The sequence below is a fragment of the Thamnophis elegans genome, chromosome 8, assembly GCF_009769535.1.
Source record: "Thamnophis elegans isolate rThaEle1 chromosome 8, rThaEle1.pri, whole genome shotgun sequence".
Lineage (NCBI taxonomy): Eukaryota > Metazoa > Chordata > Lepidosauria > Squamata > Colubridae > Thamnophis > Thamnophis elegans.
The window spans coordinates 34,643,871-34,788,049 of NC_045548.1; the positions used below are offsets into that span (position 1 = coordinate 34,643,871).

The 144,179-nt window shown below is 41.6% G+C and overlaps 1 protein-coding gene across 2 annotated transcripts; it reads right to left on the minus strand.

Annotated features, from left to right (window-relative positions):
• Nucleotides 1-5,115: 5,115 nt before the first annotated feature.
• Nucleotides 5,116-119,461, minus strand: KLHL14 (kelch like family member 14). 2 transcript variants are annotated; one of them, XM_032222392.1, is made up of 9 exons: nt 119,267-119,461; nt 118,167-119,159; nt 99,982-100,103; nt 39,376-39,465; nt 32,338-32,416; nt 14,837-15,027; nt 14,578-14,736; nt 9,060-9,217; nt 5,116-6,305 (listed from the first exon to the last, which is right to left on the minus strand). In XM_032222392.1, exons 1-9 carry the CDS (start codon nt 119,338-119,340, stop codon nt 6,165-6,167), a joined length of 2,007 nt encoding a protein of 668 aa, XP_032078283.1. In that variant the 5' UTR covers nt 119,341-119,461; the 3' UTR covers nt 5,116-6,164. The 2 variants fall into 2 exon arrangements, with proteins under 2 accessions (XP_032078283.1, XP_032078282.1); XM_032222391.1 differs by having other exon boundaries at nt 118,167-119,461.
• Nucleotides 119,462-144,179: the final 24,718 nt, after the last annotated feature.

Below are 144,179 nucleotides of genomic sequence, written 5' to 3' on the forward strand. Positions count from 1 at the left end.
TATAAAATATCCTATTATCAAATGTTGTTTAGTCCTAATGCCTTACAAGTGGCACAAAGGGATACAGGAGGAAGTCAATTACCTAAATCTGTAAGTAATATTCAGGGCTTACAGTTTTGCCAAATATTCAGCAGCCAATCTTCCTGTATAGAGTTTCATTGGGACTGGAGCAAAATTTAATCAATATGAGTCAAATCCTTATAAAACATATCCACAGCTTATCTTCTTTAATGTTAACAATGCTCAGCTAGGACCAATAGCTCAATGAGGTCCTTCTAATTGACTTCTTTGAGAGCAAAATGTTGGCATTCATGTCCTCAACTAAATAATTCGGCCACCCTAAAAATATTTCATTTATCATGATGTTACTATTTAAAGATGAAGGCCTGGAAAGCAAAATCTTAAAATTTCAGTCTGCATGAAGTCAGTAGATACTATTTGATGGTATATTTTTAGGAAACAGCACTGGGAATGGGGGGAAGCAATATTCTTATATCCTATAAGATGTAGCTTCAGTCCTTCCAAGATTTCCAATTCAAATTATTATTCCATTAGGATTACTGTCTAGCATTTTTTCATGAAGTGAATTAGGAAGCAACATGGAATTTCAGGGTATAAACTCATTTATCCCAAATTAATACTGGAAAAAATATCAGTGGGAAGTTTGAGGGAACAAGAGAAAAATCATTACATTTAAAACTACAAAAAGGAAGTAAATGAACTCAGTTGTGCCCTGGTTAGTCACCAGGTTGGGCTGCACAATCTAATAATATAGTTGATCAGGACCATACCGATGCGGTAATAATGCAATTGTACCCATAACGATCCTTTAGAATTAAAATACATAAATGATTGTGTATTTTGTAGAATATGCACTCTGTTTTGGTTTCAATAAAAGCCACAAAAGCCCAACTCTATAGTTTTAGCTTGCAATTCATGGATGGCTTATTAATCAATGCAAGATGCATTCATTGAACTGGATTAATCCTGCATAAGTAATTTCTGAATTTTCCTGCTGAAGTTATTTTTCATTTCTGTGAACAAATAATTTATGTGGATTTTCATATATCAGGATCACGGAGATTTTCCACAGCTAGATTTTAATTTCAATGACATCTAAGTTGGCTTAAATATTAGGGTGCAGAGTTTTGCATGAGAACCTCTTCAAAAATCTGTAATTGGTGTGGAACACTGACATGCACAGAATAAATCTGACAAGGTCCAGAGAGCTGAGTTCAGTTCCACTGATCAACATCTATGCTGCAGATTAACAGAATCATTTATGGCATTAAAAGCTCTCTAGAATTCATTAGCTTCCCCTCCCACTAACTATTCTGACCTCTAATACCACTATTTTTTTTATTTATTTATTTATTTATTTATTTATTTATTTATTTATTTATTTATTTATTTAGTTGCTGTCATGAATTTAGAAACCTGGAACAAAACACAACACAAGATGCCCTGTTAAATCTTTTCCTCTCTTTCATTCTCTTTTCTCATACATTAACATTTTTAATAAGCATACGATAATGATTAAATATACAACTGTATTATTTTTTTTTAAAAAAACCTCAACTTTTCACTTACAAGGAAAAACCCTTAAAGAGAGTTGGCCTATCAAAACAAGATGTTCAAAATATACGTTTCAACAAAAAACAACAATTTGGCATTTCTATATAGGATTCAGGCCAAAGAAACAATGCAAAATGATTGTGGTTAATAGCCAGATTTTTATGTATCGATGTGATGAAAGCAATTTTGAAAAAAAATAATGCTGGATAATTTAAATATGTTTAAACAGAGATTTGTCAGACAGGCATGTTAATACACAAGATTTTATTTAAAGTTCCCTCACCCTACAAGCAAGCTTCATTTACACACACATAATACTGTACAAAATTTACACTGTTGGTGTCTTGTATGATTTCCTTGGTCATGCCTTCTAGAGAGTTAAAAAGATTTACATATAATACTCATAAATTCTTTAATTATATTTCTTAAAAAAGAATTTTAAATGATAAGACACCCCCCCCCAAAAAAAAAATCCTTACCCCCTAAAGTGGCATTTTAACAGTGGCACGATAATGTTCAGTGTTTGACTCTTTTTTTGAATGCCATAAAATATTCTCTAATGTAGTGTTTGTGACAGGTTTCCTTTTCACATACCTATATACACAGATATATATTTCTAAATACCATCCCTTCACCCAAATGATGATTGCACAATGTATTAGTTTACAAACAAATCTTTGAATTGAATAACACAAATAAATACAATATATCAGAATTCCACAACATAAGCAAAAATGGAATGAAGTTCCAGGATAAATATTTTAATTTCAAGGAATGTATTAACAAGGTTATTATTTTCCCTTTTTCCCTTTAGATACTATTCCTTCAACAAATGATTTGCTACCTGGATAAGGCAGTACCCAGCCAATTTTGGTGAAATTATATAGTGTCACTGGATTAAACATTAGTAAAATAACTACAAGTAGTTATAATAGTAGTAGTAGTAATAATAATAATAATAACCAATTATTATTAACTAGTAACCAATTACTATTATTATTATTAACTAGTAACCAATGCCAAATCCGGCGAAACAACTGGCCACTGTGATACAATTGCATAATAATAATAATGATAATAATCATGGCATAATGGTATAACACATACAAATTTTTAATATTTTCTGAGTAGCCCAAAACTTATGGAATATTATCTAGTAAATTGCTTCTTTTATTCTGTCTATTTATATGTTTCACGTTTGTATCCCATTTGAAGTTATGTACTGCCTTGCATTTTCGAATATACAATATTCATACAAATTACAAGCTAGACTTTGAACAGACAGACCATGAGTTCACTTAATTTTCAGAAACTGTACTAATCTACATGAATTTAGAATTTGTTCCAAACACTGGAGTTCAAAAATATCATCTATGGCTTGTTATAAGCTGCTGAAATGAGATGAACGTTTATAGAATCCCAAGAAAGTCAAGATATATCTATTTATTTATATTATGACTCAATCCCAATCTTAGTCTACTCTTTCTGAGTCCTAGGCAAGATAACTGCATAGTGCAAGGGCCCTCAGTTGATTCCAGTGGAAGGAAGAAATGATAGAAGCAACATACCCTCCAATTTTTGTATAGCACTGATGAGAAGTGGTCCTATTTTTCCAGTCTAACAAAGGTATGGGATTCTTAGAGCACAGGGCAAAGCCAGTTGCCTCAACCAGATATATAATTAAATCTTGACTCCAGCAGTGCAAGATTTTACTCATTGGACTACATTTTAATCTAAGCCTTGAGGATAGGAGAAAGGAGTTTCATTGCTTAAAGTCTAAACAAAATATAGAAGAGTCTAAATTCCTGTTAGTTCTAAGTAAATAAATTAAATTAATTAAATTAAATATGTATGTAAATGTAATTCAATCTAGTAACAAGGACGAACTGCCATTTTGGAGCTGAATCCATGTTGGTTTCCCCCCTCTAAAGTAGATCTAGCTGCTCAGCGGATTAGTCAAAGGACTGAAGTTCAAATATTGAACAGTGCAAGGGCAATCCTCCTTTTTCTTTTGTGATGTTCCTGAATGTTATCTGATAGGTCAAGGAAACTCTGCTAAAAATGGCCTGAGAATGCTGAGCATCAGTTAGGGGATAGGGTATCAAAACATTCTGTATCAAAATAGAGAAATAAGAGTGGAAAATGAAAGTAGGTGGAGACCAAAATTGAACTTTTTGTGGCAATGCACACTGTTCAATTCAAGTATTGAGTGCTGGGCCAGGAGACAGGAAATCTGAAGTCTTGTTCCATTTTTTAAAAAAAGACAGCAAGAGAGAGGGAGAAAGGAGGGGGAGGGAGGGAGGGAGGGAGAGAGAGAGAGAGAGAGAGAGGGAGGGAGGGAGGGAGGGAGAAATTGCCAGTCCACAAAACTTAGCTACCAGTAGTTAAAACTTGACCTCCTTGCCATGCATGAACTATTCTATGTTGAAGATCATCAGAAATTAGTGACCATTTTGTTTATTTCTAAAAATCTCCAACAGACTTTGATCTGTAGCTCAACCACAGCCTCAATTTGAAGATATCATTGGATACAAATGGTAGGTCAGTCAGTGCGGAGAACGAGATAGCACGAGACGTCTGATTTTATATAAAGCAGGTTTCCATATTCTGTATGGTTTTTCGGCTTGTTTCTTCTCTTCCTCCTTGTTTTTAATATAAAAAGGAACAGACCACCCACTTGAAGAATGTGAGAAAGGCAGAACAAAGCCCAGCATCTGATTCATTGTTTATAGCTTAGGGGGAACCACTAGGTTTTTATATCACATCTGTTTCCATTCTGAAATGCAGATTTACAAGCATTCAGCCCCAAGCTTAAGATATTATGGTTAATTATAATATTTCTTGTACCCACATCTAAATATCTAAAGTGGCAGAGATGGCACCTGACACACAATAGTTGAAAGGAAGTATATAAAAATTCTGCAGTCTCTGCTGCCTTGCATTCTGCGTATACTGTTCACATCTTTGGGGGTGTGTATATTATACAGCTTAACAGACATTAAACATAGGCAGGTAATCAGCTGCCAATTTTAAAAGGAGGATTCCAAAGACAGCAATTTACTGTGAAGAACACAACAGCTTCAAGCTATATGTTCCTTCTATACTTTTCTGCCCAAATCTTTCTATGCTGCATGTCCACTCTGAATGATTCCAACTGCACAACACCTGCCTTACTTTCAGTTCAGTTTTGCTTGGCTATTGAAGCTGCAAACTATGCAGGTAGTCCTTGACTTATAACAGTTCATTTAGTGACTGTTCAAAGTTATAACATCACTGAAAAAAGTAACATGACCATTTTTCATTGCAGCATCCCCATGCTCATGTGATCAAAATTTACATGCTTGGCAACTGGCTCATATTTATGACAGTTGCAGTGTCCTGGGGTCACGTCATCATTTTTTGTAACCTTCTGACAAGCAAAGTCAGTGAGGAAGCCAGAGTCACTTAACTACCATGTTATTAACTTAACACTTTCAGTGATTAACTTTAACAACTGTGACAAGATAGATTGTAAAATGGGGCAAGACTCATTTAACAAATGTTCTCACTTAGTAGCAGAAATTTTGGGCTCAATTGCCGTCATAAGTTGAGGACCACCTGTATTTGGATTTAGTCGAGAACATATCCTAGTATGTTAGCTCTGAGTTAGGCCTGCATTTTTTTTTACTCTAGCATCGGAGTAGTTTATATTAATATCAATATTAAACAATTAGGAAATTTGCCAATCTTTGCTAATATTGTATATCACAAAATCCTCATGTTATAAAAGTACTGCGCTTGAATTTTGTCCTTAGAAATGAAAAGTAAAGAATATTTACCATTTTTGCAAAATGGCATTCGTAATTATCAGATTTTAAACATTAATCAAAACTTTTAAAAGACACTCTAAACAGTACATGCTTATATGCTGTGGAAAGGAGGATAACCAGAATCTGTGAACTTTTGCAGTAATTATTTTGGATTTATACTCTTGCAAATAACATTAAAGATTGGCACAGATCCTGAAAGCTACCGTAACATTTTTGCAATTCTTAATGAGGAGAATATTAGGGCAGAGTGTACATCAGAACAACCAATTTGTTTTCAATAGAAGCATTACATTATTACCTCTGAGTTTTCTTCTGAAGTTTGTTGCTTGCAGAGTATGTAAAGCAGTCATGGATTATAACTGTAATGGAGCAGACCATTCTACGATTCAGTGCTTTTCAGCACTACAATTTTGAATTACAAGTGGACTATCATTGTTACTTCAACACAGATCCCATGCAGTAAAACAGAATGCACAGTAATGTTCTTGTTCATTTTCTTTAAATTTAGTATCAGTATATGGGTCTGCAGCAGGGAAAATATCAATCTGAAATGGCCATCTGTCAACATGTGCAGTGTTCCATGCGTCTAACCTACTTGTCTGACAAGATACCAATTCATCTGAGATGGGAATTTGCTTAGTCTTTTTAAAAAAATCATAAATGCAGGTGTAGGAGTAGGATCTTGTGATCTGTGGTCCAAAGAACTGTTCTTTAAAATCATTACGTCTCCCATCATTCCTTTCCTGAATGCATCAATGTCCTCTTCTACACTTCCAGGACTTATTTGTTGTACGGCACACACGCAGGAAGTATGACAGTAGAGCAAGCAGGACCTGCAAGTGGCTCAGCTACATCTCCTTCGAGCTCTGTCCAGGATCCTTTCTCAGGACTATAACAAATAGTAGAAGATTTGTAGGCTCCCTGTAATGCAATATAGAGGCTTGTTTAAATAGCTGAAAAACATCAATTCAAAATGTAGATAACTGTAACATGATTCATATTAAGAGCCATGGTGGCGCAGTGGTTAGAATGCAGTACTGCAGGCTACTTCTGCTGACTGCCGGCTGCCTGCAATTTGGCAGATCGCATCTCACCAGGTTCAAGATTGACTCAGGCTTCCATCCTTCTGAGGTCAGAAAAATGAGGACCCGGATTGTTGGAGGAAAATATGCTGACTCTGTAAACTGCTTAGAGAGGGTTTGGTAAGCCTAAATGCTGTTGCTATTCAAGAACCTGCTATGTATTAATCCTCAGAATGTTATGTTCATACAAGCCTTTCAGAGATAAGGCTTTCAGTCATTAGGTTGACTCAGCCTTCCATTTTTGAGGTCAGTAAAATGAGAATCAAGATTGTTGGGGAAAATATGCTGACATTGTAAACTGCCCAGAGAGTGCTGTATATGCTGCCCACTATGGGGCCGTATGTAAATCTGAGTACTAGTGCTATAAGGAACGCAATGGCTCTAGTGGCTAAGACACTGAGCTTGTCGATCAGAAACGTTGTCATAATCCCTTGCTCTGCATAATGGAGTGAGCTCCTGTTATTTGTCCCAGCTCCTGCCAACCTAGCAGTTTGAAAGCACGTAAAAATGCAAGTAGAAAAATAGGAACCACCTTTGGTGGGAAGGTAACAGTGTTCCATGCGTCTTCAGTATTTAGTCATACCGGCTACATGACCACGGGGACATCTTTGGACAGTGCTGGCTCTTTGGCTTTGAAATGGAGATGAGCACTGTCCCCTAGAGAATGACTATCACATATGTGCGAAGGGAACCTTTACCTTTACCTTACTAGTGCTATAAACTCTTATTTTAAAAAATGGCAGTGGAATTTTAGGATTGAGAGTGGACAGTGTAAAAAGTAATAAGAACCTGGTTATAATGATTGGGAAAAATAATCCAATTAATATCACTACCTTTCCACTGGAAAATGGCAGGAGTCAGGGACTGATACTATATCTCCTCGAGGTCAGCAGTGGTCATAGAGGTTGTTGCTATCTTGCTAGTTACTCCCCAAAAACAATTCCTAATACTCCCTTTGACAATGGGGCTTGAAATTAATACCTTTTGGATAACAAGATGGATGTAATGTATTTTCTAGACACAAAAGAATACTGCTGCTTGATTTGAAAAAGTGCTTATTGGGAACAAAGAATTAATATGCCAATGCAGAAATTACAGAAATTCTAGCACAGCTTACATATTTTGTACATGTATCATGGGATGACTGAAAGCTTTATGACTAAACAACATTGCTTGCTCCCAAATGTCTTGGAGGACTTGTGACCATGATGGAATAAATTAGTTAACTTGTTTCTTGCAGTGAGTTGGTGCTTATTTTTGATATTACAGTCCTGGCATCTTTTAATGCTTGTGCAAGTTATTTCTTTGGAACAAGCATCAATGCAGGCAACCTTATTTTATTGTTTTTGTGCTATTTTAGATGTTCAGTTATTCCTTGTTTCGATTCTTATACTATTTTGGTTTTGTTCTTTTTGAGGCAGATGAAAGGTTGCCTGATTCTGGAATGAAAACAATTCAATAGCTGTGCTGCCTTCATTTACTGACAACTTTCCTTGGTTTACCTCTACAATCTGAGTTACTTCTGACAAGGCTTTGATTTCTTTGCTCTGGGAAGACCTTTGCAATTCTTCCAATTCTGCTTATGTGTATACTTTGTATTATAAATTGACATTAATCTGCTATAACCTCTGTTCTATTATTTCTGATTCTGTTAGTTTTTCCAAAACCGGTACATCCATTTCAAATATCCAGTTCTTGTTGGACTTGATCTATAATAAGAGATTATTTCTTCATTTTCAATCACTTTATATTTGCAATGGATAAACATGTTTTCTTCCAGTAGTTCTGTAGCTGCTGGCCCTGATTGCTCAGCCAAGAATCCTGAGTCTGTAGCTCATTTTCATCCAGGAACAAGAATACCTAGTGTGATCCACATTTAACCGGGCAATGACTGAACGGGCATGTGTTTTTGTAGTTTACATCTCACCATATTCACACTCTTCTCCTGGCTCCTCTAATGAGATTTGTCTAATTTGAACTGCATTAGTTCCCAGTGAGTTTCCAGTTAAATTCAAGATGCTGGATGTCACCTATAAAACTGTACATGGCATGCAGCCAGGTTATTTGCAGAATTATCTGTCTCCTGACATTTCAGTTTGCCCCGTCAGTACCAGAGGGTTGGCATGATCTGGGTTTCTTCTATTAGAAAATATCATCTTGTAGCACCTGGGATTGTGTTACAGCACTGGCCCTATGAAGCAGTATCCCTTTAGAGATCAGGATGGCCCTAACCCTCGGCAAGGTACTGTAGACCTGGATGTTTTCTCAAATAGTTGGATCAGAATGCTGAACAGCTCAGGGGGAGGATTAGTTTATTTTCGTGTATCTGGATTGAAAATGGAATGTTTTGAGCCCAGATATATGCTGTTTTCTGTTATTATTTCTACTACTGCTACTGCTACTCTCACTTGCATTATTACTTAGGATGGAGTAACTTTCTTTCTTTTTCGTATTGTCTTCTTTATAATCCTCTGTGTTCAGTCACTGCCATGAAATAGGTGGTGGTAAACAATTGGTTAACTAAATAAACAGCATGCTATAAAATTAAAACCAGACAACTTAGTTAAGACTACATGTTCAAATTAATGCATACCATACTCCAGCTGTAGCCTCCAACAAGGTATATGCTGTCATCAAGAACTGCACATCCAGGACCACTTCGACCCTCTAAAATAGGAGTTTGCAAAATATTCCATTGGTCGCCCTTTGGGTCATAACATTCCACAAGCATGACATCAAGGTGAGAAAAACCTGTATATCACACATTCATAAAATAATTTGAATCCACTTATTTTAAATAATGACTGGAGTCACCATTAAAAAATAATTTGTCAGCAGCATAAAAAGACAATCTTTATACTTTGTTAAAATAAGAGGAATGAGCCTGTTAAAATAAAACTGCAAAAATGTCCTTTGATTTTCGTCTGAAATTCAGCTAACATCATCATAGGACATTATACTGAAATTCACCTTCTTAATTATTGGCCATTATCTTAATAGCAAACATATAGTGGTTTTATCAACTGTACCACCCAGCCATTTAGTGCTAAGAAAGATTCCTGGCCATTTGTTTTGCCAAGAGTATACTTTACTGAAGCTTACATTGTTACATAAGTAGCATAAGTGGAATCTGAGGTTTTCCCATGCAAACAACACAAAGGAAAGTGTCCACACACACACACACATACACAGCCATCTCCCAGTTTTCTGCAAATGTCCAATAGCAATAGCAATAGCAATAGCAGTAGACTTATATACCGCTTCATAGGCCTTTCAGGCCTCTCTAAGCGGTTTACAGAGAGTCAGCATATTGCCCCCAACAATCTGGGTCCTCATTTTACCCACCTCGGAAGGATGGAAGGCTGAGTCAACCCTGAGCCGGTGAGATTTGAACCGCTGACCTGCTGATCTAGCAGTAGCCTGCAGTGCTGCATTTAACCACTGCGCCACCTTGGTTCTTAACCAAGGTGCTTGTATATTGTTTAGGAAACCAATGCTGGTTCCCAGCTCTGCATATCATTAGGTGACCTTGGCTGTCTGTAGCTTCTCACAAGGCTTACATGGGTTTCCATCCTCCCCTTCTTCCTTACGTTTCAAGACCCCCTCCTCCCCAGTGCTAATGTCAGGCTGTCAGCTCATGAAGCTTGGATAGGTGAGATGCAGCCATGACAGACCTCTAACAACTACAATAGCTAGGGCTGTTAATAACATGTAAGATGAAAGATTTTTCTACTCAATATAATATATTGAGATTTTGATTTCATGGTATAAAGGGATTAGGAATATTTATAGTAAAGCTTTTTTCACTTCATAGAGTTTGCACTGAGGGATTTCTTGTAAATTCTGTCTTTGACAATATTCTGATGTTTACAGTTTGCATTGTAAGAGATATGTAATGTCTTCTTGTACTCTGTGATTTTGAAAACAGAGCAAAAGAAAAATGTTACAAGCAAATCAAACAAGCAAAACTAATGTGTATAGACAAATATAGTATGTTGCAATGTCACTTGCAAGGAATTGTAAAATTCCAAAGATCCGTAAGATCTCTGTACAAGTACTTATTAACTTGGGACCAGAATTTCGATTGCCAAGCAATATGGTTGTTAAGTGAGTTATGCCTAATTTTACGACCATTTTGCCATGTTTGTAAAATGAACCACAGCACTTATTAAGCGAATCAAATGTCTGGCTGGAAAGGTCACAAATGGCAATCACATGAGCCTGGGATTTTGCAATCACTGTAAATACAGGCAGTCCTCAACTTACAACTATTCATTTAGTGACTGTTCGAAATTACATTGTCTAATTACACAACTAAGAGCCTTTATTAGGATTTATTTAGTGGTGATACGGGTGGCAAAATGTACTCATTTTTCCGCTCTTATTGCTTCCGCAGAATCTCGCCCGGCCGCCCTATTTAGGATAACCCGCTCCCTCCTGAAAGGGGAGGACGCGGGGGAACCCTTACAGGGAAGAGCTGAGGAATTTGCTCAGTTTCTGTCAGACAAAATCACTCAGATTCGGACGGACCTTGACTCCACTTGGACAGTACCAGCGGAGGTGCCGAGGGAGGGCCTTGATCAGATTCTTGGAATGAGTTCCAGCTTGTCACCCCTGAGGAAGTGGACAAGGCCATGGGAGCGATGAGTGCCTCCACCTGTTTGGTCTCGACCAGCAGGGAGGTAACACGAGGCTGGCTCCAGAGGATCACGAATACCTCTCTGCAGGAGGGATCTTTCCCGCAACCTTTGAAGGAAGCGGTGGTAAGATCCCTCCTTAAGAAGCCTTCTCTGGACCCAGCTATCCTCAAAAACTATCATCCAGTCTCCAACCTCTCTTTTTTAGGGAAGGTGGTTGAGAAGGTGGTGGTCTTTCAACTCCAACAGACCTTGGATGAAGCAGATTATCTAGACTCCTTTCAGTCTGGTTTCAGGCCTGGTTACTGCACCGAAACAGCTTTACTCGCGCTGACCGATGATCTCTGGTGGGCCAGGGATAGAGGACATTCCTCTATCCTGGTGCTCCTTGACCTCTCAGTGGCCTTCGATACCATCGACCATGATATCCTTCTGCGACGGCTGGAAGAGGTGGGAGTGGGAGGCACCGTTTTATGGTGGTTCTCCTCTTATCTCTCCGGCAGGTCGCAGTCAGTGTTGGTTGGAGGACAGAGGTCGACCCCTAGGCCCCTTAAATATGGGGTGCCGCAGAGCTCATTCTTGTCCCCTCTCCTATTTAATATCTACATTCGCCTGCACGGGTTTAAATACCATCAATACGCGGATGATACTCAGTTGTAACTCTCCGCCCCGTGCCAACTCAGTGTAGCGGTGGAAGTGATGTGCCAGTGCCTGGAAGCTGTCAGGGTCTGGATGGGAGTGAACAAGCTTGCACTCAATCCTGACAAGACCGAGTGGCTATGGATGTTGCCCCCCAAGGACAGTCCAGACATTCCATCTCTAAGCCTGGGGGGTGAAACTTTACACCCCTCAGAGAGGGTCCGCAACTTGGGTGTCCTCCTGGACCCGCAGCTGACGTTAGAACATCATTTGTCAGCTTTGCCCAGGGGGGGCTTTGCCCAAGTTTGCCTGGTGCATCAGTTGCGGCAGCTACCTGGACCAGGAGGCACTTCAAATGGTTACTCACGCCCTCGTCACCTCAAGACTTGACTACTGTAACGTGCTCTACATGGGGCTGCCCCTGAAAAGTGTTCGGAGACTACAATTGGTCCAGAATGCAGCCGCGTGAGCGATATTGGGTGTACCAAGATACACCCATGTTACACCTATCCTCCGCGAGCTGCACTGGCTTCCTATCAGTCTCCGAACACGCTTCAAGGTGCTGGTTATTACCTTTAAAGCCCTACATGGCCTAGGACCCAGATATCTGGGAGACCGTCTTCTGCCACATACTTCCCAACAGCCGATAAGATCACATAGGATGGGCCTTCTCCAGGTGCCATCGACCAGACAATGTCGTCTGGCGGCTCCTCGGGGGAGGGCCTTCTCCGTAGCTGCTCCGATCCTCTGGAACGATCTACCCCCAGAGATCTGGACTCTTCCCACTCTCTCAGCCTTCCTAAAGGCTACCAAAACCTGGCTATTCCGGCACGCCTGGGGCTGTTGACCTCATGAATGAGGTCCAGCCCCACCTAGATTGAGTGCATGAAGTGATTTTTTAATCTGTTTTTCTTTTCTCTATATTTTAAATTTTTTTATCCTTTTAGAGATTTATTTCTGTAAGCCGCCCGGAGTCCTTCGGGATCGGGCGGCTTATAAATTTATTAAATACTTAAATACTTAAATTGTCACTGAAAAAAGTGATTTATGACTCTTTTTTACAGTTATGACCATTGCAGTATCCCACGGTCATGTGATCAAAATTCAGATGCCGAGCAACTGACTCATATTTATGACGGTTGCAGTGTCCCGGTATCATGTGATCATCTTTTAAAACTTTTGTTAACTTTCTGATAAAAGCAAAGTCAATGGGAAAGCCAAATTCACTTAACAACCATGTTACCAGCTATCAACTGCAATGATTCACTTAACAACTGTGGCAAGAAAGGTTATGCAATGGGGCAAAAGTCAATTAACAAATGTCTCACTTAGCAACAGAAATGTTGGGCTAAATTGTGGTCATAAGTCGAAGACTACTTGTACATGGGATTTCAAATGCCCAAACTTTGATCAGGCCACATTGATGCTGCAATGATCATAAGGACGAGTACTGGTCATCACATTTTTCAATGCCATTATAACTTTGAACAGCCACTAAATGAATGCTTATAACTTGAGGACTACCAATAAAAACATTGGTACAGAACACTAACATGAGGAAAATATGTTAGCAGAAAGGCTCATGTACATATACAAGCATTGTATGTATGTGCGTCCTAAATTCTTCAGTGAAACCCCATCACACTGATTGAAAAAATATCTTCTTTTAGATAGTTGTACCCTCCCCATACATTTCATGTTTCGAAATGAGAATAATATAAATGTAATCCTTTTTAACAAAATTTAGTAGTGCATTAAATGAAATGGAGAGCTGTGAATAAAACCAAAGGAAACCAAAAAAAGAAATTTTTTAAGAACATAATAACATTTGGATTGACTTTACAAAAAATAAACTCAATGACCCTTTCATTTAAATGCACTTAATAATAGGGTTTTTTTCTGTCAAAAGCTACACATCTCAGGAGTATTCTAAACAGTGAGAGAAGCCAAGCCAAAAAAGCAGAACATGCTTTTAAACTTCAATTTAATTAATTACTGTTGCTATTCTTTGTCTTTTCAATAAATTCTATCTTCTGTCACATTAAATGACAAGTTGCTGGGAACTTCTGGAACAGTTCCAAAGAGTATAATCAAGAATTTTGCAAATAGAACTCTGAGGTTGCAAGTTATATCTTCTGTTTTAAATAATAAAAAAATTCAGGAATTGATAGTTACTGGGGCCATAATGGTGCTTTCCCTAAATTAATGGGAGCAAGATTTCGGAGAAAAGGTGAGCATATAAAAGATTGGAAGTAATTCTGTTTTTTCTGGGCACAGTGCCGCAGACAAAATTATTTTAGATATAAATACTTGTCCAACATGGCAGCAGAATATTTTTGCAATATGAATACAAAGACATAATACATGCTTTTAGCATTAATAAAATGCTAATAAAAATAAAAAAGAAATTTTGATCAATTGTATTTATGCCAATTCAGAAGTTCCCAGATAAATGTTTTGCAGCTTAATATTCAGTTTCTTCATGAAATCTAGGAACAGTTTCTCCTTGGAACTCTTGTATAATTTCTTATGATGGCAAATAATTTATAGAGGCAAATATTGCAGGGAATTTGGGTTAATAATAATCTGTTTGTTACAATGAATTCATAGGGATGACAGATCATCCATGATTCTGAGTAATGAAAATTCTCTTTTTTATTATCTAAAGCATTCATTACTCATTTATTTAATCGGGAGTTATAAATTTTCCTTTCCTCAAAATGTTGCTGAGGCATGATACTAAAGTCTGTGGCAGGTTTTTAACTAAAGTAATAGAGAAAAACAATTTCGATCAAAAATCAGAAAAGTACATTATTTTGCTATTTAAAAAGTGACCTTTCAAATGGTTTCCTCCAATTGCATACAGTCGGTCATTCATTACGGCCAGCGTGTGAATAGCTCTTTTTGTGTTCATATCTTGTTTTCTAGCCCAGACATCCATTATAGGGTCATAGCAATAGAGCCAGGGAACATATTCACCATTATGGACACCACCTATAAATCAAATATACCTCTATTAGTTACAGTTTTTAAAATAAAATTTTGACTCAACCAAATTTTAAAACAATCAAATGGAACCTAGGAAACAGCTTACCTGAAATATAGATTTTTCCATTATGTACAGCTCCTGCATGTGCTGCCAAAGGCTGTGGTAGGGAAGATACATAACGCCACTCATTTGTCTCTAAATTATAGCATTCCACACTTGACAAGTAGCCAGTTTCATTTCTCCCGCCAATCACGTACAAGTTCTTATCAAGGCGACATGCATAAAAACTAGCTCTCCTGGAGGACAAAAATAACAAATAGAGCAGTTAGTTTCCAGTGACTATAATTAATTCTGTCATAATTATTTACAAAAGTTGAACAAAAAGCATTTGCTTATTAATATACTTCAAAGAATTCAAATTGTGGTTTCTTAAATGACTGAACTCAAGCCCCCACTTTAAATACTAAGAAAAAGAAATAAAACAGTGAATATTGCAAAACTTTTGAATGTAGCTACCCTCGAAATACTTGGTATAATTCTCTAGCAAGGATATTGTAGGGCTGGGGAAAAATACAAGAAAAAATTAGGAAGCTGGAAACTCAGGCTATAAGGAAAGATTTGCACCATTTCAGTTTTATAAAAGGTGGCTACAGGGGATTGTTTGTATGGAAAAATGGGATATACAGACAATGATTTTCCCCATTCTCAAAATATTGGAAGTTAAGAATCATCTAATAATAATGGAAAACGCAAACCAATGGAATACTTCACACAGCATATTATTAAATTTTGGAATTTGATGCCAATAACACTGATGACAGAGATAAACAAATTAATAATGTATAAAGGATGGTATTAATAGCTATTGTTCAGGCTAGAAGAGACATTGTTAAACAGATCAGAGATACAGAAAAAAAACAACCAGAACAACCTTTAAAAGAGCAACTGCTTCTATGACCTAATTGTAAAATTTCATAAGTGTAGTGATTAACAAGATGCTGAACATCTTTGGCGTCACATGCTGACCCCCTCCCTGCCTGGTTTAGTGAAGGGGGAACAAGTCCCGATATGTCACATGACGCCGCAAGTTTGACACCCCTATTTTATAAGGAAGGGAGAAGCAGTGTCCTGTATAAAAGATGCTATATTCCAAGTAAACTGATATTATGAAGATTTATAGATGAGCTATTTGGGGTGGAGCATTATAGGTAAGGCAGAAGACAAAAACAATGCAATGTTGATAGTGTTGGATTTATTCACATAGTCATTAACATTTGGTGCATTTGGTATCAGGCTAGGATTTAACAACTCAGTAAGACAAATTTAAAGTTAGGACAGATAATGTAACAATAATAAATTAGCTTGACTTTCACTTTCTTTGTGGTCCTTCAAGGGTCATTGTTCTCAATTTACTAAGAGAACCATATCATCAAAATTTTTCTTCAATTATCGCTTTTCTTCTCCTTTCTGCACTACTGCAAACAGAACAACTTTCCTTGTATTACATTCGTTCTTTCCAAAAAAGGATTTCTCTGGCTAACTCTGAACAAAATCTTATTTATCTGCTTGTTTCCATGGTCATATTTCAAAAGAAATATAAAAGTTTACCAAGGAATCAATATTGCTACCTGACATCTTTTCAGACAGTCAGTTTCAATAATTGTCAGTGCTTCTGAAACTCCAAGGAGTTATTTTTTGAACACATTTCATTTATTCATTAAAAGTAATCTGGCATTCCTTTTGTCCCTGTATAAATAAGCCAAGAATCAAAGTTTAAGATAATTCTTCTTCAACACATTCCAGATGATGTTTTATTGCGCAGATTATAAATATTTTCAGTAAAAGAGGACCAAAATTCAGACATCAGATGAGGCAAGATAATCTAACACAGTGATCCCCAACCCCCGGTCCGCGGACCGGTGCCGGGCCGTGGAGTACCTGGCACCGGGCCGCGCAGCGGCCGGGGGCCATGATCGCTGCAGCGGCCGGGGGCCATGATCGCTGCAGCGGCCGGGGGCCATGATCGCTGCAGCGGCCGGGGCCCATGATCGCTGCAGTGGCCGGGGGCCATAGTTTCTTTCTGTATGCAAATTAGGCTAACTGGCACAAGGGGTGTTACTGGACCGCTGGTGGCACTCTGACGTCACCAGCGGCCCACCGCCCCCCTGTGTCCAGCACCGCCCTTCTCATTCCTTTTCAGCGCTTCAGCGCTGGCCGATTCCTGAAAAAAACCTAAGAGCGCCTGCGCAGCTACGTAGGGCTAGCGTAGACAGCGCTAGTAGCGTAGCCTTGCACTTTATATTTATGTAATTGTATTTATTTTGTAAGGCATGTTTAAATACAATAAAATAAAAGTTGTTTAATCAAAACAATCTGATATATAAACAATCAATGTGTCGTCGCGAACAACGCCCCCCCACTCCTGCGCGCGCTCAGCGGGCCACGGTAAAATTATCAAAGGCTGACTGGTCCGCGGCGATAAAAAGGTTGGGGACCACCGATCTAACATATACATTTTTCCCACTCCACAAAGATTACAGGGGAATTATGGCAGAAAAGACAGTTAGATATCTGATATCTGCTGAAATTATCTCCAGAACAAAGACAAGTCCAGAGACAATCCATATGTACTCGCCTATAGCTGACTTTGTGAATAAATCGCAGAAATTGACATTTTTACAGCTTCTTGCAATCAGCTGAAGGTAACAGGTTCAATCATACTTAAAATCATATATGGAATTTCTCATGAATTCAAGGTTTGACCAAACCTCATCTTTTTAATAACTTTGAAGTTTATTTTTTGTACTGCCTCTTTAAGATGGAAAACCTGTGGAACGGTGAGCCTACAAATTGCTGGGTGACTGCTTTAGAGAAAGACTTTGAAACTAATTAGAAAGATTATCTCATGTGAGAAAAATCTATTTTATTAACTTTTCAATGCAAAACAAAACTTTGAAGATTGATTACCAAAGCACATGATGGCTATTTTAAAGGAAAACTTAGATCTGTGCATGTGTGACGTGCTTGAACTTTTTAATTCTTTACTACAGCTAAAAGTTGTTACGGAAGATGAACAAATTCCTTTGAAGACAACTGAAATGGACTTTAAGATGGGCTTAAAAATTATAACTAACAAGTAAGAAATAGAAATGCTGGATCATCTAATTAGATGATCATTTTTAAAAAAGCATACAAATAAAGTACCCAAATAATGTATCCTTTTAAATTGAAATGTAAGAGATTTACTGGAGTAAATCTTCATGGAAATTACCAGTGGACTAGGATAAAGATGACAAGAACTTCGTGAGACAGGACAAAGTGATTAGAAAAAAATAAGAGTTGGAATTTTATTTATGCAACATTGCTGGGAAGAAGGAAAATAACCCCAAAACTGGTTTATTTGACTGTATTTAAAATTATCTTTGATGTTTAATATTTATCTGGATTGGATAGTTTCTCTTTTGAAAATGGTTTAATGAATTTATAATATTTACATTATCAGTTTTGATATCTAAATAAGGGTCTATTGTTTCTGGTAATGTTTAGCAACTTCCAATTTTATTATGTTTTGCAATTTTTAATTGCTAAGAGAGGGGTGAGGGAAATTTAGATTAAATGGAAAGAGATTATATTTTATGTTATTAGGTATTTTTGTTGATTTTTATTGGACCTTGGTTGATCAGTAAAGAAAAGTTTGAAATAAGATGATACTTATTGTAATTTAAGACAATTATAAAATTGTTAATGTTCAATATACTTGCTGAGGATGAAGAGAGAAGTTTCTTTTTCTTATTATCTTTTTTTGGGGTCATGGGATTTTTTCTTATTTCTCTTCCCCTCCCCCACACTTTTTCTTTTATGCATATCTTTGTATTGTTTCTTTTTAGTTTTCATCTATTTAATAAAATTATTTAAACAAATTAAAAAATAAAGCTAGTATCCTTAACCCATCCTGAAGTGTGAAAAAATGCCTACCGTACCTGCAAACATTTTTAAAAAATGTTCACTCACTCGACAGAATCCATAACAGAATTAAAACCTGTATCTATTTCTATGAAAAGTTAAAGAATATTTTCTACGCCATTTCAAACATGAAAATTCCATGGAAGTTCCAAAGCATTAGTATCTCCAACAAAGCCCTATCAATGGATTCATGACTTTAAAAATGTTAAAATGGTATTAACAGATCTGAGTTTAAATTGATTCATAATAAGGATACATAGATATACTATACTTGTCAAAAATATATTTAATAGGATGGACATCAGATTTTCTATGCTAGTTCGATCTCTCAAATTTCATTTATACCTGCTGTATAATTTATCTCAAAATTACAACAAACATCTCTCCAGGCACAGTCTACACAAGTAGATTCCCCCCCCTTTAAAATTTATTTCCCTCTGTATTGGGAAGCAAAAGTATCATTTTTCCAATTATTAGGCACACATGCAGTCTTCAGCTATGTCGATAAATCACACTGCCACTCCCTAAGCAAACCACATACATCTTTTAATGTTTCTCCAGCCATATCATTTTAAAACTTTTTAGACATTTATACCTTCATTTCATTTTTCTTGGAAACTAACATTTGGAACAAGGGTGTCAAGGCGTAGGGGCCAGATCCAGCCCGTGGAGTGCTTTGATCGGGCCTGTGAAGCCACCCAGGAAACAGCGAAGGACCGGCCAGCTGTGCCTCTGCCAGTGAAAATGGAGCTCAGGAGGACTGCAGGCAGCCCATTTTTGCTCAGACCACCACAGGTGCCCCCAACACGAGTGATGTTGAGCTGGCCATGCCCACCCTAATCATCCTCACCCTGGCCCCCCAAGGTCAAACACAACCCTGATAAGGCCCTCAATGAAATTGAGTTTAACACCCCTGATTTAGAGTATTTGTTTCAGTTCCCCTCTTCTACATATCACATTCATTCCCTTGAAGTTATCTAAAATACTTCTTCAAGCATTTCCTCACTTCATGTTCTTCCTCTGAAAATCAGTGTTGTCAAAGTGTGCAACAAGAAACTTGAGGACAAATAAGTTGTTTATGTAAACAGAGTATAGACAAAAGCATAGCCAAAATGCCTTACAGTATCCTTAAAACAGGGGGGAAATGGCTAAGGATTGAAATTTCATTCTTTAAAAGTCTGTAGATCTTTGTTGCTACATAATTACTTATGGCAGCAATAAAGCTTATGTATCCCAGTTGTGTTCTTTTTTCTCCATGAAACTCCAGTGTGCATTTGAATTCCAAAAGAAAAAATTGTTGTAGTGGCTTAGGAGTAATCTAGGACATGTTCCAAATTATTTCATCATTTTAAATTCCATTTGCACTTATGGAATCTTTTTTTCCAGCTCTCTTCATTATTTTCAAAACAATTATTTCCATCTAAATCATTCTGCATTTTCTTCCTTTTCTTAATTTTAACTATTCTTTGCTCACTGTAGCTACATTTTTACAACTTTGTCTATATTATACACTTCTCTCATTTTTTGCAGCAATATTTCTTATTTTCTGTTTTCCTCATCCATAGCTACTTCTTCATCATCATTCTATCAAGGCTTTTTTCCCTATTTCCCATTACAATACCTTCATATGCTTATGCAGCTCACTGTAATATTTTTCTTTTCACTTTTGGGAGATTCTTTTTTTATACTAAGTTCATACTTTCTTTTCTGAAGTCCTTTTACCGTCTTTTTGATCTTTTGACTTTATTGCTTTTATTCCATATGCAATTTTTTCCATAGATCCACTCTTGACATTATCAAGAAAATAATCTAATTTCACATTCACTCTACATATCTTTCACTAATTCTCTCATGTTTTTCATAATAAACAAATTAGTCATATAATAAAACAGGTATATGTTCATTTTATTGCAATATATAAATGAATACTTATGCTTACACCACATATTCAAAAAAGTTTTTTTCTAAGCAAATGCTTCCAGTCATTATTTTAATTCGCTCATGAGTCTCTGAAATAACTTATTTTTTCACAACTCTCTTATCTTGTTCCCATTTTATTCCTCCATTTGTGTCACTTAACCAGAAGTTTCAGTTTTTGCAGAATTCACTATTGTTTCTTTCATTTACATTTATCAGACTGCAGTAGGCTACTACTGTATCGTCAAAATAACGATTCCAAATTTTATGCACATGCACAATTGCGTACAGATATATATTCATATTTTCTGATGTAACCATTTCTCCACACTTGGACTGTACTTTTTGACCATTATCACCTCTTTTCTCTTTATTTCTCACACACATAAATCTATTTTGCCCTTAATTTCATTTATCGATTCATGCTCTTACAATCCAAGTCATATCCTCCATAATATGCTCTGTCCAGATGGACTCATAGTTATAGATCTCCATACATTATGACTTTGGCCAAATTACAGTTTCACATAATGCTTTATATTAAGATATAGATGTAGACTGGATTAACAACATCAGTTACATCCATACTATATGCAACAGTCCTTGCTAACCATAATTTCTGACACATTTGTGCCAGTTATTTCATAAGTGCACTTATACAAGATATAAGGTCCACACAGCATTGTGGTATGCACTCAGAATGCATGTTTAAACAATTACAAATGTATAATTTAAAATATTATTTTTTTAAAAGCAACTCATTTAGAAACATTTTTTGTAACAAACTTATTGCCTGTGTGCATTTTTTATTTCATCCACATAGTGTCACTGTCTGGAACAAAAATATAACATTGTGTTTTAACTTTCAAAGTGTACTTTATTGGCAAACTAGTAGTATGTTTTAGGTTTCTTTTTCCTTCTTTACCACCAAATAAATTACATTTGAGCCACAGAGATCTAATTAATTAATGTAACATTTAATTGCTATAAAAAACTTCCATGCTAAATTATTACCTTAAAAATACAATTTCAGAAAGGAATAACCCCTCATATATATCAGATCACCAGAAATAACTTGCTACCTCTGGTAAAATATATTACATTGAATATTTCTTCCATATCAGGATATTGGTTCAATCATAAATCCTTCAGAGCCTTGTGAAAAAACAATCCTGTAATTGAACTTTGGACAGTGAGACGGGCAACATATAAATTTAGTAAGCATACTTAGATGTTCTGACCCCCCTCTTCCTACACCAAAGCACGCCGAGACAAAGATACTTCAAGGATTTATTAACACACAGACTAGACCTTGGCAGCAATCCAGCAAGGACTAACCTTGGCAGCAATCCAGCCTGCCAAGCTAGCCACGATAGCTTCTCCAGCTCTAGTAAATACGTTGATTCCTGCGACAAGAGTGTGGAAAGTCATTCCTTTTATAGTCTTGAGAGGAGCCTAATTACCACCAGCTGAGTTCAATTATCTCCTGTAACTGCATAACTGTTCTTTACGCCTATTAGCCCTCCATTGCCGGGCATCTGGGACCAACTCCCTTGTCTCCACTGCTCCAATGCATGACGTCAGGATCACACTCCCTTGTCTCCTCCCCACTGCTCCAAGGCTCAGGCGGCTCCTGGTGGCCAACCAGCTTCTCTGCGCCCTGCTCGGAGTCGGAGCCCTGTCCAGGGTCCTCCACATCCTCCAGAGCTGACTCATAAGGCCCCTCACTGTCAGAGTCTGGTGGCAGCTCCAACGGCTCCTGCTGGGCCACAACACTTAGGTAACTTTGATAATGTGGATACATGAGAAAGGTAAGAACATCTTTCTTGAATTCCGCAGACAATGATTTTTTCCCAGAATCTTACAGGTTGATAAATCTATTTTACATTGAATATGTATCAAAATTATGAGTAATTATAGCAACACCAAATTCTTTTAGAGGGTCACTTTCCACTGAAGTGTTTATGATTGAAACACTGTGCTGTTTTTCAATATTACAGATACCTTATGACAAGCCAGATTGGGTCAGTGGCTGAATGAGAAGGGAAGGTGGCACCCTTACTTCTTAAATATGGATGAAATTCATTGTTATAAAACTCAGGAAAATGATGTATCCCGTTTACAATCTGTCAAACCATTGATTGACATTCAGAATGGAGAAATGCTCCAAGAAGCTCCAAGATGATTCAATCCACTATCTAAACACCTATTTTCTCTGCTAACAGAACCATATTAGCCTTATAATGGTCTTGGTGATTAAGCTATAGAGATAATGATAGCACAAGGTGCATATTGTATCCATTTCTTAGTCTTTTCAATAAGCTAACAGAAAAGCTAATATTTTCAGCTACATTGCACTGATTCAGAATTATCCAGTGAAGCTTAGAATTTGAAAAATTTAAGCTGGAAATTCTTGAAGAGATTGTTCATATTCCTTTAGACTGGTATGGGGCCATTTTTCTCCACAAGAATAGATACATCTTACCAGCATTCATAGCCCTAACTGCCGACCACTTATTACAATAATGGCAACTGATAATTCTCCATGAAATCTTTAAAACTTATTTTTTTTAAACAAGTAATAATTGATCAATACAGCTTAAGTTTGCAAAACAGTATGGTAGTTAAGCTATAAGGTACTGAGGTACTGAACGTTTAATGGACAAATGGCATACAGATCTTCAATTTTTAAAAGAAAAGAAACATAGGAAAAGTCTATCAACCCTTCAACTGGGTTTCAATCACAACAGAGGAACTGTTTGCAATTAATGTGTTTATAAAGCTTCTTGGCTTTTGGATTCCAGAAACATTGTAAGCAAATAGTTAACATGGTACCACAACTGAATCCAACTCAATTATTTCTGTAAGCAAGCTATCTCCTCTGTTAAAACTAGTATCTTTCTTTATTCCAAAGCAATATAAGATGAAAGTCCCTAACAATGAACATCTGAATGAATCTAATTCTAAGTAATGATTGTTAACTGGAGAAGGAACTGTCATGGAGATTCTTTTCAATGAGAGAGAAAACAAAATGACAATGTGCATTTGAGGAGATGGAAGTGGTGCAAATCATATTAGCGTTATGTCACAAAATTCAGTTCAGTTCAGTTTATTAAACTTGTATGCCGCCCTATTCCCAAAGGGACCCAGGGCGGCTAACAAACCAATAGGGAATGGGGACAATACAAAGAAAAAAGACAGACCAAAAAAAACAAAATACAGAAAACAGGTTAAAAAACTCCTCAAACAGCACAACAATTTCGAGTGGGGCTGGGAACTCATCAGCCCCAGGCCTGCCGGAACAGCCAGGTCTTGACGGCTTTGCGAAAGCCTGAAGGGTGGTGAGGGTCGAATCTCCACGGGGAGCTCGTTCCAGAGGGGCCGGAGCAGCCACAGAGACGGCCCTCCTCAGGGGTGAGTCGACAGTCGACATGCTAGCTGATGGAATCCTGAGGAGGCCTAATCTGTGGGATCTAATTGGTCATAGGGAGGTAATGGCAGGAGGCGGTCTCTCAAGTACCCAGGTCCGATCCATGGAGGGCTTTAAAAGTACCGACTAGCACCTTGAAGCGCGTTGGAGTCCAATAGCAGCCAGTGCAGCTCGCGGAGGATAGGTGTAACATGGGTGTACCGGGGTGCACCACATCACCTCGCGCGTCCGCATTCTGGACAAGCTGCAGTCTCTGAATGCTCTTCAAGGGCTGCACCCATGTAGAGCACATTACAGTAGTCAGTCTTGAGATCACAAGGGCGTGGACTGTTCTGAGAGCCTCCCGGTTCAGGTAGGGACACAATTGGTGCACCCAGGTGAACCTGGGCATGCCCCCTGGTCATAGCCGACAGATGGTATTCTAAGGTCAGCTGTGGATCCAGGAGGACTCCCAAGTTGTGAACCCTGTCTGAGGGCGTATAATTTCACCCCCCAGCCTGAGAGTTGGAATACAAGGCCAATTATTGGGAGGGAAAAACACAAGCCACTCGGTCTTGTCGGGATTGAGTGCAAGCTTGTTTACACCCATCCAGACCCTAACAGCCTCCAGGCACTGACACATACGTCAACCGCTTCACTGAGTTGGCACGGGGCAGACAGATACAACTGTGTATCGTCCGCATATTGTGGTATTTTATCCCGTGCCGAGCCGAATGATCTCACCCAGTGGCTTCATGTAGATGTTAAACAGGAGGGGGGACAGGACTGAACCCTGCGGCATCCCATACTAAGGGGCCTAGGGGTCGACCTCTGCTCTCCAACCAACACCGACTGCGACCTGTCCGAGAGGTAGGAGGAGAACCACCGAAGAACGGTGCCTCCCACTCCCACCTCCCGCAACCGCCGCAGAAGGATATCATGGTCGATGGTATCGAAGGCCGCTGAGAGGTCAAGGAGCACTAGGACAGAGGCATGACCCCCGTCCCTGGCTCTCCAGAGATCATCGATCAGTGTGACCAAAGCAGTTTCCGTGCTGTAGCCAGGCCTGAATCCAGACTGGAAGGGGTCTAGATAATCGGTTTCATCCAAGGACCGCCGGAGCTGAGAGGCCACCACTTTCTCAACAACCTTACCAAAGAAGGGGAGGTTGGAGACTGGACGGTAGTTACTTAGAATGGCTGGATCCAAAGACGGCTTCTTCAGGAGGGGTCTCACCACCGCTGCCTTTAGGAGGGGCGGGAAGGACCCCTCCCGAAGAGAGGCTGTAACTATCATCTGGATCCAGCCCCGTGTCACCGCCCTGCTGTTCGCGACCAGCCAGGAGGGGCACGGGTCCAGCACACAAGTGGAGGCACTCACTGCTCCCATGACCTTGTCCACTTCCTCAGGTGTAACAAGTTGAAAATTAATCCATAAATTCTGCTCAAGACCCTCCCGCGATACCTCGGCTGGCTCTGAGCAATTGGAGTCCAGGTCTGTCCGAAGCCGAGCAACTTTATCCGCGAGAAATTGGACAAATTCCTCAGCCCTACCTTGTAAAGGGTTACCCGCATCCCTCCCTTTCAAGAGGGAGCGGGTTATTCTGAACAAGGCAGCTGGGCGCGACTCAGCGGATGCAATCAGAGCGGCAAAATATGCGTTTTTTGATGTCCGAATTGCCAAGAGATAGGCTCTGATGCAGGTTTTCAACAGTGCTCGGTCTGACTCGGACTTACTGGACCTCCAGCGGCACTCTAGGCATCTCTTTTGGTGTTTCATCTCCCGGAGTTCCTCAGTAAACCAAGGAGTCCTCCTGGATCCTCGGAGAGGCTGTAAAGGCGCAATCCGGTTAAGAGCCTCCGCCGCCGCTGAGTTCCAAGCAGCGACCAAGGCCTCCACCGGACTGTGGACGAGAGTATCAGGTATAACACCAAGCGCCGTCTGAAAGCCCGGAGGGTCCATAAGGCGCCTGGGGCGGAACCACCTAATCGGTTCCTCCTCCCTACAGTGGGGGATTGGCCTCCGAAAGTCAAGCCTCAGTAGGAAGTGGTCCGACCATGACAGGGGTAAGATCTCAATACCCCTCAAACCAAGATCACAACTCCACTGCTTCGAGAGAAATACGAGGTCAAGCGTGTGACCCGCTGAGTGAGTCGGGCTCCGGATTACTTGGGTCAAGCCCATGGCTGTCATGGAAGCCATGAACTCCTGCGCTCCATCAGAGTGCTCGCCAAGCGAAGGCAAATTGAAATCCCCCAGCACCATAAGCCTGGGGAACTCAACTGCCAGCTTGGCTACTGACTCGAGGAGTGAGGGGAGAGCTGTTGCCACACTGTTGGGAGGCAGGTACGTTAACAACAAGCCCACTTGACCCTCAAGGTCCAACTTCACCAGTAAGGACTCACACCCAACAAGGTCCGGAGCAGGGATCCCACAAGGAACTAGAGACCCTCGGATAACAATGGCCGCTCCCCAACCCCTTCCCTGGGGTCGCGGCTGATGAAGCACCTGAAAACCCTCTGGGCACATCTCAGTGAGGGGGACTCCTCCCTCTGGGCCCAGCCAGGTTTCAGTAATACATGCCAGGTCTGCCCTCTCGCCTAAAATTAGGTCCCGGACGAGGGGAGCCTTGTGAACCACAGACCTGGCATTTAGCAACAGCAGCCTGAGACCAGGGCCCTGACTACTCATGCCATCTGGCCTTGGAGTGGAACTAATAGTGCCGGAAGAAGGGATCTCTGTGACGTAGCGAACCCTCCTTCCCCGGTAATGGCTAGCCCTAACGTCCCCGCCATATCTGCCCCTCCCTGTTATGACCGTAATGTTCCGGCCCACTCCCATGTCCATGGTCCCTCCACCCTCCCCCATGGCCACCCGCGTTCCCCGGCAGGCCCTTCGAATCAGGACATCCTAAGGATGGGATTAGGCCTAGGCCCCCCTGACACTTCTGCAAAGCACTCAGTGCAGAAGGTACCAGCTGTGGTCCCAGCCTTCTCAAACACACACAACCATACTATCAGACAATCCCCACAGACAATTTAAAACAAAATAACAACAATATAGTTAATAAAAGTGGGTACATTCAATCAACCACAATCATACCACAACACTCTCCATACAGATTAAAAATTTAAAAACTGCACAGTAGTGCCAAATGGGATTTGCTCAGAATTGTCCTGATATGGAAGAGGAAGTTTATGTCCCGATCTTCTCCCACAAGGTGCACAGGGTCCAAAAGGCTGAGAAAAACAGTAGCTGGAGGGTTGGCACACTCCCCAACCACGTCCTCTTTGTCCATTGCCCTCTCTCTCTCTGGCGGGATGGAGATGTAGGGTAATCAGCAGAGGCATAAACGGGGGACCCAGAAGGGCCAGCGACAGAATCATAAGTCTCAGTTCACTCCCCAATGTTGATCCGGAGGACAAAGACAAGGGGCGGGATAGCTGGAAGGCAAGCAGGCCGTAGGTGGCGGATATAAAAGCGAGAGTCATAGAGCCGGCCATGGGTGACAACTAGCCGGGATCAAAAACACAGCCATCCCCAGGAACAGGAGAAGCCAAAGGACTGACCCCACGATGATACAATCACGATGGAGGGGGGGGAAACCCCACTCTCAGCTGAGCCACAATGCTCTCAAGCGGCGACAGCAAACCGGTAGGCCATCAGGCTAGCAACCCCACCCCCATCCCTCACCCTAACCCTAGCCCTAAACCTAGCCAGCCCTAACCTTAGCCCTAAGCTTAACCCTAACCCTGACCCTAACCCTAATCAGATCTAACCCTAGCCCTACTCCTAACCCTAACCATAACCTAGCCCTAACCCTAACTAGTCCTAGCCCTCCTAGCCCTAACCCTGTCCCTAGCCTGACCCTGCAGCAGCACACCAGCGGTTGAAGGGATCAGGCAGTCGAAGGGGTCACCCCCCCCAAGACGGGCCTCCAGTAGCTGCCCCCGCAGTGACCAATGGCGGTCCCAGTAGATTGAATCCCCTCAGCCAGCTCTTCCAGGCTCCAGCAGGCTCTTCCAGGTTCCGGTAGTCGGGTGGCTCTAGCCGATCTCAGGCCAGTCTCCCCCGAAACAGTCCGAAGTGGCCTCAACAAAAACCACATTCAGATCGTAAAGTAAAGTAGCGCTCTCAAGAGACTGCAGCAAAGCCGTGTAGTTCTCTAAGGCCACTCTCAGTCATTATTCCTGGGGAGGGGGGGATACCCTCCCCCACAAGGTGCTCAACGCCGCTCGCCCACGCCGTGGGGCCGTTCAAGGCACAGAATTAATCAAGGCAATGGTGGCAGTTCACAGCGGTCGCGCCAGCGGGAGCGGCATCCAGAGCAACCCGCGCCGTCTCCAGCTCGTCTCCCGCTGAGCGTGGCAGTTCAAAATGGCTGCGGCAGTGGCAGACTGAAGCAGCCCCAGCAGTCTTCAGCAGTCTTCAAGGCACACCCCAAGCACTCTCCATGTTAGAAGGCAAGTAACGGCCCGAACTCAGCTCGTTTCCCGCCGGGATCCACCGTCCGTGCGAGGGGGGGGCGCCGCCCAACAAGCCAAAGGCCATTCGTGTCTAAAAACGCCAAAGCTCGTCCCTGAGCCTCCAGGCAACGTTTTTCCGAAATAATTACCTCTCCAGATAGATAGATAGATAGATAGATAGATAGATAGATAGATAGATAGATAGATAGACAGACAGACAGACAGACAGACGATAGATACTGAGATATAGACAAATAGATACCGATCAATTGATTAATAGATAGATACTCAGATAGATAGATAGATAGATAGATACTGACATATAGACAAATAGATACCGATCAATTGATTAATAGATACTCAGATAGACAGATGATAGATACTGAGATATAGACAAATAGATACTGATCAATTGATTAATAGATACTCAGATATATATATATGATAATACTGAGATATAGATAGATAGATGATAGATAGAGATAGATAAGAGAGATAAATAGATACCGATAGATAGAGATAGATACCAATATAGAGATGGATAGATGAGAGATACCAATCGATTGATAGATACCCATCGATCATCAATAGATACTGAGATGGAGATAGATAGATAGCGATAGATGCATACCTAAAGTATAATGGTAGGTTAAGTAGATGAGAGATGAGAGAGAGAGAGAGTTAAATGTGGTCACTTAGTGGGATTTACATTACTATTCCAGAAGTGAGATCATTAACGACATATTCTATCTATCTATCTATCTATCTATCTATCTATCTATCTATCTATCTATCTATCTATCTATCTATCTATCTTATATATTATATATTCTGAAATAGCAACGTATCTCCCACTAAGTGACCCCAACTCCTTCAAATACCTATTTGAATCAAATGCCTATTTGAAAAGTTGAGTTTCAGATTAGAACAAAAAATGAACTGATAATACAATCAAACTGAGGAAATATGTGAAGACTACAGTGTGCCCCTGTGACAATCGTGCTGATTACTGATATTAAATGAACATGAACAGAAGGTAAGTGGTACCTAGTAGTAGGTAGCTGAGTAGAATGGAAATTTAGTTTGAACTGAGAGAGAAGAGAGAAATAGAAACAATTTCAAAGGATTTTAGGAGTTGGGTATTTTGAAATCTAGGTAAATAAATACAAAGATAGATTAATAGAAATAAAAGTAGGTTTCTATTCAAATTACATTGGATTTTTACAATACAATACAATACAATACAATACAATAGCAGAGTTGGAAGGGACCTTGGAGGTCTTCTAGTCCAACCCCTGCCTAGGTAGGAACCTTATACCATTCCAGACAAATGGCTATCCTAGATTCTCTCTATTTAATAATATATAACGCTATTTCAGACAAACTACTACAAAAATAAAGACATTGGGGCTTGAAGAAACATTTTGATTTGATGAGGTTTTGACTCAATCACCCCACAAAGGAGATCCATGAGATAAAACAAGCTGAAAATTAGAAATGGTACTTCCCAGTGGGAGGTGACAATGCTGCCGTCCAGAGCTTTCCGGATTGGATGATTTTCCTATTGTGGATGCATGTTGATGTTACCTAGTTTGGGTAATGAAATGTTTGCAAGAAAACAACAAACACAGAGAGCACCAAAGACCCCTAATTTCCTACTGCTTTGTATGAAAAAGGGTGGTGTGGACACTCTGATATTGACAAAAGCCAAACAATTTAATCCTGTACTAAACTCTTTCATTATCAGAGCTTCCTTGGACTGGTAATATTAACATTTTCTGTTATATATTTCAAATATGCCACAAGCCTTAAGATAGTTTATACTAATTAATGCTACATTTCTGGAATGTAATATACTGTAAGTGGAAATACAATTTAGCCTTCAGTATCCTGAATATGGATTCCCAACTGCTCTTATTGGTACTTTTAAAATCTGCATGGCTGCAACATGCCTGTTGAGATTAAGTGAATAGATATCAGTTGCTAATTCAGTTGCTGGCCAAACCTTTACTGTTGTAAAATAAGGGTGTGGCAATACTACAATTTCATTTTTTGTTGTGCCCTAATTGTGTTTTCCTCTGTAGTCTGTGTATCTTTGTGATACTGTGTCTCACATTACCTGCAAGCCACAACCTTCATATAGCTAAGTATTTCCAGTAATGAGAATGTTCTTTCCAAGAGAAACTAAGCTTGCCTTTTAGCTATGTCAATCTTCTAGGCACTCCAATTATCAGAAGGATACAAAGCGACATCTCCCCACAAGGTTTCTTCCAAAAAGCAAGACTTGGAAGAACCACTGATTTGCCCTTGTGGGGTGAATCAGTGATTCTTTCAAGTCTTTGTTTTTGGGGAAAAAAAATCCAAAATGTCCATATGCTTCCCTGTCTATGTACCGTAGACCAGGATCTTATCTATATGCTATTTTGCTTGACAATTTGGAAGCCATTGAAGTTGTCCTTCTTCACCCATACACCATAGATATGATAGGTAAATTGGAATATAAATAAAATTTGATCAAAAATCTGAAAAAAAATTGTGAATGTGCATAGATATTCTGTTACAAAACTGCAGGAGTATATAAGGCCTTTTTATTAAAAAATTACTAGATGCTTAAAATCTGCCTTGAAACACTTATAAGCTATGTAGACTCTGCTGTAAAGGTCAATGACATTACTGTAAAACCCAAATAGCAACAAAAGCCACAATATTTAATAAATCACATGGTTTTTGGTGCTTTTATGAAATTAGATTTGTATGAAAATACTGAGGATGATCTCTACCGCAATATATCTGTAAATGTAATATACTCAGTACAGACATTAAATCTGCTTTAAGTTAGAGGCAGTGAGGCTGGGAGAAGTAGATTTATTCAAATGGATAATGAGCTGAACATCTTCCATTTTTATGGATGTCCTAGCTAAAGGGTATCCCCAAATGCTTTACATAGTGTTCATCAGTGTCTTAAGATCTGGATTATGACTTTTATCTTAAAATTGCAACTCTTGATTTACAAGCTGCCCAAGTAATCAGCTACATTAAATTTAGGGGCTCCCTAATTAGCTTTCACTCCATATGGCAAATAAACAAACAAACAAACAGAAAGCTTGGAAGTGCAACTTTTACTGCTTTGTTCAAAGGCTTTACAGTATATTTCCTATGGTTGAGTACCAATGCTTTGCTTGTTCTGTTTAATAAATTTGCGAGGTTTTTTTTTAACTGTTGACACCTAACCTTTTAACAGTTTAATTATTTGATATATCAGCACTTTGATATCAATTTGAATAACACAGGATTGATTCAAAGTTTATTTGTTAGCAGATGGGCTTGTATAAAATAAGCAAAAAAATTCAATTAAAAAAAATTAAAACAATGGGTTGATAAGTTTCAGAACAAAAGAAGAAATTCCTTCATTGTTAGCATGCTTCAATCAACGTTCTCTGCCTGATTATACAGAAACTGCAGCCCTACAGCAGATGTCCAGATGCTGTGGTTTAACTACCAACGCATATGACCTATCGGCTCCTAAGCTACACTAGGAAGTCAATTTTCCAACCATACTGAACTTAAGAAAAGCATGAATGAATATCGTATCTTTTTTCAATCTTAAGAGAAAACAGCAATGTTAGATTTTATACGACATGCTACAATCAAATGTTAAGAAACTTAAGAAATTACACATTTTAAGGCTTCCAAAGAAAATATTACTTTCATAACTTAAAATGATTGTTTTCTCTTATTAATAAGAAAAAAACCCCATAGCATTTCATTTCTCTCTCTTGCTGCTCTGTCTCAGAGAAAGTACTACCATTCATTACGATACCACCATTTTCCAAACATCTGGTAAGTTTTACCTTTCTTGCATAGGTGGAAGTTGAATCCAGCTGTTAAACCTAGGATCATACCGACTGACGAAGTTTGTACTGTGTTTGCCTGTAAAGAGATTAATTTCACATTTAGCTCTTTGCTTTTTGAAGGACTGACCCAAAGCCTTTTGTTGCTTGAAGACCAAAATGGAAAAAAAATCTCTGTTCAAATACAGATGATTAGGCTGACCAAAAAAACCTCTCATTCCAGTATTAGGATGTACAGTAGGACCAGCAATGCCTTGAACCTAATCCAGAAGAATATGAAGGGGCACACGCATATAATTTATTGAATCAGCCCAAAGGTGGCATTCTGCCCGTTCGCTGCAGTTCAGGCGAACCAGTAATGGTGGCGGCTGGAGGCACTGCCTACATGCCCAGACATCATCGCGGACGCTTTGCACATGTACAGAAGGTTATGCACAGAAGCACCGCATTTGAACAAAGCGAGAGAGTGCACACACACGGTCCCGGTTCCAAAGGTAAGAGGATTTCATGCCTGAACCAGCCATATTTGTTTCTCAGATAGTGTAGGAATATGTTGCACAGAACTAATAAGTAGCATTCTTCATAACATCTGAATAGATGAACTTAAGGGGTAAACATAAGACACAGCTGTGTACTCCCACTTTTCATTACTGTTCCATGCCCCTCAGCATTTGCCATTTGCCTCATTCTGTTTTAATAGTAGGGTGGCTGCTGATGCTGTATGATTACAAGTCACAGTTTTATAGCATCAGTCTTTTACTTGTGAACAATAATTACAGATGTTTTTATTTAGACCGATAAAAAATTAACAACATTTTCCCTGCAGCTTTTTCTAGTCAAATTTATTTAGTAAAATATGAAAAAGCATTAGTTATTACTTCATCCTGTATTTCATAAAGACTTGTATATGCCAGTCATGAAAAATCTATGCCTCCAAGATATTAAACTATATTGAATGCATGTTATATTCTTATAAACATCAAAAGAAAGACTTGAGCAAGGAGAGTACATTACAATTTCTGTTTAATACCTGAACCTTCAATACAGAAATCTTAAAAAGAAATTATTCTTTGCATGCAACTTAAAATTATAGCATAACTATATCACAGTTAAATCATGTATTTCTCTATCAAACCATGATGCTTACAAAATGCTTTATTCATGGGAATTAAATTCAAAATTCAGTGGCAATGAAATATAGATTATGGCATTCAAAACTAATCATGTAAATAATTTAATTTATATTTTCTAGTTATGTGATTCAGATTCTTTCATACTTTAGAAGAGCACTAAGGAGTCCCTTATTTGTATGAATTTCTCCTATTAACACAGGTTACCCAGAAATACTATCTGTCATGTCAATTAGCATCTTCCAGCATAAATCCATTTTTCCTAGAATATCAATCCTCTTTTCCCTTCACATATACTTTCCCTTCCAAATCTCCCATTTATTGTTATTAATCTTTCATCTTCCAGTTATACCTTCACCATTTCCCCCTTTCCAGCTCTTCTTGTCTGTCTTCTAATATTCAGAAATTGAATAAGAAATTTGTTTAGACAAAACAAAGAACAAACCAAAAGTTTTTGTTCTTTGCTGATAAATGGCAAGCAAAGCTGTGGAACATGTATATTTATTGTACCCTATATACCATTCCTAAAATGCATCTGTCAGGAAGATGACTCCTTGTTTTTTTGTTGTTGAAGTCAGGGTATTTACATTTGTTTACAAACTATGAAAAAGATCAGGTCTTATGTCCAGATTTTAAAAATGGAAGCAAAGAAAGGGAAAACTCCTTGGTTTCAGGTTTTTCAATGTTATGCTATAGTATCACCAGGGTCACCAGAATAGTCTGTGTAGCTTTCAAATAGCTTTTATCAGGAAACATGAACATCAGGGTAAGAGCTGGGAGAAGCAGTTTTTTGATTTTCCAAATCCCTGACATTAGTTCTGGAGTTTAAGAAGGTAGGTCAATAAAGTAAATTCTCCACTATTATTACAACTTCTTCTACGTAAGGTGCTGCAAGGCTTGGTATGTTCTCCCCTCTTGTTTAATATCTAGATGAAGCTGTCAGAAAGGTGTTTTAAAAGTTTGGAGAGAATCTGCTGCTGATACCCAGCGTTTTTAACTCCACCCCAAACCATTTGAATGATACAACAGAAGTCATATCCTAGTGCTTGAAGGCTGGGTGGGTCTGGAAAGGGCACAACAGGCTTCAACTCAACCCACATAGGTTTGTGTGGCCTTGAGGGCTTCCTGGTTCTGGGAAACTTCCATTTTTATTTCTGGATGCCGTGACACTGTCTCAGGCAGAAGCAGTGCACAATTTGGCATCCTCCCAGACCTGTAGCCCCTGCTCAAAGAACCAGTGGCAGCCATGGATAGGAGGGCCTCATGACGTCATGATCATTTGTGCCCCCTGTGACCTCCTGTTTGGATGACTGTAATGTGCTGTGCATGGGGCTATCCTTGAAGAGCATTCATAAACTTCAGTTGATGCAAAATGCAGCAATAGGTAAATTACTGGTACTAGCTATTTGGATCATGTAAAACCACACCATCACCACTATCAGTTTGCCCTCCAGATATAGTTCAACATTCTGGTAATTACCTTTAAAAATCCTATAAGGCTTGGGCCTGGGTTATTTATTGAACCATTTCATGCAGACTGTTTCTACCCATCCTGTCAAATATAGCAAGTGAGGCATGCAATATGTTTCTCTCCACCGGATTGCGCCTTTACGGCCGATCCGCAGCAGTGGATCCAGGAGGGTCCCTTGGTTTACCGAGGACCTCCGGGAGATAAAGCGCCAAAAGAGATGCCTAGAGCGTCGCTGGAGGTCCAGTAAATCCGAGTCAGACCGAGCACTATTAAAAGCTTGCATCGGAGCATACCTCTCGGCAATACGGACAACCAAGAACAACTATATTGCCGCTCTGATAGCGTCCGCTGAGTCCCGCCCTGCCGCCTTGTTTAGGGTGACCCGCTCCCTCCTAAATATGAGGGTTGCGGATAATCCCTTACAAGGTAGAGCAGAGGAATATGTCCAGTTCCTCGTGGACAAAGTTGCTTGGCTTCGGATGGACCTGGACTCCAATTGCACAGAGCCAGCTGGGGTACCGGGGGAAGGTCTTGAACGACACCTCTGGACTGACTTTCAACCTGTTGCCCCTGATGAAGTGGACAAGGCCATGGGAGCGGTGAGTGCTGCCACGTGTATACTGGACCCGTGCCCCTCCTGGCTGGTCGCGAACAGCAAGGAGGTGACGCGGAGCTGGATCCAGGCGATGGTGAATGCCTCTCTTCGGGAGGGCTTCTTCCCACCGGCATTGAAGACAGCGGTGGTGAGACCCCTCCTGAAGAAGCCATCGCTGGATCCAGCCATTTTGAACAACTACCGTCCAGTCTCCAACCTCCCCTTTATTGGGAAGGTTGTTGAGAAAGTGGTAGCCTCTCAACTCCGACGGTCCTTGGATGAAGCCGATTATCTGGACTCCTTTCAGTCTGGATTCAGGCCTGGCTACAGCACAGAAACCGCTTTGGTCGCACTGACTGATGATCTCTGGAGAGCCAGGGATGGAGGCCATCCCTCCATCCTAGTGCTTCTTGACCTCTCAGCAGCCTTCGATACCATTGACCATGGTATCCTTCTGTGACGGTTACGAGAGGTGGGGGTGGGAGGCACCGTTTTTCGGTGGTTCTCCACCTACCTTTCAGACAGGTCGCAGTCGGTGTTGGTCGGGGGGCAGAGGTCGAACCCTAGGCCCCTGAAATATGGGATTCCTCAGGGTTCGGTCCTATCCCCCCTCCTGTTTAACTTCTACATGAAGCCACTGGATGAGATCATTCGACGGCACGGGATAAAATACCATCAATACGCGGACGATACTCAGTTGTATCTGTCCGCCCCGTGCCAACTCAGTGAAGCGGTCGACGTGATGTGCCAGTGCCTGGAGGCTGTCAGGGTCTGGATGGGGGTTAACAAGCTTGTGCTCAATCCAGACAAGACCGAGTGGCTGTTGTGTTTCCCTCCCAAAAATTTGGTAAGTATTCCATCACTCAGGCTGGGGGGTGAAATTCTACGCCCCCCAGACAGGGCTCGCAACTTGGGAGTCCTCCTGGACCCACAGCTGACTTTAGAACATCATTTGTCGGCTGTGACCAGGGGGGCATTTGCCCAGGTTCGCCTGGTGCACCAGTTGCGTCCCTACCTGAACCGGGAGGCACTCACAACAGTCACTCACGCCCTCGTGATCTCAAGACTGGACTACTGCAATGCGCTCTACATGGGGCAGCCCTTGAAGAGCATTCGGAGACTTCAACTCATCCATAATGCAGCCGCGCGAGCGATTGTGGGTGTACCTCGATACACCCACGTTACACCTATCCTCCGCGAGCTGCACTGGCTTCTGATCGGTCTCCGGATACGCTTCAATGTGCTAGTCATTACTTATAAAGCCCTTCATGGTATTGGACCTGGGTACTTGAGAGACCACCTGCTGCCAATTACCTCCCAAAGACCCATTAGATCGCACAGGGTTGGCCTCCTCTGGGTTCCGTTTACCAGCCAATGCCATCTGGCTACGACCCGGGGGAGGGCCTTCTCTGTGGCAGCTCCGCCCCTTTGGAACGAACTCCCCGCAGAGATTCGGACCCTCACCTCTCTCCAGGCCTTCCGAAAAGCCGTTAAAACCTGGCTGTGTCGGCAGGCCTGGGGTTGATGAGCTCCCTTCCCCTCTCGACTTGTGTGGCTGTTGGCTATTTTAAATGCCTGTCTTGTACTTTTGTGTTCCCTTTCCCGCTTGAGTTGTTCGTCGCCCTGAGTCCCGTTGGGAATAGGGCGGCATATAAATAAAACAAATCAATCAATCAATTCTTCAACCAAGGTGGGTTGGCTGAGCCCCCTAGGGGGAGAAAAAGACTTTTCTGCTGTGGGCCCCACTCCCTGGAACATCATTACTCCTGTAATTAGGTTGGCCCCCAATCTGCTGGCTGTTTGAAAGGCTTTGAAGATTTGATTCTGCGGCTGAGCCTGGGGCCCTGTATATGAGATGGACCACATTTCTTGTTCATGATTCTATGATTCTTTGAGTATTGTGTATTTTATTTCTTGATTGAGTTTAATATTTGTATATATTTTGGTTCTAATGTTATAAGCCTCCTAGAGTTATGTACTTGAGATGAGTGGCTACATAAACAAATAAATAAACAAACAAACTAGCCAGAAACAAAACTACAATTTCAATTTGAGTGAAATAGTTTGGAAACTATCCTTCTGAATTTAGTGTAGCAGTTGGGGAGACTTACCATCCAATTAGTCTAATGTAGAATGTTTGCCCATTTTTTTGGTTAAAGAAATTCAATAACATCAACCTTCAGGTGAGCTCCATAGCATAAACTTCTATAAATAAATTACCTGTAATCTTTTTATAGAATAGCTTGTTAAGAACAGAATGCAAAAGTTATTTTTCCAGAACACTGACTTAAATAAATAATTTTAAAAACTCTATTGAAATAATGCTATTAGAGAAGATTGCTTAGCTTAGTTTGTAAAGAAATGAACAGATGTAATGCTTTGATACAGTTTGTTTTAGCACAGATGCTGCAATGGGCTTTTCAAATAAAATATATGCAGTATACGTAATTTCAGCTGGATCTTCTGGCATTTTGAAGTGAAAATGTGTACCTGCAAGCTGTTTTATACTTTCTAAGTCATAATTATCTATGTTACACAGACTGCTACAGCTGCAACTCTGCCTTTATGTACGAGCCTTTCAATGATGTCTTGACAATATTCTAAATTTTGCAAGGCATATTGTTCTTTTGGTTTGTTCAGAAGCCTGTTAAATGATTTCATTTCTCTCCACAGAAAATTTATAAAGTAATCTCGTTAAAAAGCCCTTACCATAATCATTATGTAAATCGCTGATAAGACTAGATATACAGGAGTACCAGAAAAATCTGAAGGCGTTTGAGAATGTGAATGCATACCCATTTTACATGATATTAGATTGGAACTAGAAAAAAAGTGAATAATGGAAACACAAAAGATATAATGGTAGCAAAAAAAAATTAATACAACTTTAAACAATTCTCACCAAATGTCTTAATTAGGGAATAACTATTCAAACATTTTTGAGATTATGAATGAATACCAGAAATATTGAAATCTCAAATCAGTGACGTAAATTAGTTTCTACTTTCTATTCTTCCATCATAATGTAGAAGTGTTCTGGTAGTGTTCTTCCATCATAATGTAGAAGTGTTCTGGTAAAGAGGAAGGGCTTGATTGTTGAATTAAAAGAGTTATTTGGAGTAAGATTTCTTTTGAAATACTGAAGCTTGTTGCTTAAATCTCTTTTGTTAGACATATATGTGTATGGGTTAGTTTACATAGCTATTTTAAGAGATTATCCTTCTAACAGATCACTTTTGAGCTTCATATTAACATATATGTTCTGCTTTAAATGTGTAAAATTTATGCATGTTTTTGCAGTAACAGCAACTGGATCTATAAAAATGCATGTATTATGGATCCTCTCTTTATGTATGCGTAGATTTCAAAAAATACAACTTAAATGTTTTAATAGGCCTCAAAAACCTGTGTTCTAATTTGATCATTAGAACTCTGTGTTGTAATTTGTTCTTACACAACTGTGTAATGTTGGACAATCAATTATTCAAAATTGAGACTTTATTGCCATAAATGAATTTTAACTCACAGCCTAAATCATTGGTATATAACCGGAAGCCCAAGAGAGTTGCTCAAGGTTGCTTGTAGATTCCTAATCTTTCCTTCAGTGTTTTCTGATTTTTTTTTTTAGCAAATAAGCTAACATTAAACCATCTCCTGTTCCAATCCGATCCGATGAGATTAGATGTGAGATGGGGCAAATCAACTTATAAAAAAGAAGGAAAATCACCATATTGCTATTTCATGTATAAGTAGCAATTCATGGATTTCTACCCATTAGTGATTTGTGTGGAGGATGCTATTTATGTATTTCTTCATAGTTCAACTAATTATTGCATACGTACCATTAGGATTCCACTGATCTTCTCCTCCCAGAACGAACAAGAAATTTTCTACTTCCACAACACAGTGATGGGCACTATTGTATGGCATAACTGTGAATAAAGCAGATATATTTTTTATTAAGGTGCATTTCAACAGTAGGCTTAATAGTATAGTTCTTCTGAGGATTTCAGGGAAGTTCAAATTTAGACTCCAATCTGGGTCGGTCACCAGGACCAGAGGTTTTGTCTTCCGAGCTTTCGGACTTGTATTGTATTCATTCTTCAGGAACTTCTCTCTAGTAGAAGGTGTGTGGTTAGAGAAAAGTTCCCTGAAGATGGACTCCAGCATGAGTCCCAAAGCTCAGAAGAAAAAACTTCTGTCCTGGTGACCGACCCATATTGGATCTTGCAACATTATCCTGGGACATGTATATTTGCCTTAATTCGTTCAAATTTAGACTTTCATGTTTTAGTCCCAGTAAATGTGCTCAGTGATCTAAAACCTGCTGTGAATCAATCCTTATAATCTGTTTAGATGGTCAGTGGCATTGTCATATCTGCTTACTGTTCTGATAAGAACATTTTGTTCTGTATCTGCAACTGAAAGCAACTTCTTTAGCAATACAGAGCCTTGGAAAACTCTAGCATAATTGATATCTCAAAACAAAAGAGCTCAGAGAAGTTTGTAATAGTTTCTGGCATTCTGTGATTTGAATGAGCTGTCATAGTAGCTTCCCAAAGTATGCGGAAGGTCTCATTAGCATGCACAGCCAGTCTCAATAGCATTATCAAATAGATTTTGGACTGAGGCAACTTTAGCATCCATTCTGGACAAAGTTTAGCTTGCTAACCACACATTACAATAAATACTGTACCCTACAAAACAGAAATATTTCATAAAATGCAATAGTTAGACAGTGATCTGTAATCATATAATAAATACTTAAAAAATAGATTTACAAAATGTTAAAAAAATACCCTCGGCCAAGATGCAGTCTGTAGGCAACATTTCCACCTCAAAACTTCAAACTATTCAACAGCTTTCTCTCACACCGCAATAAGCATGCTGCATTTCCATATAGTTTTCAGTTTTTAAATTAAGGTCCTGCTGATTTAATGCCTCCTCCAAATGTATATGCTTAATTTTCTGTACAATGTCATTAGCAGCACAATAAAACATTTTCGTTCCACTGAATCAGGAATCCCTTTGTTGAAAGAGCAACATTCCTTTAAAAACTGTTGTGGGGAAATTGTAACTACGAAGGGGAGAAAAATGGGACAGTCTTTTTTTCAGATATGTTTTCCCTATGGTTACCAAGGTACTAGAAAAAAAAATGCAGCATTAATGCCATAAAATGAATTGCTTTGTTGTATGTGGAAGTATTAAACATTGTATGTTGAAATGCATACTCTCACAGCTAAATTGTACCACATGCAGCAGTTCTGGCTGAGTGTCACCAGTAGGAAAAATAATGTCCTTGTTCTGCTCATCATATGGGCACCTTAAATCTAGGTGAGGACAAATGGGGAGGTGATGTGCATGTACAGGCAGGGAACTTATTGCTTGACACGGATCAATAGAGCACTTAGGAAACCAGTGCAGTGGGAAATCAATATGACTCAGGGCCAGCTCTTACTTTGTGCTGTTTTACCAGTGCCAAAAAAAGAGGCAGCCTATCTCACACTTGAATTATTTTGGGTGATATATCTCTCATTTCATTTGTTTTATTATCTTTTATTTTTCTCGATGTACTTGAATGTAGCATATGCAAATAACAATAAGAAATATGCAGCTTCCTTGTGTAGGACACATTTTCTTAAAGATCAAGTAGTCCCATTCTTACTTATTTTTTCTTTTCTAAAGCAATGATGAATAAGCAAGGTGCATATTTAGTTTCCAATAAAGGTCAAATATAATTTTCATAGTCTGTGCTCATGCAGCTGTCTAAGCAAATGCAACTGATAGGCAGATAGGTTTAGTACAAATGCATTAATTAATATTATATATTGGTGGTATATCTTATAAGCAACAAATACTATTAATATGCTATTTTATTTTAATTTGTGACAAATGACAAGTCAATTATATCTTCTTAGGAATTGATTTTTTTGAAATATTTATTCAGGTGAAACTCATTGAACTCCAGTTGTGTTTTTGGTTGATGTTATACTGCAGTGCCCTTCAACAGCATATTCATGAGCCTTATTAAAATGATGTGATGCTATACTGAAAAACCATGCATCTGAAATGGTTGGGCCTATGAATGAGCTTTAAATTTCAAACAATGCCAATTATCTGTTAATGCAATCAACTGTATTACCCTTAAGTTCAGTGTTCTTAGGTAGGAGACAAACTACATGTGCATCTAATTATAGTACATCACACTGTGTTATATTTTAGTGGTTGAAGTATTTTCATGCTATTGAGCATGTCTGTTGATATGCAGTGAAATGCAAACATAAGGCAAACAACTTATCAGAGCAGAGACTGAAAAACTTACAAGATTCTCAGTATTATGATTTTGCGTCATTTCAAAGGAAAGGAAAGTCCAAGAATGTCAACTAAAAAAAAGAAGTCTGAAAATGTAATTTATGACCATCATGGTACAATTCTCTACATTTCAGTTCAAATACAGGTAGAACAATAAATATAACTGCAAAATTTAAGCAGAACAATGGAAAAGAGAATGAAAGTCTCTATGACTAGGTGTAAGATATACAAATGTCCATGTCTAAAATAGCCATTTGAACTATGTAACACATATGGCTGAATTTTGGAGGACGTAACTTAATTTTTTTATACTGCTGAGACATTCCTCTTGCCCCACAATACCTTTCAACTAATCTTACAACAATTCACTAAGAATTCATGGGTGTAAATAATACAATGTACAGGCCAGTCTGCAGTCTAGTGATGAAAACCATCTCTTTCATTAATTGTATACTGTCTTCTGTTTGCTGATTTATTTTAATATGAGTCTCAGGCTCACTCATCTTTGCATTTCATTTCAGCTCAGGTGAGTGCCTATTTTCCCCTCCAAAAAGGGATTTGAAAAGAAGTTTGAATGCCACGCTCAAACACAGCCCAGTGTGAGTTTTTAGCGTGTCAGTCAGTGAGTTAGAGGGAAAGGGTAAAGAGAAGCTAATCAGGATGAAATGAGATTAAAGGCTGTCTAATTTTACAGCAACTGTGATCCATCAGCCACTGTGAAAGTGACAGTGGAAATGAATGATGGAGACAGACAGGTGGGGCTGTACATTTCACTGATTTATCCTCAAATGCACTGGGCCTTATTTTATTGAGTGAACATGACCGCATTTATCATGACTGTCATCTAAACCCACTTCTCTCCATTTAAAAAGGTCACTTTACTAGAAGGAAGTAGAATAGAGCCACTTTCAAAAGTGATTCAAAAATCTAAGAACATGAGTTTATAATGCTTTGCAAAGGAGCTCTCAGCTTTATTAAACAAAAAGTAGACCAATAAATAAGAAGAAAATTTTTGATACCTGAAAAAACACATTTAAAAACAATCTTTGTTTTTTAATCCCAAGATTCCAAAATAAAGGTGCAGTATTGGGCTAAATAGTAATTTAAAATTGTATAAAGTATCTTATTCTGCAGGATGAGAAGCTTCTTCCAAGTGAAAACAAACTTGATTTCTTCAAATAATTGTTTGAGAGGACACTCTACTCTTTCTACTATGTATACTGATTGGACTGTAGGAACATGTTTCTTTCTATCAATCTTAACCAATTTGTGGGGGAAAATGAAAAGTATCCAGGCAAAAATCAGGAAAAAGCAAAAGGGAAAAATATTTGCCTACTGCATCATATTTGTTGAACTTACTGCTACTACCAACCTTATATTCACCGTTGGTGCATTCCAACCAATAAAAAAGGCAACACAGCTTGAAATAACACGTGCTCTGTCACATATGAAATATGAAGTACATATCTAAATCCTAAATGTACAAAAGAACTGGAGAAAAATCAGCATTAATGTAGTTGCTAGCTAATTTAAGGATACACATCTTTTTTAATATCATGTGAGGTTTTTTTTTGCAAGAAATATAACAAAAGTGGGAAATGCTAACATTATTAACCTTGTTTATTTTTGGAAGGTTTGGGATTGGTATTTTAAAGGTAAAGTATGTATACATTGGCTGTATTTCCAAGCTATGGGTTGTTTTTGCCAATCTTAGCATGACATGGTACTGTACCTTTGCTTATCTTGAAGAAAACCAAAGTTGAGGTTTATATATATATATATATATATATATATATATATATATATATATATATGTATGTATGTATGTATGTATGTATGTATGTATGTATGTATGTATGTATATGTATATGTATATGTATATGTTGTTGTATTTGTGCTGATAAATAAATAAAGGGAGACTAGTATAGATCTATTTCAAGCTATTTAGCTCTCATCAGCTAGCCATACCCTTACTGGGAATCGAGCCTGTGCTGTATTGCCTCTTAGGCAGATGTGTTAACCACTGAGCTACAGAGCTCGACTCCATATCAGCCAGGCCAGGGTGAAAGGTATATATTTAAAGTCACAACCCCTGGTATGCCCAAATATGGGATGAAGATCACTACTTCCATTCTCTGTCCTTCAGCTCATCACAAGAGACCATCCAGACAGAAACCCAATATTTTTTACTGTTGCCTTTTTGTTACATTTTGTTGTATTTGTGCTGATAAATAAATATAATCCTTATATATATATGGCTTTACACAGATGGACAAAGGTAAAGTCTCTTGTTCATATCTTATGATAGATTTGACTAACCATATCACAAATCCTCATTGGCCATTCCAACATTACAGCTTACTGTGACATATGAACTGGATATATTGCTGAAAAATGATTTTTTTAAAAAGACCTTCTCTACTCAGTGGAAGGACACTGTTTCTACAAATAATGATTTTCCTTATCATTTGTTCCTGGTAAGATCTCACTCTTTATTTGCTCTTGAAATAGGATTTTCTTTTAGAACATGGAGGAAAAAAATGGGTTTATTCATCAAAATGGGGAGAGCACTAAACCTTGAGTTTATGTATTCACTCAAACCCCCTCAGTAATAATAGAAAGACCCACGAGAAGCTCAGATAATATGTAGTTGCAAATATATGGAAAAATTGAGAAAATTCTAAGGAGGAATGAACTCTTAATTCTACTCCATAGAACTATAGGTCCTTTTAAAACAAATCTACTGGTATGTTTTTGTTCTAACATTGTTTGGAAACTATTTTTTGTTAAAACACGTAATATTAATGTTCAGAAATAAACACTCAAAACAATTCTATATAGATCAGTGTATAGAGTGTGTACGATGAGGAAAGTAGTATTTTTCCCAAATAAGTAGCAACATGTGCTATTATGCAAAAGTTTGAAAAATAGCATTTCAAATTATAAATACTACAAATTGCTAGTTGTTGTACCTTGTTGTAAAAGATCATGAATCACTGATTCAAATGATTTCCACGAAATTCTATGCTGGTGTACTCATTTGTAATCCGTACAGTAGTCAATGGAACAGATTTCCAGGAAAGTAAGATCTGCAGTCCTAGACATGCTAGATTCAATGTTCATCAGATCTTATTTTTGAGTAGCCATATGTGAGGTTACACCGTCAACCTAACAAATTAATCATAATAGTTGCAGTATCTTTGCTACCTTGTTTTTTGTTTTAAAACTAGTCATCCCCTCATCTATTGCAATTGTAGAATAAACTATTAGATGGTTCACAGCTGCCTTTCTGCCTATGGCCTACCTCAAGATGATTTGAATTATTGTATTAATCAGAATTTCCAGCCAACCAAAAACAAAGAAGTGAAATGCAACAAAAATGACATTGCTGATTTCTTTCTAGCAGTAAGCTTCTTGTTTGTTCCTCTTGTTCAATTTGAAGGGAAGAAATCAAATGCATTGTACAGGAAACATGTATATTTGGTGCTGATCCTGATAAGTACTGAGCTCCTACATCTTCCATTGATTAAATTTAGCATTAGGGTCTCAGAACCTATGCAAATTGGATGTGAATCAGTTCTTGATTTCTCTGGCAGTCCAAACACATCTGGTTTTTCATTCTGCACTTTAGTGCTAGAAAATGAATTGCTTCTGTTTGCTGCCTTATGGCTGTCTCATGCATTACATCTCAAACAAGTTCCTGCAGCTTCTCTGTTAGTTGCTATATTTTTTTCTGTTTTCTTATGATTGAAATCAAACTATAAATACATGGCTGAAATACTAAGATTGCAAAAGTTAATCAATTAAATAAAACAATTTTGCGCTTTTAAAAAACAAATCCACTAACTAAACTAAGGTGACCAGATTTTCAGATTGGAAAAGAGGGACACCCTTGACCCGGGGGGGGGGGGGGGGCTTTTTTAAAAAAAATTTTTTTGTCAAAAGGTCACCCCAGGACACTGAAACCATCATAAATACGAATCTGTTGCCAAACAAAATTTTGATCACGTGACCATGAGGATGCTGCAACGGTCGCTAAGTGTGAAAAATGGTCACAACGGTCGCTAAGTGTGAAAAATGGTCATCAGTCACTTTTTTCAATGCCATTGTAACTTTGGTCACTAAATGTTTTCCCCCTCCTCGAGACTCCTCACTTCTTCCTTCATTCCTCTTGCTTATCTACCTTCACCTTATCTGTCTTCTGCTCTTTCCCTCTCTTCCTTCCTTCCTCCCTCCTTCCATCCTCTTCTTTCCTCACTCACTCCCTTCCTCCTTTTTTCTCTTCCTTCCTCCTTCCATTCTTTATACGATATAAAATTCAATGAGGGTGAAACACACAAAATCTGGCAAAGCTGCCTTGCACCAACCTGGCCTGCCCATAGAATAGCAGCCACTTTGAGACACATAAACCTGGTCTGAACATATTGCATCACAAAGATTTGCAAAGATCACATTTGCAAAAAGGAACATTTCTTGTAGTAAATACATTTTATAAACAATTTAAAAGTAAAAATCCCCCCAAAATAATAAAAAAGGTATTCTATAAATAAAAGAAATCCTTAAAAACCATTGTTAAGTATTACACCAGCAATAATTTATACTGTCACCATTTCAAACTATCATCAGAAATACGAATCTGTTGCCAAACATCAACATTTTGATCGCGTAACCATGAGGATGCCACAACGGTCGCTAAGTGTGAAAATGGTCGCTAAGTGTGAAAAATGGTCATCAGTCACTTTTTTCAATGCCATTGTAACTTTGGTCACTAAACAGCCATGTTCCTGACTTAACAACCACCATGATTCACTTAACGTGGCAATAAAAGGTCGCAAAATGAGGCAAAAATCATTTAACAAACGTCTCCTTTAGCAACAGAAATTGGGGGATCAATCCTGGTCGTAAGTCGAGGATTACCGGTAGCCAATTGCAAAAGGCAACTTTACTTGGAACAGGTGAGATTGTGCCCGGATCCCTTTCATGCCAACATCCCATCCTGTCCATGGGGAGAACTCCACAGGCGGACAAAAGCCCCAATCCCCTCTCAACCTCCAGCTGACTCTGCCATCCGCCATAACCACACATGCCCCTCAAAGGCAAAACTCAGGGGGCTGAATTCTACAGGGGGAGGAGTAAAGGGGGGATTTGAGGGGCAGCCCAAAGCACTATCTGTCTAAATTTGCATCAGGCAGGCAGTAACATTTTCATAGACCATGATCAGAGGAGCAGCTGACTCCTCCTGCATTCAGTCCCAGGCCTACAAGTGGAAGTACCCTTCCTTCCTTCCTCCTTTCACCTTCCTTCCCTCCCTCCCTCCCTCCCTCTTTCTTCCTTCTAGCCTTCCTTCCTTTCCATTCTTTCTCCTTCCTTCCTTCCTCTTGCCTATCTGCCTTCTGTCTTTCTGCACTTTAGATCTCTCTTCCTCCTTCCTTCCTCTTTCCATCCTTTCACCAAAAATCAGGATGTTTTATTAGCATCAGCATCATTCTGCTGAAAATGCCAGATTCTGTGGTACTTCTGGATGAGATTTAGAAAATTACAGAGACATGAGGAACCATTATATAATTTCACTTGGCAAAACTCTGATTAAAATAATAGCAACAAAATGTAAGGTTTTTTAATTTTAAAACTCTAGCAAAACATAGATTTATTTCCAGTTTAGTTAATTAATGCCATTATAAACAGGAATGCAATTGATTAAATAAAAATGACTTTTTCTTTTATTAAGAATACTTATTCTACACTAAACTAGAAAATATTTCATAGGCCCTTCAACAAGTTTGTTACAAATTTTCAGGATTGCATGCATTCTTGAAATTGATACCATGTAATGTTAAAAAGCAGATCGCTAACTAAGTACACTAAAAACCATGTTTAATTATTTGCTACTTGAGGCCAATAGCAATGATGAAGAAATTTCTGTCATCCTCAGTGACAATATTTTTAGGGCCAAAAAATAAAACTCTGTATATTGGATCTGTTGAATGGAGAAAGGCCTGTCCCCCCCTCCCCCAAATGAGACACCTTCCACGATAATAGGAGAGGAAAGCCTGGAGACAGCAATCACAAGGCAGAACGTAGCTAAGAGAACGGGGCGGGGGTTGGGAGAAGGCATGGGACTGGCTCCCAGCAGCGGCTGCTCGGATTTGCCATTTGAGAGAGAGAGATGGAAGGAGGGAGGGAGGGAGGGAGAGAACATGAGTGTGTGTATCCCTCCTTCCTTCAGCCCAACACTCTTGCTGGCATTCTGCCCAGACGAGAGGGACTGCAGAGGGTCTAGGGCAGCGAGTCATTCAATGGGAAACTTGCCTCTTGGAAGGAATGACCCGGTTTGGCTCCCACTTTCAACAATCGAACAGAGAAGCGAAGAGGCAGGAGAGACGAAGCGGGAGCCAAGCCGGGCTAGAGTGTTGGGCTGAAGGAAGGAGGGATACACACACTCACGTTCTCCCCCTCCCTCCCTCCATCCCTCTCTCTCTCTCTCAAATGGCAAATCCGAGCAGCTGCTGCTGGGAGCCCGGTCTCATTTGGGGGAGGGGGAGGAAGCAAGCCTTTTTCCATTTCAAGGAGCTGCCGCTCCTCCCCACCTCTTAGAAGTCCAGCCAGCTGCCCGCCAAGCTCTCCACGGAGACTCACCCAGAGTTTTCACCGCGATTTGCCTGGTGAGGGGAGGCGGCAGGTTGATGCAGACCAAATCCACAGTATAATAAATACAAGTATAATAAATACCTTCCTCCTCCTTCTCCTCGCTGCGATCTGAATGCCCGACGTGCCTTCCTTTCCTCCGCGTTCAGCCCTTTCGCGTGGAGCCTCAAGATTACGAGCAATGCAGGGTTGCTAAGTTAAGGGCGTCCGGTCCCAACTGGGAGCAGTGGCTGGCTCTGCTCACGGCCGCGGGCCCCTGCCCTGCTGCGTCCAGCGCGTCTTCAACAGCATGACCCGGCATCCCAAGTGGAGTCCCCCACCCCCCCGCATAGCTGCATTGCCCACACGCGCGGGGATTCAAAGTATCCAGCCGGATTTCTTGAATCCCCGCGCGTGTGGGCAACGCAGCTAGGTGGGCTCTGCTTGGGAGGACCAGGCTATGGAGGGCATAGCATGGTCATCTCAAGTGAAGCTCCCCTACCCCGCCTAGCTGCATTGCCCACACGCGCGGGGATTCAAAGTATCCAGCCGGATTTCTTGAATCCCCGCGCGTGTGGGCAACGCAGCTAGGTGGGCTCTGCTTGGGAGGACCAGGCTATGGAGGGCATAGCATGGTCATCTCAAGCGAAGCTCCCCTCCCCCGCCTAGCTGCATTGCCCACACGCACGGGGATTCAAAGTATCCAGCCGGATTTCTTGAATCCCCGCGCGTGTGGGCAACGCAGCTAGGTGGGCTCTGCTTGGGAGGACCAGGCTATGGAGGGCATAGCATGGTCATCTCAAGCGAAGCTCCCCTCCCCCGCCTAGCTGCGTTGCCCACACGCGCGGGGATTCAAAGTATCCAGCCGGATTTCTTGAATCCCCGCGCGTGTGGGCAATGCAGCTAGGCGGGCTCTGCTTGGGAGGACCAGGCTATGGAGGGCATAGCATGGTCATCTCAAGTGAAGCTCCCCTCCCCCGCCTAGCTGCGTTGCCCACATGCGCGGGGATTCAAAGTATCCAGCCGGATTTCTTGAATCCCCACGCGTGTGGGCAACGCAGCTAGGCGGGCTCTGCTTGGGAGGACCAGGCTATGGAGGGCATAGCATGGTCATCTCAAGCGAAGCTCCCCTCCCCCGCCTAGCTGCATTGCCCACACACGCGGGGATTCAAAGTATCCAGCCGGATTTCTTGAATCCCCGCGCGTGTGGGCAATGCAGCTAGGCGGGCTCTGCTTGGGAGGACCAGGCTATGGAGGGCATAGCATGGTCATCTCAAGCGAAGCTCCCCCCCCCGCCTAGCTGCGTTGCCCACACACGCGGGGATTCAAAGTATCCGGCCGGATTTCTTGAATCCCCGTGCGTGTGGGCAACGCAGCTAGGCGGGCGGGCAACCCGCTTGCTGTTGAAGACATGCTGGACGCGGCAGGGCAGGGGCCCGCGGCCGGGAGTGGCTTCTGGCGGCTACCGGGCGGCGATCTCACACCATCCGCTCGCGGCTCTTAATACTCACCAGTCAGCGCAGCTGCAACCTCTTTCGTCTTTTGGCGAAAGGAAATGGAGACTCGCGCAGGCGTGCTGAAAATTTCCCATCCCAGCCAGCTCACTGATTGGCTGGAGTCCAGGCCAATCCAATCAGTGAGCGGCAGGCTGGGCTGGCTTAAATTTGTAGGTAGGTAAAAGCACGCTTTTTTTGGCGCTCGCAGCTCCCGCCCATCAGCTGCTAGCTTGCTGGGCTGGCTCATCAGTAGGATAGAGAACAGAACGATGAGCCAGCCCAGCAAGCTAGCAGCTGATGGGCGGGAGCTGCGAGTGCCAAAAAAAGCGTGCCTTTTAAAAAGGCGGGCGGGACACGGGAAAATGCATTGAAAAGCGGGGGTGTCCCGTCAAAAGCGGGACGTCTGGTCACCTTAAACTAAACACATGAAAATAAAACTGCAGATGGTAAATGTGTTAAAATAGTCATGACTGGCAGAGACATGGGAACAAGGTCAGCCATTAATAGGCATAGCAACTAAGTCAGCCAATGGGAGCTTAAACAGATCTGAGTCTCTGCAAAGAATTGAAACAGAAACTTAAGTAGTCTGCTGCTCTGAGAAATAAACTAGCAGTCTGTCTGGGCTTGTCTGCTAAAATGAAACTAATTGTTTGTGTTTTCCTATAACTCTCCTACCTTGTGTGACTTGGAAGAATCACCTGTTGGTATTGTAGATTTATTCATCTATTCTTATGTATATAAAGAAGTTAATGACTCCTGCTCCATCAGTTACCTGTGTATGCTTCTGGATTTGAATTTATATAACGAACTCTGACAAAATGCAACCCTGAAAAAGTGTACCCTTTTTTTCAAACAAATAGAAAAGTTTATTTTACAAAAATAATATTACATTAAGCAAAATTTGTAGTGCTGTTAAAACTATGCAATACTTTAGATTTGATTCACAAGAGTTGGTTTGGAATTTGTCAGCACCTGCCTATAACTTATTAAAACATCTATGTCCATCTATAAGACTGCAAAACTGCAGAAGCATCTCCACAGTAGCCATGATTGTAGAAAAAAACATGGCTGATTTAATGAGCTTCAAATAGATAGTGAGTTCATTTTCCTGCACATTTTGAAGCACCTCTTCTGAATACAATTTTCCCATTACATATCACATATGTTTGTACTTTCCTTAAGTTTTTCACCCAAGACAAAGGAAAAAAATCCAAATTATAGCAACTCTCCATAGCACAGAACTATGTATTTTGTCATACTTAAAAATGGATTTTATATACGATATGATAGAGATGCAGAGAACATAAAAGTTTCCTGGACCAGTTAAAATTATCCTTCATATTTATGGGACCCTGTATAAAGAACATAAATGGACTAATGCAATGAGATCTATATGTCCTGGAAGACCATTTACAAGCTATAGCTGTTTCAAAATGTGAAAAACAAGTATTCCATGTGATGCTACCACTCCACAAATTGCACTATTTATGGTTGCCTTCTTGTTGCAGTTCAAGTTGTGGATTAACACCTAGTATGAACACTCTGTAGCATACAGCTTAATTTTTTGAGGGACAGCCCTTTTCCAATTGTTTCTGCCCACTGATCTAGTGAGTTCAGGCAGAGTGGTTATACTTTAGATCCCTTCAATTAAACAGTGTCACCTCTTGGGATCTAGAAAGCATCCCTTATCTTTTGTGAAAGTATATCCCTCCAGAGATCCATTTAGTTCATATCCTGTTGATATTCAGAAAGTCATTCAGAAAGTTGTTTCCCCAGGCCTTAGGCAAAGGTAGTGGTTGAATCCCTGCAGGATTACTGTGTTTGCAATAGAATACTTGACTTCTGGATCTAGAACTGGACATGTGATTGGTACATTTTTAAAACTGTTCTTGCTTTTCTTAAGTGTATCTACTCAGTGTTGTTTGGAATTCAGGAACCTCTACATTGAAACAAACAAGCAAAAAAAAAATCTAAGCTGCTGAACCTTTCATCTCCATGGCTCTCAAATTTTTCACATCATTTCCTCTTCAAAGATTATATATAAATGTAGCTTCAATACCTTTTCTTAAAGAAATGGGGTTTCTTTGACACAATGCTGACAGATATCTGTAATTACAAATATGTTGTATAAAAGTGCCACTTTCCCCTATTTTTACAAAACTTTCTTCCCTCAAGGAATACAAGTTCCAAAAACCAAACAGAACTAACATTACAACTGAGGAGGGAAGGTTTAGCATGACACAGATTATGCCAACAATACAGGTGAAACTTGAAAAATTAGAATATCGTGCAAAAGTTCATTTATTTCAGTAATGCAACAAAAGGTGAAACTAATATATGAGATAGAATCATTACATGCAAAGCAAGATAGTTCAAGCCATGATTTGTCATAATTGTGATGATTATGGCTTACAGCTCATGAAAACCCCAAATCCACAATTTCAGAAAATTAGAATATTGTGAAAAGGTGCAATATTCTAGGCTCAAAGTGTCCCACTGTAATCAGCTAATTAAGCCATAACACCTGCAAAGGGTTCCTGAGCCTTTAAATGGTCTCTCAGTCAGGTTCAGTAGGAATCACAATCATGGGAAAGAGTGCTGACCTGACAATTGTGCAGAAAACCATCATTGACACCCTCCATAAGGAGGAAAACCCTCAAAAGGTAATTGCAAAAGAAGTTGGAAATACTCAAAGTGCTGTATCAAAGCAGCACTTTTAATAGAAAGTTATGTGGAAGGGAAAAGTATGGAAGGAAAAGGTGCACAAGCAGCAGAGCTGACTGCAGACTGGACAGGATTGTCAGAAAAGGCCATTCAAAACTGTTGGGGACTTTCACAAGGAGTGGACTGAGGCTGGAGTCAGTGCATCAAGAGCTACCACATACAGACAGATCCAGGACATGGGCTTCAAATGTCGTATTCCTCTTGTCAAGCCACTCCTGAACAACAAACAACGTCAGAAACGTCTTACCTGGGCTAAAGAAAAACAGACCTGGTCTGTTGCTCAGTGGTCCAAAGTCCTCTTGTGTGTGCCTCTCCAGTTGTGCCACTGTAGAGGCACAACTGGAGAGGCACACACTGCAAGATGCTTGAAGTCCAGTGTGAAGTTTCCACAATCTGTGTTGATTTGGGGAGCCATGTCATCTACTGGTGTTGGTCCACTGTGCTTCATTAAGTCCAGGGTCAACCCAGCCGTCTACCAGGAGATTTTGGAGCATTTCATGCTTCCTTCCACATACGAGCTTTATGGGGATGCTGACTTCATTTTCCAGCAGGACTTGGCACCTGCCCACACTGCAGAAAGCACCAAAACCTGGTTCAATGACCATGGGATTACTGTGCTTGATTGGCCAGAAAACTCAAGAGAGAATCTATGGGGCATTGCCAAAAGAAAGATGAGAGACATGAGACCGAACAATGCAGAAGAGCTGAAGGCCGCTATTGAAGCATCCTGGTCTTCCATAACACCTCAGCAGTGCCACAGGCTGATAGCTTCCATACCACGCCGCATTGAGGCAGTAATTGCTGCAAAAGGTGCCCAAATCAAGTACTGAGTACATATGCATGCTTATACTTTTCAGAGGTCCGATATTGTTCTATGTACAATCCTTGTTTTTTTTAAAAAAAATTATTATAAATTTTTCATATATACATTCTCAATTATATGATCTCATAACTGTTATTAATAATATGTATTTGTAACAATTTTTCTCCCCTACAGTTGACAATATACTTGAAATTGCTTTCTTACCATCCCATAAATCCATCTTATCTTACAACAATCCTACTTCTTCTTCCTTCCTTCCCTCCTTTCTTCTCTCCTTCTCTCCTTCCTTCCCTCCCTCCTTCCCTCCTTCCTTCCCCCCTTTCTTCTCTTTCTTCTCTCCTTCCTTCCTTCCTCCTCTCCTTTCCCTTCTCTCCTTCCCCTTCCTCCCCTCTACCCTTCCCCTCTTCTTCCCTTTCCTCCCCTCTCTCCTACTCATACATTCCCTCCAATTCTTCCTCTGCTTTTCCCTCTCTCCTATTCCTCTCCTTTCTCCTCACCTTCCTATCTTTCCTTCTACTCCTCCCTCCATCCACTCTATCCGTTGTTGTGTTTACATATTTTCCTCTTCAGGGGGTGACCTGATTCTTTTTTTTCCCCCTAATTGAAAGTTATAAAAAAGGGCAAGATTTACAAAATGCAAGATACAAAAAGAGATAAAGCTCTTTACGTATTTACAGCGCAGACGGCGCTGTTCATCTCCCATAGTTCATCTCGCCTTACCTAGTATAAGACTAGGTTACTAATTCCATGCAGGTAGTTATAACGGATTTTCCTATCAGATTTTCAAGTTTTTCCAACATTGTGGTCTAATGGTATTACTTGTAGGTGAATTCTCACCTCTAATACATTCCTGCTCTCATTTGTCACTTAGTCTTTGTGTATTGTATATTTAAGTTGTTGCTTAGATCATTTTAAGTTAGTCAACTATCTCCTTTTATATCTTAATCCTCACTGTCTCTACTCCCAATTGCCTGCTATCATTTTCTGATGTTCTCCAACAATAGCCATCTGTTGGGAAAGCTTTTAATTTGCCAGCAAATTACAGCACTTGCTAGTGCCACTAGCAATTTGCTGAAAGTGGTTGTGCAGGCTGGAAATTTGGAGAATTGAAATTCAATCCATATGAAGACACCAGGTTATAAAAAGTTGCCACAGGAGTGCTATCCCTTGCAGGTATAAACTTGAGTTGTGCAGCACTTAAAAATCAGTCTTTAAAATATTGTTTGGAATGACAGGTGCTACAACAAACCAATGTGCCCTCACCGACAATAGTTTGCTAGGTTTGTGCTCCCATGAAGCATTTCTTGAAGTTCAAATCTGAAACATCGCACAGCCCCAGGATATAGTATAAATGAGCAAAATATAGAAACAAAGTTAAAACATTTTGCCTCTGTCTATCCTAGGGAGAGAAATGAAGAGAACTAGAACAAATGCAACAAAGTAACACGGATGGATGGATGGATGGATGGATAAATTTGAAGATGCTTTCTGGTGCAATATTTTTTTAAACGATGTAATAACAAGTACCAGAAATTTAAACAGATATCAAGCATATTCACCAGTTTTCTCTAATTTGACACATTTATAGTATGTATTCAGTATAAGCTCCATGTATTGTTCATTGCCATTTCCTATGAAATGGAAACTGGCTTATGTAACAGCCATATGGTCTATTCCTCTTTTCTTCTTCTTTTGTGGTTCTTGAACCAGGAAAAAAGAACTCGAGTCATAAGGAAGACAAGCAGATTTTATTATTACTTCTGCTTTTAATGATTTTTATTCATTTGTTGCTTTTCTGCATCCCAAAGGTTTGGTTCTCAATATTCTCAAATGAAACTGAAAAAAGAGTAGTTTGGGAAAGCAGCAACCAGTCAGTATAAATGTTAATGCTGATCTGATACAAAATGGCTCACGTTTTAATTTTTTCTATGCATTTTATACTTTGTTGTGAACCATGTGGAAGGAGAGCCATTTTAGTTTATGCTAGCCAAAAGTCAGAAAATGTTGGGTAACACTTTTTAAAACTAATAGTCATTAAAGGGTATATCTTATAGTATCAAACCATTACAGTGTTTAGTATTAAAAAGTGCTACCGGACTCTTTTGTGGCTACTATATTGTGAGAAAGTCTTCATATTTTCTGAGTCAGAAAGCATGGATAAACGTATTGTAATAAATAAAACATTTGCACAAAATGATGGACATTAATATCAAAATTGTTATCACCATAACGAACATCTAGGGCAGTGTTTCTCAACCTGGATCACCTGAAGATGCATGGACTTCAACTCCCAGAATTCTGGGAATTGAAGTCCACGCATCTTCAGGTGGGCCAAGGTTGAGAAGCACTGATCTAGGGGAATCACTGAATCTATTTTTATGTGGTGTCAAGGGTACTTCTGTATTAATGTGGCCACTGCTTGCTCAAGCTTCTAAGTGCAAGGCTGACAGCCACTTCAATACGTCACTGAAGTAGAAGCCCTGATGCTTCCAACTGTTGACTTAATAAGTGACATACAATGAATATAGAACGGCCACTAAGAATTCTTTGCTAAACTAATTAGATGACCAAATTCAAAATGTTAATGTGTTCACAAGAGAAGGATATATTAAGAGATTAATTTCAATTCTATTTCCTGCATATGTAGTTGTAGTTGTTGTAATTTATTCAATTTGTATGCCGCCCTATTCCCGAGGGACTCAGGGCAGCTAACAACCAACGGGGGAAGGGGATACAGATAGGAAAATAAAAACAAACAAATTAAACGACAAACAAATTAAAATACACAACAGTCACAACATTCAAGTGGGGCTGGAAATTCATCAGCCCCAGGCCTGCCGGAATAACCAGGTCTTTGTGGCTTTGCGGAAAGCCGGGAGGGTGGTGAGGGTCCGGATCTCAATGTGGAGATTGTTCCAGAGGGCCGGAGCAGCCACAGAGAAGGCCTTCCCCCGGGGAGTTGCCAGCCGACACTGGCTGGCAGATGGAATTCGGAAGATGCCTAGTCTGTGGGATCTGATAGGTCGTAGGGAGGTAATTGGCAGGAGGCGGTCTCTCAAGTACCCAGGTCCAATACCATGTAGGGCTTTAAAAGTAACGACTAGCACCTTGAAGCGTGTCAGGAGGCCAATGGGCAGCCAGTGCAGCTCGCGGAGGATAGGTGTAATGTGGGTGTACCGAGGTGCACCCACTATCGCTCGCGCGACTGCATTCTGGACAAGCTGAAGTCTCCGAATACTCTTCAAGGGCAGCCCCATGTAGAGCGCGTTACAGTAGTTACACTTTACCTATTATTCTATTAAGGTAACTTGCTGCTCTACATTTCAAATATTCTAAGGTATTTATAGACTATCTTTCAAAAATCTCCATTATAAGTGAGATATTGAGATATCGTATTTGGGAGGGGAATCATTCTGTACTGGAGGACTGTTTAATTAGGGAGTTATTCTCACCATCTCTTTGCGCATGCGGAAGGGAGTTTCCCGCCAAGGCCAACTGTCCAGCATTCCATCCTGATGATGATTTTTGAAGATGTCTTCCACCTGACAGTTGGGTGAAATATGATTGGACTATGGACTGGGGTACCAAGGGGAGGGGAATGAGTCTTGTATTAATATCTATTGCTTTCGCGCCTTTTATTCAGATTCAGCTTTGCTTTGCTTCTTTCCGTTTGTAGCCAGTAAAAGTACACTTGATTCTGAAACATGGAGTTGAATGGTTTCTTTCTTGGTTATTAAATGAAGGGGCAGTGACATTAAGCTGAATCTCACCTCGCACCCATCCCAAAGCGAAAACCTTCCGAGGGGGGTGCAACCAAAGAAAAAATGTCCCTCCACGACAGTGATCAAGAGGAGGATATGGGGGCAGCTGCAGCTCCTATATTAACGGAATTATTGGCTGACTTGCAAGTGGAAGAACCGACTGTTCGACCCAGGTGGACTTGGGGAGTGGGACAGAAAGAGGAAACTGAAGAACCGTTAACTGGAATTACGGTGAGGAGACCCAAAAAACCAGCAGCCAAATGACGGGGTCCCGAAGAAGAAGATTTCATGATGGCCCAAGCCATGAGACTTCTCGAAGGAGCGTGAGAAAAACGCCAGACTCGAGAGAGTGGGGGCGACAAAGAACCGGAGGAAGAACTGGAAAAAAGGTACACATTGCCTAGTTTAAAGGAGGCTGGGGGAGCCGAAGGGGGATGTGCACAAGATGACCCAGAGCCGACCCCACCACTGGCGGCTAGAGACATTCCAAGAAAGGGGGGGCTGCCGACACTGGATGGCTAAGGTCCGCTAAGTGTGAAATACGCTGGAGATCCTAAAGACCTTGGGTTGTTTTTAATTCAGGTCTGGAATTATATGCAAATGTATGGACCAGACCTGAACTCAGATGAAGCTAAAGTAAGGATCGTGTTAATGGCTCTGGAGAAGAAGGCAGCAGACTGGATGGTTGGATTACATAATAATGATTCCCCCCTCCTAAGAAACTTTAACGGGTTTATGGCAGCTCTCAGAAAGTGCTTGGATGATCCTCTCACTGAGCGCAGGGCTAGAATTAAATTTACAACCCTTAGACAGGGGGAAAGGACTGCAGCTGAGTATGTGCAGGAATTCCAGGAACTGTCAGCTTATATGAGAGGATGGTCTGAAGAGGCCTTGCTAGATCGTTTCGCGGATGGCTTGAATAAAGAAGTTTACCAGCAATGTGTAAACAGAAGCCCCCCCCCCCACCGTTTGCAACCTAGGTATGAGGCAGCAGCAGATGTTGAAATTGATTTAGTCAGACTTCATTACAAAGGAGAAGGAGAAAGTGAGGATTCCCCAACTCCCACCAAATCCTCCCTCCCAAAGATGCAAAAAGGGGGAAGGGGAGGATTTACAGGCAAACCTAAGCCTCCCATCTGCTTCCGCTGTGGGAAGGAGGGGCACCGTGCTGTAAATTGCCGAGTCAAGATGAGCCATCCTGCTCCACCCCCCCAGAGAGAGAGAAAGCCAGAGAAGCCTCCCAGCAGAAAGAAGCAACCAGTTTTGACGGGGGAGGAGATTTCTTAGCGCTTCAACCCGGAGGAAGGAGGGAGCGGAAGCCCCAGTTCGTCTGACGACAGTGACTCTGAGGACACGGACCGCTGGGTAAGTTCCCGTTTGGGGCCCATGCTTGTCCTGGTTGAACTTAGAGTGTCCTCTTTTGGCACGCAAGAGAAACTTCTTGCTCTTTTAGACTCTGGTTGCTCACGTTGCATTATAAGCCCAGAAATAGTTGAAAAAATGGGGTTGAGACTGAAAACTTTGAAAATCCCAATTGCATTTTGCCAATTAGATGGCTCTATTGCGGGGGGAAGTCCTGCTCATTTTGCTACTGAACCCATCGAAATGTGGATGGGGACCCATCAAGAAATGATAACATTTATTGTGGCCCCAGGAATGGACCGGCTCCTTATCTTAGGACTCCCCTGGCTCCGTAAATGGAACCCACACATAAATTGGAGAAATGGGTGGTTGCGCATTCGGTTGGCCATGCCCCCTGAGGGAAAATTGGAGGACCTGGAATCAGATAAAACAGGTCCCAAGCTAGCGGCCAGAGGGCAGGAAAAAATTGAGGGGGAGGAGAGAATCTCAAAGGAATACTGGGACCTGAAGGATGTTTTCAGTGAGAAATCTTCTGATAAGTTGCCCCCTCATAGGCCCACCAATTGCACCATTGATATTCTACCAAGTGTGAAACTCCCAAAACCCCAAATTTATTTGATGACCCCTAGGGAAATGGACGAAATGAGAAACTTCATTGATAAAAACTTGAACAGGGGTTTCATTGAACCAGCTTGTCAAGCCCCACTCCATTACATAATTAGGAAAGAAGGCTAAGAGACTCCATGGGTTGGAAATCAAAAGTACTTTTACTAATTATAAATGGTAAGTGAGCAGTAGCAAAGCAAAGTCTGATTAATATGGCGCGAAAGCAATTGATATATAGAATAACCCGTTCCCCCCCCCCTTAGGATCAAAGCTCCAGTCCAATCCAGTCCTTCAAATGTCAGGTGTGAGATAACTTCAAAAAGACAGGCCAGACGATGGAATGTCGAGGCCGTTGATGCAGGCGGGAAACACATACGCATGCGCAATCCCAACGACTGGTACATCCTAGAACATTCCTCCAGCACATCAATTAACCCCTCCCAAATACAAGCCCCCCCCCTTCCCGTTTCATGGCAGCTGAAGCAACAGCAAGGCAGAAGCTGACATCCGGCCGTCCCCCGGAAAAAAGGCAGTCAGGCCTGGAAGAAAAACAAACAAAACAGACAAACGACAAAACACAAAAAGAAGAGGGAGGGGAGAAAAGTCAAGGCTTGTCGGGATACGAAGCATAAAATTTCTGTAGCAGGCGGGGAGCACGAACGTGGGATTTATCAACCCATTCCGTGTGGGATGGGGGGAAGTGTTTCCAAGCCACCAGATATTGGATGCGATTACGGTGCCTGCGGGAATCAAGAATTTCACGAACTTCAAAATGACGTTCCCCATCAATCAGCAACGGAGCAGGCGGAGGGTCATCCAGGGGCCGTAAGTGGGACACCCGAACCGGCTTGATGAGGTTGATGTGGAACACTGGGTGGATTCGGTTGAGATGTTTGGGCAATTGTAAACGAACAGAAACAGGATTGATGACTTTCACAATAGGGAAAGGGCCAACATACTTGGGTCCCAATTTCTTTGATTTCTGTGTAGTGTGCAAGAATTTTGTGGACAAATACACCAAATCCCCAATGTGGTATTCATAGGGCTGAGAGCGTTTCCTATCGGCTTGCTTCTTATGGGATTTATGGGCAGCGTCCAAAGTGGAAAGAGTTAGAGGCCAAATGCGACTGAGACGCTCACTCCAGTCCGCAACTAAAGGAACCTGAGGCTGGGCCGTAGGCAATTCGGGAATAGGAACAAAATCCTGGCCGTAAACGACCCGAAAAGGGGTAAACCCCGTGCTGGAGTGAACCGAGTTGTTATAGGCCACCTCAGCATGTGGTAACAAGTCAACCCAATCGTCCTGTTGATAATTGATGAAACAACGTAAATATTGTTCAAGGACGGAATTAGTACGTTCACAGCCGCCATTAGTCTGAGGATGGTAGGCGGAGCTAAGGCCCTGGGCGGAGCCAATGCGTTTGAGAAACTCCTTCCAAAAAGTAGATGTGAATTGGACCCCACGATCGGAGATAATACGGTCGGGAACCCCATGTAAACGGTAGATGTGGGAAAGGAACAGTTTAGCCAATGCCTTGGCGGAAGGAATTTTGTGACAAGGCACGAAATGAACTTGCTTGGAAAACAAATCAGTGACCACCCAGATGACGGTATGTCCCTGGCTCTCGGGAAGCTCAACAATAAAGTCCATAGAAATCTCCTTCCAAGGGGCAACCGGGCGAGCGACGGACTGGAGAAGCCCCTGCGGTTTCCCCGGCGGTTTTTTGGCGGTAGCGCAAACAGGGCAACTGGCCACATAAAGTTCAATGTCCTTTTTTAAAGAGGGCCACCAGAACTGTCTCTTCACGAGGTGCAAAGTTTTTACGAAACCAAAATGACCCGCCAATCTGGAGTCATGAGCGCGACGAAGGACGACAAGTCGTAGGGAAGCGGGGACGTATAATTTAGCACCAATCCACAGTAGATCGTCCCTCATGGTGCACTCGTCCCGATGGTCCAGAAACCAGTCGTCTTGAGGAAGAGCTTTTTTAAGGTCAGAAAGTAGATCTTGAGGCACTTCCTTCTGAGCGTGGGTCTGTTGACGTGTGAGTACCGGAGCTGCCAGGAGCGGTTGGACGATACTCAGTTTAGAGCAATTATATTGAGGTAATCGGGACAAAGCATCTGCCATGAAGTTCTTTCCACCCGGGATATACTTTAGAGTGAAATTGAAACGGTTGAAATATTGGGCCCATCGCATCTGTTTGGGGGAGAGACGACGAGGCGTTCGCAACGCTTCCAAGTTCTTGTGGTCAGTCCAAACCTCAAATGGGTGTTTAGCGCCTTCCAGGAAATGGCGCCAAGTCGCGAGGGCCCAACGGACCGCAAAAGCCTCCTTCTCCCAAACTGCCCAATGCCGCTCCGTGTCAGTGAGTTTACGGGAAGTGTATGCGCAAGGCTGCAAGTTACCTTGGTCGTTAGCTTGCAACAGAACGGCCCCTACGGCGACATCACTGGCATCAGCCTGGACGACGAAAGGCTGGTCGAGATCAGGGTGCTTAAGAACTGGTTCAGCGGCAAAAAGGCGTTTAAGCTTCTCGAATGCCGCCTGGCATTCCATGTTCCAGTCCAAAGGCTTATTGGGTTTAGGCTTCGGGTCGCCTTTCGTCTTGAGCAAATTAGTAATAGGGAGAGCAATGTTAGCAAAAGAGGGAATGAATTGACGGTAGAAATTGGCGAACCCCAAAATTTTTTGCAATTGCTTACGAGTTCTGGGCGCGTCCCATTCAGTGACCGCCTTCACCTTTTCAGGGTCCATTTCAATGCCATCAGGGGAGATGCGGTAGCCCAGATAGTCAATTTTAGTTTGGTGAAACTCACACTTAGACAATTTGGCATAAAGGTCAGCGGCACGGAGTTTTTTCAAAACAGTGCGTACCAGATTGACGTGGTGGTCGTAACTGCGGGTATAAATGAGGATATCGTCCAGGTATACGATAACGCCCTTGTACAGATGATCGTGCAAGACCTCATTAATAAATTGCATGAACACAGCAGGAGCCCCCTGGAGGCCAAAAGGCATAACCCGAAACTGGAAACAACCAAGAGGGCAGTTGAAAGCAGTCTTCCATTCGTCCCCTTCCTTAATGCGTATCCTATAGTAAGCTTCTCGCAGGTCCAATTTTGTGAAGATGCGGCCCTTCCCTAGTTGTGCCAACAAATCTTTCATCAATGGGAGTGGGTAGAGGTTCTGAGAAGAGACCGCGTTAAGGTTTCTAAAGTCACAGCATAAGCGAAGAGAACCATCTTTCTTTTCACGAAACAGTACAGGGGCAGCCACTTTGGGTCGGGCTGGTTCAATGAAACCACGTTTCAAATTTTTGTCAATGAAAGAACGCATCTCCTCCATTTCCCTGGGCGACATGGAGTAAATCCGGGGTTTAGGGAGCTTAACCCTGGGTAAAATGTCTATGGAGCAATCAGTAGGCCTGTGGGGGGGCAGAATGTCCGAAGATTGTTCGCTGAAGACTTCCTTAAGATCCAGATATTCTTTCGGAATTTTCTCCTCTCCTGCAATCCTCTCCTGCCCTCTAGCGGCTACTTCAGGAACGTCAGTGACGGCAGGTTGGTCCGGAGAGCCCTCTCCCACTGGAGGCACCTTCGAGCGAACGCGTAAGCGGCCTGTCCGCCAATTTATGTGAGGGTTCCACTTTCGAAGCCATGGGATGCCCAAAATGAGTGGCCTGTCCATGCCCGGAGCGACCACAAAAGAGATTAATTCAGTATGGGTACCCATCCTCATTTCCAAAGGCTCCGTAAAAAAATGGGCGCCCCCCCCCCGCAATGGAGCCGTCTATTTGGCAAAATACAATTGGGGTTTTCAAAGTGCGCAATTTGAGGCCTAATTTCTCCACCATGGCTGGATTGATCATGGACCGGGAACAGCCTGAATCAAGTAAAGCCAAGAGGGTGGCAGGTATCCCCTCAGGAGGAACTTTTAATTCAATAGGGATTAGCAGGGGCCCCTTGTTTGAACTCACCCAGTGAGGCGATGTGTCGTCATCGGAGTCCTCCGAAGAAGAGGAGTTAGCGTCCGCGTCTCCCTCTAATGGCTGGGCAAACGGAGGGGGGTTGGATTCCCCAGCGAAAGCTGTCTCCTTCTTCTTCTTTTCAGGGCCTCTGGCAGACTTTTCCTCACGTTTGGGAGGGGGTTGGGCAGAGAGGGGTAATTTAGCACGACATTCGGGGGCGATGTGCCCGAGTTTGCCACAGCGAAAGCATGTTACAGGCCTGGAGAAGCCAGAAGGGGGCCCCCTTGCTTCACCTCGTCGTTTGAAGAGCGATTGAGTGGTTGGAGGGGGGAGGGATTTGGCAGCCCTCTCTTTCCGCTTCCTTCTTTCCTCTTTAGCATAACGGAGACGGGTTAAGTCGAGTTCAGCGTCCGCTGCATGCTCAAACCAAGTGATTAAACGTCTCGGCAGGTTACGATTGACACATTGCTGATAAATGTCTTCATTCAGTCCTTCAGCAAATCTGTCCAGAAGGGCGTCCTCCCCCCAACCTCTCATGTATTGGGAAAGACACTGAAATTCCTGGATGTATTGGGCGACAGGTTTATCGTCTTGTTCAAAGGTTAAAAACTTCAATTTGTTCCGCTTCTCAGTTAACGGGTCATCAAAACGTTGGCGGAAAGCCTCCATAAAGCGGTTGAAATTCCCCAAGAGGGGAGAGGCAGACATATGCAACGCAGTTGACCATGTAGCCGCCTCACCATCTAAGGACAAAAGAATCATCCTGACTCTCATGGTGTCAGTTTCAAAGTCCCGGCCATAAATCTCCATGTAGTTAAACACCTGCATAAGAAACGAGGGCAGGCTAGCAGAACCACCATTATAACGTACAGGCAAGGGAGGGATTTTAGCCATCCGATGTCTTCGGGGGGGAGGGCCTCCTTGATCAGCAACACCTCTAGCCGCAGGGGGCGAAGCAGGCCGAGGGGGAGGGGGAGATGTCGGGCGTGGGTAACGTTGCCAATTTCTCCAGTCTCTTTCCTCCTCCCCCCTTCTCTCCCCCAAATATGTTTGACCCCAATAATCAGGTAATTCACTCCGCTGGGGTTTTCTCATGGGCCCCTGGTGCTGGTAGCTTCTCCATTCTCCTTCATCGCCCCCCCTTCTTTCCTCAAAGTACCTTTGGCTCCAATAGTCAGGGAACTCACTCGTCTGGGGTTTTCTCACGGCACCCGGCTCCAGCGAAGTTTGTCGGGGTGGTCTTTGGGTGAGTCCAGCATTCCAGCTTGTCTCTGTCTCTCTTTGTCCCACCGAAGTTGACCATCGGGGTGGGGGGGAAGGTTCAGGCTGGCTGGAAATTTGCAGTTGAAATAAATCTTTGTGCAAGGATCGGTCAGGCGGGCTGGGCTCGTGTAAAGAAAGGTCGGGAGGTCCTAGTTCACTGGAATCCGCCCCTCCAACGGCCCCCTCCTCCTCTCTGCTCGGAGAAGACATTATTTCCCTTCTCGGTAGATGTAAATCTCCTGGAAAGGGGTTTTATTTTCAGACTTTGCTTCTTGTCAAGCCCCACTCCATTACATAATTAGGAAAGAAGGCTAAGAGACTCCATGGGTTGCAAATCAAAAGTACTTTTACTAATTATAAATGGTAAGTGAGCAGTAGCAAAGCAAAGTCTGATTAATATGGCGCGAAAGCAATTGATATATAGAATAACCCGTTCCCCCCCCCCTTAGGATCAAAGCTCCAGTCCAATCATAAGTCCTTCAAATGTCAGGTGTGAGATAACTTCAAAAAGACAGGCCGGACGATGGAATGTCGAGGCCGTTGATGCAGGCGGGAAACACATACGCATGCGCAATCCCAACGACTGGTACATCCTAGAACATTCCTCCAGCACATCAATTAACCCCTCCCAAATACAAGCCCCCCCTTCCCGTTTCATGGCAGCTGAAGCAACAGCAAGGCAGAAGCTGACACAGCTAGACCCAAAGTAGCTGCTCCAGTGTTATTCAGGGAAAAGAAAGATGGCTCCTTCCGTCTCTGTGTGAACTTTAAAAATCTTAACTGCATTTCTGCCCAAAATCTCTACCCTTTGCCACTGATGAAGGACATGCTGGCACAACTAGGGAAGGGGAAGATCTTCACTAAATTGGACCTGCGAGAGGCATACTATCGGGTCAGAATTAAAGAGGGTGACGAGTGGAAAACTGCGTTCAATTGCCCTCTTGGTTGTTTCCAATTTCGAATTATGCCGTTGGGACTCCAGGGGGCACCAGTGATTTTCATGCAATTAACAAGGTTTTACATCACCATCTTTACAAAGGCGTGATGGTCTATCTAGATGATATCCTTATTTACACGGAAACACGTGAGGAACACGTGAAACTTGTTCGCACCTTACTCAAAAAACTACGTGCAGCAGAACTGTATGCCAAATTGTCCAAGTGCGAATTTCATCAGGAAAAGGTAATTACCTAGGCTATTGAATCTCCCGCAGAGGGATAGAGATGGACCCGGCAAAGGTTAAAGCCGTCACCAAATGGGAGGCCCCACGCACACATAAACAGGTACAGAGCTTCTTGGGATTTGCCAACTTCTATCATCAATTTATTCCTTCTTTTGCGAAGATCGCTCTGTCAATTACAAACCTCCTGAAGTCGAAAGGCGGGGCAAAGCCCAAACCTAGCAAGCCTTTAAACTGGACTATGGAATGTCAGGCTGCTTTTGAGAAATTGAAACGTCTGTTCGCTGAGGAACCAGTCCTCAAACACCCAGACGTGGACACACCTTTTGTGGTCCAAGCTGATGCTACTGATGTTGCAGTGGGGGCGGTACTGCTTCAAGCAAATGCTCAGGGAAAATTACAACCCTGTGCTTACACCTCTCGTAAGCTAACCGACACTGAGAGACGCTGGACTATTTGGTGGGTGTGACACAGAACCACACCTCCGCAGACATTTTATAAACTTATAAAAATAGGGAGGTGTACATTTTTGTGATTTTGATTGTTTAATACTTACTTGATCACATTATGAAAGAGAGACCAGATCAAGAAACTGACTCCATAGGAAGACTAGAACTATAAATTATTGACATAGGCTATTATATCCTGATTGATGATGAGGTCAAGAAAATCTGAATGCAGTGGTTTACAAGACATAGGCTAGTAGCAGAATCCTGCAAGCCTGAAAAGGGAAATATTTTACTTTTCCTCCCTTTTATAACCTTCTGAATCAAGGACAGTACTTGAGTTTGACACCCCTACTCTAAGGCATCAATGAAAGCCTTACCTGCACTGGGAGGTCTTGCTCACCATCACTAATGCCTTGGTTATCTCCAAATCTCGTTTGAATTATGCATTCTACAAGGGGCTATCCCTGAAACCATCCAGAAATGACAACTGATCAAAATGTGGTGGCACATGTAGTGATGATGCCCCTAGATTTACCTTTGTAAAACCAGTGCTGTGCGAGCTACGCAGGGTTCCAGTTTCCTTCCAATCTAATGCATAAAATATCAAGTATGTTCAGAATCCCTTTTGCCATGTGGATCTAACCCAGAATTTCAAAAAGGAGTTTAATTTAGCCCTTGGCTTCAAAAGAAGAGTTTGACTGAAGCTGTGTTCAGTTGAAACAATCCTTCAAAAGTCCCTACATTCTTAATATATATTTTTAACAGAAAGCTGGAGAGTTTTATTTAATATATTAGACTATATTTTAGCCACTAATCTGAATATTTTTTTATAATTTATGTCACAACCTGACCATGTAATAATTTGCAAGTTTCATAAAACATGACGGTCATATTGCATTCCATATAGCATGAAATTAATAGGAATGACAATCTAAGATGATCCTTACCACTTAAGACTTAAGCATTCCAGCATTCCTAAAAAATATTTATTTATCTGCTTATGTAAAAAAAATTATGTAATAGTCTCCCTTTTTAACAAAATCACAGAACATCAGTGCATCAGTTATACCAGTGCAAAGATCAGTATTCAGAAATTCCATTCCAACCAACCCAAACTACTTGTAGTACATTTAGTTTATCTAGATATAAAATCCAGTCTCTCTTGTTGCAAATAATAACATGAGAAAGATGATATTATAAAAGATACATCAGTAATAAAATTAATAACAAATAATTATATTCTTTTTTAATAGAACAGATCCTGATATTTGGACAGCAATTTAATTCCATTTTTTTTTTCTTTTTCTCTCATCTAATTGGCTTTTTTATAATGTTAATTGATAGCAGGGTAAAAAAGCAAGGGTTTTAGCCCCAGTTCATCCTTATCATTTTAACAAGTACAACAAGACAAAAGCATTAAAGTAAAATTAATCATGTCAAAGGATTTTAGCAAAAACAAGTGAGATCATGCAGAAAGCATCGCTTTGTCTACTGAAGTCTCGCTCTGATTAAAAACATATAATGAAAGTAAAAGTGATACATCATTGCCTTAGTGGCTGGATTTTTTAAAAGAACTATACGGCTTTGAATAACTCTGTCTCTTATAGGTGACTATTACTTTAGTTCATTTCCAACAAATAAAGCAATTCCTCCAAAATCCTTTGATAATTGTAATTTGGTTCGATCACTTTAAAATAAATTATGTTTTAGAACTGAACAAACTGCTGCAGATTTTACATAATACAACTAAAAATCTAAGCATTGGTACTGTATCTGATTTTTATTTGAACAATTCTATTGCTAACCCAAGACATATTTATTTATTTATTTATATTCTGCCTTTATTATTTTTACAAATAATTCAAGGCAGCAAACATATCCAACACACCTATTTTCTTCACAACACCAAACCTGTGAGGTGAGTTGGGCTGAGAGAGAGTGATTGGCCCAAGGTCACCCAGCTGCCTTTCATGGCTAAGATGAAACTAGAACTCACGGTCTCTTGCTTTTCTAGTCTGGTGCCTTAAGCTAGAACAAACTGGCTCTCTATTCTATTGCAATGTTCAACTTTAAAGAAATCAATTTGCTTCACAATCTTATGCATATTTCTTTGGAAATATTCCACATTGAATTCACTGGCATTTGCTTACAGGTAAGTGAGTACAGATTTGCAGCTTTAAAGTTTAATTAATCACATATTTATGCTGATAAAGGGGCTAACAACAACGTTTTGTGCTGCTCACCTGAATCACCCAATTATGTCATGGATAATGCTAATTTATATAAAATGCATGTCCTGTACATGAAACAGTGGATGGGTTAGGAAAGCACCAATTCCTGCTCATATATTTTGTCCTCTTTACAAATGTGGAACTTTCTTCTGCATGAAATGTTGGATCATCTTATGGAAGTCGAATTTTAAATACAAGTGTTCCTGTGAAATGCATTTCTGCTCAATGTATCCAGTTTGTTAAGCATTTATTGGAGGATACTGGCATAGACCTGACAATTATCTTTCTTGACATTTTTTAAAACCAAAGTATGTAACTGATAACAATGCTCAATTTGGCATACAGGTAATACTCGACTTACTACCACACTTGGGACTGGAATTTCCATCATAACTCACTGTGGTCATAAGTCAAGTCAGAATGTGACTGGATCTGATTTTACAACCATTTTATGATGGTTAGCTGAATCACTGAGGACATTAAGTGAAGCATGTAGCTGTTAAGTAAATCCAGCTTTCTCAATGGATCTTTTTTGCCAGAAACCAAAGATATAAGAGCTAATATGACAATATTCAATATTCAGAAAACATACTTGCTTCTCACTGCAGTTAAACATGTCAAAGGGTTTGATAAAACAGATTTAGGTTTTATGCAACAATGTCAACATGGAAGTGGCAGTGATGAGAAGCAGCTAAGGAACCTGGGTAGCCTTGCCCTTAGGGGGAAAAAAAGCAGGCTGGGTGGAGTTCATACACAACTCCAGATTCTCATCCAGTTATCTCATACTCAATGATAGCACCAGGAAGGAGAACTCAAAACTGCTCACAATTTAAATTTAAAGTAATTTACATTGTTGGATTAGGAGTGGGAACAGATCTGATGCTGAATGATTAATCCATAGTCTTGCCATCTCAAAATAATGCATTCCATGTGGTGTGTTTGCTCGAGGTGAGGTCCATCTTCAACCATGGAAACTCACCCTGCGACTTTGTGGAAATCACTACTTGATCTGTGCATTCTTGATAGACTTTTAATAAGAAATACACATCTTCACATCCTGGCCTTCCCAAATACACAGCAAATAGAAGAAATGGATATCAGATGGCAGCAATTTACAACTGCACTTTTGAGTGTATGCAAAACAGAGTTTTACAGTCATAAACTCTTGAGAATGAGGTTAGGGGAACTGCAGAAAAGTCTGTATTTCACACTCAATCTCTCCAAAGTGAAATGAAAATGAAAATAATGAAAGAGATTAAGAATAAATATAATTAAGCAAAGGAAAGAGTTTCAACTTCACACTTGATGGAAAATATGCAAAGGTTCTCCTGCTGATCAGAGAAAACTGATAACAAGGGAGGAAAATCTTAGATCATTAAGTCCCATTGAAATCTCTGCAGCTGTGGAAGGTGCTCAAAATGACTATGTATAGACAAATAACACAAATGTGCAATATCACAAAGACCAGAGTAAAATCCTTAAGCAACATAGATCTTACTAATTATGCAAGGCAAAGGATTTTTTTTTAATTTTCAGAAACAAGTATTAGCACACTCAACTTGCAATTTTCTACATGGTACTGGGTATGCTAGTTTATATGGAAACCAAAAGTTGTGATATATTTACCACTTTATGAAATAAAGTCAACTGAAGCAAGTTAAATGTTAGTTTTCCCCGTGGAGGTAAAAAAATATGGAAGGAAACTATTCTTCTCTCTTGCATCCAGCACCAATCATGGTTCTATTTGATGTGCTCCATACATAGTTCCAACACGTTTTTCATCTTTATATAAAACAATAAATCATTAATCCTTTATGTTTATGCTCCCTCACTCCTGACCAATTTCACAGGCACATAAATTCTGAGTCAAACTATACATATATTGCTTGTTGAAATTACACTGGTAAACTGCTACATCAAATATCACATAAAAAGATTTCTGCATCTGCATCCTAACCCTAACCCTTTGTTCTCCATCTTCCTACAAACTAGCTCACATCCCAAATTTATTCCAGAGTCTTCCCCAACTTTCTGCAGCAGATTTAAAGCTATGTAAATATGTCCATTCATTTTATTATTACTTATGGATCAACCAGGGGCCTGACACTTTTGATAGATATGATTTTGTGATGTTCCGCTCGGATAAATTTGTATGGGAGATAAGATACTAGATATGATAGTATGAAAACTAGCTATAAAACTTTGACAATTTAGAAACTTTGATAGGAACTTATTCATGAGATAACAATCTCATCACCATTATTGCTACTGATGTCTAGTGGTGAAATGAGAATAGACTGCATATGACACCAACAGATTTTTTAAAAAAGCTTTGATCTGCTGAATTAAAATGGGAAACTGGAAACACCTTAACATCTTGAATTCCTAAGATATTAATGACAATATTCCATTAGTATCTTGAATTCCTAAGTCTGGAAAGAATACAGTATATTTACCAAATTAAATCAAATTAATCAATGTCAAATTTAAAAGGTAATAAAAGTACATTTCTAAACTTGCAGAGTAATACACATAACTATATGGAGATAAAATTGACCCAAAGAGAAGTTCGCAGCTAAATACTATTTTAATTAAAGATTGCATTACTTTATGCTAATGGAAGATATATCCTTCTGGGGCTTTGTTCTCATCAGTAGAAGGAGTTAATAAAACACTGTCCATGAAACAAGTGACAGAGAGCTGTCAGGCATAAAATACATAATTCTTCTTGAACTTACCAAGCCTCTCAGGAACTGTTTCTTTAGACCATTTTAGCTCTTCCTTTGTCCTGATTAAAAATAGGCAGAACTGTGGGAAGTTCAGCTTGTATAAAAAAATTGCAGAGAGTGAATGATAACTATATCCTCCACCTTTTCAAATCCCTTTTCTTGTATCCTGCATAAGTATACGACTCAAAGTCTTAACCAGGACTTGATAAAATAAAATAAATTATTTTTTATTTTTTTAAAAAAATCTAAGATTAATTATCATTTCTTGTTTTCAGAGTTAGCAAGCTGAAATTAACGAAGACTGAAGCTAAAAAATTTGCATTCCTTACAATCGTATCAGAGAAAAGGGGAAGAAAATTGGGTCTCTTAGCATACAAATATAACCACACGTTTTAATTTCCCCATCACTTGGAAAAATTCTATTTTTTACACATAGCAGAGAGGTTGCTTTAAGCTGCCTTGAAGGAAGCAAAGTTGTGCCTTGTCCTCCAAAAGGCAACTTTTAGACTCAAGCAACTTACATAATCATTGTCTGTCTCCAACCCATCGTTTCTTGTTAAGTGAAAACTTAATTTCAATCACAGAGACTCTACATCAAGGGTGTCAAACTCAAGGCTTAGATCTGGCTTGTGAGGCCAGCTTGGCAATATCAAAGGACTGGCCCACGTTGCCTCTGCTGGTTAATCAGTCCGCGGGGGAGCACAGCCCGTTTTCAGTTGGCAGATTACAATTATGTGGCCTCAAGTAAGTGCCTGATCTGGATAGAAAACAAGCAACATCCTATGTTAATACTGCAGTTTAATGCAAGATTGTAGGGTTTTTACAGTGAATCATCTGGATGGTCCTTAGAACTGAGGTTACACGTGTAAGTAAAAACTGCAGCAATCTGCAGAAAATAATTGCCTGTCTTTGCTTGCAGTGTTCCCAGGCATGATCAAGGACACGGGATGAAACAAAGTAATGAACCTGCAACATTTTATTCACTCATTTGATAACACTTGTATTCATTCAGCTATAACAACATGCACATTCTCACGAACACCTATGATGTAAGGACTAACCAATTATTGTGCCTTGGAGACTTGTTAGCCAATAATGATATAACACGTAAAAGTAGGTAGAGCTAAGAAGCTGCAAACACTATAAGAATGATGTTTCATGATTAATAATTTTGCTGTTGATTGCTATGTCAATTCTGGTTGCTCAATAAACTTCTGTTGGTTCAGCTATCCGTGGATTGGATTATTTTTTTCATCTTCAGCCTCGGGACCCTAAATGCTACATTTTGGTGCCCAAACAGGGACTCATATTTCGTCCAGGGAAGGACAAACGTGTCGTCAGCCTAAGGGCTTCTCAACCTATCAAGGTTTCTGTAAGTATGGGATCTTCGCTTTCTCAGGAACAAAGGAAGCATGTTAATGAGTTGGGTTATCTTCTTAAGAAGTCTGAGTTATCTGTTTCACAAAAGGCTCTTTTTCGGCTGGTCTGGGAAGTTGCTTTAACTTGTCCTTTTTATCCTGCAAAAGGCTCTCTGAAGTTGTCAGATTGGGAAAAGGTTGGCAGGGTTTTGCATTCTGACCCGAGGAAAGATATAGATATTTTACGTGCTTGGCATTTGTGTCGTTATGCTATAGAAATGTTTGGTCAGAAAGAGGATTCTGTTTCTTTCTTATCATCCCCTCCCTCTCAATATTCTTCTACTGTGATCTTTCCTCCGTTGTCTGAAAAAGAAATTTCGTCTTTTGATCTTAAGTCTAAGGCTGAAATAACACCTTCTTCTTCTTCTGACGTTGTGTTAAAGCCTCCTCCTCCTCCCCCTCCTCCTATCCCCCCTCCTCTTTCTCTTTCTCCTTTCCCCCCTCCTTCTGCTAATATTCTTCCAAAGTCTGCTTTTCAGAAAATGGTAGAAAGTTGTAAATTGGATGTTACTATTTCTGGGGAAGAGTTAGCTGAATTGTTGTGTATGCGTCCGATACAATATCAACCAGGGCCACAGCCTGGCCAACAGATTGCTGAATGGGAAGGTTTGCCATTTCAGATTTTAAGGGAGTTAAAAAAGGCTATTTCTGATTATGGAATTACTGGACATTTTACTAGAGGTCTTTTGGAGGGAATTGAGAGTGGTTGTTCTGTGATGCCTCAAGATTGGAGGTGGTTGTTTCGTGGGATTTTGACTTCTGTGCAGTGTGTTGTTTGGGAAGGTGAATATTTGTTTTATTCTCATGCAGCTCCTTGGAATTGTTTCAAGTGTGGAAAATTAGGTCATTTTCAGAAAGATTGTCTTTCAACGTCATCTAGTGGTTGTAGGGTATTAGTTGTGGATTTGAAGGATTGTTTTTTCATTATTCCTTTACAGTTACAGGATAAAGAAAAAAGAGGTAACATGGTTTCGCTTATTCTCTTTTCTCTCTATGAAAAGGTTCCAAACATCCTGGAGATTTAGTTTCGCTTACTGTTTTGCAAAAGAAATGTCTCCAGGACATTCTAAATAAACTTAAATTGAGATATGTTGATATAATTGTTTCTATAGCTAAGAAATTATGGTTAGCAATTTTTCCTACTTCACCTTTACCTACTGGTTATCTTTATTCTATTTTGGATGAAAAAGTGATTTATATTCATGAATGGTTGAATTTGTCTGCTTCTCCTCCTAGAAATATTTTTCCTTATCAACAGGCTTTAGAAGAATTGATTATGAAAGCACGACAAAGATCTTTGCAATTAATAGGTCATAACCTGGATGGAATAGCTTTCACTCGTACTAAACTTGAACATGAACATTTGATGGCTGTTTCTGATTCATATCAAATTGCCTTTTCACACTACCTTGGTGATATTCAATATTCTTTACCTAAAGATCCTAGAATAGTTATTACAAATACATTGAATCTTTCATTTTCTTCTATTTTTACTCGTTCTCCTCTTCCTGAACTTCTAACAGTATTCACAGATGGATCACCCACTTGTGGAGTTGTGGTTTGGACGGATGGTCAACAATAGTTTTCTAAATTCACTTCTGTTCAGACATCTGCCCAACGTTCTGAGTTGGCAGCTGTTATTTTGGCTCTGAGATTATTTTCTGATCAACCTATTAACTTGATTGTTGATATGTTTTTCTTGCAAATATGTTTTTCTTGCAATGCAATCTCTTCCTTATGCTTATTGTGCTGTTTCTCTTGACGTTAATCTTTTGTCTTTATTTTTATCTTTAAAACATGTTTTGGAAGAACGTGTCTTTCCTTTATATGTTGAGCACATTAGGAGCCATTCTCCTTTTCAAAATCCTTTGACGGAAGGAAATAGACGAGATGATGAGACTCTCAAAGAAGTCACAACTCTTTTTTCAGATCCTGTTGCTAGTCATTCATATTTTCATCAAAATGCTAAATCTTTGGCTAAACAATTTTCTGTTCCTATGTCTCAGGCTCGTGACATTGTTCGAGGATGTACTTCTTGTCAACAATTTGCTGTTCTTTTTCATATGGGAGTAAATCCTCAAGGAACAAAAGCTAATCAAATTTGGCAAATAGATGTCACACAATTTGCTACCTTTAAACCATACACCTATATACATGCATCCATTGATACATATTCTCACTTTTTATGGGTCACTGCTGTTAGACATGAGCGCACTTTTGATGCAATGTCTCATTGTCTTTCTGCTTTTTCCGTAATGGGCCGAACAATTCAATTAAAAACTGGTAATGGTCCTGCACATACTAGCAAGGACTTTAATTCTTTTTGTCAACAATGGAACATTCAATTGATACATGGAATTCCTTACAATTCTCAAGGGCAAGCTATAATTGAGCGAGCTCATCGTACATTCAAAGCTACATTAACTAAATTAATAAAAACTGAATCTGGTCCCTTCAATTTGAGAAAGATTCAAAATTTGATCTCTATTACTCTTTATGCATGGAATTACTTAACTTTTCTAGATTCCTTTTCAGACATTCCAGTCAAGTTTCATTTTCATACGTCCCAAGGTTATAAGTTGGTCGTGGTTATAAGTTGGACATGGTTACGCTGCAATTGAAGATTTGCAACGAAGCAAGCTGTGTGGATTCCAGGCCGGTGTGTTCGTCCTTATCATGGAAAAACAAATGAAAGATCCAAGGATGCAACGTCCTCCAATATTGCCTTGGAATCACATTGAAGATCAACCTCAATTGAAAAAATCCTTTTTTCTCATGTATTGTTTTCTCTTTTTCTTTCCGGTTTCTACTAACTCGGAGACAACTCCTGCTTTTCCTCTTAGTCCTAATCTTTGGATTCGTCACGCTCAATATATGTTTTTGAGTCATGGTCATAATATAACTTTATATTACGAACCTCCTATGGCTCTTGGTCAAGTTGCTTTTATTCCTAATCTAATTAATTCTTCTGCTTTCATTGTTTCGCAACTTCAACTTATTTCTTCTTCTTGGTTATTTTCTACTCCTCCACATGAATTAAATTTAGTTAGATGGAATTATATTCGTATTAACCAATTTACTAGAGGCTTATGTTTTTTGTTATGCTCGTCATAATTGGCTTAATCAATGGTCTGATTACCCAAAAGCTAAACGTATTTCAGATGGTTCCACCACAAATCCACGAAGCCCTTATCCGCAGAGACATAAGCGTGAAGACTAATTTGTGCCGTTCGAAGCGCTAAGGAAAAACGCGACCCTACCGTGATGACATAATCGCGGAGAGCAAATCCGCGCATTCCCAAGCACTCAGTACCCTAACCCTAACCCTAAAACAAACCCCTAAACCTAATCCTAACCCTTACCTTAATTGAAATCGGCTTTCTGCCGCGGCGCCGTTTTAAAGCGCCCTTCTGTTGCCGCGCTGTTGTCGCGGTGGTGATGACGCGCGGTGATGATGTCACGGCTTTAGCGACGCGCTTATGTTTTGTCGTGCCACGATTTCAGATAAAGTAGGGAATTATAGTTATTGTACTCAGAAATATTGATTATGGGGTACTATTAAAACATCACAAGGTTATAACACCATACCTGATATGTATCCTGAAAATTTTCCTATTTTTCAAACTGACTCTTCTAATATTGGAACAGGTGGATCAATCTGTGCTGGATGGCAATTGAAAGATCCTGCAATGTGGTTTTGCTTTGACAAATATGCAACTAACGTACACCCTCAGAACTATCAATGTGCTGCCATTAGATATTTGTCTTTACCTGTACAAGTGGGTGTTTCCGGAAGTTTATCAACTCGAAAAAGACGTGCAGCCTTGGGATCAAAATGTTCTGACGAAGTTATTATTGACACTCAATTTTCTTCATTGCCTACTTTTGGACGTGCATTAGTTGGAGCCATAACTGGAACTATTACTTTGGGATCATACCCAGGAATAATAGCTCAAGAAATAGCCATTCTATTCTAGGTCTCACATGCCGATTGGAGAAATCTATTAAAGCTACTGCTGCAATTATTAGAGATTTGCAAAATGAAATTGAAGAACTTAATCAAGATTTAATTCAACAACGCTTTGCTATAGACTATTTGCTAGCTCGTCAAGGCGGATTTTGCAGCTTAGTTGGTCAGCATGCTTGCGCTGTGCATTTTCATTCACTTAATAAAACTATTGAAGATGAATTAGCTAATTTACAAGCTTCTATAAAAAATAATGTACATGATGAATTTTCTCCTTATGCTTGGTTAACTAACTGGTTACCTGGTATTTCTTGGTTAAAACAATTGTTTTTCTATGGTGTGAACATAATCACATTACTTATACTTTGCTGTTACTGTATGCAATGTGTTCCTTCATTTTTTGCCATGTTTTGTAAGTCTCCTGCACCTACTTTGAATGTGATTCAAATGCATGCTCTTGAAAAATCTCTTTTTTCGTCATTAAAAACAAAAAGCGAGGAAATGTAGGGTTTTTACAGTGAATCATCTGGATGGTCCTTAGAACTGAGGTTACACATGTAAGTAAAAACTGCTGTAGTCTTCAGAAAATAATTGCCTGTCAGCTATTCTTTGCTTGCAGTGTTCCCAGGCATGATCAAGGACACGGGATGAAACAAAATAATGAACCTGCAACATTTTATTCACTCATTTGATAACACTTGTATTCATTCAGCTATAACAACATGCACATTCTCACGAACGCCTATGATGTAAGGACTAACCAATTATTGTGCCTTGGAGACTTGTTAGCCAATAATGATATAACACGTAAAAGTAGGTAGAGCTAAGAAGCTGCAAACACTATAAGAATGATGTTTCATGATTAATAATTTTGCTGTTGATTGTTATGTCAATTCTGGTTGCTCAATAAACTTCTGCTGGTTCAGCTATCCGTGGATTGGATTATTTCTTTCATCTTCAGCCTCGGGACCCTAAATGCTACACAAGATTTTACAAACTGTAGGTCCATTTAATCTACAATCAACAATCTATTCTGTATTCCATATTCTGTATTCTATTCTGTATCTATAATTGACAGCCATTTCTATTTTGTATCCTGGAAATTTATCTCTGCTGTTAGATCTTGTATTATGTTATTTATGCTATTGTATTTTTATTATTAGTTGAATAATAAAAATACAATAGTATAAATAGCTTTTCTTCCTGGAAAAGCAATTTACTATTAAATAATGGGGTGTAAATTTACAAATGAAACGTTTAGTGGAATATGAAGAATAAGTAATAAATGTTTGCCAATAATATCTGGTAGAAGAGATAGGAAAATGATCACCTGCCATGTCCATCATTACCACGGCCAACTCTGGTCCTCCGAGGTCAAGCACATCCTTGATACGACCCATAATGAAATAGAGTTTGATACTCCTGTTCTAGATCAACTGGATTATCTGGATCCCTTCCCATGAGTTTTATGGAATGGGAGTTTGTATTGCTTGCTCTTGTGGATTACCTGTGATGAAACTTGGGGAAGAGGAGAGTGCCTCTCCATGTTCTGTTTATCAGTCATACCCTTTTGGGCATCTCTTAGGGCTTCCTTGCTGTGGTTCCTTCCTGAATGAACAGTTTCAAATGGGGTTGAGAGAGAAGAAGTCAAGCTCTTGGACAATTCAATGTGAGGTACATCAGGGGTTAGTTCGTCCTCCACATTTTATTTATCATCTACATGAAACCAGTGAGAGATCATCTATCCATTTATGGCTAATTATTATCAATATGCTGATGACACCCAACATTATAGCGGTACTCCAGGCCAAATAACAATGGAACTCCTCATTTCCTGAAGTTATAAGGGGGTGAATAGGTGAATCTATAGCAATAGCAATAGCAGTTAGACTTATATACCGCTTCATAGGGCTTTCAGCCCTCTCTAAACAGTTTACAGAGTCAGCATAATCTGGGTCCTCATTTTACCCACCTCAGAAGGATGGAAGGCTGAGTCAACCCTGAATCTGATTTCAGCAACCTAGAATTAGCCAACAGCCACAATGGGTGTACTATTAGAATACTTGAAGTGTTAGGTTGGGGTCAAATCTTCATGGAGAAGTAGTTATGTGGTTATTAAGAGTTAACACCAACTTGATGGCACTTAATTAATCAATTAATCTGTATTGGTACAAACCTCTATATAGTGTTTTTCAATTCTGTATTTTTTCAAGTTCTTACTTTTATGACTTTAGATAAAATTGCTCTTAGGACCAAACTGCTATTTTAGAAGTCTCAAATTTCACCAATCTAGCTGTTAAAATATAGATCTGATTTATGGATGAAAAGTGCTCATTTATAATTTTATCTGAATAGCTTTAGGCAATTCTGACAATGAAAAATTTAGCTTTATTGACCAATGCAGCTAACATATCCACAAAGGAACTGTTATATAAATGCAGCCAATCAACCCCCAAAAAAACATTTATTTGATTCTACAACCAAGTAAGTTTGGAAATTGTAATTGATAAAACAGTATTTTCTAAATCTCAGGACAGCTGCCCTTTAAAAAAAGAGATGAACAGAGTTGGGCAACTATAAGTAATTGACCCAAGGCCGCGTCAGAGAGATACAAGACAGAGATACAAGATACAGCGTCAGAGAGAGATACAAGACAGATTTGCATTGGTGTAAGCACAAAAATGGGAATTCAACATACCATATTTTTCAGAGTATGACCGGAGTATAAGACGCACCAAGATTTTAAAGAGGCAAATTTTAAAAAAAGTTTTTGCACTCTGCAGACCTCCCAAAAACAGCCCAGTTTTTGCCAAAAAAAGGGGGGCATGCATAGCCTTTAGGAGGCTTGTAGAGTGCTCCTAGGGGCTAAAAGGGGCAAAAAACAGCCTGTTTTCTTTCATTTTTCCCCTTCCCCGCCCCCAGGAGCACTCTGGAAGCCTCTGAAAGATTATGCATGGCCATTTTTGGAAAGGGGGCGGGGTTTCAGGAGGCCAAAAATGCTGTATTCAGTGTACAAGCACTCAGATTTTCAGCCTCTTTTTTTGGGAGGAGGGAAGGTGCATCTTATACTCCAAAAAATACAGTAGATCTTTTCAAGTAGGTATTGATTTGGCTACTAAGGTTTATAAAATAGACATATTACCAAAAAAAAAATTCAGCTCTTAATTCAGTGAGTTTGGTTTTGAAATGGAGATTTCAGATTGGCGTTGACATATGAGATGGAGGTTAAATAAAATACTGATACAGAAAGAGGCAAAACTGAGACTGTAAAAAGAAGCTAAAAGAGAACAAAAATTAAGGTACTTAACCTTAATCTTAATTAAACTACAGATTTAAGAATGGCTTGGGACATAAGCAAAGCTCTCATTAGAGGTTACTTTTTACAACATAATGGTAAACTGAAAGAAAAGAGATAAAAGAAAACACAAGCTAGTTTGAGTGACATAAAAAGAAGGGAATTATAGAAGTTTCCAGAGAAGATAAGTACCGTATTTCTCAACGAATTAAGATTTACAGCAACAATTATCTATGTAACTGTTTAACTGTTTATTTAATTTATAAGCCGCCCAATCCCGGAGGACTCCAGGCGGCTTACAGAAACAGACATTGAGAAAAATTAAAAACAGATAAAAACACAAAAAATTTAAAAAGACACAACATGCACCCAATCTAAGCGGGGCTGGACTTCAATCCAGAGATCAACAGCCCCAGGCCTGCTGGAATAGCCAGGTTTTAATAGCTTTTTGGAAGGCCATGAGAGTGGGTAGGGTCCGGATCTCTGAGGGTAGCTCATTCCATAGGGCCGGAGTGGCAACAGAGAAGGCCCTACTCCGAGGCGTCGCCAGCCGGCATTGTCCAGCTGATGGCACCTGGAGAAGGCCCATCCTGTGAGATCTTATCGGTCTTAGGGAGGTGTGCGGCAGAAGACGGTCTCGAAGATATCCGGGTCCTAAGCCATGTAGGGCTTTAAAGGTGATAACCAGCACCTTGAAGTGCGTTCGGAGACCAATAGGAAGCCAGTGCAGCTCACGGAGGATAGATGTATCGCTCGCGCGGCTGCATTCTGGACTAATTGTAGTCTCCGAACACTTTTCAGGGGCAGCCCCATGTAGAGCGCATTACAGTAATCCAGTCTTGAGGTGACGAGCGCGTGAGTGACAGTTTGCAGTGCCTCCCGGTCCAAATAGGGGCACAACTGGTGCACCAGGCGAACCTGGTCAAAGGCCCCCCTGGTCACAGCCGACAGATGATGTTCCAACGTCAGCTGCGGATCCAGGAGGACCCCCAAGTTGCGAACCCTCTCTGAGGGGAGCAAATTTTTTCCTCCCAGGCTTAGGGACGTTGAATGATTTCACCCAGTGGCTTCTTGTAGATATTAAATAGGAGGGACGACAGGACCAACCCCTGCGGCACCCCATAATTAAGGGGCCTAGGAGTCAACCTCTGCCCTCCAACCAATACCGACTGCGACCTGTCGGAGAGGTAGGAGGAGAACCACCGTAAAACGGTGCCTCCCACTCCCACCTCTTCCAGCCGTCGCAGAAGGATACCATGGTTGATGGTATTGAAGGCCGCTGAGAGGTCAAGGAGCACTAGGATAGAGGAATGTCCTCTATCCCAGGCCCGCCAGAGATCATTGGTCAGTGCGACCAAAGCGATTTCAGTGCTGTAACCAGGCCTGAAACCAGACTGAAAAGGGTCTAGATAATCTGCTTCATCCAAGATCCGTCGGAGTTGGAGGGCCACTACCTTCCCAACAACCTTCCCTAAGAAAGGGAGGTTGGAGACTGGACAATAGTTTTTAAGAATAGGTGGATCCAGAGAAGGCTTCTTGAGGAGGGGTCTCACCACTGCCTCCTTCAGAGGTTGTAGAAAAGAAGTCTCCCGCAACGAAGTGTTCGTAATTCTCTGAAGCCAGCCTCGCGTTACCTGCCTGCTGGTCGCAACCAGTCAGGAGGGACACGGATCCAGTAAACAGGTAGAAGCACTCATCGCTCCCATGGCCTTGTCAACTTCATCAGGGGTGACAAGCTGGAACTCATTCCAGGAAATCTGAGCAAGACCCTCCCCCGGCATCTCCGCTGGTTCTGTCCAAGTGGAGTCAAGGTCTGTCCGAATCTGAGTGATTTTGTCCAACAGAAACTGGGCAAACTCCTCAGCCTGTCCCTGAGGCATCCCCCGCTTCCCCCCCTTTCAGGAGGGAGCGGGTTATCCTAAACAGGGTAGCTGGGCTAGATTCTGCAGATGCAATAAGAGCGGAAAAATGTACACATTTTGCTGCCTGTATCGCCACAAGTCCTAGTGAAGGCTCTTAGTAGGGTTCGGTCAGATTCGGAGTTGCTAGCCCTCCAGCGTTGCTCTAGGTGTCTCTTTTGGCGCTTCATCCCCTGGAGTTCCTCGGTGAACCAAGGAGCCCTCCTGGATCCACTGCCGCGGAGAGGCCACAAAGGCGCAATCCAGTCTAGTGCCTCAGTCACCGCTGTATTCCATGCGGCGACCAAGGACTCCGTCGGATTGTGGGCGAGAGAGTCAGGTATCTCCCCAAGCTCCTTCTGAAATCCCAACAGGTCCATCAGGTGCCTGGGGCGGAACCACTTAATCGATTCCACCTCCCTGCCGTGGGGGAGTAGCTTCTGAAAATCAAGCCTCAACAGGAAGTGATCTGACCATAACAAGGGCGAGATCTCTATATCCCTCAACTCAAGATCACGTCTCCACTGCCCCGAGAGAAACACTAGGTTGAGCGTGTGTCCCGCTCTATGAATCGGACCCTGAATTACCTGGGTCAAGTCCATGGTTGTCATGGAAGCCATGAACTCCTGGGCCCCATTGGAGTGTTCGCCTAGGGACGGCAGGTTGAAGTCCCCCAGTACTATCAGTCTGGGGAACTCAACCACCAACCCGGCTACTGACTCCAGGAGCGCAGGCAGGGCTGTTGTGACGCAACTGGGAGGTAGGTACGTCAAAAGCAAGCCCACTTGAACCCCTAGGTCCAACTTCAAGAGAAGGGACTCATACCCTACAGTCTCCGGAGCAGGGATCCTGCGAAGAACTAATGATCCTCAGATAATATAAAAAGTAAAAGAAATGAAAATGAATTATGCAAAAGAAAATAACTTTGAGTTTGCAATTAAATAAAGGAAACGGTTAGCATACAAATGATGAAAATAAAATAAAATGATATTGAAATTTGCAAGAGGGAGATGCTGTAATAGCAGATAATGTGGCTATGCAAAAGTTATTTAATCTATATTATTCTAATCTAGATAATGAACAATAATTTTTGGAGAAAATGAATCAATATTTAAAGGCACAAAATTTATTATGAGTTGCAGAGAAAAAGAAATAGATTACAAATGGACATAAGAATAAGGGAAGTTTGTAAAACTATAAAAAAGACTAAAACAGGAATGGTTCCTGGACCATATATGGGTTAACCTTTTCTTATTATCTTTACAAAATATGATGAATTCTACTTTATAGAGCATAAAGATGCCAGAGACTGCAAAGAGGCTAACAGGGACAAGAATTGACTGTAACACGAAACTATCAACAGTATCATGACTGAAAAATGATTATGTTGTTTACAATGGTTCTAATTGAAAGAGTGAAAAAAGTTATACAAGAATTTATTTATGAGGATAAATGTAGATTTTTATCTAAAAAACTTTTAAAGGCTAATGTTAAAATACTTTGGATATTTTGGATTACTGGGAGCAACTTAATGAAAAATTGGCCACATTGACTGAGATTGAGGTTTGAGGTTTATTCGATTTATATGCCGCCCTTCTCCCAAGGACTCAGGGCGGCGTACAACATTAAAAGAAACACATACTACAAAAGTTAAAAAGAAATTAAATAGGATATCCCCCAAACCCAATTAAAATCAACAATGACAAATTTTTTAAAAAGAATTCAAATTAAAATTAACAATAATCAATACTTTGATTTGTTTTGTTCAGGTCAGGCTGGCTTGCTGGAAAAGCCAACTTTTTAGGGCGCGTCAGAAGGACCGGAGATCGGGGATTATACGAAGCTCCGGGGGCAGCTCATTCCAGAGGGAAGGTGCTCCCACAGAGAAGGCTCTCCCCCTGGGGGTCACCAGTCGACACTGTCTGGCCGACGGCACCCTGAGGAGGCCAACTCTGTGGGATCACACTGGACAATGGGAGGCTACCGGTGGCAGTAGGTGTTCTCGCAGGTACCCTGGGCCTAAGCCATGGAGCGTTTTAAAGGTCATAACTAGTACCTTGAATCGCACCCGGAAGACAACCGGCAACCAGTGCAGGCCGCCTAAAAGGGCTGTAACATGGGAATACTTGGGTGCCTCCATGACAACCTGCGCAGCCACATTGTGGACCAGTTGAAGCTTCCGGGTGCTCTTCAAGGGCAGCCCCATGTAGAGAGCGTTACAGTAGTCCAGGTGAGAAAGGACGAGGGCATGAGTGACGGTGCACAGAGCATCCCGATCCAGAAAGGGGCGCAACTGACGTGCCAAGCGAACCTGGTAAAAAGCCCCCTGGTCACGGCCGTCAGGTGTTCTTCTAAACTAAGCTGCGTATCCAGGAGGACGCCCAGATTGCGGGCCCTCTCTGAGGGGGCTAAAATTTCTCCCCTATCATCAAAGATGGAACAAGATGCACAAATCGGGATGACGGAAACCACAGCCACTCCATCTTGGAGGGATTGAGCTTGAGCCTGTTCCTCTCCATCAAGATCCGCACAGCCTCCAGGCATCGGGACATCACGTTGAGGGCATCGTTTGGGTGGTTTGGGGTAGAGATGAAAAGTTGGGTATCATCAGCATATTGATGATACCATACCCACAAACCACGGATGATCTCATCCAGTGGTTTCATATATATGTTGAACAGGAAGGGTGAGTGAACCAACCCCTGGGGCACCCCACAAGTGAGGCGCCTCGGGGTCGATCCCTGCCCTCCAGTCAACACAAACTGCGACCGATCCAACAGGTAGGAGGAGAACCACCGTAAAACGGTGCCCCCCACTCCCAACCCCTCGAGTCGTCGCAGTAGGATACCATGGTTGATATTTGATGGTATCAAAAAGCCGCTGAGAGGTCTAATAGGACCAAGACAGAGGAACAGCCCCTATCCCGGGCCCGTCAGAGATCATCGACCAACGCGACCAATGCCGTCTCTATGCTGTATCCGGGCCTGAAATCTGACTGAAACGGATCCAGGTAGACAGCTTCATCCAGGGACTGGGGAAGCTGACGTCCTACCGCATTCTCAACAACCTTCGCTACAAAGCAAAGGTTGGAGACCGGACGATAGTTGGCTAAAGAAGCTGGGTCCAGGGAAGACTTCTTAAGGAGGAGCCTCACCACCGCCTCCTTCAAGGCAGTGGAAAAGAACCCCTCTCTCAACAAAGCGTTGGTAATCTCCTGGAGCCAGCCTCGAGTCACCTCCCGGAAAACCGAGACTAACCAAGAGGGACACGGGTCCAGCATACAAGTGGCAGCACTGAGTCTCCCCATAATCCTGTCCATGCCCTTGGGGCTCATAGGATCAAACTCATCCCAGATGGTCTCCACAAAATTCATCCCCATCGACTCGCCCGAATCTACCCAGTCAGAGTCCAGGCCCGTCCGGATCTGAGCGATTTTATCCTGCAGATACTGAACAAATTCTTCAGCCCTACCCTGCAAGGGGTCTTTCCCAGCTCCTTGGTTAAGTAAGGAGCGGGTCACCCTAAACAGGGTGGCTGGACAGTTATCTGCGGATGCGATAAGAGCGGAAAAATGTTGCCGTTTTGCCACTTTTATTGCCACTAAGTAGGATTTAATATGAATCCTTACTAGTGTTCGATCAGATTCGGACTGTGTCAGCCTCTGCTTTGCTGTTGCTTCGGCTGCCATGAAACGGGGAGGGTGGGCATGGTATTTGGGAGGGGTTACTCATTGTGCTGGAGGAAGGTTCTGGAGTTCAGCTGCCTATCGGACTACGCATGCGTGGGAGATTCCCACCAGGACTAACGGCACCAACATTCCATCTTCGTGATGCCTTTTGAAGTTATCTCACACCTGACACTTGAGAGAATTGATTGGACTGTAACTGTGATGCCAAGGGGTGGGGAATGGGCTATTCTATATATCCATCGCTTTTGCGCCTAAATAATCAGACTTCGCTACGCTATGCCTTTAATCATTTATAATTAGTAAAAGTACACTTGATTTCTACACATGGAGTCTCATGGTCTTTTTTCCTGATTATCTAATGGAGAGGTCCTGACAGTTAGCGAAGTCTCACTCGCACCCCACCAGGAGATTTCAACCTTCCGTGGGGGGTGTACTTACAAGAAGAAACGAGGAAAATGTCTTTGCAAGCAAGCGATGAAGAAATTGAAAGGGAAACCGCTGACCCATCATTACCTGGGAGAATGACTGGGCTAGGAATAACGGACCCTGTGATTCCCCCTCGATGGTCCTTGACTGTGGGGCAAAAAGAGGACAGCGAAAGTTGGGATGCTGGAGTTACCAGGAGAAAACAAAAGGCGAAGCCACTTGAGATGGAACAAATCTTGCCTGAATGAAAACCCCGAGAGAGAGACCAAACGGAGGACTTTGAACAAAGATACTCTATGAAAAAATTTAGGGAGGGTGAAAAGGCCGCGGGAGGATGGGAGCAAGCTAACCCAGAAACAGCTTCTCCCCCCCCCCCCCAGCCAGGGAGGTTGCCAGAGCAGGGGGGCCTCCCAGAAGATGCAGAATGGCAAAAGTCCCTCCCTTAACTGTAAAGTATGACGGAAATCCCAAAAAACTGGGCCACTTCATTATGCAGGTTTATAACTTTATGGAAATTTATGGACCCGATTTAGAATCGGATGACATGAAAGTACATATGGTGTTGCTTGCTTTGGAGGAAGAGGCTGTCGAATGGATGATGGGTCTGCACCAAAGCAATTCCCCCCTCCTGAGGAATTTTGACGCTTTTATGACTGCGTTCAAGAGACGATTTGATGACCCCCTAATTGAGAAACGGGGAAAGTTGAAATTTATGACCCTCACACAGGGAGATAGACCGGTGACTCAGTATATTCAGGAGTTTCAACAACTCTCTACTTATATGAGAGGATGGTCTCAAGAAGCGCTTTTGGATAAATTTGCATTAGGCTTAAATGAGGACATTTATCAACAATGTGTTAATCGACACCTTCCTAAGCGCGTTACAGCTTGGTATGAAAATGCAGCAGACATTGAGCTTGATTTAATTAGACTTCAACGTGCGAAGGATGAGAGAGAGAGAGAGAGCAGCAAGATCTCCCCCCCAACTCAGAAGCCCTCTTTCCGAGTCAGAAGTGAGGGAAAGGGAGGCCCCACAGGCAAAGTCAAGCCGTTCACATGTTTCCGTTGCGGGAGGGGGAGCCACTGCGCTCCAGAGTACCGCGCTAAATTTCCCACAACCACCCCACCCCCTGCCAAGAGGGAAGGGAAATCAAGCAAGGCCCCGGACAAAAAGAAGAAAGAAGCTGCTTTCGCTGCTGATGCCACCCCCCCGCGCTTCAGGCAGGACGTGGAGGAAGAAGCTGACGCCACCGCCAGCTCCTTTGATGACTCCGATGACAATGCCTCGCCTCGCTGGGTGAGTTCAAACAAAGGCCCCATGCTAATCCCAATAGAATTAAAGGTACCGCCCGATGGGGTGTCACAACAGCTTCCCGCCCTCCTTGACTCGGGTTGTTCCTGATGTATGATCAACCCTGCAATGGTGGAAAAACTAGGCCTCAAGTTGAGAACTTTGAAAACCCCTATTGTGTTTTGCCAAATAGATGGGTCCATAGCAGGGGGTGGCCCGGCCCATTTCTTTACTGAACCTCTGGAGATGAAGATGGGCACCCACATAGAATTAATCTCTTTTATTGTGGCACCTGGCATGGATAGACCCCTCATTTTAGGCCTCCCCTGGCTTCGTAAATGGAACCCTCGCATAAATTGGAGGGAGGGAGGGATGGCTGCGCATTCGCACAAGCACACCTCCGGAAGGGGAGGGTTTCCCCGGAGCCTGCTGGCTGCAGCCCCGTTTGGCTGCCAGGGGTCAGGAGAGAATTGAGGGCGAGGAAAAGATTCCGAAAGTGTATTGGGACCTGAGGGGAGTTTTCAATGAGAAATCTTCAGATAAACTTCCGCCCCACAGACCTACTGATTGCTCCATCGATATTTTGCCCGGGGTCAAGCTTCCAAAGCCCCAAATATATTCCATGTCCCCTAGAGAGATGGAGGAAATGAGGAAATTCATTGATAAAAACTTGGAAAGAGGTTTCATTGAGCCGGCACGACCCAAGGTAGCTGCACCCGTCTTATTCAGAGAGAAGAAGGATGGCTCCCTGAGATTATGTGTTAATTTCAAAAACCTGAACGGTATCTCTGCCCAAAACCTCTACCCATTGCCGCTAATGAAGGACATGCTAGCCCAATTGGGGAAGGGCCACATTTTCACTAAACTGGACCTCAGAGAAGCGTACTATAGAGTCCGCATAAAGGAGGGGGATGAGTGGAAGACTGCTCTCAACTGCCCCCTCGGTTGCTTCCAGTTCCGAGTGATGCCCTTTGGTCTGCAGGGGGCGCCTGCAGTTTTCATGCAACTAATTAATGAGATCTTACATGACCATCTTTACAAAGGCGTTATCGTATATTTGGACGATATCGTTATTTACACTCAGACTTATGACGAACACGTCACGTTGGTCCGAACTGTCTTGAAAAAACTCAGAGCCGCTGAACTGTATGCCAAATTGTCCAAGTGTGAATTTCACCAGGAGAAGATTGACTACCTAAGGTATCGTATCTCCCCCGCTGGCATTGAGATGGACCCTGCCAAGGTGAAGGCAGTCACTGAGTGGGAGGCACCCCGTACACGCAGGCAATTGCAAAAGTTTTTGGGTTTTGCCAATTTCTATCGTCAGTTCATCCCTTCTTTTGCGAAAATTGCGCTTCCTATCACTAACTTGTTGAAGTCCAAAGGTGGGCCTAAACCTAAGCCTAGCAAGCCACTGGATTGGACCATGGAGTGTCAAGCTGCTTTCGAGAAGTTGAAGCGCCTCTTTGCAGCGGAACCAGTTCTGAAGCATCCAGACATGGACAAGCCTTTCGTCATCCAAGCTGATGCCAGCGACGTAGCTGTTGGGGCTGTCTTGCTTCAAGCCAACGACCAAGGTAATTTGCAACCTTGCGCTTACACCTCCCGCAAGCTCACAGACACTGAAAGACGTTGGGCAATTTGAGAGAAAGAGGCATTTGCAGTACGCTGGGCCTTGGCCACGTGGCGCCACTTTCTAGAGGGCGCTAAACACCCCTTTGAGGTGTGGACTGACCATAAAAATTTGGAGGCTTTGAGAACTCCACGCCGCCTCTCCCCTAAGCAGATGCACTGAGCTCAACATTTCAACCGCTTCAATTTTACACTCAAATACATCCCAGGAGGGAAGAATTTCATGGCTGATGCTTTGTCCAGACTCCCTCAATACAACTGCTCTAAACTGAGTGTCGTTCAGCCTGTCGTTCCCGCATCCAGCCTTGCCGCTCCGGTGGTCACTCGATAGCAGGCACGCTCAAAAGTGGAGGTGCCTCAGGATTTCCTTTCTGACCTCTAACGGGCCCTTCCCCAGGATGATTGGTTCCAGCAGCATCAGTGTGAGTGCACAATGAGGAACGATTTACCGTGGATCGGAGCTAAGCTTTACGTCCCCACCTCTCTTCGTCTCGTCGTTCTCCAACGGGCTCATGATTCCAAGTTGGCAGGGCACTTTGGATTTGTAAAGACATTACATTTGGTGAAGAGGCAGTTTTGGTGGCCCTCTTTGAAAAAAGACATTGAACTTTATGTTGCCAGTTGTCCGGTCTGTGCCGCCGCTAAACGGCCACCAGGGAAGCTGCAAGGTCTACTCCAATCTGTAGCCTGCACTGTTGCCCCTTGGAAGGAAATTTCTATGGACTTTATTGTCGAACTTCCCGAGAGCCAGGGGCACACCGTCATATGGGTAGTTACTGACTTATTTTCCAAACAAGTTCATTTTATTCCGTGCCACAAGATTCCTTCTGCGAAGGCACTTGCTAAGCTCTTCATTTCTCACATTTACCATTTGCATGGGGTGCCTGATCGCATCATTTCCGATAGAGGTGTCCAATTCACTTCTGTTTTCTGGAAGGAGTTTCTTAAGTGCATTGGCTCCGCCCAGGGCCTAAACTCCGCCCATCACCCTCAGACTAATGGGGCTTGCGAGAGGACTAATTCTGTTCTGGAACAATATTTACATTGTTTCATCAATTATCAGCAAGATGATTGGGTGGACTTGTTGCCGCACGCTGAAGTGGCCTACAATAATTCTGTCCATAGCAGCACTGGGTTCACTCCTTTTCGTGTCGTTTATGGTCAGGATTTTGTTCCTATTCCTGAAATTCCCCTTGAACAGCCACAAGTTTCTTCCGTCTCTGAATGGAGCCAACGTTTGAGCCATGTTTGGCCTTTGGCTCTTACTACTTTGGATGCTGCGCATCGTGCTCATAAGAAACAGGCTGATAAAAAGCGTGCGCATCCTTACCAGTACAGAGAGGGTGACCTGGTTTATTTGTCCACGAAGTTCCTGCAAACTACACAAAAGTCTAAGAAGTTGGGGCCTAAGTACGTCGGCCCGTTTCCCATCATCAAGATCATCAATCCTGTTTCAGTTCGTTTGCAGCTGCCCAAACATCTCAACCGTGTTTATCCAGTTTTCCACGTTAACCTCATTAAGCCTGTTCGTGTTTCCTCTTTACGTCCGCCTATGGACCCTCCACCTGCTCCCCTATTGATTGATGGTGAACAACATTTTGAGGTTTGTGAGATTTTGGACTCCCGACGACGGTGGAATCAGATACAGTACCTAGTGGCTTGGAAGCATTTTCCTCCCTCTCATATCGAATGGGTGGACAAGTCCCATGTCCGTGCTCCCCGACTGCTTCGACAGTTTTATTCTGCTTATCCTGACAAACCTTGATTTTTTCCCCCCTCCCCTCTTTTTCTCTTCTGTTTTTTGTTGTTTGTCTGTTTGTTTGTGTTTTCTCGTTTTCCAGGCCTGAATGCCTTTTTCCGGGGGACGGCTGGATGTCAGCCTCTGCTTTGCTGTTGCTTCAGCTGCCATGAAACGGGGAGGGTGGGCAAGGTATTTGGGAGGGGTTACTCATTGTGCTGGAGGAAGGTTCTGGAGTTCAGCTGCCTATCGGACTACGCATGCGTGGGAGATTCCCGCCAGGACTAACGGCACCGACATTCCATCTTTGTAATGCCTTTTGAAGTTATCTCACACCTGACACTTGAGAGAATTATGATTGGACTGTAACTGTGATGCCAAGGGGTGGGGAATGGGCTATTCTATATATCCATCGCTTTCGCGCCTAAATAATCAGACTTCGCTATGCTATGCCTTTAATCATTTATAATTAGTAAAAGTACACTTGATTTCTACACATGGAGTCTCGTGGTCTTCTTTCCTGATTATCTAATGGAGAGGTCCTGACAGACTGGCTGGCCCCCCAACCACTCTCTAGGCGTCTTTTCCAGCATTTCATCTCCCTGAGCTCCTTGGTAAACCAGGGAGCTACCCGGGATCGACACCGGATCAGAGGCCGCAAAGGCACAACACGATCCAAAGCCCCAGTGGTCACCCTATCCCAGGCTTCCACTAGGGCTTCGGTCGAGTTGTGAGCAAGGGATTCAGGAAAAGTCCCAAGCTCCATCAGGAACCTTTCAGGGTCCATCAGGTGCCTGGGGCGGAACCATCTAGTCAGTTCCGCCTCCCTGCAGTGAGTATGGAAGTCAAGCCTGATGAGGAAATGATCCGACCATGACAAGGGTTGGATAGAAATATCTCCTAAATCTAGATCATTCATCCACTGCCCAGAGACAAAAATCGGGTCGAGCGTGCGTCCCCCATTATGGGTGGGGTCTTGAATTAACTGAGTTAGGTCCATAGCTGTCATGGAAGCCATGAACTCCCGAGCTGACTCAGATGTCTCGCCAATGGAAGGCAGATTGAAATCCCCCAGGATCATAAGCCTGGGGAAATCAACTGCCAATCCAGCTAACACATCCAGCAGTTCCGGCAGGGCCAATGAAACATAGCAGGGAGACAGGTATGTAACAAAAAGGCCCACCTGAACTCCAAGGCCCCATTTCACAAAAAGGGACTCACACCCGCCTATCTGAGGCACAGTGACATCCTGAGGTCTGAGACTTTCCCTAATAACCACTGCCACCCGCCCCCACCCCTGCCCTGGGCTCTCAGCTGGTGAAATGCCCGGAAGCCTGGTGGGCATAATTCACTAAGGGAAACACCCCCCTCATGGCCCAACCAGGTCTCCGTAATGCACGCCAGGTCGCTCCACCCTCTTGTATGAGGTCGTAAATGAGGGGAGCCTTATGTACCACGGACCTGGCGTTAAGAGACACCAGCCGGAGACCAGGGTCCTGTAATCCCGAGCACCCTGGTGTGTGAGAAGGGTGATGAGGGTCGGAACGCGCGATTGCTCTTAAACAGCGGATCCGCGTCCCCCGAACACAATTTGGCCCTCGGCCCCCACCATATCTGCCTCTCCCACAAACAGTAGAGATGGTGGACCCCCCCAATGGAATGGCTTAATGTCTCCCCCGGAATTCCAACCCTTCCCAGCACTCCTGACCTGCACCCCTTAGTTAGCTCTGGCCTGAGCCCTGGCAGACTCCCCCCCAAACCTGTCTGAGCAATCCGTATCAAACCCCCCGCCCTCCCCTTAAAATTTGATTTAAAAACCCCTGTAAAAAAACCCTAAGCAGTCTCTTCTTGGTATGCCACCTCTCGGGATCCCAAAATCCCTCCTTGAGGAAGCGTCTTGATAGGCAAGAAGGCCATCCCCGGGAAAGGGGGAGTTCCCGAAGGGAATAAAGTTCTGTCGCAGTATAGCATAGAGGAGAATGTGGCATCAACCAAATGGGATGACAATCATTGATTGTCCTAGATGCAGAAGAGGCCTTTGACGATTTGAACTGGGCTTTCCTGTTTAAAGTTTTAGAAGATAGGAATATGGGAGAGAATGTATACAATAAGTAAGTAATTATAAATCCATTTATAATTCATAGAAATCAATTTATACTTCATAGAAAGTACACATCACTGTCAATGGAGATTTGATACAAAAAGGGACAAGACAGGGATGCCAGTTGACTCCTGTCCTGTTTATTTTAGTTACTGAATCACTGAATATAAGTCAAGATGACAGAATTGTGGGAGTAAAGATGTAAAAACTTAAAGGCATTTGCAGATAACTTGATCTTGGTTTTGGAGTACCACTAAAGAAAATAGAAATATGAATGGGAAAATTAAAAGAATTTCATGCTTTAGCAGCTATTAAGATGATGAAGATGTTAATGAAGAACACAAAATGGTTGATCAAAGAATTGATGAAGAAAATGGGATTAAAATTGAGAAAAAGTATAATATTTGGTTATTACTATGACAAATATGAACTACATATTATTAAAAAGAACTATGTTAAAACATGGAATGAACTTAAAAAGACATGTTCAGATGGGTGAAACTACAATTGTCATTGCTGGAGAAAAATGTTGTGATAAAAATGAATGTTTTGTCTAGAATGATTTTTTTCAGACAATGCCCATTTTGTCAATTGATATACCATATAAACAGTGATAAAAGGATATACTTAAATTGATGTGGCAAGGGAAAATGCCACAAATTAAAATGCCGCAAGATGAAAAGGAAAGAAGAGCATTTGATTGACCTGATTTGAAATTGTATTTCATGGCTTGTTATTTGGTTTGGATGAAAGAGTAAGTGCTTCTGAGAAGTAGACAACTTTTAGAGTTAGAAGCCCATGACCTAAAATTTGGATGGCACTCATTTCAGTCCTGAGCTACAAATAGTCTCCTGTATTGATAAGACAAAAAGACCACTGTCTTACCTGAACAGTCGTTCTCTGGGGGCTGCGGGAGAGTCCAAGCATGGGACATACCCAAGCTATGATGTCCCAGGGCGGGGAGAATTCACAGAGACCGGAGCCTCTGCAACCTTTTGCAATATTCTTTGCCCCAATGAGGCTTCCGCTGAGGCAAAGGTGTCTTATCTTGTAGTTACGGATGAAGGCCATGGGAGACGCCGATGTGGCTGCCCTACAGATGTCAATGATCGATGCCTGGGTTGCCCATGCAGCGGATGTGGCTGTACTTCTCATAGAGTGAGCAGTCACCCGACCTGTTACGGGCTTGGCTTGAAGTTCGTATGGCAGCTTAATGCTGGCCCGCAGCCAACGACCAATGGTATGCAACAATGCTTTTCGCCCTTGCGACCCGGGATGAAAAGAGACAAACAATGCCTCAGAACACCTAAAGTCTTTGGTTGTCTTGACGTAGATGCGAACTGCACGTCTTACGTCCAACTTGTGCCAATCCTTTTCTCTGGGATATGATGGTTTGGGACAGAAGTTGGGAAGGATCACTTCCTGCGATCTGTGAAACAGTGTGTTGACTTTAGAAACAAAGGTAGGGTCAAGCCGCAATATGATCCTACCCGGGTGTATAATGCATAGGTCCTCCCTGACCGAGAGGGCCGCCAACTCTGACACCCTCCTAGCCGAAGTGATAGCGACCAAGAAGGCTGTTTTAATGGTCAGATGTCGAAGAGATGTAGTCCGGAGTGGCTCGAACGGAGCCCCTGTTAATGCACGAAGGACAAACGGCAAGTTCCATGACGAATATTGGTGCACTGTAGGAGCCCTGATGATCGATGCGCCCTTCAGGAAGTTTTTAACTTGAGGGTGTTGGCTCAAGGTATGGGAGGAACCCCTGGAGAGAACGGTGGACAAGGCTGCTACCTGGCGGCATAGGCCAGGCCCTTGTCCAACCCCTCCTGCAGAAAGTCCAGCACTTGTGGAATAGATGCCTCTGTGTCTCGCAACACTTTTCCTTGACACCAGGCAGAGAATGCCCCCCATGTGGCTTCATATATTCTGGTCGTCGAAGGTCTCCTGGACGCCTGGATGGTCTGGATTACCTTGTCAGAAAATTTCTGTTTCCTCAGGAGGCCCCCCTCAAGTGCCAGACGGCTAGTTGCAGCCATTGGGGGTCTGGGTGGAGTATCGCCCCCTGGCTGAGGGAGATGGTCTCCTGAGGAATCCTCCAAAGTTTTTGTACGGACTGACAAGGTCCACGTACCAGGACCTCCTGAGCCAATGGGGTGCCACGAGCACAATCTCTGCCTCTTCCTCCAAGAGCTTGGCCATAACCTGTGGGATGAACGGGAGAGGGGGGAATGCGTACAGAAGCCCCGGAGGCCACCTGCACCTCAGGGCGTTCGTCCCCTCTGCCCCGGAGACCGGTAACAGGAGTGGAAGCGAGGCAGGTGGGTGTTGAGGCGGGTGGCAAAGAGGTCGACCTGTGGTTCGCCGAACCTCCGCAAATTTGATTGAATATGTCCAGATGCAACCGCCACTCCGAATGATCTATCGTTTGCCGGCTCAACCAATCCGCCTCCTGGTTGCTGGTCCCAGAGATGTGGTCTGCCCTGATGGAAAGCAGGTGACGCTCCGCCCACCTGCCCAGAGCCTCCGCCTCCGTCATGAGTGATCTGGAGTGCATGCCGCCTTCTCTGTTGATGTGGGCCTTTGTTGCCACGTTGTCGGTGAGCAACAGAACGTGCTGTCCGGCAACTTGAGGGGAGAACTGATGCAGAGCAAGCCGGGCCGCCCTTAGCTCCAGCCAGTTGATGCTGTAGGAGGACTCCCTCTGGCTCCACAGTCCCTGAGCCAGTTGGCCCTGGCAATGCGCTCCCCACCCCTGCAGGCTGGCATCGGAGGTCACCACAATCCTCTCAGGTTCTTTGAACAGAGACCCTTTCCTTACTGCTTTCGTCCTCCACCAGGTTAGAGAGCGAGTCACTTTTGGTAGAACACGGACGCACCTGTGCGAGTTGCTGTCCCTTGCCCTTTGCATGGGTAGGAGGAACCATTGTAGTTCCCTGGCGTGAAGACAAGCCCAGGGAACTACCTTCAGGCAGGAGATCATGATGCCCAGTAGTTGGGACAACTGGACAATCTGTACTGACCTGGACGCGCTGCAAAGTCACACCTTGTCCCTGAGAATCCTCAAGCACTCCGGGGACAGGAAAACCTGACAAAAGTTTGAGTCCAGGATGACGCCCACGTGTTGTATGCGTGTAGTTGGCTCCAGGTGGCTGTTCTTCAGGTTTACTGAGAAGCCGTGCTGCTGGAGAGTTCTGATGGTAGTCCGGACATCCTGCCGCGCTTGGGCCTGGCTTGAGGAGTGAATTATGATGTCGTCGAGATAACACACCAGGCGAATGGGGCGGTTCCAGAGATGGGCCACCACGACAGCCAGCAGTTTCGTGAATGTCCTGGGCGCGGACAAAAGTCCGAAGGGGAGAGCTCGGTATTGGTAGTGCTCCCCTTCGAAAAAGAACCTCAGGAACTTCCTGTGCATCGCATGGATGGGTACGTGGAGGTAAGCCTCCTTTAGATTTATTGAGGTAAGGAGGTCCCCCCACCTCACGCAATCCAAGATGGAATGGAGGGATTGCATTTTGAACCACCTGTACGCCAGATGGAGGTTCAGGCGCTTCAGGTCCAGGATGGCTCTCCACCCCCGACACCTTGGGCACCAGAAACAGGATGGAGTAAAACCCCTGCTGCTCCCTGGGCACTGGTTCTACGGCCCTTATTTGGATGAGGTGACGGATCTCCGCCTGCATGAGCTCCCTTTTCAGGGGGCTCCTGGGCGAGGGACAACGGATGAATGTCCATTGCGGAAAGGATAGGAACTCCAGCCGAAGGCCCGTCCTGACCGTGTTCAACACCCACTTGTCTGTGGTTATCTCCCCTACCTGTCGGCGTAATATTGAAGCCGACCCCCTATGGGGGGATCCCTGTGGTGGTCACTTCCCACGGCGGAAATTTTGGGAATTGGATCCGCCACGAAAGGGCTTTCGAAAGGCGTGTTGGTGTTGTTGCCTACCACGCATCCCAAAGGAACTCCTGTCCTGACCTCTATCACCCAGCTGGGAGTAGGGCCTAGTATAAGAAGAAGAGGTGGAAGGCTGGGCATTGTCCTGTGACCAAAATGGCTGCCTCAGAAAGGAGCCAGACCCTTTGCGATCAGACTTCTTAAAAGTCGCAGGCAAAATCTTTTGTCTTTTGTCTCAATAGTGAATTTATCTAGTGCCTCCCCAAACAGGAGACCCCCTTTGAAGGGGGCAGATGCCAGCTTCCACTTGGCCTTCATCTCCGCCTGCCAGTGGCGAAGCCAGAGCAAGCGGCAAGGTCACGTTGGAAGACAGCACCCTGGACGCAAATTTTGCTGCATTCAGGGATAGCATCAGCGGAGTACTCAACTGCGGTAATAATTTTAGTTAGGTCGTGTCCCCACCGAGATCCCCGGGAGGGGGGTTGGATCTCAGTTGCCTCAACCAAAGGAGTGAGGAACGGATGAAAAATGATGCAGAAGTGGATGCCCTAATGGCCCAGACGGCTGCCTGGTGAGTCTTAAGGCATGCCTTCTCCGACTTTTTGTCTTCTGTCTTGAGGCCCTCCAAGAGGTCTGCCAGCAGATTAGAGTTAGAGGTCAAGGAGACCAACGGGGCGTCCACTTCTGGAAGCTTCAGGGCCTCCTCCATCCTATTCTCTACAACGTAGAGTGTCTTGCGCCCCCCCCCCCCACTGGGGTTTGTCAAGGTCCCAGGCTGAATCCACTGCCTCTGGACCACGTCCATGAAGAGGTCCGGAACCGGGATAGATTCCTGGGCCAGGGTCGGTTCTTTAAACAAGCCCTCTTTATGGTCCTTGGTGTTTGAGACCCCTGTAACTGTGCCCTTGGGGGTAGAGCCCAACTCAGTGGAAGCCTTTGCCTTATGAAGAATGGACTTGAAGAGGGAAGGCTTAAAGAGGCCGGTGAATGCTGGCTTATATGGGGGAAGATCCTCGTCCTCCGATAGCTCGAAGTCCTCTACTTCCCCTTCCTCTAGGGCGGACTCCTCCATAGCAACTGAGGTGCTAGGGGAGGCCAGAGCCTGCTCTGCAGCCTGTCTGGGAGTCGGTTTGGTCTTGGAAGGCACTACCTTACTGCTACCTTTTTGCTTCATGCCTTCCGCGATGCCTTGGGAGATAGCAAGAGTTATAATCTCCCTCATCTCAGTGGAGAGGCCTGATTTCCTGCTCCTCCTGTGGCGGGATCTGCCGGCCTCCTCTACCTCCAGAATGGGAACCCTCCTCAGTAGGGGGGATGCCCTGGAATGGTTCCAGTTCCTCTCTCAGGGAGGAACTGGGAGAGTTGGGGTAACCTCAAGAGGCCTCAGGGGAGGAATCCCTAGAAGTACTTCCATCAGATGAAGGAGACCTGGTCTCCTGAGGGGAGTCAGGCTCCCTGTCCACCCTCTGGGCTGGGGTTGGATCAGAAACCTCCATGCGTTCTGGGGATGGATCTTGTCCCCGTGGTCTGGGAGATCCCACGCCCGCCTTGTACTGTTTGGAACTGTCTCTCCTGTCACTGTTCCCGGATGGTCCTGCGGGGGCCTTGCTAGAGGATCCCTTGCCCCCTTTGCTCCCTTTGGGTGGGGGATCCACCCTGCTACATTTGGCTGAAGGCCCTGACTGCGCTTCCTGGCCCTACAAACCTCCGTCTGGCATGGTGGTTCAGTAGCGGGGTTTTTAGCAGTGATGAACTGGACTGATAGGCCGGTATTGGGTTCGAGCCAGCCGGCTGCGAATGCCCGCAGATCTATGTGAGGAGAGGGAAGCCCGGGAGACAAGGCCCTTCCTCCGGCCGTTACCGGATAGCTATCTTATGGGAGGAGAGGCCTGCTGGCGCCCCAGGCAAGGCTCCGGTCTCCCGGTGGTGATCTGCTGCTGAGAGAACTGCTGTCTGGTGGGACTTAGTCCACGCGCTGCCGCGACCCTTAACACCTCTCAAACGGCCGCCACTGCTGTGCGCTATGTTGTCGCGGCCCGTGACGCTTCCCCACGGCCATCGCTCCTTTCCTCTACTTGTCTGACTAGATTCGGTGCTCGCTCTACACACAGAACCAACTAGGTCTCCCAAAATGGCCGCAGCTGTGCGCACCGCCTGTACCCTTGCCGCCAAAGAAAAGCACACGAAGGGCACCTAAAATGGCCGCTGCAACCGCCGGGTTAACTAGAGAGCTGCCCGCACCTGCCGGAGCTCCGAGAAGGCTCGGCCGTGCCGCGCAATGCGCCTGGCGGCTGGGGAGGCAGCTGACCGGGAAGCCTCCCCCTGCCATCCCCCCTCAGTTCGCTGGCCTTCGCTGGGCAAAGGACTCACACTTCACTCCGCTTGCGACCAGCGGTAGGCAGCGATCCCGGCAATCTCTCAGCCTCAGGAAGCAGTGACAGGCTCCTTAAACTTTCAATCCTTTCCTGGTGGTCTGAGGATGGCAAATCTACTTTTAAACTTCAAGGTACAACGGGAAGTTCAGTCTATCTGCACTAAGACCGAGGAACTCCCCAATTGCAAGTCCTCTCGGGCGGACTGAGTTTTTAAACTGAGATATTAGAGGCAAAGGGAGGCGTGGTCAAAGGAAAAACGACACTCAGTCCTAGGGCAGATAGACTGTGTTAACCCATGCTTGGACTCTCAAAGCAGCGCTCAGGAGAATCTATGTTTTGTGATGACTGGAAATCCCTTATGAACCCTTTGTGTAAAAAGCAACAATAAAAAGTGAACTTATGATTTATAGTTTTAACTGTTGGAGAGAGATAAAGTATACAAAAAGAGAGTCATGATATAACTTTGGAGAGAGATATCAATTTATAATTATACTTATAGCTGCTGTAAAGAAGATTGGAAAATCCTTTATATTTTTAAATGTTCTTTTCTATTTTCTACTTACCTCCTTATTTATTCTACTTATTTTCCTAAAAAATCTTCAGTTTTCTTTTTTCCCTTTTCTTTTGCTCTATTTTAATTTGTATTAGTCTCATTCTTGTGTTTAAAATTCTCAATAAAATTGTACACATATACAGAGTAATACAGTAATCACACCACAGTAAAAGATACATAATAGAATGCAATACAGAGTACCATGAATTTCAAAATATAAATTAAGCACAATTTCAGCCAAGGTTAAACTTCACAAACTTTATTAGCTGCAGTGTTTATATGAACAGATACACAATTGTCCTACAGACATAACTGTTCTTGTAATTCAGTTTTACTCAATGGTAGCCATAGTGTATAACATGCCATGCACTAAAAATGCCTGCTTATTTAGAGAAGGTGAGATAGAAAGCGTAACAAGTTTATGCTAAAACAATATTAAATGATTTTAAGCCAGTTTTAATTTGGGCTCAGTCACAGAAAATATATTACCTTCCTCTATTTCAATTTATTTGTCCTTTGTGAAATCCCATTGCTATATAAACAAATCTCTTCAGGGAAGACAATCAATAAAGTGCCTAATTTGATTTGCCATGTTTTAAAATTCATCAAGGTAACTTAACATAAATAAACTGCTTACTTGTCAGTATTTTCCATGTCTTCTTTTCATCATCGTAATACTGAACCAAATTGCTGGGAAGCCGGTCAGGTCCAGGAGGCAGCCCTCCAACCAATAAAAGCATTTTCTTGTTGGAACGAATTCTTCACTCCCAAAAAGAGAGAAGATAAAAATCTTATGTTATTGGAGAGTGTTTTAGCAATAACAATCAGAAACCTCACAAGAATTTTCACTAATTACAATTTTCTATTCACTTTTTCTGTTTCTTTCCTTATTATGTCTCAACAACTTTCTGAATCAAGCAGAAAAAAAATAATCCGAAAAGCTGTGCAGTCCTCTACTTGTGGAATAATACATTTTTTTAATGCAATTTGTTAAAGGTTCATTCTAGAACGACCTTTTTCTTCATATCATTCCCTTAAATCATCACTCTTTACAGCTGAATGCACACGGCATGCTATGGAGTTGTACTAAGGTTAAGCATTAAAGTTGCATGTCAAAATTGTATTAGTCAAAATTATTATTACAAGCCATTCTAAACCCAAAGAACCATGAAAAAAAAAATTAAGGTGCTGCCACCTAAGCTGAGCTGTCTAGGCCCCAAAAGAAACCACTGAAGTACCACCCTAGCAGTAGGATGGCCTGGGTGCCATGTCCCTAATTTTTCCACTTGCTTTCCAAAAATTCTTATTCCATCATTTTATTTCTCAAATGACAGTTTACAGATGTTACTTACAATGAGGGAGGAAAATAAGAAAGTAGAGGGCAGAAATAATAGGAAGTCTGGAGGAACACTGAGAAAAAAGGCCCTGCATCAAAAATTTCTGCTTTCTTTCCTAAGATTGCAGTTTGAAATCAGAACCCTACTATGTAAAAGCAATGGATCATCACTACTTCATTTCTGTGCTTTTATTCACTATAGGTCTTACAGTTTGCAAAGAGATGCTGTAAACTCTAACTCTTTTTACCCTCTATTGGTTTCTGCATTTTGCATCCAGAACTGCTAATCAGATCTGTTCAATGTGTGGGAGAAGGAAAATTAAAGCATGTCCCACATGCCTGGGTGCCCCAAGTCAGCTGCTTCCCAGGCTTCTCCTGTTTATACCATTGGAGAATGCAAAGAATTTGCAAGCCAACTCCTTAATTACATACTTCAAGTTAAATTTCAGCATACCAGTACAATTAGAAACATTTCAACCATAGTTATACACTGTACTCTACTTAGATCTAAAGAACCGTTCTGTTGCTTACTTTAGCCTTGCCTTCCGATTTCCTCCGTCCTGCCCCCCATCCCATTGCCCCTCCTTTCTTTACTCTCCCATTGGCTATAGCAACACCAATTGGTAAAAATGAGACTGTGATGTTGTTGAGAGCCTCCCCAGAGTGGAGTCCTGCCAATGCCTGCCACTGATCCAGCAGCATGAACCTGCTCAACTGTGCAAAGTCACTCTAATTCCCTCCCTCTGTTTTTCTACCTTCTCCCCCAGGGGGCAGCCACTGAGAAGAGTGACTACCCACCCATCAAGAACTGGCAATTCGCTGCTATTAACCGTGACCGTGATTCCCAATCTGCCTGGCAGTTCTTAAGAACAGGGCTTCAACATCTCATAGGCAGTAAAAGCTGTAATATGCACCCTGGCCTCCATCACTATGCCTGATGAATGCACATTTCTTTGTAACACTAATGGTTTTAACACAAATTCAAGAGGAAAGAGGAAAGGAGACCTAGACCCCTAGATGAGTACTGATTCTTTAATAGCCACTTTACATATAATTGAGTATCTATCAGTTACACAAAGCCTGGAAAGTAATAAAAGCCACACAAAAGGGAATCATGTTAAAGTAATTCATTCTAGTATGATAAAAAATAACATACATAGTATAGTATGTGTCCAAATAATGTATTACCATATAATACCAGTTTTTGTGCTGTTGAGCTACTTGAGATTACTGAAGTTAGCGTCCATTATTCACTGTATTAATCCTTCACACAGCTGTATTAATCCTTAGGAGATTTCTTTTCCACTCATCATTCTGCATTATGACTGAATTATTTGAGCATATGTGGAAAGTGGGCAACATTTCTGATGTATATGCTTAGCGATAATGATGATGATGATGATAATAATATATATTATATACTTTTGGGGGCATCCCTCAATCCGATCCTAGTGGAGAACAGGGACAAAAAGAAGGTCCTTCCCTCTAATAACAAAAAGACGAATAACCGTTCTTCCTCTTCCTTCCGTAGGCCTTCTTCCTCTTTCAGGGGTCCCAACCAGGATTATTGTCAGCACAGGTATACACCATATAGATATGATAGGCAGAACCAACATCCTTTTTATCAGGACAGGAATAAATACCAGCCCCAGTCCAAGAGGCCATTTCGCGGGGGGAGGGGGGTTGTCCCTTTCGCAGAGGGAAGTGACTCGAACCCGAGTCTTCCCATAGACGGCCGCCTAGCATCCTTCGCGGACCAGGTAACCTCAGATGCCTGGGTCAGGTCGACAGTCAGGGAAGGACTTTGTCTGGAGTTCCTCTCCACTCCCCCGATGCTGTTTCGAACATTCCCACCTTCCAGGGATCCAGAAAAGCAGCGCCTGATGCTCCTAGCAATCCAACATCTGCTGGACATCCAGGCGATCGAGCCGGTTCCCAAGGAGGAACGGGGACTAGGGGTCTACTCAAACATATTTGTAGTTCCAAAGAGCTCCGGGGGATGGAGAGCAATCCTGGACTTGAAACGTTTGAATTCCTATCTGGTGTACAGGCATTTCAAGATGTCGTCCCTGAAGTCCATCCTGCTGGGGATCCGGCAGGGAGACTTCATGGTGTCCATAGATTTAACAGAGGCATATCTACATATACCAATTCGGCAATCCCATCGCAAATTTCTACGATTCTCACATGGGGAGCGGCACTTCCAGTATAGGGCCCTTCCCTTTGGTCTAGCCTCGGCCCCCCGTACGTTCATGAAAGTCCTGGCGGCGATGGCAGCTCACCTGCGCTCTCATCCGGTGAGACTCTATTGTTACCTGGACGACGTGCTCGTCCTAGCCCAGTTCTGTACCCAGGCAATTTCGGACCTCCAGTTCACCATCAGAACGTTGCAGTCCCTGAGGTTTTCTATCAACTTTCCCAAGAGCCACCTCTCTCCCTCAACGAAGATCTTCCACTTGGGCACGGTGATAGACTCTACCACGGGCCTGGTGCGTCTATCACCAGAACGGCTCTCAAGTCTGCAGACATTGGCACGGCATGGCCGTGCAAGTCGGTCAGCTTCCATCCTGACGTTAGCACAACTGCTGGGGAAGATGGTGTCCTGCATAGGGATTGTCCCGTGGGCCCGCCTGCATTCCAGGACACTCCAGTGGGCTCTCATACTGTACCAACACCAATTGCCAATGAGCAATTCCCTGCTTCCCATCTGCCTCTCTCCAGAGCTCCGCTGGTCCTTGAAGTGGTGGTTATCCCCATCCTTGAACCGAGGGGCCGAGTTCTGGGAGCCGGACTGTGTCTCCATCACAACAGACGCCAGTCTGTTTGGCTGGGGGGTGGTGATGGGGTCCAGCCTGGTGCAGGGTCGTTGGTCAAAGTCCGACCTGCGGCACAATATAAACTGGCTGGAGTTGAAGGCCTATTACTACTAGCCCTACTGACTCCATCCGCAACAGACATGTCCTCCTTTTAACGGACAATGTGGCAGCCAAGGACCACATAAATTGCCAAGGGGGGGGGACTCATTCCAGGGGCATATGGCTGGAGGCACACAGACTGGGACTATGGGCAGAGAGGAACCTGTCATCCATCCTCTCGGAACGTATCTCGGGCGTGGCCAATCACCAAGCGGACTGGTTAAGCCAAGCCACGGTAGATCACGGCGAGTGGCAGCTGGATCCAGCGATCTTCCACAGAATCTGCCTCCGCTTTGGCAACCCACAGGTGGACTTGTTCACCAGCCTGAGCAACGCCCAGCTTCCCCGCTTCTACTCCCACTTTCCGGCACGCAACACGAAGGGGATGGACGCTTTCTGGAGCCTGTGGCCCCCCGGACTTCTCAATGCCTTTCCTCCCATTCTCCTAATCCAGGGGACCCTGAGAAAGATAGTGCTAGAGGGGGGCCCATGTCATTCTGGTAGCTCCTTATTGGCCGAGACGGCCCTGGTTTGCCGATCTGATCCAGCTGTCCTTATCTTCCCCCTGGAGAATAGCCCAGGAGGAAATCGTCTTTGTCAGGGGGTCCTGGTCCACCCGGAGCCCCAGTAGCTCCAGCTGACCGCCTGGCACTTGAGCGGCACCTGCTGAGGGAGGCAAACCTCTCAGCCAAAGTCATATCCACGATTGAAGCTGCCAGACGACCTTCCACCACTCGAATCTACAACTCGACATGGTCGGCATTTGCATCCTGGTGCGAGCAGTCTCAGATCTCTCCGACTTCAGCTTCTGTTGCCCAGGTCCTCGAATTCTTGCAACACGGTCTAGACTGTGGGCTGTCTCATAATACCTTGCAGAGACAGACGGCTGCCCTCTCCTCGGTCCTTGCAGGGGTGAGGTCTGGTTCGTTAGCACAGGCACCCTTAGTTAAGTGATTTCTGAAAGGGGCAGCAAAACTATGCCCCCCTCCAGTTCACAGGTTTCCCTCGTGGGACCTTTCCCTTGTGCTTAGGGCACTCACAGGGGCTCCCTTTGAACCCCTGAGGACGGTCCATCTTAGGTTCCTCACTTTGAAAGTCATATTTCTGGTGGCTGTCACATCTGCCAGATGCATTTCTGAATTGGGTGCCCTATCGTCCAAGGAGGATCTGTGTCAATTCCATCAGGACAGGGTGGTCCTGAGCTTGACCCCACTTTCCTCCCGAAGTTGAATACCCCCTTCCACAGATCCCAGGAAGTTATCCTTCCCAATTTCTGCCCCTCTCCTTCCCATGAGAGGGAGGTCCTCCGGCATCGTTTAGATGTACGTCGTCCCCTACGCATCTATCTCAGGCGTACGTCCTCGTTTAGTTGATCAGAGGACCTGTTCCTGTCTTTTCAGGAGAGGTCATTGGGGGCTAGGGTGTCCTCGGCCACCATTGGCAGATGGGTTAGGCAGGCCATCAAGGAGGCATACCAGGCCAGCCAACAGGTGCCTCCTCAGGGCATCACAGCCCACTCCACCAGGTGTGGCCACCACGGCGGCCTGGGCCACTAGGGCCCCTCTGGAAGATATCTGTTGGGCGGCCACCTGGGCCTCCCCTCCCCCTTTATTCGACACTACCGTCTTAATCCGTTTGCCTCGGCAGACGCAGCCTTTGGCCGTAGAGTGCTTCAACAAGTGGCGACATCCCCTCTCCTGGATCTTCTTCCCGCTCGGGGACCTAGCTTGGGTATGTCCCGGTTGTAGTCCCTCCCACCGGAGCTACAGGAGAAAGAACATTGGTCTTACCTGAACATCTGTTCTCTGTAGCGTAGGTGGGAGGGACTACATTCCCACCCTAGATAGTTAGCAAGGGGTCGGGGCAGTCAGACTTGTGGGTGTTTTCCTTTCATTTCTTTTCTGTACTGTCGTTCTTGTTGGAATGTTCGTTCGTTCTTTACATAAAGTGATCAGATATCCCATTCGACCTCGTGAAACTGGGAGCCAGGAGGGAAAGGAGGAGATGATAAAGAAAAATCCCTCAGTCTCTGGACCAATCAGGCTGTCACAAACCCGGTTGTAGTCCCTCCCACCTACGCTACAGAGAACAGACGTTCAGATAAGACCAACGTTCTTTTTCTCTATTCTCTCAACTTTTATTGTTCATTAGAACCACCAAATATACTTTGGTCCAAAACCATGCCAAAAGCCAAACCAAAATGGTTTTATTAATATATGCCTTCCAAGAATATCAGGAATGTGTGTGTGTGTGTGTGTGTGTGTGTGTGTGTGTGTGTGTGATTTTTATCCTGCCTTTATTACTTTGTAAGTAACTCAAGGTGGCAAACATTCATAATACGTATTCCTCTTCCTCTCCACAACAACAACCTATCAGGTAAATTGGACCGAGAGATTGAGACTGGCCCAAAGTTATCCAGCCCGTTTTCATAGCTACGGTGGGACTAAAACTCAGTCTCCTGGTTTCTAGGCCACAGCCTTAACAAATACATCAAATTAATGTCTAAGCATTATCCAACTTTTAGAAGAATTCTTCGGAACAATTTCATACTTTCCTTTTTCAGGAAGTCAGTCCTTATCACCCAAATCCAATGTTTCAGTCATTTCTCCATATAAAATACTTACAATCTGCTAAAAAGGACAATAAGCAGAAGGCTGCACACAATCTTTCCTCCACCTTTAAGTAATTGAAATAAATCAAAGCAGAAATAATAAAAGCAACTTAAGTGGGGGAGGGGGGCATGACATATACACTGTATCCAAACTATCTGATAGCTTGGAATGACTGTGAACTATTTTATTCAGAAAATGTTCTGCAAATATGTCATAACACAGATATAAGGGTAGATAAGGGTAGATTATTCTGGGAACTCATAAGAAAAAGCTTACTGGATTAAAATTCTGCTGAATGCATTGATAAAATTCACTGGTGAATCTTTGATAATAACCCTATAAAGTAAGCTCTAAAGCAGGGGTGTCAAACTTGCATTGCCACGGTGTCATCACGTGACGTATCATGACTTTCCCCCCTTTGCTAAACCAGCTATGGGCATGGCCAGTGTATGACTCATTTGGCCCCTAGGCTGCGAGCCTGACAGCCCTGCTCTATAGTAACTGTTCCCAACCTATTAGATATGTTGAACTACTACAGCTTCCATAACCAATTCTGACTCCAGCACACCTAGAAGACCCCAGCTTAGGATAGGTATTTAAAACTGTATTCAACTGGTACATCTTAAAGTTACAAGCTTAATCATCTTTGTTCTAATGAATCAGTTCAATCAGTATATTTTAAAATGTGTCATATTTACAACTTTTTCCTTTTTTTTTTTATAATTCAACTGCTTTAACTCTCATACCACTGATGATTGAACTTGTTATTACTATAATCATGGCAAAACCTATTTCTCTCATTAGAGCTTGTGTGTGTATGTGTGTTTTCAAGAGAGAGGGAGGGAGGGAGGATGTGCATGTGTGTTGTACATACATTTGGAAAAGAAGACATCCTGTATGTATGTTTGTTGAGAATCCATAATAAGCTATAGGTATCTACTGAATGGATGATGACTATACTCCCTGCAAATAAGGCATGTATAAAATGGTAGTGATTGATAGAATGATGGAAACGCTGAAGATTTTCACATTTTGCAACTAGCATGTATTAGGCCACAAATAAATTACATTAATATGTGTTTCACATACAGTAATGTGAAGAGTTGCCTAGAAATTTCTATTGGGCTGTTTTCTGTTGAGGTATAATGTAATGAAGTAATAGTTGTTTTTAATTAAAAACAGAGAAGATATGTCTGCAGTGTAAAGAAGGCAATCTATGCACAGGTGACAAAATACACAGCTACTAGCTCTGCATAGAAAAGAACTCTTACTAATTACAACCATGCCTTCCCATTCAAGTCTGCCAACTTGTTTTATGGCTTTGGATTTCTCTTTAAGCCTAAGGCTTAGTTATTTTAACTGAAAGCTTAGGTGAGATTTCAAACAGGCAGATCAAACATAAAACTAAACACAGAGGTATAAATCTTACCAAGAGTACAAATATATCTCAACATATTTGGCAATATCATAAGGACAATCCTGAGGGCAATTGTTCTGGAACCGTTGTACTGCCATCAGTCTGCTAACATGGAAATATTTGAATAATAGTATTGTTTGAATAATAGTATTGTTTATATGATGTGGTGCTCATGATCGGGAGCTATAGATATAACAGATATAACCAACAAAACATTCTGAATAGTCAAATGATTTACATGAATAATGTGCTTTTATGTTCGCCATGGCCCGATGAAGAAAAAGCTTATTTTTGAAGTGAACCATGAATTTGTTACTTTATTTTTAAAAGTAAATAATTCTGAACCATCCACATTTACTTTAAAAAGTTCATTTTCCCAAATCTTGTGTTAGAGTTGTAGAAAATGAAAATTGGTAAAAAAAAACAAAAAACAAAGCCTATAATTGTCAGAAATGGAGGTTGTCATTCTATTAGGTTAAGCTGAATTAATTACTGCTGTAACAGTAATTCTAAAAACACATCCAAGCTTGTGAAATCACAGGTAGAAAGTTCATCTTTTAAAGTAATCCACTTTGACAGCTATAATGGTGATAAACAAAAAGTGAGGTTGCAAAAGGTCTGACACAAACAATGTATTGTTGGAAGAAATGTCCTTCTGTGTTCATTTCCGAGTGAGGAGAAAGATACTGGAAACATGGTAACTTTTTGGAAAGATGGTTTTAATGGTGGGTAGGATCACAGGACTTGAAGATATTGAGTAAAGAAAAAAAGGACAGAGATGCTGAGTGTGCATGAGTTTTATACCCTCTCTGAGCTTTTGAATTTGAGTTTGTATTCTGATTGGTTGTCAACTCCCATGTAGGCTATCCAGAGTCCCAGGCTTGGTTGACCCTTGCAGGATGATGTAATCTTCCCAGGTGCCATGCGATGAGATGAGTAGAGGGCTAATCCTATCATGTCCTGAGGGCCATGTCTTAATCCATCACCCTGGAGCTGAAGAGGGGGAGGGAGCAGGGAGCTGCAGGAAGTTGTTTTGTCTTTAAAACATGTTTCTCCTTTTCTCATCCAGGGAAACATAATATTCTGCCTTTTAAATATTTCCTAGAATATTTCATTCTTCTAGAAGAGGGGAAGGGTGCTAACTTCCTACAGTATGATATACAGAAACCATTGGTATCATTTACACACATACGTGTGCGCACGCGCACACACAGAGCTAATATACATTAAGGGGAAAAGAACCAAATTTCAAGGAAATGTAACAGTCTGTAAACCCAGAACACATTTTAATGTTGTGTTAGTGAAAGGATTTTTCCAGGATGGATAAAGTTAAATTGTATCAAACAAACTGCTGCTTTAAAATCATTTTTCTGGTACCTGCAAATGTTTTTCTATCCATTACAGAGGTCTCATTTGTCTTCTAGTAATTTTATTTGTACAAAATCTCCTTGGTAGCCACAGTCTAGTTTATTGTTTACTTTATCTTTCTTTGATGAACCTGAAATTCCCAGGACAAAACAACAGTTCTCATGGTTGATTTCATCAAATTATCTTTTAGGACAAGTTGTTTTTATTAAATTGTATTAAATTGTAACATGTTTAACTATTTTGATCTTATTTCCCTACATTCCACCTCATTCTAGATATTACATGCTTTTCCACCAATTTGGTATTCCCCAGATGCTACTGATCCAAATCTAATGAGAAGAGATACAAAAAGATAATCTTAGGCTAAAGACTTAATTGGAGATACTCTTTAGATGATAATACGCATTACTTCATTCACTTCAAAATGGGTAAGTTTAACCCTGCTTCATTTGTAAGTCCTCCTGTTCATTCGGCTAAATGGAACTTCAGATTTCTGCCCTAACGTTTAAATGAATTGGCATGTAATATTTGGTTTTCTTCTACCCTATTGCTTCCTACTCTGCTATGAATAGAATTTCATAGCTATATATATTAATTTCCCTTTTGGTTTTCAATGCACCTCCCTTAATAGTTTGTCAAGAAATAATTAACTGTCCTAATTCTTATAATTTACACTTGTTAGTGGTATTTCTGTATGCAAATGTTCAGAATTAATACTGGTATTCTTCATTTTGTCGTTATTAATTTTAGCCATCTCATTTCTTTATAAATCTTTTTGTGTCTCCAGATTATTGTCTGGCCAATCACCCAAATAAAAAAAACACTGGGCAGTGTAAAACAAAGTAGTCATATAAAAAGCAAAACATTAAAACTAATCATCTCACCCCCAAGTGCCCATATAAAATTAATTTGAGCTAGAAGTAGATTAGAATAGTTTACAAAACAAGATACTGTATGAACTTCCAAGGTAAGCAAGTTACAAATCATGGAGGCTACTACAGAAAAATACTGGTAATTAAATCTTTTTTTAAAAAAATCAATCATTAAAATAAAATTAAAACATCTGGATGTATGCAACTGAAATTTTAATTCTATCAGAAAATGATGGTCCCTTAAATAATCTGGACTCAAACTAAATAGCCTTTTGTAGGTCACAATAAGCACTTTAAATTGTACTCGGAAACAAATGGGTAACCACTGGATAACCAGCAATAGGAGAACTTTCATTAACCACATGTACCTGCTAAAGGTAGTCTTCAAAGACAGCCCAAATAGAGCAATTGAAACATTCAAGTCTCAATGCAGTCATGTATTATTGTTTCTAGCACCTCCTGAATCAAAAAAACCCATGAAAAGCCATACTCTCTACCTGTTGATTCAGTAGGTGCTCTGAATTCAAGAAAACCTCATGTCATGGACTTGGCATTTCAGAGGGAACATGATTACATCCAGAAAAAGCATAAGGATCAATCATTACTTTGTCTTGCTGAGAAGCAGTTGCAACTTGTTTTGTCCTATCCAGTCCCATTACTGCTTCCACGTCCCAGGTGAGGGCATTTACTGAATCTTCTATCCAGCCCAGAATAAAAACAAAGAACTGGACATTGATGATACCTCAACCTTCAAAGGATGCCTGATGTCACTCAGTAATTTCATTTACATGCTTAACCATATGAAGGAAAGAGGTGGGGCCCTGTCCGCCCCCCTCCCCCCATATAGAGCTTGCTCCTTTCCAATCACTGCCAATTGAACTGCCTTTTTATAGTCTGGAATACATCTGCTAAACAAATAATTCCCTCACCACGGTCAAACTATTCACTAAGGCTGCATTACTATTACTATTAGTCTTCTCATCATTCCTATCACCCATCTTCTCCCACTTATGACTGCATGATTGTAACTTTGTTGCTTGTATCCTTATGATTCATATTTATATTGATTCTTTCCTGATTACTTATTTGTACCCTATAACTATCATTAAGTGCTGTACCTTATGATTCTTGATGAATGTATCTTGTATTTTTCTGTACACTGAGAGCATATGCACCAAAGACCAATTCCTTGTGCGTCCAATCACACTTGACCACTAAATAATTCTATTCTATTCTATTCTATTCAATGAAATTTCAACAGAGTACCCATGCTGGTAAATCCTCTCCCTGAAGGAAAGAGAGCTTCAGAAGACAACTGCTGTTAGATAGCTCTAGTCCCAAAGGCTGAGGCAGTGCACTGTGGCCAATTCAGGTCATTTGGGAAGGTCTCAACTGGCATATGGCCTCTCATTCTTATGTAGCATTAAATGTCACAGCCTAGTGGTAGCAACCAGGGAGAAGACTTCTAGTACTGGCTCCTTGCTATTGCTCCAAATGAAGGTGTCAATATGTTGTTAAACTGCATTCCAAAAATCAGGAATTTACCCATTACTTGAGAACTTTGCTTAAATCATGCATGGACCATTGAGAAGAAGATAACATTGCACTTCTGGACAGAGGTCTATCTACCAGATTTTAAATTACGGTTCAATGAAATCTGTTAATTCTCAGCATTTGAATTAGCAGGGTCACCTCAGGTTAGTCACTCACACTCAGTTCTAGGAAGGAGAAACTGGCAAACAGCTTCTGAAAAAACTTGCCAAGAAAACTGCAGGGGGTCAGTCCAGGCAATTGTCTTTAGTTAAAAAGCTAATTCAAAGGCATACAAAAAAAGCACACAAAAAAGGTCTAATGTAGATTCATCAGTACCATCTTGACTGTGGAATTGGTGAGCAAATTTTAGATAGGATTACATCTATCACCTTCACTCAATCAGTTCAGAGTTATGCCTCCTCCTAACCAATTCATGAAGGATAAACGTCTTATTATAAACAGATTTGGCATTCACTAAAGGCAATAAATAGGGAGACCAGGGGAGAGGCAGATGAATTAGAAGAAGGGACAGGCACCACCCTGTCAATAACCCCTTTCCTTGAAAAGTGAGATAATTAGTGTCGTATTTCCTTCTGTCACTTCAAAAATGTGCCTAACTGCCCTCATAACCACTTAGTGCCATCCTGGATCCTTACCTACATTCAAAATTGGGGCCTACCTATACGAATGGAGTTATCAATTATTTGATTATATGGTGATTACTTTTTTTTTTAACAAAATCCAAATACTGCAAATGTTGCATTCTGAATCTCTTGCTAAATTTAACCTTCCACAGATAAATAGTTGTTCCTTTATTAAGGCAGATTATATCTTCTCTGAGATTTCTGAGACAAGAGTTTTCAGAGGTGCGTGTGTGTTTGTGTCTGCTTTCTCAGCCATTACTTTCTCCGGACACCCTCCAATCAGTCTGCTTCTGTTAATCCTGGCAGGGTTTATTTGTGCTAAACCAGTTATATCCCTTGAAATGACACAGCAACAGATATACTATGTTCAAAAAAATCTTGGAAACCATGATCTTCCTGAAAGCATTCCAGGGTGGTAAATTAATCAGATTCATAAATCTGAGGACAATATTTGTTTATAATTTGATTACTAAACAACTATTGTTGCATATTTGATTATTTGTCAGAACAACTCACTGATTCATTTTTGCCAAATATAAATGATACTATTTTAAGGTTAGGAATTGTTCATGCCAGTGTGACAGAAACATACCATGTTATCAGGCTTTCTACAGAGAACCCCAACAATAATGCCAAAGGAAAGTGGCTTTTTGGAAAAAGGATTTAGGTAAAACAAACAACTACTGATTTGGAAATTTACCTAGAAGATGAAGAAATGGCAACCACAGGCCAATATTTATTTATTTTTAAGCTCAAAAACAGCAGGTAGTAGATTGACCCTCTATTACTCAGCAGGATACTTTGATTCAAATCACAATTCAGTACCTCTGCAATCCTCTACAGTTAAATTGCTTAAATCCCAGTGTTTAAACAGCCTGTGTGCAAGATTGCTGACTAAGAGAAAAGACAAAATTAAATACATGTTTTATACTGCTTACTTGTATTTTAGGTATTTCTTAAATAGAACAGCTTTTCAGTTGATTGATAGAACAATTAAATCATATTGAACTATAGATAAGTATAGCTTCCAACCAAATACAAGATATACCCTTAAACAATATTTTTGCATACATAAAACAACATTAAACACATTTGTTTATTTGAAAACAAAATGTTCAGTAAATGGTGATAGTTTACTGGGAGACGAGCATTTCTTATGAGATGAAAGTAAATTGACTCAAATGTTATGAATGGATTTTTTTTTCAATTGAAACTTAGGTTCAAATCATAGCCAGACAAGTTTTTCCAAGTTGATCATAGAATATTCACATTCATTTCAATCTAATTTAGTGAACTCAAAGCAGAAAAGATAAAAATAGAATGATTTCACACCTAACATCAATCCTTCTGGAAGAAGAATGGAATATATACAGTATGTGTGACAGATACATATAATAAATAATTGAATAAATATATTCTTTAACTAGTGATAAATATAACAATATCCATAATTGTATGCTAGGGAATAGAACATGGTCAAAATTAATCATTGAGATTATATTAACTGTAGATGATGTTATACTATGTTCCATACTCCAGATTGGTTGGCAGAAAATGTATGAAAAAGGATTGAAAAAGGTTGTCACTGAAGCAGGTCACAATGACTACGTGGTAGGTAAAGACCCCAAGAAAGAAGCTTCTAAGCAAAATTATAGTGCATAATCTCTTGGGGCAAAGTCGTAACACATTCTCAAAAGGCAGGTATTTGTCATAGAATTCCTTCATAGAAAATAAATCTATGTTCAAATCAATGTTTTTTTTGTCAGAATATTTAATAGAATATTAAATAGTATCTCTTCAGTAAGAAGAGATACTATTGAGGTTCTAAAGATCTTAAAATGTTTCTATTTACATAGTGAGTTTAACTTAATACTTTACAAATGAGTGTATGCTACTTGTAATAAACTGGCCATGAAAATTTTTTGCTTTAAAGCCCACTCTGTACAAGTGTGCTAGGTGTATTGTGTCAGTAAATGAAAACAGCCTGAAGCTGCGTGGATTGACTGGTTCCCTAAAGGGATAAAAATGTAGTTATGCTTTTTCATATTTTCTAAGCATAGGTGTTCAGCAGAAGTCATAATGATGTCAATCATACAGTGACATCATTTGTCTGCCCTCAGTAGTTCCTAGATCTATTTCTCCTAAAGAAATCTTTTTTAAGGAGCAGGGTGGGCATTCAACAAAACACAATTTAAGCAATCCTTCTCATAGTTCTAACGTAGCAAGCCATTTCTTTAGAACCCCTTTTCTCAAACAAGTTCTTTCTGACTAAAGGAAAACTTATAAAACTGCCATTTCCAAAATTGCAACCATAAAATCAGATTTTCAGTTCAACCAGCAAGATCAGCATGCAAAAGCAAGGCTGTTAGCACTTAGTGAATCAGGAACAAAGGGTAAATCAGACATGCATCACAGTACTCATCTTGTGATAGGTTCTATTTGTACCATATTAATTTCAACTGAATTCATTCTCCAGTTTGTGGTTAGAAATGTTCCTAAAATAATATATGTAAATAATTTAAAATCAATGCAAAATAGCATAAAATGACTCAAATTGAAAACAAAAATAGCTTTACAAAATACACGTATAAGCCTTAAAACAGTAGCATTTAAATGACCAGTTAGAAGCAAACTAAACTGGTGATAATAGTAGCTTTAAAAATGAAAGGCAAACTCAAAACATGAATACACTAGAATTAAAAGGAACCCAAAAGTTTTTGCTTTAAGTCAAAAAGGTTATAGGCACTAGACATGCCACTCTGGAGAGAGTAATTGAAAGCTCAAGATCTTCAACAGAAAACATCCAGAACAGAATTTTCCAGAATGGTCTTAAGAGTTTGGATACAGACAGTGAAGGGCAAAGACACATTCCAGCTTTCATTGTTGCAACTGGTCCACTCTGCATACAACTATAATTATAGCATTTGAATGTAAGCATATAAAAACATCATTTTTTTAAAAAAAAATCTCATTTTAAAGTTTTAAATAATGAGAATGAAATGTACATATAATTAAAAGTTAACTCTTTACTGACCAAATACAGAACACCTAGTACTTTACAGAGCTGCAATTTCCTTAGGTATTCTTAGAATTCTTATTAATTTTAACGTTTAAAACCTGAGCTAGATTTTTTCAATTCCACCTTATTAAAAATGCCAAGAGGTTTCATTTCTGTTTTGCTGTTAAACAGGTTGTAGAACATACACACATATAAATGTGGTGTCAAAGAAGTTATTTTATTCTAAGTCTGAAACTCAGAACTAGAATCTTAATAATATTTGAAATGAAAGAAATTTTAATGATGGCCCCATGCTTCAAATTAATGTCATTTTAACTTAGATTGTTATCAAAAATATCAGTATTGTACTACAGGTGTTTTCACATTTTTGCTATTTAGCTTTGCTTTCTTTTATAACAGTTTAAAATAGACAATGATTACAAATTGCAAAGCATCCATGTACTAGATAAGTAGTGTTTTGGGAACAAAAGTGTTGTTTTAAGCAAATAAGGAATATGGCTACTAAATATGTTGAAGGCCTGAGACAATCCTATTAAAAGAAATAAGAGTTTGTATTAAATGTTAATTTAAGAGTAGATGCATTAATTCTGTTTCTTCACTCTTGAACAGCAAGAAGTTACTTATGGCTTCCAATTGTTTATCTCAGTACCTAAAACTATCAAAAGGTGGAAAAGAATCAGATTTGTGTATTACTTCCCAATTTTTGCATTTTTGTCCATTTATGTCATTATTTCCTCCAGAAATCAATAAAGGTATCTAAAAATCATTCACTGAATTCATTTGCCTTAATTTGCTTTACTTTCATAACTTTCTTAAAAAATAAAATCTTATATCTAATATTTGCATATTTTCTAAAACATTTCTTCTATTTAATGCTACATTTTAAGTGTTTTATTTTTAAATATTTATTTAAAGTATCTAAACTGAGTCTTAAGAGTTTTATCACAGCTTTTACAAAATCATGACATAAATCTTACACACACACACAGACCTACCTTTACTGTATATGTACTTTTTGCTTCTTATGGTATTTGATCTGTTCTTTATTTTTTATGTATGTGTGATAATTCAGCACAAAAGCATGGTTAGGCCTATTAACAATCAAAGTGATAAAGCTGAGTAATATTACCATTAAGATAAGATCAGAATATCAGGGTTAGTCAGAATAAGTTTTTCATATAATAGCAATTCTTTGGTTTAATATTCTAAATATGTCCAACGTTATTCTATATCCAAATCTGATTATGTTTATAGATATAAAAAGTAATACAATATAAACCTATGTGTATTTCCTTGAAAACAAACCTCAATGGGGCTACTCTCCAGAAAACTGGATTGTAGGTTCCACCCAGGATGAAGTAAGATGACAGCAAAGGAAGGCCAGTATCACTATTTTTGACACTTGTAAACATTCAAAAGTCACATCCTTCAAATGATATGGACCAATGAAGCTGGAAGGTATTTGCACTGAACCAAACAATCTGGTATCGTGGTAATCCACCTCAAGGAAAGACCCATTGCGTCACAGGTGGTGCACAGAATTCAAGCTAAGGAAAGCACCACAATTTTCCAACATATGGGAAAGCTAGTTCATCCCAGAGATAATCTATTCAGACTGAACCCCCAAGATACTTAATAGTTCATAATGCAGTTGAATATTTTAAAAAAGCCCTCAAGAAAGGAACATGAGAAATTCTTTATGTATCACTTACTGAATGCCATACAAACTTTGTTTAAATTCTTCTACACAAAGCAACAAAATACAATTCAAAACACTACAAATCTCATTTATTTCCTGATACATTAAATCAGAAAGTACTGCTTTGTGTAGTAAAATGTAAAAGTTTGATATATGTAAACTTTCAGTTTGTTTACTTAATATGAAATATAATTTATATATGTGTGTGTTCTGTTTATGTTGTATATTTATTTTCTTAATTATCCTTTTAAAATTTTGTATGAGACACTTTCCACTCTAATATATTCACAGCTTCATTCACTTAAAAGAAAATGCTGCTGATGTCATAGACATGATGCTCTATTTTTTCAATACAGCAGGGATTATTTCATTATCTCTAGTATTAGTATATACATAATTTGATTGTAGGATATAAACTCAGACCATAGCATTTAAAATTTACTCCATTTCTGAATTTATTTTTAAAATTTTAAATCACAAAATGTTAAACTGGAAAAAAGGTCACAGATAACAAACACTAATTCTAAGTAGAAAAGACGCAGAGAACCTGGGGAGCTCATAATGGGTTTTAAAACTAATGGTACCAAGACATGACTGCTTGCTTATCTAATTTCTTCCCATATTGTATTTTAAGAGATGTCTACTGAATTATCCAGCATATTTCACTTTCCCCTGTCACCAATCTTACTTGCTTCTCTATAATTAGTTGGATGGACAAGGCATTTTAAATCTATTTAACAGTATAGAGCCTGAAGAACACTATGTTATCTAGGGGTGTTCCCTCCCCCACCTTCTACTCTCTTTGCTCTCAATAAGTTCTTCTTATACATCTTCTCCAATAGTTCATCCTCCTGTCGCCCAAATTAATAAACCCTATAATTAGAAGGAGGAGAACTCCATAACTTGCTTTCTTCAAATACCCAAACAGCATCTCTTCCAGAAAAAGGGAGGGGAAATGCATTGGTAATCATTTTGGTTGTTCTTCAGAAGCTTCTTTCTACAATCATTGCATTAAGATAACAGTTCTTGATCAGTAGACTATTGTCAAAAATAGTAAATTCTGTGCAATCCTGCAAATTTTCAATAATCAAACTCACCAAATAACAAATTACAATTTTCAAAGGCGATGAACTAACAATTGCTTCCTGATGTTCCTGTTTGCGACCCAAGTTATAGATCTGTGATTGTTGCCAGAATATATTCGGCTGTTTTCTATTTTCATACAATACCTATGGGAGGTACATTTACTCAGCCCTTAAACTCTACTCAGCAAGTCCCTCTCAGGCACTCTCTTAGCTGCTTACAACTGAAATCAACTTTTGAACTTTGCGTTTCATATGTACTTAGTTAATGCCCTGTGAAATGCCAGGTTTCTGCTGAACTGCACCACCTCCCCCCTTTTTTTACCTGCTGGCCAGACTTTGTCTGCAGTGCTGCCTGAAAGGCATCAGGTGGTAGTTCATGGCGTCCAGAAGTAGCTTCTGGCAGACCGGGTCGGTACGCATGAAATCCACCGACTGGACCCGCTCGACAAGCTCTGGAGCCGGGATGAGGGCAAAGCGTAGGCGCTTCATGAGGTCCGGGGCGTACTGCATGCGGGTCTCCCGATCGTGCTCCAGCCACAGGACGGACATCTGGAAGAGCGCCAGCTCCGATTCTACCGGGGGAGGCAACGAGTCTAGCAGGGCGCGCATCTCTTCGAAGTTGAGCAGCAGCACGTCCTCCACGAGGTACTTGTTGGCCAGTTTCTTGGTCTCTTCGAGGCCGTGTAAGGCTGCAATCTTGCACACTTGCTTGTAGTTCTGAACTGAAATCTGGTCGTTGAGGAACTGAACGCACAGCTTGGTGACCTGCGGGATGTGCAGGATCTTGCTGACCGACAAGACCTCCTCCACCGTATCCAGAGAGAGGGTCACGTTGGCTGTATACAGGTATTCGAGCACCAGTCGCAGTCCGATCGACGAGCAGCCTTGCAACACCAGGTTGTTGATGGCCCTAGGGCTGGTCAAGAGCTTGTCCTCCGGAGAGGAGGAGGGCGTGCCGGGCTCCTCCTGCTGCTGCTCCTTCGGAAGCAGGCCGTCCTGAGCTCCTGGTCCAACGCCCAAGGGGTGATTAACCCCGCTCCCCCCCCCGCCGCCGCCTCCCCCGCCTCCTCCACCGGCGGTGCTGGAGAAGAGCGATCGGAAGTATTGGGAGCAGGAGGCCAGCACGGCCTTGTGGCAATGGAACTGTTGGCCTTGGGCCGTCAGGGTCACGTCGCAAAAGAGCTGCTTCCTCCACAGCAGGTTGAGGCCGTGAAGCAGATTGTCGCTATGGCTGGGGTCGAAGGTAGACGTCCTGTCCCCGGACCGTGACATGGCGAGCAGCCTCAGCGCACCTGACTGGAAACCCACCTCCGACCTGGGCAAAGAGGGGCAAGGCGGGGGTGGGGGAATAAGGAAAAATGAGTGGTTGGGGGGGGCACACAGGGTAATAAACATGGAGCTTTACAGGCCTAGCTTGCCCACCTGACTTGCAAGAGCCGAGAGGCTTCCCATCCAGCCGTCCCCTTCCCCTCATCGCGGCAGCCTTCGGGCTGCATGACATTTTCTGCACCCCCGCCAAGGGGCTTAGTCCTTCATCGGCAGGCGAGACGGGTTCCCTCCCCAAAGTGGGTGGGGGTTGCGGGCACTACTTTCTTTCCGCCTAGAAACCGAGACGCGCGCGCCACTTGCGAGCAGCCTGCTGTCTAATTTGCAACGGGGCATTTCCCATGCTGGGGCGGGGGGGGGAGGAAGAGGAGATAGAAGAGTTTGGGGTTGTTGTTCCGTAAGCTGGGAAAGCTCGCAGAACGGCTACCCGGTGACCCAAAGGGAAGGAAAGGAAAGGGAAAAGAAGCCACCCCGTCCTTCCAAAGTCCAGAGCCAGGCCATCACTTGAGCCAAGCTGACTGAGGTGCCCCCTTCGGATGCCCCTCCCCCCTCCAACTGCGCCTTTCCCGCCTTTGCAAGCCACTGGTTCTGCAGAGCGAGAGACGCTTCGCCTTGAAGCAGTACGTGAAAAGAGGGAGGGGAAGGTTCTCGGTGCCGAGCGAGGGGGAGCGCAGACGCGTGCACCGAACTCTTGGCCAGACCTTCTCGCGCCTGCTGCATTCTAGCACGGGAATAGGGGCGAGAGGCTGGCCGGTCGCCTCTGCGCCCGCTGCTCATTTTGTCCGGGCTGGGTTTTCCTCGGGGTGAGAAGCGGCGGCGCTTTAACTCGGGCAACTCTGGGAACTTCGGGGGCGGGGAGGGAGGGGGGGCGAGCTCGGAGGGCCTGGGAGCTACTGGGAAAAAGGAGGAGGAAAATACAGGCAGGAAAAGTGCCCCTGCGCCGCTAGAAAGCGGAAGCCAAGAGCGCCCCTGCCAAAGTCGCGGGACTCTTTGAGGGCGGAGGCGGCGGGGAATGAAAAAGACGAGCCTTAAAAAACCTGCTGCCAGTTGCACCTGTTAGTGTTAAAGAGGAAAGGGACCCGCGGTGGCTTTAGCCCGCCTCGGGGAGAGCAGAGCCCGCCACGGCACGGCAAGTGTCGCCGCCGCCGCCGCTTTTCCTCTGCAGGATTCCAGCGAGGACTGCTACTTCCATTGTACCGTCCCGCTTTTTTCGGCAGTGCTTGCACTCCGCGCTTTCTCCTGCGACCTGGAGCGTCCCCTTCGCCGGCCACTTTCCCTCCCAGCAGTCAGGTTTTAAGAAACCGCCAAGAGCCTCTCCCTTTAAGTGGGTCTGGTCATTCCTCTCCTCCATCCACATATACACACCTCCCATTCTCCCTCCCCCCTTTTTCCTTCCTCTGGCCATTTCTTACAATTCGAGTTTATTCTCCAAAGACGTGTGTGCAATACAAGTGCCCCCTCCGTACTTCTCGTCCACGGAAATCACGCGCATACACACACACACACACACAGGCATACACCGTCTTCACGACAATAAACAAACCACAAGAAAATACAGCCAAGACTGTTAGACCGAAGGCCAGAAACTTACCTGCTTCACAACCAGCTGCCAAAGTAAAGGTTCACTTAAGCTCCCCCCCCAAAAAATCAATTGTCCTTCCTTTTTAAAGGTTTGATCGCTCCTTCAAAACAAAAACAAAAAAAACCTTCTTGTTCCCAATTCCAAGCAGTCACTCTTTACAATTTATTTTGTCGTACATCATTTGATCACCATGAATTAGCAACAGCAAGAAAATGTACGAGAGGGAGAAGGGGAGAGAGAAAGAGAGAGCGCGCAGAGCTTTCTGCAAGAGAAGAAGAAGAAAAAATGTACGTGTGACAAATTATGCTACCAAGAAACAACACATCATTATCCTTGGGCCTGGGGCTCAGTGAGTCGTAACGAGAGTAATAGGAAATCCACGGTTGGGGAGAGAAACGGTCGTGCATGGCCAGTGGAGAGAGACCATACAGGGGGATGGATGCTGGAGAGACTCGCAAAATTATGGCTCAAGGCTATTGTAAAAATTGTCGAGCGTAAATGACTGCGATTTCAAACATCTTTGGAAGAAAGAAGGGGAGAAAGCGACCCCCCTCCCTTCCTCTGCCTCTCTCCTTTCTCTCATCTCTCTCTCTATAAAGAACCGTCAAGTTTTAGTGCGCATTGCTAATTAGTCAATTTCTCTCTGCCTTCACAGGCTGGCGACTTTGCTGCTGAGCTGAAACTGCTAATTTCTGTGACCAGCTTTTTTTCTTAGCTGTGATCTGGATGAATGAGTAGCTGTCTCACAGAGATGACAAAAATAAACTCTAATCCCCCCAAAAAATTTCCACTACATCTTTCTCATGCATAGATTTATGATCTTCAGACACCAAGTGCAATATGCAAACTTTGGTGCCTGTACAGTATGCTCCCAGTTTCATACTAGCCATTATTTTCTTTTCTGCCCCCTTCCTTGTGATGGAAACTCTGATCTAGGTATAAGAGATATTGCCACCCTCTTAACTCTATGTTATTAGCTTGACGGTACATCCTGACGGTTCATGCATCTGTGAAAGGAAAAGATGGAGGAATGGAGGTAAAATGAGGCTAGTGCATAGTATTGGTACTATAACTATTCCATTTTAATAGTTCATCTGTGCCATCCAAGATTTATGCCCTTGTTTGGAAGCATATTTTCGCTATCATTTTGTCTGGTTAGACAACCGTCTCTGTACTTCACTGTCAGCTGAACAGATAACAGATCAGAAGTCACTTTTATTATCAGATTAGCATATTACCAGATTTCTTTTGGAGTCTAGAGACTTTGCAGTGCAGGAGATGACTCGAAGAGTAGGGAGGTGGCTATTTAACCAAACAAAGCATTTCAACTTTTCCCTTGATCTGGAGACAGTTATGATCCTTGCTGAGGAACACATTTTTTTCCTTAGTTGCTTTATAGCAGTTGGTTGGGGATATTTTAGGCTATTTCTTCTATGAACAGGAACTCAAGCAGAGGGCAATGTCTCCACAATTGATCCCATTTTCAGATTTACAGCTCTGGTCAAATTTTCAGTTGCCCCCAAAGAAAATACAACCTTGAAGAAATTAAAGGAAGCGGAAGATCAGCAATTCAGAGGAAGTTTGGAATAAAAAATCTTAAGAATTTGAAGCAAGATTTTTAGACAGAGAGATGCCCTTATATTCTTCTTAGTTTGCAGAGGATGCAAAAATATATGCTGGAAACCAGCTGGAAGTTGAATCATAAAGAAAGCGGGTGGACCCTGCTTGTGATGAGGTCACTAATACCATAAAAATAGTGCTGATGTCAAATGATTTAAATTACTATATGCATTTTGCATTTTGTAATATAATTTACATCTTGCTTTCTCTAAAACGGCTCTTATTAAACATTATCCAATGTTTTGGGATAATTGCATTGATAATTTTGCCCTTAGTTTGATATCAACCTTTGCCAATCTGCTACCAGACATCTATGCTGAACTATAGTTCCTCTAGTTTCTACCCACCCACCTAGTAAATATACCACCTGGACCATAGACTGCTTTCATATTGTAGAAAATATATAGCTAATTTATATATATGTGTGTGTGTGTGTTGTATTTGTGCTGATAAATAAATAAAGGGAGACTAGTATAGATCTATTTCAAGCTATTTAGCTCTCATCAGCTAGCCATACCCTTACTGGGATTCGAACCTGGGCTGTATTGCATCTTAGGCAGATGTGTTAACCAATAAGCCACGGCTCTCCTCCGTTATCAGCTGAGCCAGGGAGAAAGGTATATATTTAAAGTCACAACCCTCACAAATATGCCCAAATATGGGAGGAAGTTCACTACTTCCATTCTCTGTCCATCAGCTCGTCACAAGAGACCATCCAGACAGAAACCCAATATTTTGCAACAGTAATATGTGATATTATATATATATATATATATATATATATATATATATATATATATATATATATATATATATATGATTTATTGATTTTCATTGTGCAGAAAGTTTCTAGCCTATTCAGCTGAGCAACTTTTCCTCTTATGTATCCAAAGAATTATCATTCTGTATCATTCAACATGAGGAACAACCATGTATGTTAGATTTTTAAAGTTTTACTAACAAAAGACATAATGCTAAATAGCCCCTAATGGTATATATATAGTTATATATATATATAAAACTAAAGAACAGATACTGGGTAGCCATCATAAGTGTCTTTTCTTCTAAGAAATATAAGGTTTTATATCACACTTGCGCAATTACTGTTGCTAACACTATTATGCTTACAAGTCATGTCACATTTATTTTGATATACACTGTCTCTCATCTGCAGTGTAAATGTGATCATAAACCCAGTGTGAATGTACAATTCACATCTTGAAGGCATTGATTGCTATGAGATTCACAACACAATTTGTATTATGATTTTCAAAGGGTCATGCGTAATCACATAACAATGCACCAAAATAGAGCAGAACAGAATAGAATTCTTTAGTGGCCAAGTGTGATTGGATACACAAGGAATTTGTCTCTGGTGCATAACCTCTCAGGGAACAAATGAAAAGATACCCATAACCTTTTTCTCATGATACTGTAAAATTTGTCCTTTGTTTCATGTCTTCACACCAGTCTATCCAATCAAGTGACAGAATAGATACTTGAAATTCAAATGAAACTTGAACAACTTACCCCATTCTGATGCCTTTTAGGTATGATGGGAAGCCGCTCTTCTCATCTGCAAACAGAAGTCCTTGTTCAGAAGGTGGTGATAGTATTTTAGTCTGACACATCTTGAAAGGAATGAGATCAGGAAAATCTGCATTACTGGGCTACAAAGTGATATTAAATGATGCCGTACCTTGTATTGATGACAAATTACTGCAAAATAAAAATGCCCAATGATTGTGTTCTGTCCTGTCTCTAAGAAGTAGCTTACCTATTATATTATTCATATGAATTTATACTTATTTTCTAAACCTTTTAAAGGAATGTTTTTCCTGCATAATAGTGCTAAATTGAAGAATTAAAAAGCCTTTCCCCATGAAACTATAAATCCCAATAGAAGGTATTACATACCATTTTTTTTCAGTTTTAAAAGTACTTTGCCATGGGAAGGATGACGATTAGATGTTACAGTAGTTATAGAACTCTAGCTGAAACATTTTTGGACATCTGGAACTTGTTGCCCAGGATTTTCTTTTGGTTCTGAACTCTTTATCAAGACATTCTTTTTGTTGGACATGGAGCTCCAGGCATAACACCCGGAGTCTTCATACCAAGGTGCTGGCAGACCTCTCTTAGGAACTTCCAGCCTCTATCCCCTATCTGATTTTGTTTTTTGTTTTTGTTCTTTTGGGATTGCCCCCTTTCTACCTGTTGCATCTGAGCATTAAAACTCCAAACATGCTCAGTAGCCCAGATTAAGTGGAATTCTGCACTAAATTGAAGAAACATCTACCAAAAGAATGGTGTGGTTAACATTTTTATAATTCTTCCTCTTCTCTACAGCTTGATTTATATATCCAGAATTTGGTCTGAGGGATTGTCTAACCCTGGGTTCCCAATCCCCAGGTTGCAGAGTGGTAGGAACTGGGCCATGCAAGCGAGCAAAGTTCCATCTGTACATGTGAAGGATCTAGGTTGCACACAACACACACCCCTTTGTGCATGGAAAGCACACCCCTTCGTGCATGGAAAGCTATCTTCCACCAAACCAGCCCCTGGTGCCAGAAAGGTTAAGGAGCACTGCTTTAACCCATAGGTGATGGCAGGACCAGTAAGGATGGACCATTGATGACTGTGGTGTATATATATATATACTATTAGGTCTTCAAAGTATAGTGTCTATCTGCTCCAATATAGTGTAGTTGTAAATAATTAAATTAGAGCTGTGGTGGCACGGTGGTTAGAATGGAGTATTGCAAGCTAACTTCTCACATTGTCAGGAGTTCGGTTTCTTAAATCCTGACCGACTCAAGGTTGATTAACCATCTAGTAATATAAGGATCCAGATTGTTGGGGAAAATATGCTGACTCTGTAAACCATTCTGTTGTAAAACACTGTGAAGCAGTATATAAGTCTAAGTGCTATTGCTATTAAAGTATTTGTTTTTGATTTTGCCGCAAAATAAGATACTTACAGATCTGAAAAGAGTAATAGATTCTTTTTTTCTATATGTTATTGAGAATCACATAATATGGTGTATGCCTTTTTTAGCATTTATTCCTTGTTATTTAGCTGAAATGGGTTTTGGTTGCATGACCCAGAGTATTGGAAGCAGAAGACCAAATTAAAAATAAAAGTTCCCAAGATTAAGACCTAATGTAAAAAAAAAACCCTAAGAGTCCATCCACAAATAATCCCTGTCCAAGCTCCAAGATAAGGTATTCACCATTTTATGGAAGTCGTCCTTCATCTTGGGGCAAGCCTGCTGTTGAGGCAGGCTGAGGTGGGATCAAAGTAGAGTGGTCAGAAAGTCATTCTCCAAAAGAAAAGGGAACAAGTTTTTTGTAGTTGAACACTCAGTGTTGCATGCAGGAAGAGCCTGAGGGGGTTCAGTAATCTGTGGGGGTCCAATTGCCTCCCTGCAGCACTGCTCTTTCCATAGCCATTTCTGCTTTGGCTGCCAGGAGGAACAAGGAAGGCAAAGCAAGCTGGGAACTGGGAATGCATAGTGCAAGGGGAATGGAGAAGGGCCAAGCTCCTATTATTCTTCCTCACAAGGACCTCCAGATAGTCTCTTTGGTCATAAAGGTTTTCATGCCACTTGTGCTTAATGATGCATTGGTAGTTTTATGTTCATAGATTTAAGGGTTAAATATAGCTGGATTGTCTTACCTTTGAGTGACACTAAAGATTTACATATTAGGCCAAGATTTGCGATACAGTTTAAAATCACTTTTGAATGACTATCAATTTCAAAACCTTCCAACTCAGAATTTAAGATTTTAGTTTTGTGAAACAAATAATTGTGTAACCATTTTTTGGCTATTTGGGGCAAATAACTTTTAAAATATTTTCAAATCATCTTATTTAAATCATGCAAATACAAATATTTTTCTGATTGTATTGTTTATTCTTCTTGAATTTGTATTCATATTACTTTTAGTGGATAATATTTAAAGGAGAGATTTAGCTTCTCTAGGCTTTACTGCTTCCTATTCTTCATCAAAGCTTCAAGAAACCAATAGAACCATCCTTAATGTGACACAAGACAGCTTAGCTAAGACCCCTGCCCCTTGGGAGTCTGAAAGCCAATGGGATACATTTCTTACACAGGAACAGAAAACAGAAAGGTAGGGCCCAACAGAGAGTATAAAACCAGGGACATGCAGTCACTAGAGGCAAGGGAGGCGGAGCCTCACCACTCTCCTCAGGAAAAGAAAAGAAATTTAAATATATTTTTTTAAATAATTAAAGCCAAGATAGTTGCTACCAGATTCCAGGTCACAATGGCTTGGTGTCTGCTTAGTGTTAACCAAAGCAAGAGGCGAGAGAACTCGGGGCCTCTTTTCCATAAGGAATTTTTCGCCTTCTAAAAGTTAAGAAAGAGTTAAAAGGCAAAGAAGTCCAGATGCAAAAGAGGCACTAATTCTCCCGCCTCCTGATCTGGAAGCAGCCAATCATGTCTTCTTGAGAACGCTTACGTTGGGCGGGTTATTTCGGAGGGCGCGCTTCAGAGGAGAGAGGAGTGGGGGAGAAGGAGGAGGCTTGCTCTTCACCCCTCCCCAACCTTCCCAGGGTCCAGATTCTCTTCGCTGCAAGCCTTGCTGTCTCTTGCATCCCAAAGGTGGGTGGGTGTGGGAGCTTTGGTGGCCCCAATTCTTCTCTGGGGGGCAGGGGTGTCTCCTGGGGCTGCTGGCTAGATAGACTCCCGAGGAGCGACTCCTTCCCTCCTAGTCCCCCTGTGGGTGGCTGGAAATGTCCGCACATTTCAGCCAGCCACAAAACGCTTAGCCGGGGGTTTCCTTACAAGAGCCAGGCGGGAGAAGCCCTCGCTTCTTTCTTGTGGAGACGGGCACTTTGCATCGCGGGAGCTGCCAAGCGCCTTTATTGCAGATCTGGCCGCTTGGCGGCTCCCACGATGCAAAGTGCCCCGCCGCCCACCCGCTGACCCTGCACTGCGCAGAGCTGGGAGGCCACGGAGAAGCTTCGCTCCGCTTCTCACTCAGCTTTCCCCCAGAGGCGATCCGAGACTTCCAGCGGCGGAGCTTGGAGAAGCAGTGGCCGCAGGCCGGGTCAGCGGGTGGGCGGCGGGGCACTTTGCATCGTGGGAGCCGCCAAGCGCCTTTACTGCAGACCTGGGCGCTTGGCGGCTCCCGCGATGCAAATTCCCCCCCCCACCGCCAAGGCCGAACGCTGCCCTGCTTCGCAAAAGGATGCCCAGCTGAGCCTCACCAGGCATAAACCTCACCGCACGTCACTGTATAAAACACAGGTTCTCTCAGCATCTCGGTCCTTTTTCTGCTCAGGAACTCAAGCCACGGGATTCTGCTCAGAAGCTCAAACAATGTGATCTTGTTTAGGATCTCAAGCCATGTGATCCTGTCCACCATTAAACCATCTTTCCAAACAGCCTCCAAGTTTCCAGTGTCTTTTTCCCCACTTGGAATTGAACCCAGAAGGATATTTTTTCCTATAATGTATTTGCAAAAAATAAGATTTTTTGCAAATACATTGTTGTGGCAATAGAGTTGTGGCAAGTAAACTTGTTTTAGAGTGTTTTCACTCACCAATATTTGCTCTGTAGGAAGCTACAAGGCTGAACTTTCTTCCCTGGATGATTTATAAGAAATCATATGTGGTACTGCAAATGAATGGAGAAGATGTTACTATCCCCCTTTGTTGTAAATGTTTGTTAGCCCCATGGAAATATGAAGTTTTGCTGTGCAGGTATATTTCCTTATTAAATATTCTCAACTATGCTAAGTTGAAGGAAAAACCTCCCTCAAACTCAATATTATCCCATCCAGAAGTGGAATTGCATCAGGTTAAATGGTTAGTTCCCTATAACTCCATAATGGTTGGAGATAAAAATGGAAATTATCAACAAAAAAAAATCCTTTCGAAAAATTGAAATTCCCCTTGTTAATTTTTACGGGCATTTTTTTTTTTTTAAATGTGGTTACTAATAAAAGCCTGGTTTATTGCAAGACTGGCAACATTATAGCCTTCAGTGTAGACTTGCTTTAAAACCTGTTGGGTTTGTTTGATAAACTAATGTAATCCTTTTTCAAATATTTTTGAAATGTTTTTGAAAATAATATAGCTATAAAAAACCCTAGGGAAGCAGATCACCATCTGCAAAGTCTTAGATAAAACATGGAGCCAGCAAATACATATAAAAGCAAAGAGGAAAAGATATGTTTATGGTAAAAATAAATCTATATAATAATAAATCTGAGTATTAAAAAATATATCAATACAAAGAAATGCAAGGGAAGAAGTGGAATTCTTAACTTTTTCCAGTAGGAAATGTATCTAAATAGTGTCAATTTGATTTGCAAATGCAAGTACTTAAAATGCTTTCAATGTTTAAATATTTTTAATTAGAAGAATAAATTAAAAAATGCATTCAGTGTAAACCAAGTAAACGGGAAAGGCACATAAAAATGAAACCCAACTCAGTGTGTACATACTGATAGAAACCTTTCTAATAGTATTGTCAGCCTCTGTTTTGCTGCTTGCTTTTCGGCTCCCATTGAAACAGTGAGGGGGGGCATGGTATTTGGGTGAGGGAAATAATCTGTATGGGAGGACTGTTAATTGGGAGTTGTTCTCACCATTCGTTTGCGCATGTGGAAGGAGGTGAGTTTCCCGCCAAGGCCAACTGTCCAGCATACCAACCTGATGATGCTTTTTGAAGGTGTCTCCCACCTGACAGCTGTGGAGATATACGATTGGACTATGGACTGGGGTACCAAGGGGAGGGGAATGAATCATGTATTGATATCCATTTGCTTTCATGCTCTTTTGCTCACATCCAGCTTCGCTTAGCTTCTTATTACTTGTAATCAGTAAAAGTACACTTAATTCTGCAAAATGGAGTTGAGTGGTTTCTTTTTTGGTTATTAAGTGAAGGAGCCTTGACATTAAGCTGGATCTCAACCTCGCACCCATCCCGGAGCTAACACCTTCCAAGGAGGGTGCACCCAATGCTGAAGAATGTCCCACCAGGGCAGTGATCAAGAGGAAGATATGGGAGCGGCCGCAGGCCCTTCGGTGACGGAGCTGTTGGCTGACCTGCAGGTCGAGGAACCATCTGTTCGACCTAGGTGGACTTGGGGAGTGGGACAGAAAGAAGATCCTGAAGAACCGTTGACTAGGATTACTGTGAGGAGACCCAGAAAACCAGCAGCGGAGTGGCGAGATCCTGAGGAGGAAAATCTTGTGATGTCCCAAGCCATGAAACTTCTCAAGGGGGCCTGGGAGAGACGCTGGACTCGGGAGAGTGATATGGAGAGAGGAATTGAGGCAGAGACAGAGAGAAGATATACTTTGCCTGATCTGAAAGAGGTTAGAGGGGCCAAAAGGGGAGTTGAACTAGGTGACCCAGCGCCGACCCCGATCCCTGCAGCCAGAGACATTCCAAAAGGGGGGGGGGGCTTGCAGACGCCGGATGGCTAAGGTTCCTCCTTTAGGTGTAAAATATGGGGGAGAACTAAAGAACTTGGCCTATTTTTTATTCAAGTGTGGAATTATATGCAGATGTATGGCAATGAACTGGGTTCTGATGAAGCTAAGGTAAGAATTATAATAATGGCTTTGGAGAAAAAGGCAGCAGATTGGATGGTGGGGTTGCACAATGCCGACGCCCCACTTTTGAGAGACTTTAATGGGTTTATGGCCACTTTGAGGAAACGCTTTAATGACCCCCTCACAGAGCGAAGAGCCAGAATTAAATTTACAACTCTTCGGCAGGGAAAACGGCCAGTAGCTGAGTATGTACAAGAATTTCAGGAGCTGTCAGCTTACATAAAGGGGTGGTCTGAAGAAGCATTGCTAGACCATTTCGCTGATGGGTTGAATAAAGAGATTTACCAGCATTGTGTGAACAGAAGACCTCCCCGTAGATTGCAACCCTGGTATGAAGCAGCCGCTGATGTGGAAATTGACCTAGCCAGGCTGAATTACAAAGGGGAAGGTGAGGGTGAAGAATCCCTCCTGCCAAACCCCCCCCCCAAGAGTTCCGCAAGCAAACCCAAGCCTTTTATGTGTTTCTGGAAGAGCCAAGGTGGCGCAGTGGTTAAATGCAGCACTGCAGGCTACTGCTAGATCAGCAGTTCAGCGGTTCAAATCTCACCGGCTCAGGGTTGACTCAGCCTTCCATCCTTCCGAGGTGGGTAAAATGAGGACCCAGATTGTTGGGGGCAATATGCTGACTCTCTGTAAACCGCTTAGAGAGGGCTGAAAGCCCTATGAAGCGGTATATAAGTCTACTGCTATTGCTATTGCTATTCTGCTGTGGGAAGGAGGGGCATCGTGCCATGAATTTCCGGGTCAAGATAAGCCAAAATACCCCACCCCCTCGGAAAGAGAAGAGGCTGGAGAAACCTCCCAGCAGGAAGAAAGAACCTGCCTTGAAAGGGGAGGATCCTTCTCAGCGTTTCAACCCTGTGGAGGGAGGAGACGACACCCCCAGCTTTTAGGAAGAAAGTGACTCTGATAAAGAGGGACACTGGGTAAGTTCCCGTTCGGCGCCCATGACTATCCAAGTTGAGCTTAGAGTGCCCTCTTCTGACGCACAGGAGAAAATTCTAGCTCTTTTAGATTCTGGTTGTACACGCTGCATTATGAGCCCAGAAATAGTAGAGAAATTGGGATTAAAGCTAAAAACCTTGAAAATCCCAATTGCATTTTGCCAATTGGATGGCTCTATTGTGGAAGGGAGCCCTGCTCATTTTGTGACTGAACCTATTGAGAGGTGGATGGGAACCCACCAAGAAACAATAAGTTTTATTGTAACTCCAGGGATGGACCGACCCCATATACTAGGATTGCCCTGGCTGCGTAAATGGAACCCACACATAAATTGGAGGAAAGGTTGTTTATGCATCTGGTCTGCCACGCCCCCTGAAAGGGATGAAGGGGTTCCAAAACTCAATAATTCTGACCCCAACCTAGCAGCCAGAGGGCAGAAAAAAATTGAAGGGGAGGAAAAAATCCCAAAAGAATACTGGGACCTGAAAGATGTTTTCAGTGAAAAATCCTCAGATAAGTTGCCCTCACACAGACCCACCGATTGCAGCATTAACATTCTACCTGGAGTAAAACTCCCTAAGCCCCAAATTTACTCAATGACCCCTAGGGAAATGGACAAATTGAGAAAATTCATTGACAAAATTTTTGAAAGGGGTTTCATTGAACCAGCTAGACCCCGAGTGGCTGCACCGGTCTTATTCAGAGAAAAGAAAGATGGCTCCTTTCATCTCTGTGTTAATTTTAAAAACCTGAACGGAGTTTGTGTCCAAAATGTCTACCCTTTGCCACTGATGAAGGACATGCTAGCCCAATTGGGCAAAGGGAAGATTTTCACAAAATTGGATCTACGAAAGGCCTACAACTGGGTCAGAATTAAGGAAGGGGATGAGTGGAAAACTGTGTTTAATTGCTCTCTTGGTTGTTTCCAATTTCGAGTTATGCCATTTGGGCTGCAGGGGGCGCCAGCCGTATTCATGCAACTGATAAATGAGGTTTTACATGATCACCTTTACAAAGGCGTGATGGTCTATCTAAACGATATCCTTATTTACACGGAAACACGTGAAGAACATGTGAAGCTTGTTTGCACAGTGCTCAAAAAGCTTCGTGCAGCAGAACTGTATGCTAAATTATCTAAATGCGAATTTCATCAAGAGAAGGTGGATTATCTGGGGTATTGCATATCCCACGAGGGGATAGAAATGGACCCAGCAAAGGTCAAAGCAGTCACCGAATGGGCGGCCCCCCATATGCGCAAGCAATTGCAAAGTTTCTTAGGTTTTGCTAATTTCTATCATCAATTTATTCCTTCTTTTGCCAAGATTGCTTTGCCAATTACAAACCTCCTGAAATCAAGGGGGGGGGGCAAAGCCCAAACCGGGTAAACCCTTGCACTGGACTATGGAATGCCAAGCTGCGTTCAAGAAATTAAAACGCCTGTTTGCAGCTGAAACAGTCCTGAAACACCCGGACATGGATTCACCTTTTGTGGTCCAGGCAGATGCTAATGATGTTGCGGTAGGGGCGATGCTACTTCAAACGAATGCACATGGGAAGTTGCAACCCTGCGCTTACACCTCTCGAAAGCTAACAGAGACTGAGAGACGATGGACTATTTGGGAGAAGGAAGCTTTTGCTGTTTGGTAGGCCTTGATGACCTGGCGTCATTTTTTGGAGGGGGCTAAACACCCTTTTGAGGTATGGACTGATTACAAAAACTTGGAAGCATTAAAAAAAAAAACCGAAAACTATCCCCCAAACAAATGAGGTGGGTACAACATTTCAATAGATTCAATTTCACTTTAAAATATATCCCAGGAGGGAAACATTTTATGGCTGATGCTTTGTCCAGACTGCCTCAATATAACAGTTCAAAGCTTAGTGTTGTCCAACCTGTCATGCCAACAAGAAGCCTCGCTGTTCCGGTTGTCACTAGAAGCCAAACCACTTCCAATTTGGAGGTCACACAGGACCTGGTGGCAAAGCTCAAGGAAGCTCTTGAAATTGATGAGTGGTTTCGCTAACACAGAGATGAATGCACCATGAAGGATGGCCTGGCTTGGATTGGAGTTAAATTGTATGTTCCTGCAACTATTAGAACCATGGTCCTACAACGTGCACATGACTCACGCATGGCTGGACATTTGGGGTTTGTGAAAACCCTGCATCTCATCAAGAGACAATTTTGGTGGCCCTCATTGAAAAAAGACATTGAATCTTATGTGGCTAGTTGCCCCACTTGTGCTGTGGCAAAACGACCACCAGGTAAGCCTCAAGGATTGTTCCAGGCAGTGGCCCGTCCTGAGGCACCGTGGAAGGAGATCTCTATGGATTTCATTGCTGAATTACCAGAAAGTCAAGGAAATACAGTGATTTGGGTGGTTACCGACTTGTTCTCCAAGCAAGTTCATTTTGTTCCTTGTTCCAAGATCCCTTCCGCTAAATCCCTGGCCAAGTTGTTCATCTCCCATATCTATCATCTGCATGGGGTACCGGACCGCATCATCTCGGATAGGGAGGTCCAATTCACCTCCTTGTTTTGGAAAGAGTTTCTGAAGTTGATAGGCCCCGCCCAGGGCTTAAGCTCCGCCCACCACCCTCAAACTAATGGGGCTTGTGAGAGGACTAATACAGTGCTGGAACTGTCAATTACCAACAGGATAATTGGTGGAATTGTTGCCTCATGCTGAGGTGGCGTAAACAACTTGGTGCACAGCAGCACGGGGTTTACCCCCTTCAAAGTGGTGTACGGACATGATTTTGTGCCCATTCCAGAAATACCTCGAGAGAAACCGCAAGGGTTGTCCCTTTCCGAGTGGAGTGACCAGCTCCAAGAAATGTGGCCTTTGGCTTACCGAGCGCTGGATGCAGCACATCAAGCACATAAGAAACAGGCAGATAAAAAGAGGGTGAAGGCGAGGGAGTATAAAGTTGGTGATCGTGTATATTTGTCCACTAAATTTCTCCGCACCTCTCAAAAGTCTAAGAAATTAGGCCCAAAATATGTTGGTCCGTTCCCGATTATCAAGGTCATCAACCCTGTATCCGTACGTCTGGAACTACCTAAATATCTCCACTGTGTTTACCCGGTGTTTCATGTCAATCTCTTGAAACCAGAATGCGCTTCTCCATTGCAGGGTCCTTTGACAGCTCCTCCCACCCCGCTCCTGATTGAGGGTGAACAGCATTTTGAGATTAAGGAGAATTTGGACTCTAGGAAACTTAGGAATTGTGTTCAATACCTTGTGGCCTGGAAGCACTTCCCTCCGTCTCATGCTGAATGGGTTGATAAGTCCCATGTGCGGGCGCGTCGTCTTCTCCGTAAAGTCTATTCTGCCTACCCGGACAAGCCTTGACCTCGATAGATTTCTTTTTTCTTTCCCCGTCCCCTTTTTCTTCTATGTTATGTTGTTCGTTTGTTTCTCTGTGTTCTTTCGTTTCTGCAGGAGTGACCGTCCTTTTTCTGGAGGAGGGCCGGATGCATGTTATTTGGATGAGGGAAATAATCTGTATGGGAGCACTGTTAATTGGGAGTTAAGTGAAGGAGCCATGACAGGTATTGAGTCCTTGTGACCGATGCCTCAAAACTGATGGGGCATCGGTCACAAGGAGATTCTAATCCTGCTCCACTTACTGTACATAAAGTTGTTTTTATCTCTGTTGGAAGTTAATAAAATAAAACAACAATGCACTAGAATTAAAGCTTAAAATATCCACTCTATGCATATTTGGACCCAACATTTACACTATCTTGGTTTAATCTCATTGGGGGAAGAGCTGAAGTATATTGGCTATTTTCTTAGTTGATATATGAACATTGCAGATGGGAAATAACATTATTATAGTTCTTTAGCACTGTAGAAAATTGTACAACCAGTGAGTGGGTTATCTTCTTTAAAAAGAATGAATTGTTCAACTTCCATGGGACTCTTAAAAAGGTAAATTACAGTAAGAAACTGGAAGAGCTGGATGCCCTTAGGCAATTGATAATGGTTTATAGAAGTGTTCATGATCCAATCATCAGCTGAAATCGGACTTTGGTCAGGAGAGACAAAAAATAATTATAGACCCATGGTAGCTGCAAACTTAGATGTGATGAATTGATGGCTTCAGTTGTGATACTTTGCATTACAAAGATAATTCCAAAATAAACATTTTGTGTGGTTACTAATAAAAGCAAACATTAGTACTACTATTGTTCAAATAGCCAAAACATAGGAATTATATAACTATATAAAAAGCACCACAGAAATTACATTTTGCAGCACTTCTTTAACCGTCCCAAGTCAGGAACAAGACAGCTCACAATGTCATACATAAATATTAAGCAAATATATAGGGAAAATATGTAGAGTAAGTATTGCTTCTATAATTCTTTCCAGCCACTTTACTGGCAGAGCTTATAGCCCATTTTCTTTTGTGTGAAGAAGTAACCATCTGTGTGGTTCTGCTCCCTCCTCACGTTGTGTCTCTGCACATTTGGGGTGTGTATGTGTGCGTGCACATGCGACGGGAAGCACAGGATGAACTGCCTGTGTCCCACTTTCGATCTTCTAATCAGGCAGGAAACAGAAGAGGTAACCATGTTTCCAAGCCATGGTGCTGTTCAAACAGCTCTTCTATAAGGATACATTTAAGGAAATATTTTATTGAATGGTTTTCTTCTCAATTCATAATAGAATTCTTTATTGGCCAGGTGTGATTGGACACGTAAGGAATTTGTCTTTGGTGCATATGTTTTCAGGGTACATAAAAGAAAAAAAATACATTCATCAAGAATCATAAGATGCAACACTTAGTGATAGTCATAGGTTACTAATAAGCAATCAAATCATGCTAGGAAACAAATAAAACAATATAAATCGTAAAGATACAAGCAACATGGTTATAATCAAAAGTGTGGGGGGGAGATAGGTATTAGGAAGGCTGAGAAGAATAATAATAGTAATACAATCTTAGTAAATATAGTGTTGTGGGAATTAGTTGTTTAACAGAGTGATGACATTCCGGGAAAAACTGTCCTTGCGTCTAGTTGTTCTGGTGTGCAGTGCTCTATACTGTCATTTTGAGGGTAGAAGTTGAAACAATTTATGTCCAGGATGTGAGGGGTCTGTAGATATTTTCACAGTCCTCTAAAAAAGATCAGAACCACTTTATAGCATAAACTTTCTTTTGCTAGCTTTTTTCATCATATCAAATTTATTTCAATTCTGGTCAACTTTTAGAGTTTTTCTGATGACAACAGGTCTCTGAACCTGTTTACATGATACTCTCTTGGGCTGGAAATAATAACAAAGTAGAGAGAGTCCAGTTTCTGGAATTCCTTCTATCTATTCCACCAGCAGTTGCCATAGAAAAGAGGTGTGTATTTTAGTAGTAATCTGTTGCATCAATATGTGTGCATTTCTGCTCTCTTCGTAATGCATTGATATGTGACTATCAGTGGGGATAGAGGGTTCCCTTCTTGCAATTGTGGTGCTGATATGCAAACTATTAAACATACTGTGCAAGATTGCCCACAATGTGCATTCTCTGTTTCCCTAGAAGATATGCATGAAACACCAGAGGCGATTGCCTGGATAGCTGAATTGGACATCCAGTTATGAAGCCATTGCTATACCCCCATAGAAGTTTTTGTATATAATTATAAGGGTTGTGTGTATAAGCTTACTTCTCTTCTGTCATGTTCTCATCATACACTAAATAAATAAGGAAATGTGAGTATATATATGGATGCATTTCCCCCCCAATGTCTAATCATGGTTTGTGTGCATGCATTGTCTGTATATATGGTTTGTGTTCTTGCCAGGTATTGTATCCACATTTGTTTACTTGTAAGTATTTCCTTTCTCCCCAAGAATTAATGCAGGTATGGGATAAGTGTATAACCAGGATAGATTAGTAGAGGTTGTTTCTCTCTATGTTTCTCTATTCCATTGTGTTTCATCTTCATGTGTTTGTATATGTGCACAAGACAGGTTGCATATGGAAAGCAACCTGGAATTTTTTCTAACCCTTTAAAGGCTGCTTCATTCTGGATCATGAGACTAAGAAGGGGAAGGGCTTAATTATGGAGCTGGAAGTTCTCCAGCCACTTTTTCTCCTCTTTCTTCTTCTTTTCGTTCACAAGCTCTGGGAACTTATATTTTATCAACAAAGAAATAAAGGGAGACTAGTATAGATCTATTTCAAGTTATTTAGCTCTCGTCAGCTAGCCATACCCTTTCTGGGATTTGAATTCAGGCTATTAAGCGGAAACAGTATGTTCCATCCCATATTTAGGTAAACCAGATTGCCCTGACAGACTGTTGGAAAACACTCAAACTCTAAGAACATTTGTCTGTTCTTTTCCAACTTCTCCTACCAAACCAAATTTGATTTTGTTCAGTCCTGTTTGGGGAGAGCAATCCTCCTGATAATCAAACAGAAAAGATTCCTGACTCCCTTTATGCAATTTCTTTTCAACATTCCTTTGGGTGAAAAGAATAAAAACAAGTTGATCGACTGTTAGCTCAAGGAAGACCTAATCTCTTTGAAAAAGTTACTTTTCAAACCCTGCCTATCGATTATTGCTTTGTTTTGAACAATTGTTGCTGATTAGTTAATATAAGATTGATATTTCAGGGTAACTCACAATACTGTATCCTGTAAAATGTAAGTACAGATGAAATAATTAAGTGAAACATTCTTCTGTAGGACTACACAAACAGAGAGGTTATCAAGGATCTGACAGATTCTTACATACCTGTTTGGTTTTGGCTGGATTTAATTGCGCCTGGCTTAGATGCTCTTCTGTTGTAATAAATTCCAACTATAGTGTAAATGTTTTCATTATACAGTTCTACAGATTTATAATGAAATAAAAAATATAAAGTGATAAATAGATAATTCTTTAACTGATTTTGATGTTCTTCTAAAGGAATTGCAGAGAGTATAGGATAGGCAGTGATAATGTACAGCCCTTTTATTATTTTTGGTAAGCAGGTTGCATCTTTCAGCACTGGCTTCTCTCTACTGAATAAAATATTTGTGAATAACCTTATAATTTAAAATCTCCCAATAATCAACAGTATTAAGATGTAATGATGTTTTTAGAAGGAAGAAACACTAAAAATTCTGTCAATAATTAACATAGAAAAGTAAAATGCATTATCTTACTGTAGCATGAACACTTTATAACTAATTGAATATAAAACACTTGAAGGAATGGCTTCAAAATATTTAACTGTATTTGGGATCCCAAAAGTGAAAAGACCTTTTTTTCCTTGAGGTCACCAGTGTATGCAGAACTGGTGGCAGGTTATTTCTGCCCTCAAAGACTTGTATAAATCTGTAAAGCTGTTATTTCAAGCCAGTAAAAGGCATTCATTCTACTTTCCCATGTGTCTTCACTGACAGTGATGGATCCAGGGGGTCCTTCAATTGTAATCTTTCTGACTTGCCTCTCAGAAAAGTCTGGGCAATGCACACATTGGATGTATGGGCTACCTCATCAAAGCCTCATATATTCCCCTTTATACTCTGGGGTTTTTCATCATTAAATATCATAATGTGGGCCATACAGGTCCTGAGCTCTATATTTGCTTATGTTCAACATATAATTCTGCTACATTGTGCATTGTTAGACCATATTGAGGGATTGCAGAGAGCTAAGTAGAATGTTTCTCTTTTGATTGGTTGAGTTGGAAGATTGTTTTATGTAATAATTGAGCAACAGGTAAACATGCTTTAATGATTACAATATATTTTTATCTTATAGACATAATAAGGTATATGCTACAGTCTATAATATGAGAACATTATAAGCCATGTGGAGGAAGCTGCCTTCTTGCCTAGCAATGATTTTCTTTTCTTTTTCTCAGTTATATTAAACAGTGCATATAAACATACCTACACCATGTGAAATTGGGACATGCCTGTTTGGTTCAGGAATACATGTTGACATTGGCACTGTTGATGACAATGAATTTAATACATGGAATGTATTAAATGATCATGTAATGTTCATGATAACTTGGGTTCTGCCTCACATCTAAGAGATTTAATAATCACCAATCTCAGAGCTCAAACCAACAACATAACTTTGAACCCGAGCTACTAATATTCAAATACATTTCAACCAGATTTAGTAATATCTTTACAGACACTGATCTATTAAGTTATTTTGCTACTCCAAATTCAGACACTTTGCATGGTTTGCCAGACAATTACTTTATCAGATCTGAAATTACATAATAAATTGCAAACATGCTTCAAACATGAACAATAAAGGGATAGAACAAGCCAACTATTCCCAGTTGACTGAGAAACAGTGACTTTTATTTTTATAAAGCAAATCTATATTCTTCTCAAGACCAAATATAAACCATGTGTGTACATTTATCTATCAAACTAAGTAGAAATAATTGAAATGCTTAATATGCATAGTAATAAAAAAATGCAACAATTCCATTATTAATGTTTATTGATTACTTATATTATTAAATAGGCAATTGTAGCTACTATTTTATGATGATGGTTTATGAATGCATTTTGGCTTTACCTGTTTATTGGCAAATTTATGGGCCACATTACTGGTGGTTTATTCATTTGCTAGATGCATAGTTGATGTCCGTTATGAAGTTGTGAGTATTTTTCCATTTGATTATTATATAATATGAGACTGTTTTTTTTCATCTCTCCTCCTTCCAGCCTTTACCTTTAGAATATTAACAGTGCAAAAAATAACCCTGTAAATCTTTACCTAAAAATTTCAAACTTTAGATTGATTCCAACAGTGGGTCTGTATTGATCTAAAAAGCTTTGCGTTCCTAACTAAAAACGAATCTTTATTTCACCCTTTAGTGACTACAGCAATAAATATGTTCACTCCTACTGGAGTTTAGTGGATTAATGGTTATTGGAGATTGTGGCTTCCAACTGAGTTGGTAAACTTTAACCTTTGGAGGACAACACAAGGCATTTATCCCTTGTCATCCATAATAGCTAGGTCCATTTTTTGACAGTTACCTCAATGTTAAAGAGAAGTCAGAGCAGGAGATGGGAAATAAAATAGCATCAGTTCACTTTAGCCATCAATCACATCTTAGGTTTATTACTCTGAGCAGACCTTTACTCATTTTCATGAAGAAACAATGAAAGGATCCCCAAATTTGAGAGGATCATTTGGTTATAAGGAACGTCACCTTTAAATTTAGGATTTCTTTTCTGAAGTTGTCCTGTGCAGGAAGTAAATACTAACTTTCCCCAAGTCAGATTTTAGGAGTGGCATGCACTTGACTAAAATTGCTACTAGTATTCTAAATGCCATCAAGAAAGTCATTAGTATGTGTTGTGTTCTTTGCAAAATTCTGTTCTGCATTCTAGTTTGCAGAGAAATGTAAATGCGCCTCCCTCCCTCCCTCCCTCCCTCCCTCTCTCTCTCTCTCTCTCTCTCTCTTTGTAAATTCAAATAAAAAATTATAATTGGGGTAGGTTTACTAATGAGTAAACAGTAGCCAAACATTGCCAAGTGGTTATGCTGTTTGTCAAGAAAGCTTACTTGGATCTCAAGCTCCCTTCAGCAATGTAGTGGGTGCTACATATCTTTCTTAGGTATAAAACATTTCTGTTTTGCTTTATATACATTATACATACATAACATGCATACATGCATACATACATATATACATATATACATACATACATTTTACAGGTATATATTAAATATACATTAAATCAGGTATATGTTTAGCATTCATATTTTACATGAATTTAACACATATAAGCTTTACTTGGCAATTTTAAAGTAAAACCTGTCATTTCTGGCATAATAGACACCAGGCTAGTGCAATACACTCCATTTTAAGAAAGATCAACCAAATGGACCGAATTCTCAATTTCTGAATGTCTTTCAGCTTGAGGATACAGTGTAGATCAGTTGTCTATTACTGGGAGCTGATTAATTAATTGACTCCTGCAAAATAGCTTCTGTTACTACTGGCATCAGACAAACCCTGAAGGACTGAGCATGTCTTTGCATTTGAAAGGCCAGTTTAAAGCTTTAGTATCTTCAGACAAATACTGGGAAATTCCCCTACTAAAAGCTCATGAGAGACATTGCAAACAACCTATGCTGCAGGGAACACAGAAGAACTCTATTGGGCAATTTGTTTCATTGGGCAAAAATGCAATAGGCGATCTATGATTTTTGTCAAGAGATCATATATGATTTTTGGCATAAGCTTTTATTCACAGAGGAAACATATTCTGGCAAACCTCCTCATATGCTGTATTTATTTGCATGAAGAGAAGTTTGTGGCATCATGCCATAATTTCAGGAATCAGTTTTATTATGGCAATAATCTTTTTCCTCTCTGTAAACTCTTTTCATTTTGTAAACCATGTTCCCTTGGGAGAGATTACTCTTGTAACCATAATGTAGAATTGCAGTTATTGGCAGCTGCTACAAATAATTATAATCAGTTCTTGTCCCATAAGACATGATCCCAACATCCCAAACCAATCAGGGCATAGGGATATACTTTTGAAACCATACCTAAAACTGATCTATAATCTTAGATCAAAAATCATCTACTCTGGGATAAATCCAGAAAGCAAAATGTCTTTCAGTTTGATGTCTTCATTTCCAGTTCTTGAGAGGGTTTTTTTTTTTAATTAGCTATAATAAAAATACATCAAAATATAGGGGAAATCTCTTGAGTATTTATCTGATCATGAGATTCTACATCATCTGCCTTTCTGTTTCAAACTTATTGGGAGCCATGTTGGCAGCAAAAGAGGAAGTAATTGGTGAGTAGAAGGAAGACACTTGATCTTTGTAAATTAACTGCCCTTGTTAATTTTTATCTCTTTCACCTGCAGAACTTTTACTGGAGATCTGCAAGAAAAGCTGGAAGGAGAGGAATGAACTTTGAAGACATTTGAACCAGTAATGGTTTCCTCTTATCTTTTCTACTGGTTCAGAACCAGGAGCACACACATGCACTTGCTTTCTTCACTCGCACATGGCACTTCTGCACATGTGCAGAACCTTCTGCGCATGCACAGAGCATCCATGATGATGTCTGGACAGGTGGGGGGAGCCCAAACCTGGGCGAACCGGCAGAATATCACCTCTGATTTCAACAGAAGAATCAATAGGGACAAACTGAAAGAAATTAAATCCCAGGGATTTGGGCTAGTCTCAGTGGTGGAATACGACCAGTACCAGTGCCTGCTGGGAGCACCAGCTCCTGTTCTGGTATAGTGCTCTGGAGGGTCTACCCATCCTCCTTACCTGTATTTGAGCCAATTGGGGTTTACGCGCACGCAGTGTATGGTGCCTACACAATGCTCCGCTGAGCAGCTGGAGCGTTGTGGGTGGTAAGTACAGATGCGCGCATGCGTGTGGTGGAGTCCCGGCCACGTTGCACCATACTGGTTGCACCGAGATTCAGAACCCACCACTGGCTAGTCTGTAAGGACAAACAATACCTTGGCAGGAGGCAAGGATAGACAATTTATGTACAATTGCTAAAAGCCCTAAATTGACCGGCCTATGGAGTCCATGTTACTCAGGTTGAAAAAGTTTTGTCTTACATCATTTGTTTTCTATTTCAGTTTTTTTTCTTTTTCTAAATGGTCTTCACAAATAGAAACGTGAAGTATGTACCTTCTAGATGTTTTGAAAAAATCTCAATTGTCCCCATCACCATGCTTCCAGTGCTTGTAGGAATTATGATTTGTAGAAATTAAATTTAGCATTCCATCTGCAGCATGTGTGGGTATATCTTTAAATTTAAATGTGGTAATTAGTATTCCCTGGGGTCCTAGCTGCTAATTTTGTGCTAGTTTCTATTTTAAAAAAAAGAGAAAAAGCAAAATCAAGTGAATAGAAAAACTTTTCTACAATAGTTTTTATTTTCCAAGATTATTTAGAGAAAACTATCACTGATAAACTGCCTTCCATCTTAATTGTAAATATATTTGCTAAAAATTGATGCAGTCATTACAAACTGTTAAAATCTACCTTCCTGCTAAAATACTTTATCCACTTTGCTCAATTTAACCTTTCTAATCATATATCCTCCATGTGTGAACATAAACCCTAAAAGGAGCCTTGGGAAAGCAGGCTAAAGACTCATCTAGTCCACATCTGTCTCATACAGAAGCCAGTGTGACATGTTTGAGAAGCTTACTTACATGGCAAAGTGGGTCACTATTTCAGCTGGAATTTAAAGTGTAGTGCCTGTGATACAGGGACTGGTATATGCTGTCAATTGGGTCTGTACCATATTAATCTGCATCTCATAATCTTTAGCCAGCACATCCACATATATTATTGAATAAGCTTTCTAGAAATAAAGTAAGTTTCAAGCTCTTAATGATTACATGAGTAAACTCATGTTATCTTGGTAATAACACAAATTTAATTTGCTGCCTCCTCTTGGTGTTTTTTTAATGCTTCATTTACTTTGCAAGTCTACTTTGAAACTTTTAGATTTTCTGGATGCTCCCATCCAAATATTAACCAGGTTTGACCTTGCTTAGCTTTTTTGACATCAACCAGTATCAGCTAAGTGCTGCTACCTGCTGTGATATCTAAAAAAATGAGATGAGTTTGAAGCAAAATAGCTGCTAGCTTGTTTGTACCATTGTTTCCAGAAGAGATTTCTAAGAGGAGGGTAGAATAACTAGATACAATTTACACTGAACACATGCACATATTGCGGGCGGGTTGCGAACTGGTAGTAAGATCAGCGGCCACCCACCCCTGCTTTGGCCATATTTGAGTATCAATTGTCAACATCCCATATCATTTGAAGATAGTAGCAAAACTTACAATAAATTGGTAGCTCTATTAACTGGGGCTGCAGCTATTTTTATTACCATATTTTTGTAATGTAAAATTTATTTTTAATTACTATATTTTTATTTGTTAGTAAGATGAACGTTTGCTGGGCAATATGCTCAATGTTTCAAAAAGAAAGAAAAAATTGAAGAAGGATAAAACAAAGAGGAGCAGGAAGAAGATTTAAGACAAACATTTGGAACAAAAAGTTGGTCCTTTTTCCACTTGTTTTGAAAATAAAAATAAGCATATAAACATAATTTGTGAATGTTTCTCAAGTTGTGTCTTGAGAAAATGTAACACATATATATGGGGAAGGCTGTTCAAAGCATTAATAACCCAAAGGAACAAAAATACAACTTTAGTGGTCCCATTGCAGTCTGATGGGATGGAAGAGTTTGATCTCAGTGCCCCAAAATATAATTCTTATTTC

What these genes read in the sequence shown, in the direction of transcription:
- KLHL14 (XM_032222391.1), bottom strand. Translation starts at nt 119,239, where the DNA reads ATGTTTATTACCCTGTGTGCCCCCCCCAACCACTCATTTTTCCTTATT. An exon ending in AGATCAGTGGAATCCTAATG is followed by an intron (nt 32,417 to 39,375) that starts GTACGTATGCAA and finishes ATCTCTTTACAG; the next exon opens with GCAAACACAGTACAAACTTC. An exon ending in GAGGCTACAGCTGGAGTATG is followed by an intron (nt 6,306 to 9,059) that starts GTATGCATTAAT and finishes ATTGCATTACAG; the next exon opens with GGAGCCTACAAATCTTCTAC.